This window comes from Lagopus muta, chromosome 6, assembly GCF_023343835.1.
Source record: "Lagopus muta isolate bLagMut1 chromosome 6, bLagMut1 primary, whole genome shotgun sequence".
Taxonomy (NCBI): Eukaryota; Metazoa; Chordata; class Aves; order Galliformes; family Phasianidae; genus Lagopus; species Lagopus muta.
Window position 1 is genome coordinate 8080187 of NC_064438.1, and position 144179 is coordinate 8224365.

General features: G+C 38.7%; 3 protein-coding genes and 1 long non-coding RNA gene across 7 annotated transcripts; 3 read left to right on the plus strand and 1 right to left on the minus strand.

Annotated features, from left to right (window-relative positions):
* Positions 1–9312: 9312 nt before the first annotated feature.
* DKK3 (dickkopf WNT signaling pathway inhibitor 3) lies at positions 9313–32336 on the plus strand. 2 transcript variants are annotated; one of them, XM_048949947.1, is made up of 7 exons: positions 9313–9542; positions 11436–11573; positions 12041–12124; positions 26117–26209; positions 28145–28289; positions 29726–29882; positions 31984–32336. In XM_048949947.1, the coding sequence occupies exons 1-7, from the start codon at positions 9351–9353 to the stop codon at positions 32228–32230; spliced, it is 1056 nt and encodes a 351-aa protein (XP_048805904.1). In that variant the 5' UTR covers positions 9313–9350; the 3' UTR covers positions 32231–32336. The 2 variants fall into 2 exon arrangements, with proteins under 2 accessions (XP_048805904.1, XP_048805905.1); XM_048949948.1 differs by having other exon boundaries at positions 31987–32336.
* Positions 32337–32462: 126 nt separating this feature from the next.
* On the minus strand, positions 32463–87606 carry USP47 (ubiquitin specific peptidase 47). Of its 3 annotated transcripts, none has more exons than XM_048949942.1 (29): positions 87454–87606; positions 73008–73067; positions 69864–70067; positions 68949–69062; positions 67740–67878; positions 65547–65643; positions 64728–64873; positions 63851–63930; positions 63099–63248; positions 58955–59050; positions 58712–58864; positions 56628–56792; positions 55218–55349; positions 53915–53991; positions 53545–53600; positions 50848–50960; positions 49937–50041; positions 48901–49108; positions 48503–48618; positions 47381–47500; positions 45321–46101; positions 43149–43324; positions 42894–42974; positions 41666–41781; positions 40548–40666; positions 38983–39113; positions 37323–37370; positions 37107–37237; positions 32463–36494 (listed from the first exon to the last, which is right to left on the minus strand). In XM_048949942.1, exons 1-29 carry the CDS (start codon positions 87490–87492, stop codon positions 36320–36322), a joined length of 4128 nt encoding a protein of 1375 aa, XP_048805899.1. In that variant the 5' UTR covers positions 87493–87606; the 3' UTR covers positions 32463–36319. The 3 variants fall into 3 exon arrangements, with proteins under 3 accessions (XP_048805899.1, XP_048805898.1, XP_048805900.1); XM_048949941.1 differs by having other exon boundaries at positions 56628–56795; XM_048949943.1 differs by lacking the exon at positions 73008–73067 and having other exon boundaries at positions 56628–56795.
* LOC125694654 (uncharacterized) lies at positions 87491–103739 on the plus strand. The gene is made up of 2 exons (XM_048948206.1): positions 87491–87941; positions 103372–103739. The coding sequence occupies exons 1-2, from the start codon at positions 87491–87493 to the stop codon at positions 103539–103541; spliced, it is 621 nt and encodes a 206-aa protein (XP_048804163.1). The 3' UTR covers positions 103542–103739.
* Positions 103740–104586: 847 nt separating this feature from the next.
* On the plus strand, positions 104587–106932 carry LOC125695485 (uncharacterized). The gene is made up of 3 exons (XR_007377972.1): positions 104587–105051; positions 106335–106472; positions 106798–106932. It is a non-coding gene; the product is annotated as an uncharacterized LOC125695485 (long non-coding RNA).
* Positions 106933–144179: the final 37247 nt, after the last annotated feature.

The following is a 144179-nucleotide window of genomic DNA, read 5'->3' on the forward strand; positions in this document are numbered from 1 at the left end:
TCACAGTACAATTTACTGTTTATTTTTAAAGTTCTTCTTGCCCTTGCTCTCCATATGAAAGTCTTCCAGTATATTTTCTCTCTCCTTTGAGTTATTTATGATGTTAACATCACCTAATTTTCATTTTGTACAGGATCGATTGCTCCTGTTCCCAGTAACACTTTGCAATAATTCATTTTCACAGCACGGTAGCACTTTGGCCCACTCACTTTTTAGTACTTGAAAATAATTAGCAAAACAAAGTACTTGCAGTGATTTTGGCAGTTTGGTCAATATCTTTGCTCCCAGTTCTGACTTCTAAATTACAAAGATTTACATCCCCATTGGAAGTAAAATGCTGTCATATTGAAGTATTTAAATTATTATTATTATTATTATTTTTAAATCACAATGCTTACAAAAACCTTACCTTCTAGGAGATCCAATTTTAGTTTTTCTATTTAGTAGGTTTCTATTTCATTATACAAACAAAAAAAAAAGTTTGAAAATCTGCAGAAGATATCACAACTCATTGCTTTGAAGTTTAAAATACTTTGAATTTAAAACTCTGTTTAAAAATAATTTTGCACTTAAGTTTATATTAAATCTCACTAGTCATAAAAGCCTCAGACTGCAGAAGATGTGAATTTACAAAGACATGCAACAACAGTATTTTTCAAATGATATTCCATATGGATTATCAGTTTTGATGTTCATATTTCAATAGAAATTTAAGTCTCTTAACTGAAGTACGGTAGGGAAAAAGGCTAGAAAACAGCAGCTGAATATACATTCAACACAGCATGCTGTTTTGAATTCTTTCATCTTATCACAGAAAGTACATCTGAGAATGTTTATAGGTCTATTGCCAGCTCTTGTGGTTATTTGTTGCTGCTTTTGCAAGGGAGTTGGAGGCAGTGATGCCAGAACTGCTGCCTTCTACTGAAGGCCACGTGTTGGTAGAATTTTACCCTGATGTCTCCGATGCTTGGGGATGAGCAGCAGCTGGAGTGCTGCAGGAAAGAGGCAGATATCTCAAGGACAGAAGGCAAGAGGGTGTAGGGAGACACACAGGGAGGGCCCTTCCCAAAGCTTGTTGGGTCTTTGAGGAGACTACCAGGGACCACCAACTGTCTCCTCTCCTTGAGCCCCTCCCGTGCCCCAAACTTAAATGAGTCACCAGTGATCATTTCTCACGAGAAAATAAGTAGTACATGTGGCATTTTGAGCTGGTTTCTACATAATCAGCTCTTGTTCTATTGTTTTGAACAACCTAGAAAGGCAGGTGACACGGGTAAATAGCTTACTAAAGTTAAAAAACCAAAAGCGTGAAAAGTGCATAATATTGTAACAATTCCCAAACTCAAATATGGCAAAATGGAGAAAGCACCTCTTCTTTCAGGAAATATTTTTCCTGAAACATTCAATATTTGACTGTATTCTTCAACAAAGACTGCATGTAATTTACTTGTTTGTGTATTAGCAGTTTTGTACTTGCATAAGCAATTTTGAAGATACAGTCAGCTGAGAAAACTGGATAGTATTAGTTCCAGCAAACGGATTAGAGCATCTTTAATTTATGAATTTAAAAAGTCAGATGTCTCTAAATGAAGAATTCATGTTTTAGTAGCCTCAGGGAAGAAGCCAGCTGGCAATGTCTAACCTTTGTTGTGGGATTTTTGTTTTCCTATGCAATACACAAATTTAGTCACCATAACAACCATTAAATAGCATGGCATAAACCAATAAAAATTTAAAAGGGCATCCTTGAAGGTGTACTAAATCAAGCCAACTTCAGTTCCACAATGCAAAAAGTATGCAGAATAACCATAATTCAGAATGATGGGAAACCTATTAACAGGAAACATTGGAGCTCATCCTCTTATACAAGTAGAAATCATGATAAACCTGTTGAAATACATGAAAGTACAATACCCAATTTTAGCTTAAATTCTGTTCTGTCTTTTTTAAGGCAAATAAGTGCATAATGCCTTGTGATGTTAAGCACACAAAGCACAGCTGAAATTACTTCTGTATGTCTAGAACAGGGAATGGAAAATCTGAATATAAGAATGATTCCATTTCTTACCATATCTGATTAGACTATTTTCATTATTTTGAAGCATCAGTGATATTAAACCCTAAACCAGACAAATGAAGTGACAGTGCTCACTTATAATGCAGTAGGACAAATGTGTTTGCCATCTAGCTGAATGGTGACAATTCTTCCTACCTATGAGACTGAAGGCTGGGTTGCTTCTATGAATAGGCAAATGCTTGGGCAATTTACTGGCTAGTGAGTTATTTGTGACATTGTCACGTGTATTTTCTTCAGGCTTACTTGCTTATCACTTTGAAAAAGGCTTGAGGAGCTTTGCAGGATTTATTGAATGCCTATAATCTGCAAAGAACTTAAGTGGACAGATGATACTTGATCTGTAACGTTATCCTAATGTGTTACCTTTGGGGTTTCTGGTAGCATCAAGAGCAATTTATAGCATTAAAAAAAAATAAAAGAGAAAACTGGCCTCCTATGTGCTCTGTTCCAAGCAAGCAAATTTTCTATTCTCATACTAGCTTCAGGATTCACTTCCCCCCAGCTATTCATTTTTCTGAGCAAGCTTATTTGTTCCCTGCTTTTATTTTCACTGTTTCCTCCACATGACTTTCTCTATCATGCAACCCCTCCCAAGTACTTTTTCTCTGCAGCTCCTTCTTAGCACTTCTCACATCCCAAGCTAAACTTTTCACCAACCTCCTTACTGCTGTGTCACCAAGTGTTTCCAATTCTCCTTCTGCAAGTTTTGTTAACTTCAACCCATTCAATCTCTTAGAATGCTTGGTTTCTTCTCTTCTAGGCATCTTCTTCATGGTTTACTGTTGGTCCAATTTCATATCAGTTTTTTCTCTTTTCCTCGATTCTCCTGCCCCAACTCTTATATATATTGTTGTACTTGTTTATAGAACAATTTCAAGGAGAATAAGGGAACTGTATCAAGCAGATGAAATCTGTAGCAAGATTTAGGTCTTAAATCAATATTACAAAGTGTTGAAGCTAACAGGACTGTTCACCAAATAATGCCACAGAACAGAAAGTAGAATTTGACACTGGGTGTCTTTTCTCTGCACATACTCTACCCCTACTCAAAAAGGGATTTGCTTCTCATGATGTCAGTATTAAAAATTTTACCAGGTCAATAAATGGCAATGGAATGGTAAAGAAAAGGAGTTGTCCATCAACTCACCTTAATAAATTACTCTTAGCCACAGCTAAGTGCAGGGCTGCACGAGGGAAAAAAATAAATACACAGTTTGGGGAAAATGTTCTCAAAATCACACAACAAAAAACCAAAACCAAACAAAACCTCCATACAGCTTATAGCTATGAAGTACCCACCCTTAAGAGCAATCAGAAGGGAAAACGGAGGCACTAGGAATGAGAGAGAAGCCTGGCAGAGATCTTAAGATACTTACAGCATCAGCACAGAAGCCCAAGCTAAAACATGGACTAGAATAAGGGAATACAGTCACGAAACAGCCTCTGTCTTTGTGAGAAAACTCCAGTATGAAAGTGCTATTGGACACTTGCAGATCGCATGCAGGTCAAACACAACAGAAAGCCCACAAAAGTCACTTGGCCAACCAGCCTGATAAATCCTATTTAAGCAAAAATGCACCGTTCATGAGACCGCACAAAGCCTGATGCCTCCTACCCTTAAAAGAGACACAGCTGTGACAGCAAGGGTCAGGCTTACCTATAAGAACGGGGCAATATAACTCAACCCCAGCCTAGAAGAGAAACTAGAGAGAAATTACTCTCTGGTAATAACAGAATATCTTAATACTTGATAATACTTAACATTCTAGCTTTTCAGAACTGGTATCAATAAGCCCATCAACGACCTATCTACTACAAACTGAGCAGATGTTTCATTACAAACAAATCGACACCAAAGATTTTCAACCATTATGTACTGATCTGAAGTGGACATAGAGACTGTATTTCATCCCCAGCTATCTTAATGACCTAGTCTTGAAAATATTAAAAACTACAGTAGTTCTTATAGAAGCGTTTGCACCTATGGGCTATTATTTGACACTTCCTTACCCCCCCCAAAAATGTATATGTACATTTCTATAAAAGAACATATGCTTTTTTTTTTTGTTGGTTTTTTTTTTTTTTTAAAAATCAGTTAGTACTGCACTTCCAAAGTTGTTGGAATAATTTGACACGACAATTTTGAAGTGCAGCTTGGTCATTTGAGTGCACAGAAGCACCACAAGTAGAAATAAATACTTTAAAACATTGGGAATATTAATGCTACAGGTCACTGCTTTAAAATTGAGCCAATGGCTTGAATTGGCATTTGAACCATCACTGGATATGAGGGAAAAGAGTCCTTACCAGGCTTTGCAGCCTGTGCAAGTCAAAGCAAATCCAATACACTGTATTGCTGTGGTCTGAAAAGGAGATACAGTGCAGAAGTTACATCTGATTTCTTGTTGTCACAATAGTGGCATTTCTTGTTGCTCTAATAGTGTTTGGTAGGAGACACACTGCTCCATCCATTCTGGTCATTAGTAGCTACAAGAACACAAGGCACACTGTAAAAACAGGCACTGTAGATTAGACAGGCCTTGATAAAAGCAGGAGAGCCTCAAACTGAAAATACAGTTTATGGAGCAATAAAATAATAATGAGATCAAAGCATGTTCATAGTTCAAATGCACAGCTGCCATCTGGCCAAATAATGAGCCCTTAAAACAAACAAAAAACTGTATTTGAATAATTCTATTTTTTTTTCTGAATAAATGACAGCTGCCACATGATGGCTGTTTTGGAAAAGAGGCTTTACTGGTAGGTTAATATTTCACAGGTCCTTAGCAATGATCATACAGGTCCAGAAAATTTCTGGATCAGGAGTGAGAAAGCCTGAAGGAGATGATGCAACTCCACTCCAAGTTCTACAGCTAAGATGAAACTAATGCAAGTTGTTTTCTTATCTAAAAACATCAGACCACAAATCTCACCTTCAATTTTTGATATAAAGGTCTGCAATGGGCTCACCTACATCTGAGTTATGCTGGTTCTGATGAAGTGCAAAGTTCACTACAACTGTTACTATCAACTCTGCATGATGCTCTTGTATTTTTAAAGAAGGTCTCACTACTTCACATTTTAAACTGTCCAGAGAGCAAATCAAACTAGAAAGAAACATGGCAACTCCAGAAAACTCTTAAATTAGTTTTTCAGGAACAAGTAAATCCAGGTGTAATGCTATAATAGGATGGAAAGTACCATGATAATAACAGGATGGCAAAGTCTTTGGGCTGCAGCAAATGAGAATGAACCCAACTACAGCAGCTACGGATGCAGAAATGAAGAAGAGCTGCTTACCTCTGGAAGGCCTCAAGTAGACAGGGATCTGTGGCAAGATATACCCTCACCTCCACTGCCAACCCTTAATTGAAGTCTGGGAAGGGGTGGATCCTAGCTCCATCCCTTCCAGTCTCTTAGGAGCACTGCTTGCACCTGAGCTCCCCTGGGTTGGCCCTGCCTTCCCACCAGGTGCTCAATCACTGCTTCAGGATGTGAGGTAGCATTTCTGCTACAATGGGCAAATTCCGTTGATGCTCCTCTCACTGCAGTCATGGTTGGAAAAGACCTCCAAGAACATCCAGTCACATGTCACCCGTATTTCCCACTAAACCACATCCCTCAGTACAACACCAAAACTGTTCTTGAACATCTCCATGGTTGCTAACACCACCACCTCTCTGAGCAGTCCATTCCAGCAACTGACTGCTCTCTCATAGAAGCATTTACTAATATCCAACCTGAATCTCCCCTGGCACTGGAGGCAATTCCCTCTAGTCCTGTTGCTAGTTGCACTCAACGCCTTCATTCAGGACATTAGTAGAGATACTGAACAGAACAGGCCTCAGTACCAACCCCAGGTGAACTGCACTCATGACCAGTTACCAGCTGGATTTATCTCCTTCACCACCACTCTCTGGGCCCAGCCCTCCAGCCAGTTCTTTACCCAGCAGCCAGGCTTATACTAAACATATGTCAGTATTTCAGCATCCTTAGTGCCTATTTACTTCAGCAAAACCTGAGAAAAAAGACAGACATCAAATGGTTCTACTCTCATTGCTTTGAAATCCTTTTTTCTTTCCATATTCTTTGCTTAAAGTTCCTTTATCTCAGGCTAAATTCAAAAGTTTAACATATGTTTAATGTATGAAAATTGTCAGAAAATTAAATACCAAGCTGACCCAGCAAAATAACTCTAGCTTTTTGTACTTAAGAGTTATTCAGTTCTGACATCCATAAGTTTCCATATTGGAAAGCCTCGGTGAGTAGGAATACTTTTTTTTTCACTACAACTCAGAGCTTTATAAATTCAAGTGTCCCTATAAAACAAGGATCAGTAAAAATAGGTGATGTTTAATACTGTTATCACATCCTTATCTGCCTGAATAGTTGAATAGTCTTTTCCCCATAAAATACCATTAACTTGTATTACTAAAGCAATCCATTTCACAAAGGAACTAAACTCACTCCTTACATGCTACACAATATTTTTCAAGACTGTAGTACAAATATGCAAATTATTTTAGGTCATAATCACTCAGTTTGTCACTTGTTGTTATTCCACTCTGCCCTTGCCTGCTGTGGCACCTTGCCTTTCAAGCTGCTCTTAGCAGGGACTCAACTGCTACCAGAGCACAGTCTGCTGCAGACTGCCAGCTATGACCACCTCTAATGCTATAATGTGATGAGAAGTACAGCAGTAATAGCAGAGTAGCACAATCCTAGGCTGCAGCAAGTGAGAACAAGCCCAAATGCAGCAGCCATAGGCACACACACACACACACACACACAAAATAAAAATAAAAATAAAAATAAAAATAAAAATAAAAATAAAAATCTGGAAGGGGTGGATCCTGGCTCCATCCCTTCCGGTCACTCAGATGCATTGCTTGCACCTGAGCTCCCTGCTTTGGCCCTGCTTTCCCACCAAGTCCTCAATCACTGCTTCAGGCCGTGACTCAACATTTCCACTACATCACTCATCCCTGAACTGGGCAGCTTTCCCATGAGCCTCACATTGAAATCACCAGCCAAAAGCCTTGAATGGGTACTTTGGTGTAGGCATGCTGCTTATTTGGAGAGTAAAGGAAAGAAGCACTAGAGATGGTAATAGAGATGGCAGTGACCTCCTACCGGTGCTCACAAAATGCTCTGGAGTTGATGGGGTCAGCCTGGCAGTGGGTCAGCCTGGCCATAAGTTACAGCCTTCTCAGGAGGAATTCACGTGAACTGCCAAGAAACATATGGCTCAAGATGGAAGAAACTGCTAACACCACTTTTTAATTCCCTTTCTTAGCTCTGCTCTCCCTCTCTCTCCTTTACTTTTTACTTCAGCAGGGAATACAGTCTTCTAGTTTCTTGAACTTTTGTCTGCTGGTGAAAGATTTGGTCTTTGTTGTATTGCTGTATGATGTTGTTTATACTTAAACACTTCAGAGGGATGCCTTTTCATAGGTTGGCCAGACAATTTGTTTTTTTATTTATCTGCAGCTAATTGAATGATTGTTCACAGTACAATTGTTGGTAAGGGAAAAGAACTCAATTAAATGGTAAATGAACATGCCAAACAGCAGATGTTTGAAACACAGAACATGGGATATAATGCTCTGCCTTTAAATGAATAAACAATGTGCGGGAAGAAATAAATCAAACATGCACAACTCTCTACCCTACTGCTTTCAAGAACATGCTCTTTTGTCTCAAAATTCATCCAAGCAGAAGGCGGTTTCTATTCTCTAGAATCACTGATTCAGATGACAGCTGCCTTTGACAGGAGTGCATTCACTGTGACATTTTTACTTCCAATCAAATGTAAGGATATTGTATTGAGGTTGACCTAAGTCTTACAGACTCTATGCACTATTTCTGGGATGTTCTTTTCCAAATATGTTTCCAGTTCAAATTTTATCAGTTTATTATACCTTCCTGAATTCATAAATTAATGTCTAATAATAAACTATACCCTGTCAAACCATTGTGTGGCTTTGTATGATGTAGGTTTTTTTTTGTGTGTGTGTGTGTGTAAATATACATGCTCAGGAGATGTTCTCAAAACATTCAGTTACTCCTCAACACTAAGAAAATTTAAATTCTTATTGTTATTGTGTCACTTGTAGCAATTGCCAATGGCATTATTAAGCTGGTCTAAGTGAGCAAACAGAAAATCTAACCATAAGGACAGAAGAATATGCCATCTAAGCACATTCCTGCCAGTGCAGAATCATTTCATGTGTTGTATTTCCTACACTGCAATGGAATAAAGTTATTTTCTTAATTCCTAACACATTTTATTACCTAAATGTCATAGTTTGAGAAGATTTTCTTAAAGAAAAAAACAAAACAAAAAATCCACTATTGTACTGATACACTGAAATTTATGACATATCCAGAGGGAAACCTTCTGTGGCACCAAACAAAACTGATGTTAAGGGCCTTCTCCAACCTAACCAGAACCACGTTCCTGTGATGTGCTGTGGCTGGAAGGCTGGAGGAAGGGTTTCCCTCTGGAGACATAGGCTCTAACCATCCCTGCTGCTCTCTGCTAGCACTCTGCAGCAAGCCTGCTCAGTCTGCCAACAACACTGAAATTTATACTGGTGATAACTGTAATAATCCATTTGCGGGACATTTTCAGAACATATATTTTCTGCAAAAATACTTTGCTCATTATTACCTCTCCTCCAGGCTCCAAGGTTAAATGAGGCGTATGGGACAGTTTTCTCTTGGCACCACACTGCTCGACCGTCTGTGGAATCCTTGGGGTGCAGCACGGACAGGAAAACTAGCACGGAGGCAGGGGAAGATGCACGCAGATACAAAATGACGACGTTGTCTGGATTTTTTTGGGGGGGAAACAAGTCTGAAAAGAAGCCATCGTGTAGGGCGAGGTGCTGGGCAGGCAGATGCCGGACGTATCAGCGGCTGATGGCACCGCTGGTAACAGCTGCTGAGCTGCCTCGCTGGAGACAGGGAAGCAAAACGCATAACGGAGATGTGAGGCAGCTCCCTCCATCCTCTTTGCATTAAACTTGTTGGGAAAACCAACGGAAAGAAGGTCTGCGCCCTGCGGGGAACCCACGGAGCTTGTTTACCTCAGCATCCCCCCGCGCCCCGCGCCACTCGCGCTTTTCCCGCTCCCCGGGGGCTGAGGGGCCGGGCTAGCCGAGGCGGGCGGGGGGCTGCGAGGCCGGCCCGGCGCCGAGGAGCCGCCCGCCGCCCCGCCTCCGCGCCGGCAGCCCGCAGCGGCGAGCGGCGGTGGCGAGGAGCGTCGGGGATGCGGCGGGGAGCGGGAGCGGGGCCGCGGCGGCGGCGATGGCTGCTGCTGTTGGCCGTGCTGGCGGCTTTGTGCCGCGCCGCGGCGGGGAGCGGCGGGCGGCGGCGGGCGGCCAGCCTGGGCGAGATGCTGCGGGAGGTGGAGGCGCTGATGGAGGACACGCAGCACAAGCTGCGCAACGCCGTGCAGGAGGTGAGCGAGGCGCGGCGGGGCGGGCGGAGGTCCCTCTCGGCGCCCCCCGCCGCCTCCGGGCCGAGGGCCGCGCGCCTCCTTCTCGCGGCGCAGCGCGTGCCCCCACGGGGCTCGCGGCCGCGGGCGAAGCGCCCCTGCGCCTCAGGCACCGCTTTGAGTCGCTTCTGAGCTTCCTTACGCCGCTCCTCGGCCCTTGCCCGCGCTCTGCGCTGCGTTGGCGGTGCGCGCCGCGGCTGGCGCTGAGAGAACCCCCGTGCCGCGGCGGGAGGGAACTCTGCGGGCAGGTGTCTGAGCGGGCCCGGCACCGAGAGGCACGGAGCGTGGTGAGGGGACGGGCGCGGAGAAGCGTTGGTGTTGTGCGGGAGCTCAGGCGGGCGAGGTGTACCCCGACAAGATGTACGGCAACCCCGAAGAAGTATGCGGGGAAGCGCCTTGTTTTTAACGTAGTTCCTTGTCTCTGTCGCAAATAACTTGCCCGGAGCCGCACAAGACCCCCACGAACGCCTGACCGCAGCCGCTGCCTCGCATCGCAGTCACGGCATTCACTCCCGCATTCCTCTCGCTGCTGGGCTTTTTTCCCCGTCGCGTTAAGATCTTTCCTTCCAGGCGCTCTCTTTCACTTAGAAAAGTTGCAGAGTCCAAAAATCCTTTTAGTCGCGGTCCACCAGGGACACGGGCCTTTGTTTACTGTAATTAGATCATTTCTGACCCGCTACTGTTATCTGGGTGGTTGCTGGGTTCCAGTCATCCGTCTCATGGAGCCTGTAAACACGTTGAGACAGAACTTTTTAAAAAAGCATGCTTTGGAATGCGAAAATTATGCTTAGTTATAAATAAAGACATAGCAAAAATTTCTGCCAATTTTACCATACTTATATTCTGGATTGAGGACTGGTCTGCACTCAACCCAAAGATGGGTTCTCTGAGTTTTGTGAGAGCAGATATCTGTGTCTTCCTTATGGGAAGGTTGCCTCAATTCCCGAGCCAATGCTTTGCTCTTAGGGAGGTTTGCAACCGTCTTTAAAAGTAGCGCCAAAAAGAGACATTTTGTCTTGGAAAAAATTCTATTGTTCACCCTGGCTGAATTTATCATGGAATCATTAAGGTCGGAAGAGAGCTCTAAGATCATCCAGCCCACCACCACCAACATTGCCCAGTGAACCATGTCCCTCAGTGACACATCCACACAGATCTTGAGCATCTCCAGAGACAGTGACTCCACCACCTCTCTGGGCAGCCTGTTGCAGTGTTTAGCAGAAGTTTTTCTTAATTAGTTACAGAAATTGCAAATAATGAAAGAAAATAAACTTGCTCCAGGTCTATAGTGTTTACAAGGCTGCCCTTTTGCTGTGATTACTCTGTTTTCTGATTCAGAGAGTATTCTCCCATCTCTTCTGTGGTAAGTCTTCATCTGTCAAAAACAATGGGAACTGAAAGAAAGAATGAAATCCTGGCTGTGCGTACTCTGACCTATTGGACTCCTGTTGACTTCAAGGGGCTTTGGCCATGGCTCTGTCCTGCCAGAATGTTTTCTCCTCTTTGTCAGGTGGGAAGGACTGAAGTGTTCAATTTTTTTTGTGGGAAAAACAGAAAGCCTGTGCAGATACCAAACCATCACTAGTCTCAATACACCTTATCCTCACAGGAATTTGACTTCAGCTGTACCATAAATGTCCAGAGCTCAGGGGTTTAGCTCCCCAGTGTTTCTGTAGTCCCATGAAAAGAACTGCTGTGTTTGCTGTCTGAAACAGCTGAGTAAGCACTCCCATACAGCGGGATCTATAGTAACAGCATCACACAATTAAGCAGGGCATTACTGAGGGCTGGAAAAGGAATGTTACGAGTTCCCTTTTGCATGATTGCTGCTAATTTTCATTTCGTTCCATTTGTCAGATGGAAGCTGAAGAAGAAGGGGCAAAAAAACTGTCAGAAGTAAACTTTGAAAACTTACCTCCCACCTACCATAATGAATCCAACACAGAAACCAGAATTGGTAATAAAACTGTTCAGACTCATCAAGAAATTGATAAGGTATGTGAAAACATATAAATGAAGGTGTTCATCCTCATGATCTTTTCTTCAGAAGTGTTAATAATTTTGCATGTTTTGGGAAGAAAGTTGAAGCACAAACTTGATTGGTTATGACTATTTTGTGGTCTTACTTATTTGCTTTACTGATTACTTTAGAGGTATATGTCATGAAGTTTAATGTGAAATAATTATTTTGAAGATAAGACAGGTAGGGAAATCACATATATCATAACAGAATGATTATCTCTCATTCGTCTTCGTTATGGCGACATTTAAAACAGTCAAGGAGGGAGCTTGGTCATCTACTTCTTTCTCCTCAACTAATTAAGGTTTTTATCTGAGTGCCTGAAGAATGGGGAAAAAGAAGGCAAGTTTTAATTATAGGGGAATACAGCAGTCAGAGTAACAAAGGACCATAACTAATAAATGCAGTTTAATTTCTTGATTTTTTGTGTGTGTCGTCTCAGGTTACAGATAACAGAACTGGATCAACAATTTTTTCTGAGACAATTATTACGTCTATAAAGGATGGAGAAAACAAACGGAATCATGTAAGTGAATACATATTTTCCTCTTGAAAGCTAAACAAATACTTTCAGTTCATAATTCTGAAGAATGTGATAGTTTGTGACTTGACATATCCGTATTTCCAGATGGTTTAAACACAGAAAACTACTAGGTGTAAGCAGTCAGAATGGATTTTATTGTAATTTGTTTTTGATTAGTTTAATATAAGAATGTTGTATTATAAAATATAAGGAGAGATTCAACTTTGTGGCTGAGGTGCTTAATGGAAATATTGAATTTGTCCATCAAATGTAAGCACTGTACTCAAATAGTGAAGATAGTTACACAGCCCTTTCCAGTGACTGTGCATAAACCCTTGGTATAACAGTGCTACACAAATGCCCTGTCCATGCTTTTGGTTTCATGGAGAAATTCCTCAACAGACTGTAACACTTAGAAAATAAACATTTTCTGTCTTGAGGAATCAGCGGAAAAAATGTGCTTCTGTTTGCTTTTCAGCCTAGCCTTGTGGTAAGAGCTCTTTGTGAAATGTCATTCTGGGGAGGGGGAGAGCAGAGGACAACTCCCTTTACCCCAGGAAACATGATTGTTTAAAGGTTTGCAAAGAAAATTAAAAGGTAGAAAATATTCTTTGCCCAAGTCTTGCAATCGCAGGTACGTTTGCTTAACAACAGAAATCTAATAAGAAGTTCTTGCCCTAAACACAAGCTCAGGACCTTCCTGAAGTGGAGAAGTGAGCGTATCAGGTGATTCCACATTTTTGTATGAAAATAAACTCAATTTTTCCACATTTCTGGATGAAAAGAAAATAACACAACAAGTGGTTTGTGTAATTAATTGTAGCTCTAAGTATTAACAGTCATTTGAAAAAGGGTGGATACTGACATTTTGTTCTGAGGATGGAAATGTTGATAGCAGAGGCCCAGAGGAGGCAGCCACTGGGAACCAAACCTCTGTTCTGAAGCCATTCAGGTACCTTTTGGATTGGTGACTGTTTAGAACAGCACTTTTGTTTTTATTTCTCCTCTGCCAAATAAAAGAGATAGGCACGTGCTATCACACAAACTCAACTTTTATGCTTGTGGAGAAACTGAATGCTAAAAGCCAGACCTGCTTTGTAGGTGTGCTGTGTAGGCTTGTCATGTAGAAGTTAATGATTTACACCGCTCTTGCTCTTTAGGTACAGAATTGGGTGGTAAGAATTCATCAAACACCTCAGCAAACAATCTACTCTAAAATGTGCACTGTTCACAGTTATGACAGTAATTGATAATGCTTACTTAGTTCATATTTATTCTCTGGGGTTTTGAATCCTGAAGCAACAGTCTGACAGGTAAGGAAATAGGTGTCTTAGGAACCATATGAGTTGGAGTATAATTCCACATACAGACGAGTCAGATCCAGCACTGGAAAAGCAGCTTCACAGAAAATAAATTGGGCCTACTTTTCAAATCACAGTGCCCGTACTACCCTATATCTCTCTGCAAACAGGTACAAGCATACATATCTATGAAACAAATATATATATATATATATGCTTACATATAATGGGGATACACTACTAGAATAACATTAGGCATAATCTTTCCCCCTCTCCTACTCCCTTTCCTCCCTCAGACAGTATTTCTTTCTGACTTTGCATCATAAAGGTATTCTCTTTAGACTGTGTTCTTTGTTACTGGGTGGCTGGTTGATAGTATTTTGGTGGTTAGAAAGACTATCAGTATTTTAAGCCTCCAGGAGAACAAGGCTGCTTGCCATTTCTGGCACCAAGACCCAGCTCTTGAGAGGTGCTGCGTTATTTGGAGGCGCCACTTACATTCCCAGACCAACATTCACTTTCTCAGATGTCAGTGAGGCCTGACAGTTACCAGCACAGATGTCAGGCTTCAATCCAGCAGGCATAGGTAGCGTGTTTTTATGTCTGTGCAGGGTTTTGCATTCACTTGATTTTGAGGTTTAAGGTTTAAATATTCTATAATTTACTTCATAGAATCATAGGGAACATAGCCTATCATCCAAATTAATGTAGGAGCTCCAGGAGAAAACTCAGTAAATACTGAGTACAGAACATAAACTAACAGTGCTTTTTATTGTGAGGTGAAAATCAAAATATTTTCTGGTTTGTTGATTACTTCTATTTCAATTATGATACATTAGCCTAGCCAATGAAAATGAAGCATGAAAAATGAAAAATAAAAGGAAATGAAATTCGTACTGGTAAGACTTGCTGCACAAAGATTAGTTGCTTTTCTTCTCAGTTGCATTCTGAGTAGTACTTTATAAAAACTCTCTTCTAACTCAAATCCTTTGTTCCTAAGTAAAAACAGGTTTTTAAATATGCTAATATGAAGGGAGTGTATACCAGGGAACTGGAGGAGTATCATGTACTTATCAATGGGCTTTGGCACAATAAAAAGCATTCCTTTGGGCCTTGGAAACAGAAGCCCTTCAGCACACAGCTGCACCTTCTAATTGGTTAGAAAGTAAAGGTCATCTTCTGTGTTGTATTTCTTTTCTTTTTTTTTTTTGTGGGAGAGTAAAGGGAGCTGATTCCAGTGTGGTTCCGTGTAAGGTGTTTGCTTTCTTGCTCTGGACAGATGGGTGTCTGCCTGTATGCACAGGTGTACTTGGCACTGCCTTCTGCAAACACAGCAGCTGATCAGTCATTTCAAACACAGATCCTTAGGAGAGAAGCCCTATGATACTAAGCTATTATTTCTGCTGTCTGGAACACTGTGGCTCTGACAGTGAGAGCAGTACTACTGTACTACTATGGAACTGCTTTTACAAGCTGATTTGATGCATTCTGGAAGTAATTGTGTTTGTTGTTTTTACTGACTAAATATGGCTTGACTCTGATAAATGAATTTAAGGAAGTAATTGAGGAACAAAAACTTCAGAGTCCTACAGGTTTAGTTGTAGAGATAGAACAGATAGCATCCCCGTGATAGTGACCATTTAAGGGATTTGTAAGCCTTTAAGTAAGATGTTTGTCTTTACTCTGATAGTAAGAAATAGAAAATAATTAATATTTAATTTCTGGGGTTCTAGTTCCCCTATCAGCTTGCAAGGTAGAACTTTCTAGAGCAAAATCTGCTTTAAGTGGCCAAGCTGTAGCACATAACCAAGTTGTCAATTCCCTGTGATTATACAGAACTGCTTGATTTCTTTTTGAGCAACTCATGTATGATTTCCCTAAGCTTGCAGTCTGGAATTTATACTGCTCCAAAGAGAGGAGTTTCTACCAGTGCTGAAATGAAAAGGAGCTTTGAAAATTGAGAAAGAAGCATTTATAGAATGGAAATTGCCATTTGTTCATCAGCAGCACTGCAGGGGAGAGGCTGGTGGCAGAAATTTGAATGTGCAGAATCTTGCTGTTGATGTCTGCCCTCTCTGGCATGTTAGTTTCTCAAGGAAGATGCTTGTTTGGGGTTCCCTGTCCTGTGTTTGGATTGATTCATTATTATTTTTTTGTTGTTATCATTTTTCGCAGAACTTGTAGTCATAGTGACTTGCAGTTGACAACCTTAAACTGTCAACAGACAAACTAAGTGCATTCTTGTGTTAAAATCCTGGTCTAATTCTAGCCAAAAATCCCATAATATCTAAACCTAGTAGTTTTTGTATACTTACTCATTCCATTCATTTGCACTTTTAGTTTACTTTTCTGTTATATCAGCCAGCCTGCTCTGCTTGGCAAAAAATGCACGGGTAGCAGTCGTTTAAAAGGGGAACTGTAGACAGGTTGTTAACCTGTCTGGTGGCAGCAATCTACCCATGGTCTTCAGATATTTGACTGGAAAAGACCTGAAGCAGCCAGCCAAATTGAAGCTCGTGTTGGGCTTTCCGATCCCAGTTAGTACAAGAGGATTCTGATAGTGATCATGAAGGGCCTGGATAGGGATACCAGTATACTGCTTTAAAATGAGCAAAACCATCTCCCAGCTTTTCTTAGGGAGCTGGGGCTCATCAGCCAGACAGGTTTCAGATATTGAACATCCTGCTGAAAGCCCCTTTTTTTCTCTCCTCTCTCTAGAATATGAAGCTGATGGGAAAGTGCAGACATAGCTTGTGAGGACAAGTAGCTTGTGTTTGTTAGAGTAGAAAGGGGTGTGATAGATAAGTCCAAAAGGAGAGAAGATGTAGCAGCCTAAGATGGAAAAAATGCACAATTAGCATTTTGAATTGCTCTTATGCACCTTCATGATGTATATATTCTTTGTAGAACAAGGGATATACCCTACTTGCACTGAAAGCTGTTATGGAATGTGCACGTACCCCTGAGTGTTTGTATCTCATATCATAAGCACAAAATGCATCTTACTCATGCGAAAGGTATTAAGGAGTTTAGTTCAGCACAGGAATGATAGGATGGCCTTAGTGTCAGCCAGGGAGTGCCTTTAAGACCAGAAGTTTATCTGATGTTCACTGAACTATAGCCAAAAAATCTGAATATTAGCCTCAATGCATGGAAAGAGCTGTCATATGAGTTTGAAAAATGTGTGTTACTTCTGTTCATGCAAGAAGAAACTTCTCCAAGGAAGAATGGTGGGGAAATTCTGTGATCAGCTGAGGTGTCAGAGGCTGATTCCACATCTTTATTTACTGATGTTAGTCCAACCCTGTGTAGAAAGCTATGGGTCCACAGATTATCAGGAACGGACGTTGTGTACAAACATAAAATGATTTTGTAATACTATAAGGCTACAATGGCCATGATGTGAAGAAAAGCAAAGAAAAGAATTTCATGGATTCAGATATCATGCTTGGTGAACTTGAACAAACAAGCATCAACAGCTGCTAGACCTTATCAGAGAGAAGAGAAGCAAGGTGCTTTTTGCTGAGAGATTGGGCAAAGCAGGTGTTTTAGGTGAAAACACAACAACAAAAAGTCAGAGGAAGACAAAGATCATTATCTCTTTTTTTTTTTTTGGCCTTAGAGTGTGGCTCAGATTTACAGACAAAGAACTGATATAACAGCAAATGGGTTACTCTAAATAAAGGCACCAAATGCTGCTTTCATTTGTGTCAGTGGAAGTCTGGAATAATTCAGATAACTTCAATGAATTTACTTTCCTAGTAGAAAAATAAAAAGAGTGACTGGAATTTCTTTCATGTTTTCCTGTGGTTCAAGCTGAAGAGGAGCTGCTTCACCATTTTTTTTCCTGTCTAACTCCTACCCTTTGAGTAGCTAAATAGTGAAGGGAGAAAGATTTTTCTTGGAATAAATTTCTCCTTACAAAAGGAAACAAACAAAAAAAACAACAAAAACCAAACCACCACCCACCCAATTCCTGTAGCACACAGAACCTAACATTGATTCACTGTTCTGAGTCATGGTGTCAGTAAAAACACAACAGTAAATCAATGAGTTTACCCCTAGAAAGCTACAGAACAGACTTACTCTGAAGAGTCAGTGCCCATCCACTGCTTCATCAGTGTTCACCTGACAGTCATACACCATTCCTAAAACTTCCAGCGTTCTTGTTAGTTGTGGAAATCTGCCTTGTCTGAGACTTTCCATCTGGGGCAGTTATGCCATCAGGTTTGGTTATCTATTTCCTTTTTTGAGTATGGGTTGGTAGAAATCTTCTGCACACAAGCGATGGTGAGGGAGCAGTGTAAATCAGAAGAACAATTGTTTACCTTTTCCTTGGTTTTAGCAGTCTTCTCATTTAGTCGTTGAGTTTAGGGAACAAAGGTTGTCAAAGTGTCCTACAAATAAAGTGTAAGTTGTAGGGAGATATGAAAACAAATCATCGGGAATATTCTTTCTAGTTCTGTTAGCTGTACCTATTCAACTTAAGAGAAATTAAATGCTCATTTGTGTCAGGTAACAGCCAGGAAAGTAAGGCTTTTACATAGGCTGTTGACAGCTGTTAAGAGATTATGGTATCAACAGTCCAGTCATTATACAGCAGTGGAAGTTCATCAGAAGTATTTCTTCTGGGCAGACACATGTCCACATATTTTTTTTTTCTAGTGGTTTTGTTTTACACAGTTTATTCAGCTCTCTCGCTCTAGCAGTTTTAGCTGAAGCCATGTTATCTAATTAAACAGTAAGTTTTAGCTGTTAGAATGTGGCAAAGGTTTTAGGAAATACAGGCTGAACTGTCATGTGTAAGGAGGCTAGGATGTTGGCTCAGTAACACTTAATTACACATAATTACAATAAGCTTAAGCTTTTTCTAACCTTTCCCTGGACAACAGATTCATCAAAATCACTAGAATTACCTTGGCTTACCTAAATGTGAGTAGGAGGAGAAATAATGAATGTGATCCGTGATTGCTTGGCCTTCTATACAGAGTGAGCATCTGCCGGGCCTCACGAGGGACTACAACACTTCGGTAGTGCTGAGGAAAACCATAGCAGTGAACTCAGGAGTTATCACATCATGGTGGCTTATAGGGAAAATCCCCCTCCATTTTTTTCTACCTGTCCAAATTCTAAACTTTATAACGAGAGCACGCCTCCCAAAAAGTGACATATTGTGATATATCATTATCAGTGGAAAGATTTTTGGAACAGGAGTTTCAGATTCACTTGCCCTGTTCTGTGAATTTACACCACATGAAGAATCCCTGAAAATTGTTCCCTTAGAAACCCCCCTCATCCTAGGGGCAGGAAGAAGCATCTTACAGCAGGTTGATAGACTCACATCTCAGTGTCAGGCAGTGGAGAATCTTAGTGAGCTTCCTGAATTCAAGATATATCAGAGACCTCAGCAAGGGAACTCCATCCTTCGGCGGACATTCATCTCATTTCTTCTCAAAATCCTTCAGCACTGGAGACAATTCACTCCAATGCTTTTCTACGTTCACTATAAAGTCTCTATTGCTGTAATTTAAACCCTTGTATCTACAGCTCATAGAAGTTCTTGTATCTACAGCTCATAGAAAATACATTATTCCCTTTTCTCTATGGTAACAGTAGTTATCCACGCAGTCAATTCTGTTATAGGCAAAAGCCATTGTAGGTGAATTCTTATCCATGCATTTCTGTTCTAGTATTATCTTCGGGCTGATGCCTTAAACATAGCAAGTAAGTTCTTTGAAACTGTAAGCTACTGAGAATGTGTATCACATAAGAGCAAGGCATGTAAGATTCAGGCTTTGAAACAAGTTCTGTAATGGATTGGCTACAGATTGATAATACATCTTATTCCCAGTGTTCTACGCTTAACTGAGCTATTAAGATCAGCAAGGTGCTAGTGAGTTCAGATATCCTTTCGTAGTGTTTCTCATTTTGCACAGATGTTTCACATCCTTGCTGTGTACGGCTACTCTGGATTGTTTTTATAAATATTCAAAATTTACATAGCTTGGTAGTGAATCATGGAAACTCTGTAGCTGCCAGTTGCAGAGAGGAGACGCCTACATAGGAATTCAGTTTCAGAATGCACCATTTAATGAGGGCTGTATTTTTATATGGTTAACTAGATACATAGGCATAATGTCACCATAGAACTTTGTAGCACATATAGAACTTTGTAGTTTTACAGTGCTTCTGTAACTGTTACTATGTCTCAAGATATTTAGAACAAAAACCAAAATCCAACGGATCACAAGGATTTAGATGCATCTTTCGGTTATCAAAAGCCAAAGAATTGTTGTTCTTCCATTAATAGAACCAGAAGTAGGGTCATTTTTCAGTTGAGACTGTTTATTGCAAAATCATTAGGAGAATTTCTTTTATATATACAGATCAATATTTCAACCTCATTTGATGATCTCAAACTACGTGAAAAAGTTTTCCTCACATGAAAATTAAACATGGAGCACACCGCTCCATTGGTTTTGGGTCTCAAATTCTGTAACTTCAGAACATTCCTTCTCTTGTCTGATTACTGAGCCCTTGTATATTTACAAAGAAAAAAAAGAGTAACGGAGTGGGTGGCATGGCACTGAATTGCAGGAAGGCCTGAGGGAAGATTTTGTTGGAATTTCTACCATCTTGCCTTGCTGATGGTACACACAGAAAGAACAGAAATGTCGTGCTACAACCCATCCTGCCTGCTCTAGGGCTGAGAAGAGAGCTCTGCTATTGCAGACAACGACTGCAATTTGTAGCCCAAGACGTATAGGAGGCTACATACACAGAAGGCACACGCAGACTTCTGTTCCTTTCTTGGGCGGCTACATGTGAATTTTCAGGCTAAGTAGTTCACTGCCAGATTATTATTTCTATTTTTTTCTTCCTGGCAAATTTGAATATTTCTCCTGATATGCCTCCCCTGATAACACTGCAAAATAAATTGAAATAAGTTACATTACCTTGTTTTCTACTCAGGAGCATTTTACAGAGACTATATTTAGTCTTGCCAGGATCAGATTATTATATTGCTTACTTAGAAGAACATAGAGAGGAAAATAAAGTGAATACTTCTGCACAGGGACTTGCCATTAAATTATTACATGGTTTTCACTGTGAATGAACAAAGCATGATCTGACAGATCACGTCTTCTCTCAGTATCCCAAAGCATTGGTCAGGAATTTTTTATTTTTCGCTTTTGTGCGTAGTTTCTTTTTTTTTCCTATACTCTATAGTCTACGCTCATTGAAGCTGTGGATACTGTGATTTTATTTTATTTCTGACCCGAAATATGAAGAGCAGAAGGGTCTGATATCCATGACAGAAAGGCTGTATCTGTGCTGCAAGTAGATGAACAGAAAGCTGTGAACTTCTTACATTAGTTTTGGTGACAGGTAGCTCATTGACTACAACCTCCCCAGTTAATGCCCTGGGCTTTTTGACAGAAATGGCTAATGTAGCTGTGTTGGTTGCTTTTGGAACCTTAAGTCAAGCTTAGATGCCTTTGTGTAGAGTCCACTTCTGTCATGTACGCGTACTTCACATCGTCGATATACTATCATATAGAGAGCCAGAGATGTTAGCTTATTAAAATGTTGTTTTCTTAAAAGAAGGAAAGGGGTGAGATCAGTTGTATTGAGAAGTTCAAGGCAAAATTGAGGGAACGAGTTCTATTTTATTTGTTACTTTTGATCTCAGAAGCCACATTCCTCTTGAAGAGCCACATAAATAGACATCTTTCCCACATAGCTCTGGCATGTGATTAATACCATAATTTGCAACTCATGTCTGATCTTTTCAGTACGTCTTTTTTTAACAGTAGTCCTTGTTTTTATGAGCACTGTGTACTTGGCAGGACAGCAGCAAGATGTTTGCTCTGCTGGAAAGTATTACAGAGATTCTGAGATATTTAAAGGCAAATTAATTTGTATCTAAGTATGAATGCATTATGTGCTCTGTCTAGACAACTAAGAGATTAGAACTGGAACACTACTGCAATTCTGGTGCAGTTTCCATAAGACAATATTCCATTATGTGTATTTCTGACATTTTTTTAAATACACGTAATACGTGTAGGATATAAAATAGCTTTTTATGTCTTTTTCCTTAGCAGTCAGCAGCTTTGGCCATCTGTTGGAGTAACAGAGAGCAGCCCAACATGAAGTGGCCTGTAGAAGTGAAGAACTAGAAGGGGATATGCAATCACAAAAGTAACCACTAACTTCCAGAAGTGCTAACTGCTAAGAAGTGCCAGTTTCAACACGAGCAAGTGCTTTTGTTGGAGCACTTCAGATACGGTTAAACTTACGTCATCTCACAGATACGATCCAGTGAGCCCTGGGACTAGCTGGGAGGAAGCTTTAGCTACCATTTTTGGATGATAACAAAGAGTTTTATGTTGGAGAGGAAGTTTATTTATATTAGGGGCTTTTAAGAAACTCGTAAAAGGGCTTTTTGTTTAGAGAAGATTTTGGAGCGTGGTTGTCGTCGTAGAATGTAAGAGGTGCCGTAACGCATCCTCCAGGTCGTACCAAAACATCTTTCTATATTTGCTGAACCAACTCTCTTTTTAGCTTTGCTTCCTTTGTTGTGTAACTCCTGACAAAACTTTATTACCTTTGTGGTATCGGCGATATTTGTCTGTTTATGGCTTGTGAATTTGAAAGCCATAGAGGTTTAGGAATGAAATCTTTGGCAAAATGGACTGATTTGGCTTACAGCTGTACTGACAGTGCCAAGGCAAAGAAAAAAAAAAAAAGCCTGCTTCTTTTTCTTAGTCTCAAAAGGTTTGTAATCACAAAACACAACTGGATCAAAGAAAGCCAGCAAAGTAGGCCATATGGCTCACAAAGGGAGGAAAATGCTTTTGTTTCCTATTTGAATCCCACTGATGTTCTCATGTGAGAGCAAGCAGTCGGTGCACCATGTCATAAAACGGCTACTGAGTTCCTCCACTACTATTGCATCTCACCCACAGGAACATTTTGTGTTCCATACGCTCCCCCTGAACCTCTGTTGCCAGGTCTGTAAAATGTATTAGTCACCATTGAAAGCATGAATATAGTCACTGACAGCTTCTTCCTCTGCTTTGGGTACTAAGCTAAAGTGTTGAGAGCCTAGAAGGAAAGCATAGCTTAACTTCAGGTGGTAATTTGCCTGTCCCAGACGAATACAGGCTGAAGATATGAAGAGAGAAGAGAAAATTTCATATGAAATTATCTTTGAAGAGGGACTTCTTGGTAGAATGTGGGAGGGAGGATGAGTGGCAAGAGGGAACAGATCAGCCAAATGTAACTTCTTAATTTAAAATCAATGGTTATTTTTAAAGTCAGAGTCAGAATTGTCATGTAAAATCAGAATTTTATAGTCTACGCTTGAGGTGTTAAAGAAATATGTAGTTAATTAGGAATGAAGGAAAAAAAAGAGCAAAGTGAAATGATTTCAGTACGTAATATATCACAGCAGATGGGATTGCTGAGGTTTCCATAGCAAGCAGCAGAAACCAGATAAACACTGCAAATAAAGGAGAGCTTCTGCAAGTAGATTAGTAGATCTGCTTTCGTAATTTCAAAAGGGACATCCTTTACTTCTCCCTCTTTATCCTTAGAGCGTTACATGGGCAGAGGATAACATGATTCAAACTACAGTTGGCTGCACTCCGCCAAAGACAAGTCTGCCTGAACAGCCTGTATTGCCTTCTAGGTCCAAGGCACATTAGTGGTGAGGTGTAAAGATCATTGATCAGACTGAAAACTTTTTTCTTCTCTGCCTTTCCGTGCACATGGACACATTCAACAGGAAGGAAAATGCCCTTGTCGAAGCCAGTTACACCACTCAGGCGAGTGTTTCAGAGTTCTGGCAGTTGAATTACAGCCATGCTTCACTACCAGCACCATCAATCACTTTTGAAAATCTCAAACGTGGAGACTATTCATTTCTTAAGAAAGAAACTGACAGCTTTGGCATAATTTGCCAAGGACAAGAAAACTGAGTTTTGTTTTAGCAGCTGTCGTTTCGAGAGTTTAACTCAAACACAAGGAACCTTTTCCACAAATTTCAGCATTTCATTGTTTGTTTTTTTTTTCCCCTTCCTTTTTCCTTCCCCCGTGGGTTTTGGAACAGATTCTAACCCTCTAACCCCCAACTTGCTTTCAGGTGTTGCTGAACATTCACTATAGGGTACAGTATCACATTCTTCTCCATTCTGGCATCAACCTGTGTGTATATTATTAGTTACTCATTAATGAGCAGGCAGTTCTGCTTTCATTCTGTATTATTATTTAGTACTACTCAAAGATTGTATTCCTTGGCTGCTAGGTTAAATGAACTGGGATAACATCTTCAGGGACTTCAGACAGGTATACATCACTAAAAGTGCAGCTAATTCTGTCTGTAAGATGTCTGCTCATCTCGTGTGCTCTGTTGCATATCACAAGCCACTTTCCTCAGTTTCAACACCTCTTGTAAGATCAATACATGTACAGAGAAGTTAGGCTGATAAGATTATCACGTTGGAAAAGATAATCAGAGATAAATGAAAAGCACTCGCCAGTGTTCTAGGCTCACAAGAAACTCCACAAGGAACAGCCTCCAGAAGAGACCATTCCTCAGTGGCAGTCAGCCCTTAAGTGGGTCTAGGAGAGGTGCAGCCAGGCTCCACTCCTTCCAGTGAATTCAGGTGAATTGCCTTCACCTGTGCTCCCATGGCTGACTCAGTGCTCACCTCAGGTGATCAGTCAGAGGTTCAGGCCATGATTCAGCAGTTCCCATACACCTCTGCAAAAAGTGTTTTGGAAAATACCTCACTTTACAGGATTCCAGAAAGACATGGAAATGTTCAGAGACCATTGCAGCTGATGATGATGCTCAGTTTTGCTTCTTATTTAGCAACTGTTGAGTCTCAAGGTAGCCTGATTAGAAAAGACCTGCAGCCTGGTTAGAAAGAATGAAAAAAAAAAGATAAACAGTTACACATGCAGATCAATGTGCAAGGATTACTGAATGTTTTACACTGACTTTGGATTATAAAATCTGAGTGAGAGAAGCCGGTTTGTAGCATGGCACAATTTTTCACAGCTTTAAGAGTCTATGGAAACAAGCTTTTTACATGCCAGGAAAAGAAGCTCTGAAGGGTTTTTTTTTCCCCAGCCGAAAAGCTCATGAAATCTGGGGTCTAAACTGGTGGGATATGATTCAATAAGGGGGAAAAGGCCTTTGAAAAGGGATTCAGTAGTTCAAGAGAAAGCAGCAACTGGAGAATTGCAACTTAGCTGTTAGCTGGCTGTAGAGGTAGAGAGAGGGTTATTCCATAAGCTCAAAAATAATTATGGCAATATTTCTCCTCTGTGGAAGGGGACATTTGGAAAAACTGACTACACTGACCTGGCTGTCTGCCTGAAAGCGGAGGTAACAGGAATGAAATCGTATAGTTTATTCTGAGTCTGGCTTATACAAGGGGATTCATGAAAGAAGCTGACAAAGCTACAGATAGAAAATTGGCCAGGAAGAATATGGAAGCTGAGGAGAAGTAGTGGCTAACTGCTAACTTGGAACCATGACCATTTAAAGATAGTGTATAACGTCAGGATTTGGACCCATCTGATTCTGGAGCAGCACAAAAGCAAACAAGCAGAACGTGCCATTACTGTGCTGGAATAATGAAGCTGCAAAAGCATTATGCTGATTTACAGCAGCCTAAATCCAGTCACACTAACCTCTTAAAACAGCTGAAATGACTGCTTCTTAACTAGAAGCATGCAACTCAAATGTAACTGTACTTGAGAAGTCTACCAGTAGGCTGTCAAGCACTTTCTGCGGAGAACTTGGAGAGTATTTATTTATTTATTATTTTGTATTGACTAATAACAGAAAGATAGCATCACCTTAAGATGGTACAGACAGGTGGATGCAGTAGGATGGACTGAGGCAGAAACAGTGGCTATGCCTTATTCTTGTCCTGTTTCAAGCCTGGAGAAATCACATTCCATGTGAACATGCGTTCCATGCCAATACATTCCATAATTGCCTGATTTTCAAGAGGTGACCATTAGGAATGTTTAATGTCATAGAAGCACTACATTTTTCAGCACAGAAGCTGTTGTTTGCCTAAAAGCTCATGTTCTGCAAAGCTGCTTTTTTTTTTTTGTCTGAGAAGAAAGTACCTGCCCACTGCAAATGGGATCAAAGCAGTTATGAGGAGAAAACCACACACCTCCCTTCTCCCTTAGGGCTGTCATTACTTGCTGAGGGAAGTGAGCTGTGCTGCTGAGATTCTGAGATACCCTTCTTGGCTACTGCTGCTGGGGTGTAGCCTCTTCCCTTTGCTCTTGTCTCATTTCAAAAGACAGCAAATAACGAATCGTGATAAAACTCTAAGTAAAATAGCTTTATTGCAAATGTCTCAGTGTCTTCATGTTGTGTATTCTTGTTGCTTTTTCTTTTCCCCATTAAATAACAGAACAGTGACAGACATAATTTTCTCCAGGTTACTGGTGTAAATGTATAAACTGGTATAAATACAAGTGTAGTCACTTAATGCCCTGCAGCCACATTGTCCTGTTACAGAACTGGGGTCGTATGAAGAATCAGTTTTTTTCATGATTCCCAAATAAGAAATAGAATCAGTCAAGGCCTGGTATTTCAAGAAGAGGTATGGTTTCCTGTCATAGTGGTAAACTACATTTTTATCCTTTTCTTCAGGAGTGTATCATTGATGAAGACTGTGAAACGGGAAAATACTGCCAGTTCTCCACCTTTGAATACAAGTGTCAGCCCTGTAAAACCCAGCATACAGTAAGTGCTGAAGTGATCTGTGGTTTTATGGAGTCTTTAAAAGCTTACTACGTGCATTACTAATGTCAACAAATTAAAGCTGTCGCTTAACAAGACGCACAGCTTTCTGTTAACACGACTAAGTTATAAGGTTTTTGTTCTAATAAGCTTTTGAAGCTCTACTCTACTCCTGCTGAAGAGTTTATGTTGTTAGGTTGCCTAAGGACAGCATAAACGATAGCCAGAAGAATGGGCAAAGAGCGTGCCTCTTCTTCAGGCTCAGCTGACAGTTGGTCATCTCCAGCTTTTGATTCTCAGAGCAGCAGTCTGAACTCTTCCCTGCACTGACAATTTGTGCAGTGCTGTAATGCTGCTGTCCCCATAAATGATCTTCTTACATCGTTTACCTTATTTGAATCCTTGAACCTAAGGAAGCAGTAAATCCCTGTCTTTTCAGTTGAGAAATGATCTTGGCAATAGCTATGGCTGTTAAATTACCTCCTGCAGGTGGCAGCGCCTGAGAAATTCAGGCTTCTTCTGTGGTGAAAATTCAATTTAAAAGTAGTTTGCTGAAAAAGGGCTTTACCTAAATGCCCCTTTTCACCTATGTTCCGCTGATGGCCTTTCATGAAACAAATTGTTCTTCAAAGCATTTGCAGGCCATTAAATTACAGCCAAGCAAATCTTGCAGTAAAATTATGTGATCAATGGGATTATTAAAATCTTTTCTGAAATTCTGGAAATACCTGACTGATCATTTCAAGAAGCTGCCCTGGCTTCAGTGGATTCAATGCTTACTCAAGTTGAGGGCCTGAATTACAAGCTCTTGTCATTAAGAAAGCTTATTCTTCTCGTCTTGCAGTGATCATTTTTCACGGTAGCACGGAGTAATTAAAAATCAGCTGGGTGTTACTGAAACTAAAAGCTCTACTTTTCTACGCACTGCTCAGTAGGCCGTTTGTAGCAGAGAGCAAAAATTTGGTCCTAGCTACACTCCTGTTGCAAAGTGAGCTCAGACTGAAGGTGGCTGTATCAGCTCCCTGACCCCCCACATTTACATAAGACATGCTATTACATACTACATAATTAGCAGTGTAGTCCTACTTCTTGCCCTGGGTTAAGTACCTCCCGTGGGACTCGCTGGCAGAGAAATTCTGACTTTGTATGGCTGCCCAGACAGGGCTTTACACAGACAGAAAAAAAGCTGTGAAAATGCTGACCTACTGGGAATCTTAGATTACTATCAAAAACCTAAAAAAAGAAACAAAATACCATAGTGCTTTCATTGGCTTGATTTATTACGTGTGTATAGTTGAAGCACTGGGACGACTGTCAGTCAAAGCTGTGTTCACCTTGAGATTTGCACTTCTGATTTTCACAGAACCTTTTCTCCAGAGAGATACTTTTATAAGATTCTTGGGTACAAATGGAATCTGGTTCTTCTTACAACTAAAAATTAGATTTTGGTAAGATTTTTTTTTTTTCCATTGCTCTTTAAAAGCAACCCTTCTGAACAAATTGTAAACGGTGGACTGCATTTAATAGTGGAAAAAAAAAAAAATCAGTGATGTTTTCCACTGGCAATGTTTCATTTATTATTTTTCTTGATGCCAAAGGCTGTCTGTAAGTACAGGACACTGCAGGATGTCTGATTGCTGACCAATTTTCATGACTATGCTAAAAACCAAATCAAATTTCATAGGATTGAAAGCATAAAGGTATAGAAGGGGTGCCATTGCTCTGATGGGGATGTGCCTAACTAGCAAATACTTTTATATGTGCTTGAGTTGAGAGCCTGGAGAATTCTGTTTAAACAGTAGGAATATTGCATCTACATGTTTAAAGGAAGTCTATGCAGCCATCTTCAGAAACAAGGTCTAGATTTGCCCTTAGCTGTTGATGCAGGCAATTAGTGCTACAGTGACAGTTTTGTCATCTGCTTTTTCCATCTGCAAGCATTGCTCACGGGATGTTGAATGCTGTGGAGACCAGCTTTGTGTGTGGGGTGAGTGCAGGAAAGCCATTTCAAGAGGAGAAAATGGCACCATTTGTGAGAACCAACACGACTGCAACCCAGGAACGTGCTGCGCTTTTCAGAAAGGTACATGAGTTTTGCTTTTCATCCCATTCATTTCATAATGCAGTATTAAAATTCTGCTCTTTTGCTCAGGTGAAGTGGTTAAACGTGTTTGGACTGGGATGTGCACTGTCTTAACTTCGTTATAAAAGCTTTAGTCACATTTGGAGCAAGAATCAGCCCGACAGAGGTGCACAATAGTGAAAGAAAAGCTGAGTGCACATTAGAGGGGAAGAGCATGAGAAGCACAAAAATATACTGCCACGAAAGAAAGACAGTTGTTTAGAAATCACAGAGGTCTGTGTCAAGTTCTCACTCAGTATAGCAAAAAACAGAATTTTAAATCTATGAAAGAGATAAATGAGATTACTGTAAGTAGTTTTTTTCTTCGTATCAGAGGAAGCAGACCATCAAGTTAGACTACAGCTGTACTTCACACGTGTCAGCTTGGCACAGCACTGTGCAGTGCTGACTAGACAGACAAATGGAACGATGCTCCAGATTATGCTGTGCATCTACACAGGAACACAGAACTTGGCTTACAAGAGAAAGGAAAGAGAACAAGACAGCAGACCTGACATCAGTCCTGAATCCTGCCTAGTCAGGGCTTAGCTTCTGTTCTCTGCCTACCGGGTTCTTCAGTTCTTCACAGCTTTTAACCTAGGACACCTGAACTTAACAGTAACAGGATATAATTACAAATCTCTTTTTTCTCCAGGTAGATACTTTAATGTATTGGGGTTTGTTTTTTTTTTTTTTAATTTTTTTTTTAATTCTTGCTAAGAACAGCAGATAACTTTGTACCTTCCCTGAGAGTTGGCATGCCTGCCTCCTCACAGCCTGCTGGTAGATCAGGCTACTAGGGCTTTTCAGGGGAAAGAGGGAAAAAGCTCATTTGAAACACCAAAACTAAAGCCAGAGGGGTCTGTTCAACTTTTCCATGTTAATTTAGAGCATTACATAGTGAACTTCTAATGTTAACTAAGTTTGGTTTCAGCAAGTTTCAGAGCAGTTTTGGCTTCATGAGTTGTCTTCCTGAAACAGTTACAGATGTTGACAAGCTTTATCAAAATGTCTTTGTAACCTCTGACCCCAAAATGAAAAAGACAGACCATTCACTATAAATGCCTGTTGCTTTTTTCATGTAGCATGAGTTTTGAAATCAAAAACCAGTAAGTCATATACATATGCACGTGGATACAATGACCATTGCAGAATAACTCTGAACTCTCCACACTTTATTCTGCCATACCACAAGTATATAAACTTGGAATGTCTTACTACCACCTAGTGAAATGAACATTTATTTATAGCTCCCTAATCTGTAAGGGGACTTAAAAAGACATCAAGACTTTCTTTTTTTTTTTTTAAGTATCTTGCACATATATTAAAGATCAGCTCATCTCAGTTTAGCAGACAGTTGTTAACTTCTCATAAAACTCATCTGCTCTGGCATGCAGAACTGCTGTTTCCTGTGTGCTCTCCATTACCCGAAGAAGGTGAACCCTGCCACGATCCTTCCAACAGACTTCTCAACCTGATCACCTGGGAACTGGAACCCGACGGAGTCCTAGAGCGATGCCCATGTGCAAGTGGCTTGATCTGCCAACCTCAGAGGTAAAGATCATCATGTGAGCAAGGGAAGTCCTTGAGATTTTGTTGGGTTCCTCTGATGCAGACAGAGCTCGCTGACCCTTTCATCACACTACAGAATGTTTTGACGGCTTTTCTCATCACTAGTTTTGAAACTGTTTCAGACTTTATGCTCTGTCCTATGCAGAAGTGCCTGAGTTTGGCAAAGGCTAATTCCCCAAGTGAGTGAAGTCTGTGCATCAGGCTTCTACGGCATTTTAATTAAAAAAGTACTAACAGATGTTTAGTTAATCAAGTATCATTCCAATTTCATTCTGCAAGTACAGCCCTCGTCCAACAATCTTCTGTTAGTCCAGGCCTCTACTGGATGTTTCACTTGCTCACGTTACATACATACATTTCAGTACATTCAGTAGGATTAAACAGGCATGGTTTTGTACTAAGGATCAGCTTCACAGAAGGTCATTTCTAGCACAGCAAAAAAATCTGACTTTGCTAACATTCAGTTAGACTTGCAGTTTAGACTTGAAAAACTTCATACTGTGCAGACCTCTTCAGTATCTTCATGAGTTTCATGGAATACGAAATAGACTGACTCCATGTTTTTCTGCTAGAAGCTAAACCTTCTCACATATCACGGCTTTAATCAGTCTTTAGAAGGTGAGTTATCTGCATTACCAGCAATTTCATTAAGGAGGAAATGAGACCGCTGAAGTTTTGCACTAAAAACTTTCGGAAGACTTAACATGTTACCTGGGAAAGAATAAAGTTTGTTGCCACACTGCTAATTTCATTACATTAGCTTTTAACAAGACAGCAAAGCTGTGATAGAAATGTAGGCTATACATAGGTTAACATTTTCTTCCTTTGGTGCACAACTCTAGTTCTTATGCACAGAAAACAACTGGATAGTAAAGTTTCACATACATGGTCTAAGGAAGCAAGCAGAACTGATCCCATCCATCCTGCAGCACAGGAACTGCAGTTAACGTGCAAGTACCATTAATCTCAGTTAAGGTATGTCAGCAGATACTACATTTAGGAAGGAGAAGGATACCGAAAAACACAAATCAATTAGGAGGTGAATTAAACAGAACCATCCAGCTATAGCCACACGAATTTAGGGTTATCATAAGTACATAAATAGAGTGCATACCACCTGCCAGTGACTCACGGCAACGTAATGCTGATTCTGTGAACTTGAATGGTGAATTCAGACAATGTACTTTTTATTAAAAGAAAGCCCACCTCTGCTTTCAATGACTCTTGGCTAATATCATTAGTAACTGATAAAGACATTGAAAATACTAGATTATATCCTAGAGAACACAGATAGTCTTCCCAGAAATGAAAGTCTCAGAACGCCTAAAAAGCAGAGCACACAATTAAAAATGTACACAAAATAAGCTTAAAGAACATCTTCAGTCCATTTACCCTTGATGCCAGTGAAAGAGAGACTGCAGCTTTAAGCACGTGTCTGTTGTGAGGTGCCTGGCACACGCAGCAGTCACCTTGCAGTCTGTAACAGGGACGTGTGACTATGCTGTCCTATGCACTGCAAAGTAGACCCATGATGATCGAATTCCATTCCTCTGCCACAAGTCTAAACCATTCTTACTCCTTTTAAAAGTTCCCTGCATCACAAGTAGGACATCATTTGCAGGCAACCAGAGCCACTTTTTAGGCAAATACACTATATGCCTATTCAGATCCAAATAGATAATACTGAGTTCTCCCAGCTTCACGGTTTCGTGACAGACAGCCTTCTGCATTTCTTTTAAGCCAGACAATCTTCTTACCTTAGTATTACATTAAAAAGGACTAATCATGATTGATTCTTGCAGAGGGGCCAGACTGCGCTGATGTCCACTGCCACCTTGTGTCGTAGTATCAAACATGCTTTGCTATTAATCACTTGGCTCTCACTCTGTATGTAGAGAACTCTCAACTTTCCAGCTGTGAAGAATGCAACAGTCAGATGTTTACAAGGTCATCTGTGGTGGACCTGACAATTCTATATAGCTAGTATGCTTTTACAGGGGCAGGATATTATGAATTTTATTAAGAACTAGCAAAAAGAACATGAGAGAATGGAATATATGACCAGATGTCTTTCTTTTTCCAGCAGCCACGGACCTACATCTGTGTGTGAACTGTCCTCCAATGAAACCAGAAATAATGAAAAAGAAGATCACTTAAATATGGATGAGATGCCATTTATTAGTTTAATACCCAGAGATATTCTTTCTGATTATGAAGAAAGTAGTGTCATTCAGGAAGTGCAGAAAGAATTAGAAAGTCTGGAGGACCGAGCAGGAGTGAAGCCTGAGCATGACCCACCTCATGACCTATTTCTGGGAGATGAAATATGAAGTTCAAACACCAGACAGTTTAGTTAGTTCTAGAAGTTTTTGTCTACTGTCTTGCTTTAACAGATACTGCTGGATAGAAGTGCAATAAACATCTTCATTGAGCATCCGTTTCTGTGCACCCAACCTGCATGTTCAAACTCATGTTGAATTCAATCTTTGGACCAAACCTCCCATCAAAGACAAATGAGAAAGCTATCAGTGTTTCCTCGGATTAATACTTTTGCTTGTACATCAGAAATAAACGTATCAGTACTTGTACTCATTAAAAAACACATTAAGCATACATAATTTCAAGTTATTAGCGACTACAGAAACAACTTCTAAGGATTTCTTGTACACACACTTGGAGCTATTTTTCTGGACTAAGAACCACTTTATACCGCATCAGTTTCCAATTTCAGCAATTGTTTTTCTTTTCTTTTTAAATAAAATATGATAGGTGAAGCTGCAACGTACAATTTTGGGTGCCACATCACCAGAAGGACGGAAAGAAGGGATGCTTACCCTTCATGATGAACGTACTCAGAGCTCCTTCCTTTTTCTTTTGTGTATAATGCAAGTCGTATGTTCAGCATCAAACTTCACTATAAGAACCACTGTTCTACAGTTGCAGAGCGTCCCTTGAGTTCTGCCCTTCCACATGGAGTAGGCCTTGGATTCTTCCACTGCATGAGGTCCTACTATTAGGAAAGTAGCCTACAGGATTTTCTGCATAAACAACAAATGGTGTTTACATATCTGTACATACACATAACTGGCTTCTAGACAGGAGTTTTCAACTTGGCAGTTTAGGGCTTTGTCTCTCAATGTCAAAGTGAAGCGTTAATAATTGCAGAAGAGCCAAACAGGCTAAATACAAAGCATACAGATTTTCTTTTCTACGCTGAATAAACGTTATATACAGACATACATAGGAATACAGCTGCAGTTGCAAATAAGCTATGCCTTGTAACTAAATGCAGTGCCTAAATACATATGGCAGCATTCTTTATGAACAGACCCCTTAGGGTAATTCCAATTAAGGTTCTATACACTATTAATTAAGGGTTCTATACACTCTACTCCATCACTTAGCCTTGGGAGATAAAGAAGCAGCGAACACAAACTCCTTACTTCAAGCAAGCAGTGAGACAACTTTCTTGTGTTTTGAGTCATGCCTCTCCCTCTTCACTGTCTGTATCCAGAGAAGATTCTTTAAGAAGTGGTTACTGTTTTTAATATACTTCTAGGTATTAATCTGTGGTACACGTATCAGCATTACCATTTTAACACTGTTGATTTAAGAAATCTGTATCAAGCTAGAGTAAAATCTGATTTCTTTCACTGACTCTCAGCCATCTCAATGGTTTGCTACAATGGTTCTTCCACTGTTAATGACTCTTAGGAGTATTGATCTCACCATCCATTACTGAACATGCTGAAAGATGTCACGAAGCTCCAGCCACGTGTTCTCAGAGCTTCTTCCCAAATAGCATCCCCTACTGCTTATAGGGAATCTGAACAGCAAGTACCAGTGAATTAACGAGCAGTTGCTGATTGCACGCTAGCCTTCAAGACTCTCACTACTTCTGGTCTGTAAAAGACTTTCAACAAATTCCTGGGGTGTTGGAATCCATGTGAATTGTTTTCACTAGGAACAAGAAGGATATTTAATCAGAACAGCCTTTCGGTTTATGGAATCTTTTCCACCACCAACTCTCACACCAACTCATACACACACACATGCTCTCTGACGCGGTTCTCATTTACCTTTCCTCTCTGTCCCTAAAACTAAAATTTGAAATTCCTGTTCTTTACAGACAATTTATCCATACAATGAAATTTCACTGTGATTTCCCTGGTCTAAAGTGGCACTTCAAGAGAGCAAAGACTACCCTTAAATATTACCCTACTTAAGAAGGAAGATGTAATTCTCCCTTCAAGTTTCCCAATGCCCCAGTCCCTAATAATATGTATTGCTATTAATCAAATCTCCATATAACTAATTTAATTAGAAACTCAAGGGCCTTTTGTTTCTTTAAAATGCAAACTCAAAATGATCAGAACGTAAAGGAAACGCTGAAAAGTCCCCCCAAACAATCCAGAACGTATTCCAATACGCTTACACAGAAGGAAGTTCACCTCTGAACAGGAAATTATGGAGGCCTGAGGGGCATCTCATCGAGACTTTTATAAGACTTACAGGTTTACAATGAACTTCAAAGGAATGTGTTCAACTGAAGCTTCCCAAATGTGGCTAAGGACTAAGCAGTCATTGGAATTCTTTTCTTAGCCATACTTGTTCCTCTTCCAACAACTCAGGATACATGGGGCAGTCTGAACATACATAGTTGGAAGCTTAACAAAGCTGCTCTACCTACCGGATGATGCCCACTCTATGCTTCCTCTGCTTCCCACTCGTTTATATCAGAGATGATGTTGTACAGGTCAAAAAAAAGGAAGAATGAGGGGATTCCTCCATGCAGTGTCTGGCTCTCGAGCTGCTAGATTCCTCAGGCTCTTCATGTTGCTGTGCCCCAGCAATCAGAAAACTGAACATTCAGTTCTTCAGACTCCTTTTTTCTCTCTGTAGCAAAATGTAGCTGCCAGCCATATTTGGAGCCTAACAATTTTACTGGGAAGGAATTCAATGCTAGCAAGGAAACTTAAAAACGCAGTGTGAAAATAAGCCTGGAGGAACAGCAGAGAGGCTACAAAATGCTTCTCATAATACTGGGTATGGAGTGTGTGTGAATAGACACACATATACAAACAGGCTTACAATTCTGACATTGCCTTGGGAAAGCACATTTCCATGAAGTAATTCTGACATTCTTCAAACAAAACCCACAGCATTTAATGAATAAAACACAACAGAATGAACAAATGTTTTATTGGCATGTTCATTGTTGTAAACAGCATCTGGCATGAAAAAGTTTACCAAAATCGTTTGATTGTTATAAATTAGGTGCTTTTCCAAAAACTAAGGAGAATTGTTCTCTATTGATCTTTATGGACCAAAGCAAAAAAAATGGCTGTTCCTAGGCTTTGCAAGGACATCATGTTGACTGCATCAATCTCTGCATCACAACCTGAACTACCAAGTTTATATGCCGAGGTGTTAAAGGTTGCCCCAGTACTTAACTACATATAGCTATGGAATCAAATCCAGGCAAACATAAAATGAATTTCAATGGGTGGAGAAGAAGCAAACTTGTAATAGTCTCAAAAACAAGATGTACAAAAAGTAGCTAAAACAGAACGAAAGCTTAATTAACAAGGAGAAATACAACCCTAAGGTACCCAGCACTGTCAAACAAAATGAATACAAATTTAAATAGGCAACTACATTTTCAAACTCAATGGATGGTGATATGCGAAAAGAAATACCATGGAAAACAGCTGAACTGCAGTTCTGTTATATGGACAGGGCAAATTTTATTTACACATTGGATGAAATATCATAGAGCTGCTCACCAGCTTCCATAACCTGCTAAAAACCAGTTTACCTTACAACAGCGCTTCTGCAAAAAGAACCAACACCTGCTGGCCGCTTCAGACAAACCTCTGAGACCACCTGTTTCATGGAAGAGTATTCCCAGACCTCACAACTGCAGCACTTCCATCACATCTTCAACCCCTTTTCGCTGCTTTTTAGAACCCAGGTGTTAACATATGCTTCAGACTCTCTGATGAGGTAATGTGTGTATCAGTGAAACAAACAAAAAAAGGATTCTTTCATGGCCTTTGCACAGCTTTTATTATTAAGCTATGATATCCTGTTTGAGGCTAGTTTCACTAGCTACTATGTGCACACTGTCCTCAAAAATTTCCACTCGTTTCCCTCCCCACCCATTTTGTAGTTCTAATCTTTTATTTGCACATCCCTTTTAGCTTTACAGTACATTTGACTATAGTGCACAATATGATTCCAAGTCAAACAGCGACCCAACAGGGCACTGTGCTGCTGATTGGTAGCACAGCCCAATCAGTGCTGGTGTCAGCGCTTTACACCTAATGAGCGTCCTGCCGTAATGGCACTACACAGTAGTAGTGAACCTTCTTATTTTAAACAAAAAAAATTCCCCAGGGAAAATGCTATAGCAAATATCAGTCTTGAATCAAATCTTTATTTGGTGCTCCATCCAGATAAATTTTTAGTGCTTTCTCTTTACGAGGAGAGTAGGTTACCCGGTGTCCAGTTTTCTGGAGCCTGCTGCTTTCTTTTTTCATCAGTTCGTTTCTCTGTTCATCTGTTAATTCCATTAATTCTTCGGTTTTATCCCTAAAATGAAAACACATGTTAAAAATCTACGTTCAATTAACTACAATAGTGATTAGATTTCTTTAGTTCTCCCCTGCTGGTGCAGCTTAGTAAAAAAACCAAACCAAAAAGAGAACTAAACATAACGTTCCACACAAATGCTTCTCTTCTCCAGTGACTAATATTAATCCGAGCCTGCTTTTTATTCAGTATTCCTACAGTAGACCAAGCAGAAAACAGCAAGAACCAAGACTATATTCCATCTACCTGATTATACTTACTCTCTGTGAATAATTATGACTGTTCTTATGACTCCATCACAACACCAACAGCTAGAGGAAATTCAGATACACTCAAGAACAGCAATTTTGTATTTAGCACTGACTTGAGAAAGAGAATTGAGTAAAAGGGAACACTGTTTATTTTCTTAAAACAAGCAAACCCAAACAGTTAGTAGTCAGGTTTGTATGAAGCTGAGAAGCCCAAATATTACAGTTCCATGTTCTCAATCCTCTTACACAAGCATTTCTCCTTTAAGAAAACAAATAGAATGTTTAAGCTTCTGTTGATTGCATCACCCCTCAAATCTTAAGCACAGATTTTATGCACTACTATCTGTAATAAAGTACGTACCTATAAAATATTACTGCACCGTCGTCACAAATGTACAGAGGCCAGACATTCAGTGTCGATACTTTAGGATTCCAGTCCAAGTCCTGGTGAATCTCTAGGACAGAAATGTCACATGGAAACGTTCCTCTACCCTGAGAAGGAAGCAATTGCGGATGAAAAAGTTACACAATCACATACACCAATTAAATGCAGAGGAAAACAAAAGAAAGATCTTACCTTTGCAAACTCAATATTTTCTAAGGGTATTCCGCTTAATTCACTCAGCTGTGAAGTGAAAAAAATGGATGTAAGTACTATTCTACAACATTATGCACAAATCTACACAAATCCACAGACCTGCCAAATCTAGAAGCTAACATACTCAAGTTGTCACATGATGTAAAGTGTTAGTACAAAATGACAGTGACAAAGTGCACACTTCCAGAACTTTTGAAATTACCAACGTGTCACACCAGTGACACTTTGTGTGGCAGTTTCATCACATTCCTGAATTCATAGCAAGGCAACAATAAAATAAAAACAATTAATAGAGTCCACGACACAAAGTCACCAACTGCCTTGAGTTAAATCTTTAGGTCCAGCAGTTTCCTTTCTGTATCAAATGAAGACTATTACAGTCAAGGAGGGAAGCGCATGAAGCTGTAAAATACGGATGCCTTAACCTCATCTACATACACCACACTTCCTACCATAATCACAGAATGATAAGGCTTGGAAGGGACCTGCAGAGATCATGGAGTCCAACCACCTGCTAAAGCAGGTTCCCTACTGCAGGGCACACAGGTAGGTGGTCCAGGCAGGTTCTGAGTGTCTTCATAGAAGGAGACTCCACAGCCATTCCAGTGTTCTGTGACACTCACAGTAAAGATGATTTTCCTCATGTTCACATGGACCTTCCTGTGTATCAGTTTGTTCCCATTTCCCCTTGTTCCATCACTTGAAAAGAGGCTGTCCCCATCCACTTGACTCCCACCCGTTAGGTATCTGCTGAGCAATCTCATGGTGCACACAGACTCAGCACTGCCTTGGCCTTAACTCAAAGACAGGCTGCAGCCTTGTCTCCAGGGCAGCGCAGATATTAACTTGGATTTGTTTTTATCCATGGCTGATTATTTCCCCAAAATTTGGGGATTTCATTTCTAAGATTCTTGCCTCAGCTCTTCTGGTATGCTGAACTAAAAAGAGCAGACTAATAGCCAGCTTAAGGTTCCAACTCTCATTTCCTTAGCAAACAAGATTAACTCAACAAATACTAACCAAACCCAGCAAATTTCTGAAATATATCAGCCCTACTATCTGCTGATAATTTGGCTAGCAGAAAAGATCTGGATGAACACCTCTGTTACTACAGATGTCAAATTCAAATTTATCATACTGGTGTGTCCAAAAGAATTAGCAGCATTCCTTTACAGAGGCTTTCAAGTTGCTCCCTGCAACTTTTTATTTCTTAAGAAACACAAGAAAAGCTGACTTCCTCTTCAGATAAAAATGAAGATGAAAGCTGAATGATGCTCCTCTTTCCAGCCTATACAAAAAATCCTGCTATTAATATCTGAATTAAGACTGGCTGCCTTGATAACAGGATTTTTGCTGACATCAACATCTAAGAGGTCCTTCTTCCATCTTAGTATTCCTATATGTAAACAATCATTTCTAAGAACCATTTGATAAACCAAATTAATCAAATAGCCCCATTATAAAACACACTCCCCACTCTAGACTTCTGCTAGTATGGCACACACGCTTGCCTGTTGAAAAGTTCTGGTCTTAGGAGGAAAAAAAGTACTAAAGTCATGATATTGCCATGCTTCCCAACAGAAGACATGAATAAGACATTCAGAAACCATGAGAAACTTGCATGGTTTGTAGACTTTACCTTTTCTTTTAATTCCTCAACACCGCTGCTTTCTAGCACTACTTCCTGGAAGGAATCTAGCTTCATCTCTGATGGCCTCCATCGTCTTGATAAAACTGCAAGTTGTGACATGGATTTCATCTTTTCTATTCCTTAGAAAGAGAAGAAAGTTTATGACATTAACATCACAAAGTGGCTCATTTAAAATTAGGGGTTACCCATAGCAAATGCACACTCAGGTATTGAAGGCTCATTACACACACACACAAACTGCCCGTTAAACATTACGTAACTGTGAAAATGCTGCAGGCAGCCTACTAAGGAAGAGGAGAAACAACAGGAAAAGTGGGACTCGGACTTAATTTCAAGCAATCTGCCATAGACAATATCCCTTACAGGCAGTGCTGTGTACTCCTCTGCAGGATGTGTTCTTCCATCCAGCTTAGTCACACACAAAATACCCAAACACCCAGTCAGAGGCTGACCTTCTGATCTTGCATTTGCACAGCCTTCCTCTGCAATCTGGTAATTATTCAAGTGCTTTACTTTTCTCAAAGTAGAGCTTTTCACATTTCACTTCTAGCTTTCACGCACTAACTACACACTTGTTACTGAAGTCTGCTTTACACCTACCACCTTTAAAATATGTATTGCCTCCAGATTTCTTATACCAGGGCTTTCTCTGGTGGACAGGGTAATGCCATGAACATCACAATCAAATAAGCATAAATAATACAAAAGGGCTGATGTTACCACTTCTAAACTGGTTTAAAATTTAATTTTGCCTATAGAATACACAACTTCAACATTTATGTCTACTATTATGTGCTTGTGGTCCATGAAACCACCACTGTTCAAGCTTCTAAACATCTTCTACAATTCTGTGACTGTGTTTGTGCTACCTTTCAACACTTAAGCTGTTGTCCAAAATGAAGGTACAATCAATTAAATCCTTCTTGGCATGTCTGAAGCAATTATCTAAGCTTCTTTCAGAACCACAGAACAATTTAAATACGCATGTAACAGTGACAGGACATAAACCCACTATTCCAAGGAAATTAGCTGTAAAATGCTCTAAGTCACATTATTTACTTGACTAACGTGCTTAGCTGAAAAACAAGATGAAACAAGAGCTGACAGAACTTTAAAGCAGTTGCCTTTATGCTCCTCCAACAACAATTCAGGTGTGAGCCGATACATATTTCCAGTCCACCTGCAGGACTGCAGAACCTCCAATGTTCATTTCAATATCTTTCATGTTTTGACATAATTGCTGAAACTAAAAATACCATCATTCACCACTTGTCCAAAAGAGCTCACGGTACTGGAGCAACAGTTATGTTGGACTTCCTGAAGCATGCATGCTTGTGAAAAAGTTTCTGAACAAATGCAATCTACATTCCTTATCTGTACGTGATGAGAAATGGCAGAGAAAAAGCAGCACGGACTAACTTTCTCCCTTAAGTTACCCTTGAAAACACACATCAGTTTTATTAGTCTTGCATGAAAAAAGAAGGGAATTGCATTTTCTACTGTTCTCTAAATAAAAGCTCTACCATGATCTTCACTTTCTGTATAATTATTACCATCAAGTATTTCTAGGAAAACCTCCCAATTGCTTGAAATATTGATATCTTCTTCATAGATATGATAATCCAGAAACACAGTCCCTGGGTTCTTCCAGGTTTTCTTCCGTAGACGAAACCTGTAAGTAAATGACAGAGGAAATTCAACCAATTAACAGTGTCATGGAGTTACAAATGGAACATTGCTTTTTTTTTTTTTCTTTTGGTGGAACTGAAATGCAACTCATTCACATGAGGGTAGGTAAGGCTTAGCAGCAGTAATTTTAACATCCTGAGATATTCCTGACAGCATGCTGCCACCAGTCTGGTAGTGCAGCATCAATCAAAGAAAACAAGCCTGCACATGCTTGCTCAGAGCAAGAAATTCATAAGAGCTTGGAGGAAGAAAGCAACTTCCTATGCAGCATAGGCAGAGTACCACCAGAACCTTCCAAAAGTTATCCCTTCCTTTTTTGTTGTTTTTGTGTGGAGAGATTAGTATGGAAGACTGGTATCTGGTTTACATTCTTGGTTCTACTGCATCAATACACACGATAAAAGCATGAGCTTTATTCAGATGCAACCAAATACTGGTATGAACAACTAAAATGGAAATAAAGACAAGCAGAACACTAATAAGAATGGCTTCTATACACAGAAGCCAAATACTGTTATGTGCCCAGGAGCACATACAGCATTAGGCAACACAATACAAGTGTGGCAGACAAAAATCCTTTGGCCAAGTCATAGTGACATAAGTAGAAATTACCTGGTCCAGATCTACATTTTTACTCCTTTTCTCAACAGGAAACGTTTTTACTACTTTATTCTTTTTTATGTGAACAGATTTACTTAATGCTCTTCTTTCTGAATAAAACTAACATTTCTTTCATCTAAACCTGTAGTCATTTTGCACACAGACATTTCAAGGTAGATACAATTCCCTCTATCATTTTACATGGAATAGAAGCCAAAAAATGGTGAAGTTAATTCTTTTCACAATTCACAAATGGATTTAAACACCACAGTAACTTATTTCCGCTCCTTTGCTAATATTCTTCCTTCCCACAAGAGAAAAGATACACACTTTAAAGTAATATTTAGTCATTTAACTTCAGCCCTGGTTGCAAAATCTTTACCTGTCAATTGTTAAGTCCAGGCCACACTGTTCTCGAAGCTGAGGGAGCAGCTCCTCTTTGGACTGCCGGACGGTCATTCCCTTAGCAAAAACTGCATCTAGAAGAAACTTGCATGGCTGGGAACATGGCAAATAGAAAACATTAGAGAAATTATTGATAACACATATTATTAATGATTATATATATAAATTTATATATTATATAAAATAGAACTAATAGAAAAAAGTAATTTGTCTTCTAACCTTGTCTCTGCCCTTGAGGCCAGTCCCACTCACCTCGCAAAATAATTATTTTCTATAAACAAGACTGATTAAAATCAGGATTCAATTGCAGTGCAGTCACCCTTTGACAAGCCCCCCAAAAACTACCAAATGCATGCCACTGCAGAAGTAGCATCAGGTTCCCTTATTACTAATTGCTGCCATTATATTAACATTTCAAACAATTTGGAAAGTGCTGATGAAAGAGCTTTCAAGATAAATAAGCCACAGGATGATAAATATGCCACTCTCTTGGCTTACACTGGGCAGATAGGCCAGAACACCACGACTGGAAGTTATTCTTGGACTACTCTCACCGTCTGCTTAAATAGTTCAGTTTCAGTACCATATGCTTTTCCTTTATTAATATATATACATTCTGCAGTTTGGTGCAAACCATGAAATCAGAAATTAAGATGCACATTACATCAACTTTTGAAGACTCCTATCTGTATAATGAGATCAACTTTCCACATCTCAAAAGATGCTACAAGCAAGTGAGCCGTATTACTGCAAGGTATTTTTGTTTCTACACTCCTTTAGGACTGCCCTGTGCAGAAGGGATAGGCACCTGCCTACAGCCACCACCTGCCCTGCATGATTGCAGCAAGTTCTATTTGTTTCCTATTAATGAAAACAGCAACAAGAAGCCAGGACAGTTTTTATTTGTAAAGAGTACTACATAACTAAACACATTTAAGGAAAACAAGGAGCGATCTTTGTTTGTCCTCTACTTATACTGCAGAAATAAAGATGTGAAAGGCTGCAGATCACATTCCAACTGCATATTCTAAGGCACATGAAAAAAAAATAGCCTGAAATTCCCTTTCTTAATCTAGGGAAAGCTGCAGAAAAGCTCAGAAAAAAGGGTTCTTTTTAGCAAGGTTTCTGAGGAAAATCCAAGTGCCACAGCACTTAGTATAATTTTCATAAATCACTATTAATCAATCTCATTTACAACTCCTTACCTCTGGTTCATTTACCAAAAGCTGATAGACTTTGACTCTGTATTCACCCTTCTTAAGGGCTCTTCCAAGTCTAATAGTTATCTGTAAAGATAAAGTAGTGTTAGAAGTGGCATTACAATCAAAATCACATTTGGTAACAATACCAAGATTAAAGCAACGATTTAAACCAGCAACTAACAACAAGTTGCAGTTATTATCTTAAACTTGGCTATATTGTACCAATGCATTTTTTTTCCAAAATAAGATCTGAATAACCTTGTTGTCATCAGAAAATGATGAAAGTGTCTCACTGAGCCGAACACTCTCAAACTCTTGATTGTTGGCATAAACTCTAAAGACTTTGAAGTGAGACGATGGAACTCCAACAAAAGGCTCCAACTGTTGCTTGAAGGCAGACAGTGTAATTCTTTTATCAACGTGCACCACCAACCCTAAACAAAAATGAAGATGAAATTAGCACGGAGCACTCATAGTAAAAAAATGCAGTCTTATTTTCATATATATAAACCTACTGATTATAAAGGGCATTCCTGTAACTTGTACGAGCTTTGTTGCATTTGAAATGTTTATGGGTTGATACTCCTGAAGACACAGCAGTTCCAAACTGCCCTATTTTTCTAACAGCAACATTTTCAGAATGAAAAGGGTTGGTTATAACTCTATTTTGGAATGTCACATGGTATCACAAGGCAAGCTCAAGTCTAGATTAAGGACTTTTCACACTGAATAGTTTTGTGTTTACAAAATATTCTGGTTGCATAATATTCTAGAACATAAGTAACTTGCCTTTAGAAATCGTGTTTCTTAATATATGTAGTTTGGATATAAACCACAAACTACGCTGTCTTGGTTTCAAGAGGGTCAGAGTTGATTTTTCCTTTAGTGTTTGGTATGCCATATTTTGGCTTTCGGAGCTAAACAATGCTGATAACACACTGATGGCTTAGCTGTTGCTGAGTGGCAGCTTCAGAAGGCCAAGGATACTGCAGTTTTCAGTTTTTCATATTGTCTTGCCAGCAAGGGAGCTGAGGAGCAGGGATATTCTATACTGTATGACATCGTGTGAAAATAATTAAATACAACCAAAGGGAATGGGCCAGGACAGGGACAGCTGCTGCCCAGGGACTGGCTGCTAATCAGTTGGCAGGTGGTGAGCAATTGCACTGTGCATCACCTGTTCTGTAAATATCTATTATATTATTACTCTTATTATTATTGTTTTTAATCTGAACCCACAAGTTATTCTTTGCCATCCTACTGGGAGGGGGCGAATGAGCAAACAGCCGTGTGGTGCTGAGCTGCCCACTGGGGTAAACCACAACACTGAGTACTTTTTATTTCCACTGAGTCCAACACAGCCATAGTGTACAACAGAATTTGCTATATGAACAGTAGTTGACTGAGTTATAAAAACCCCTCCATGCTGCTGTACTAAGAAAAGCTTTCAGATGTCCATTCATACAGAGCACCACAAAACGTGCCAAAGGTACCCTAAATAACATCTGCATTTAACCAGACCTACCAAAAAAAGGGAAAATTCAAGCAGTTCAAGCAAGAGTAGCAACAAAGAGAAGTCTTCCCAATCCACCCCTTCCATGAGATGGTTTGCTTTTTTTTTTAAACTCTTGTAACAGCTTCACTAAAATTTCTCTCAGTGCAATTTTTATTAAAGAAACATTCTCACTTCATTAATAAGATTGAATCCTTATCTATTATTCTAACATCAGGATTTCTGGATTCAGTGTTAAGCCTTTCAAAGGTTTTATTACATCCAGCCGTTAATCTTTCTTCTGTTAATCATAAAACATACAGAGCCACTGACTGCTGTTTCTGAATAATTTATCATCTTTATGACCATAAGATCTCTCATACTGAACGCACACCACCATTCTCACATATGCCACATGCTTCTTTTACCTTCTGCGTTTCAATTAATATAAAAGCAACAGTCTACTGAATTAACTGATAAACGTAAAGCATACTTGAATTTTCATCAGGTAGAATGATTTGGATTTTTCAGCTTCACTGAAATGTTAATAGAATTATTGCTCTGCGAATCACAGTAATTAACCACGTTCTGAAACAGCCAAACCATCCTCAGCACATAAAATGACTTTCCTTTCACTGCAAGATAATTCAACTTCTCCAGAAAATACCTTCACCAGGAGGAGAACAGATGCATCACAGACAGATGTAACATGTTCTTAGGAAGAAAAGACAGTGCTTAAGTACACTGAAAACCTAACTGATATTGTCTGCTTGTAACTGAACCTGGCACATCTCACCCCTCGCACTTTCATTAGCTTTAATTTGACATAAAAACACGTTTTTCAAAACTGCAATTAGACTTGAAGGAGCATACAAATTAAAAAATAAACTAAACTTCACTAGCATTTAAGGCACACGATAGTAGACAAAGATACATACATTTCTGCCTATCTCCTGAACCTTCATCTGCAGTGTAGGGTTCTGACTTGAAGTACACATATTGTGTTTCTCCTCTACTCTTGCCGCTTTCATCATATTCGCTGTCTGTTCCAGAATCTTCTTCCGCCGTGTCCCAGGTTTCTTTCTTCCCCTGATTTGCTTTTGATCGCCTACTACTTGTGATACTGTGAGAATCAAGTCCATTAGCCAAGGGAATCGGGGCATTGTCCACATTGCATAGAGTATCACTGCTGTGACTAGAACTGAGGATATCGCTGTCCACCGAACTCGTACTCCTGTCATTATTTACATCTGAATCCGACCGTTCCTCAGACTGGAGATTCTCTGGATCAGAAATCTGAATTTGGTTTTCAAGTTCTCTGTTTTCTACCGATGCTGAAGAGTCTATTTCATTTGAAGGGGATTCGATATTTTCAAAATCGCTGGCTTCTGTGCTTTTGCTGCTGTCTCCATTATCACCCTCCTGTTGCTGCTGCTGCAGGGACAAACTTTTAAGCTTCTCAGTGCTTTCTTCCAGAATTGCCTCAACGCATTTCATGTTGCCTGCAGGTCCTTTTACCCTTTCACAGGCTTCATCCAAGTTGCCCAAATCTGCACCAGTCTTCTGATAAACGGATTGTCTAAACTGAGATCCAGGCGACTTCTCTGGTAACGAGACATACAGCCTGATTGTATTTGCATGACGATCCAGAAGTTTCCATAAGTGAGAATCTGTATATGCCACGTGACGATCTAAAGACTCTGAACTTTCAATAAATACCTAAACATAAAATAACAGTGGTTTTACCAGGTAGCATTACATTACATAATAGAAGCAATAACAGCAAACACATAGGATTGAGCATACATTACATCAATAAGAAACGCAGTCTTTAAGCAAACATTTTAAAATATATCTTAAGACAGAAACTAAGGAATCATAGCTTAGTAACAATTTCCCTTTTTTATTTTCATAATCATGCTCAGATTAGAGTGACCTGTAACCAGGCTGGCCAGCTGCACTACACATTATTTACAACACAAAGCTTTAATCTGTACAATAACACTAGCAGCAGTAGTAGCAAGATCTACAAGTACAGTCTTCACTTTCTAGTACAACATCACTAATAAGAAACCTTGAAAGGCATACAAGGGTAAACAATAGAGTAATTTAGAATACAAGCGACCAAATTTCTCTTTTTCCTTTCTCAAAGATCACCATGTGAATGTGAAAGGCTTTAAAGTAACCGGATAACAAGTCAGTGACATTATTTTGCTCCTTTACAAATCTTTGCTCATCCACCTTACTGTGATCTTGAGCCTAAGTTTCAAAGCCAAATGACATGTAACATAGCTGGAAGGTGTGCTACTGTAGTACAGAGAACAACACTACCAATGTTATTTAACTACAAACATTACTTAAGTTTTCAGTTGCTCTTTTTGTGAATGCTTGTCCTCAGTAATACACTAACTTTGGGTTAGTCTGAAGTGGTCAGGCAGTTGGACTAGATCTTTAAAAGGTCCCTTCCAACCATTCTATTCTATTTGAGCTATAACTGGAAATAGTCTTTTTAGAAAAAATACAGAATTGGCTAGGGGAATTCCTGAATTTAAGATTAAGATCTACCAAGAACTTGCTCTTAGCTTTGAAGTTTGCTTCATAAGAACTTTAACAGTGTTGAGAAGCTGATCGTAAGATTTAAAAGCTAAGGGTTTCAGAGTAATGCTAACCACTCTGTCCTAGGAGATGACTTCTACAAATCTCTGTCATAAGGATTTTTAACTCAGCACCATATGAACCTCTGATTCTGATATTAACCAGATTTCTGATTATGAATCTGCTCTACCTTGTCATGTACACTAGGTTTTATAAACAGCCCACAGAATTTGCTGACATTGTAATATCTTCTAGTTTCCAAAATATTAAATACTTCAGAGAATAGTAAAATAAGTAACTGTTATCCTTTGTAAATTTTATACAGGCTTCCCTCCCACTTGCAATAGTCTTGTAAGATAATGCCATGTAGATACATGGACAGTTTCAAAATCAGAACATCTACCTTATTGCTTCTAAAAAAGCCTTCAGCTTTCAGCGTTTTGCTGGGAACATTCAGAAGACGCAAATCATTGTAGCACCGTTCTAACACCACCCGCGTTGTTTCAGCAGGCAGATGTGTAGCCTGAAATAAGACAAGCACAGGAAGTTAAAGTGCATTATACAATTTCAAATACTGCAACATGAACAATCATTTTAAGTGAAATGTGAAGTTTTGTATTGATTTAAGAATTGTAAAGACAGCAGCAGGAAAATCACCACAAACTGTGCAGTCTCAGTTGCTTTCTTCCATCCTTTGACACATAACAGTTTTTTCACAAGATCAGGAGACTGAAATGGCTTGACTTTGCAGACAACTAACAAACTTGGCAAGTAGTAATAAAATCAATGTCAATACCATTCTAAGGGTACAAAACCAGCTGAAAATCAAAAATATTTTCAAGCATCAGGTTTTGTGCACATACCCTTAATTCAAACCTCATTCTACAATATTATGAGGTTACACTGAACTGAGTCATACAGAACTAAGGGAATGGCTATTTTCTTCCAGTTAAATGGAAGCACCAATATTCCAAGGCCCGAGACAATGTCAATTACAAGTCCATAGTCAATTCTACAGCTTTCTAAGTGGCTGCTGGGATGAAAAGGAGGGTTTGTGGAAAGCATATGGACAACTGTGGCTACTAGTTTTAATTACCAGAGCCAATGCGGGGAAGTTGCATGTTGTATCAGTGATATGGTTAAAGAATTCAACAGTTCTGCTATTGACAGAATAACTTACTGATGTGATTGAATTTACAAGTCTAAAAGAAAACTGGCTTGACTCTTCAGCTTCTCCGAAGACCAGATTATCTGGTTAGTTTGTAAACATCAGGGCCAGACAGAAGCTAACTCTGTGCAAAAGTCAGGGCAGACCTACAGACAGATCGAGTAGACTGCTCTTTTTAGCATCAGTAAGTAAACAGACAAGCTCAACTGCAACAACTAACCAAATCTTATGACACACAGAATGAACTGTGCTGTAAAAGTGCAAGGTCTTGTTATAGTTTTTAAAGTTACTACACATTTTTAGAGCAAGAATAAACGAAAATTGTGTAATACATATTTGTGAACAATGGTAAATTACCTTTGAAATTAGCTGTTTGAATTCTGAAACTGTCTGATTCAAATAAGCTCGTACACTTATTGGAGGAGCAACAGATTCAGTCTTCAGGTCAACTACGTGAACTTTTACCATGACCTCTGTAGGGATGAGGAGAAAAAAAACCACAGATATATCAAGAAAATTCAGAAGAATTGAAGTACCAATGGAAGTACCAAAAAGTACCATTGTCTGACATACTGGTTAAGGGGTTTCATTAAATCCATGCAAACAGCAATGAATTTGAAAAGGCGTACAATTTCAGAATTTCATTTTTAATGCCAGAGGCAAAACTGTTCTATATTATCCAAGTCTTATTTCACTACCACCATGCAATACATCTGTTTCCCCTGTCTTTGTCTATTTGCAATCACGTGACTTACCACCAGGCTTATAGCACTGGAAAATTTGGTCAGGTCTTCTTGTTTCCAACAGTAAGTCAAACATGTACGTTGATTTGACGCCTCCAAGCAATAAACCCATTGGTGTATCCTCTTCTCCTTCGTAAGATCGTTCCAAGTAGTCATGGAACTCATCGTATTTGACAAGACGACAGCAATCCAAAGGGACGGCGTCTTCTAAATCCATCAGCTAAACAGACAAAAAGAAATGCCATTTAATAATGGCTCTTTTTTGGGTTTAGTTCTTCCCTTGTAAGCTAGAAATCTCCGTGCACACACATTCAATCATTTAATCTACTGTTTAAAAAAAACCTAACAGGTACATTCACAGTGTATGCTATACATAAATGATAAACACAGCCACAGAAGCCTGCATTGCAACCCAGAAAAAAGGGGATTTTAAGATACAAGTATAGGATAACACACTATATCAGATACCAAACAGCATCTTAGACATCTGATGAAGTTATGTGCATTAATCTTCCAAAAGGAATGTTAAATTATTCCAAATCCATACGGCCTTGCATGTAGTCCATCAGTCAAAGATGTGTATGTCAAGAACTAGGGAGTAGGTAAGCAAAAATACCCTTCCTTAGCTCTTTGTAAAAACATATGCTTTGGTGCCTACTGATGTTCTGTATTAGCTATGCAGGATGTTTCTTGAAATTACTTCCTCACCATAATTCCATTGCAAAATTCTTACTGAAATATCAACATAAACGACCAAAATTCTTTCAACCTACGGAGGCTATGGAGAGTCTACCAGAAGTTCCCACTGTGATTTTAGAATAAGGGTCGTATTGCCTTTTAAAAGGGCAGGCTGTATCACTCCCAACAGACATCATCTGACAGCTAGCAACAGACAAGTCAGTCAATACTTCCAACTAAAACTCCTCTTCAAAAAGGAAAAATAAAACAACAAACGAAACAGCAAACACTCCCACAGCGCTAGAAATTTAAACATCACAGTAGAAAAATTATATCTAATAATTTTAATATGCTAATATGCATAGCATACCTTGTAAGCTATTCCCACAGCCTCCTTCAGCGTTTTATCCTTATGAACTTCTAATTTGTTTTCCATCATTATCTGTTTTGTTGGATGCATACAGAACAATTTAATCTGTGAAACAAAATAAAGAAAAAATTAACAACAGTAGTTTATTGTACATATTGAAATAGACTAATTTACAAACTTATTTTCAAACTATCTAAAATGTATCCTCAGCTCTCATCCAGCTGTAGGAAAGCTTCCCTTCAGCTGGTTAAACAGCTGCAGACAGAAAACACAAATTGCACAGGAGATAGCACTGTGTGACAGAATACAAAGTAAAAATTAAAACTTCCCCTACAAAACAAAACCAAAATGTGCATACATCAAAAAGGAATTTCACATCTGTTCTTCCTATGCACATTTCACAGATGTAGGAAACCTTCCAATAAAGCTAGTTGGTTCTCAGGAAGACTGGGTAACAGACATGCTTGTAAATTATAAATGTCATTTTGTAGTTATCTAGTTTGTTGCCAGAAAAAGAATTCTTCCTTTCTGCTAAATTATTTGTTTAAATCAGCCTATGAAACATCAATCCACAACTCAAAGGGTCACAACACTAGAAGATTTCATAGCATGAGCAGTCAGTACATGGCATTTCATGTTTTTTTTGGAACACATTTTGCTGAAATCAAGAGATTCTGAGCTAGAGTTGGTTTTTGTTTTTTTAAACACTAGCTCGTTCACATGGAAGATATGAAGTCAACAAGAACCTCTAGTTATTACCTCTAACGGGTTCCCCCACAAGCTTCCAGTAGATACACAATTCAGATGTACCTTTATTACAAGCACATTTGCAATGTAATAACAAATAACAATTAATAGCAGAAACAATACATGGAAAACTACTGATATTATTATTCTTTAGAAATTCTAACCTTGCAAGTGTTGCGCTCAATTTCCCGTTGCCTCTTCTCTTGCTCTTCCAGTTCTCTCTCTTTCTGCACCAATTGCTTAATATGGTCAGGATACTCGTGTGACTCAAGAAACTCTATCAGAAAAGAACACAAACAACAGAACAATCTGTCCTGTTCCCTTTTTCAAGATTTAAATGGAACTGAAATCAACTGCTTCCCTTGGCAAACTATGAGGGCTGCTCCAAAAGCAACGCCTCCTATTTTATTAGATTGGCCCACCATGTCATAGGCAGATGTGGGTGGTATGACAGAGACTGATCCCTCCCACCAATATTCCCTTGAATTTTGTTGCCCTGTGACAGACGGCAGCAGAGGGGCTGTCTGACAGAATGGCATCTGATATAGAAAAAGGGATGAACAAAGGTGTTTCACTGAATTCATCCATGCGGAAAAAATGGCACCACTGACGCTTATTGAGACTCACTGAAGGTCTGTGTCGGAAAAGTGTTTTGTAGCTGAGAATTTACCAAATAGTGCTACTGTGTTCTATCTGCTGTAGTTTCCATTACTTTCAGGGCAACCTATATACATCAGCAATATCAGACCATGTTATTAGTACAGAAAAGTTAATATTTCAGTACTGGTATGGAAGTTTTGCCATTGTAAATAAATACACTACAACTGACAATGCTCACAAGAGTGCTTTTATAATAAAACAAAAATCTGTTCTAAAAATGATTGACCTGATGAAAGTTGAAGTATCATCTTTATTGTGATAAAACATAGCCCTTAGTACAGTGTACTTCATGATATTTTGTCACGTAAAGTAGAATACGCAATATTTCATCTTAAAAACGCAGCCCTCACAATCCTGCAAGACATCACCAGAAGGATCTTGGCGAACAGCTTCTCAAGGCTAAAAAATGGTTTTAAGAGATTTGAAATAACAGATTCAGCTTCTCCATGTTAAGCAATTGTCCATCAGAGAAGATAATGGAAAATCTTTTCCAAAGAGGGTTCTTGGCGCAAAGATTTTCCTCAGGAGTGTTAAGTTCTATTTAGTTTTAACTTTCACACAACCTGTCATCAATTCTTGTTTCAATTACTTAAATACTGAAACAACTGTACCATTCTTTCCTTCAGACTTACTACTTCATCTATCAATAGATGAAAAATTGTTTAAACAGCATCCTCCTTGTGCTTACGTTCAAAATGAAGATGATCAAAGTGTCTGCTTCAGGTACTATTACTTTAAAAGCAGATTTATTTCTACAAGCACACTGTGCACATACCATGAATTCTCAGAAATGGAAGCCAACAAAATTGGTTTTATGGGATACTTGAGTATTTTTTCTCCAAAGAAAATGCCACTGTTCAATTTTATGGTGAAAACAGTAGAAGTACTCTGTTTGATGAAATAGATTTCTGCAGAAAATGTGGTTTGCATTTATTATGCTGGCATGAGATGAAAATTTGCTTCAAGACACAAAAATATTGTGACATAGAAGTAATTGCAAGTTATTAATTTTATTAAAAAGAACTATAAAGTTTAATCTTTGATTTTTAGTTTGCGTTTAAAAAAGTTCATTTTAGTTATCCCTGCACTGCTAATTTCTATCCTTATTCTTCCTAATGATCATCCTCAGATTCTCAATATTTTGTTTAAAAAGTTGAAGGACACTGGTAACTAGTTCATATTTCTTATCAAGTATTTACAGCATTAAAATACGAGAAAAAGTGTGCTTGTTTTTTTTTGTTTTTTTGTTTTTTTGTTTGTTTGTTTTTGTTTTTTTTTCTCCCAAGGATCTTTTATTCCCTTCTCCACTGGACATACAACTTCCTGTTATCTGCACATCAAGCGCTGGAATTCAACCACCAGCTCAAAAGCTAACCTCTATTCTACCAAACCATGATTTTCTACTGCATCACTTCTGTGAGGTCAAACAGATTTTAACTGAGAAACATTATTTTTAAGAAAAAAAAATATATTTTTATAACCTCCACAAAAGAAACGTATTCTGAAAGTGTGTAGTTGTTAGTAACATGAACGATCTGACACCCTATCTGAATGAAGTCTCCAAAGAGATATTCCAGTTTGAATACAAATAGAATCTTCATTTTTCACTGAGACATTTCAAAGAATAATCAACCTGTCACCTATTACATGGTGCTGGGCATCTTCCAAACTCTGATGCGCTAAATCAGACGTAAGGAATAAAAAAGAACGTAACATCTCAGATCTGTGTCTTGCTCTATACCTCAGAGTATCTTGCCTGCTAAGAAGCTAAAAGCAAAGGCTGATTGTATCATGTAAAACTTAGCTGACAGGAAGTTCACGACTCATTTTTAAGTGAAGAAAATATTTTTTGTTCTGCTACCAAGCATGGCAATAGCAGAGCACCTCAGTTTATTCAATCAACCAGCATATCAGCCATTCAGATCCATAATGTAAAAAAAAAAAAAAACAAAAAAAATTGGGATGGCAAAAAAAAAAAAGCTACATAATTATCATGAATTACAATTAACAGAGTAATGAAAAGCTGTAAAAGAGTCCCCTGTATGAAAGCTACATCAGCTTACCTTAAAATAAATAAATAAATAAATAAAATCAACACCATCAAGCCCTTCTCCCCCAAAATTAGGGCTCTCATTCACACAAAAATGTTTCCCTACTCCAAAATAGGATCGTATTGGTTTAGAAGCTCGAAACATACTTACTTGCATTCCTTGCTGGATCCTTCAGTCTATATATTAGCATATATGCATTTGTGGAGCTGGTGGAGAAAAAGAATATTTACCTGAATTTATCAGATAGGAGGACATTGTTCATTTCAAAAGTTGGTTTATTTCCCCATTATTACCAGTAAAAGCTACATTGCACTTATCTTAGTAGCACTCAAACCACAGAAAAATTTTCGAAAGTCAACATTATGCTATTCTAAATGAACTTAAGCAGCAGCCACGATAGCTTTTAACATTACTTGGAGTATCAACTCTTATTTTGAAGCTAACTTGTTAAGCACAAGTATTCAGCCATTCCTTTGCTTACATCAGCCACCAGAAAGGAATGTAGGGCTGCAGGACTTACCTAGCAAAAGCACTGGAATAATAGCCTCTGCTTCCAGAAGACCCACCATATGTTTTCTTAATATCTTCCTGAGTTATCTAACAGAAAAATAAAAAAATAATAATAAAAAAAAAAATCAATGAAATGATTATTTGAAAAACTTGTGATAATTGGTACGCACTCATTCTCATTACAAAAGATGGCATTACATATTAACACAATATTAATTGTTAGTATTTCAAAAATGTTCCAGAACTGCTTTTTTATAGACTGGAACAAAAATCTGCTTCAACGTGATCATCAGCCTCTTCATTTTACAGTGAATTTCACAGATCTACAAATACACTTCTCCAAGCAAGGAAGTATTCTCAGCATATATAGGAAGGCAAAACTCTAAATCCAGCAGTCTGTATGTGGATAAAGGCTTCTGTTTAAACCATCCCTTGCTCAGCATCAAGATCTTATTGGCACAGGATGAGAACTGACCATAAAGTCTGGTATGCTGGAGCCTGCTTTTTACAACCTTCATTGTAACAGAGAGAGAGAGAGAGAGAGAGAGAGAGAGAGAGAGAGAGAGAGAACTACTACGTTTGAATTGTTATGGGAAGAATGTGCTATATTCTACTCACACAGAAAACAGAGGGTAACGCAAGGAAACTGAAGGAAAGATAAATGTATCAAGTAGAAGCCACAGACCAACTGCTCCAATCACATAGGCTGAATCAGAACACAGATGACCTCACATCTCAGTCAGCTGAACCAGGTAGACTCAGCTGTGACACTGTCCAGACAACTAATGTTGCAGGTTGGTTTTACTGCACAGTTTGAGCAAAAACAGATCATGCCTCAGACAATGGACTAAAACACAACCTGACCAGCAACTATCAAGAATATAGAAGGGGTCATACTGAGAACTGGTGCCAGAGTGTAATTGACAGCTGGTAAACAATGGTTATACACTACCTGATATACACTGCTGCCTGCAAGTGGAAAGTGTGCTGTGACTTTGACTGCAATGCAAAAATTCAGGAGGGGTGAGGGGAGAATAGAAATAAAAAGGCTCCTGCTTCAAAGAGGTAGGGGTTAAGATCTGTAACCAGCACCAAAAGCATGTGGCAAACAAAACTGGAAGGGGAGGGAGGCAGCTGGAGAAAAACAATTAATAGTCCTGCTACTCTCCACCCTTTGATTCATCATAAAAAGGATACATCAACAAACAAACTAGAGTGCAACAGCTCTGTCAAATGCAGGTGGAAAATCACATGAAAAATAGGAACACTGATTCATTTATATGTACCTAAGACAACAAAAGCATCAGTTTTACCTTGCTAACATGTTGATCATTAAAGCTGTACCACTGGTCGTCACTAAAAGACTTTATACAGGCATAGTAATGGCCACCAGCAGCACTTCCAGAATGGACCATAACAGAAAAGAGTTCATACAGTAAAGAATTCTGCAGAGAGAAGAAAAAAGGTGTGGTAAAATACACTAAGAAAAGGTAAGCAAACTATTTTAAAAGTATTTTAAAACATTAACTCAAGAATATAAATAGTTGTATGTTACAAGAGAGATCTGTGCAACAGGAATGCATTACTGCAGCAGATGCAGTTTCAACTCCAATATGTTAAATACTACACAGGAGTATATAATAAAAGAAATAAACATGAATTTGCAGCCCCCTTTGGCTGCAGGAGAGAGCTGGAGGAAGGGGGAAAAAAAAGACTTCAGACATGGAAGCGTGGTTTTTGGGACAGCATTAATGCACTAAGTCAATTAATGTATCACTTTTCAGAACAAACTCTGAATGTGAAAATAGACTAACAGAAACCTACAGTAATTTCCATACCTAGAAAGAAATAGAGTAACACAATGAGACATGAAATTAGCATTACTGAAAATAATCCTCAGGCTGAAAAATACATAGACTCTGAAAATATAAACTATGAGGGGCTCTGATTCATAAAAAATGAATCAGAAAAATTCACAATCTTTCTTGCTAAACTAAGATACTTTTGCAGCAAATGCTGCAAAAGCAGCACGCTTTTGACCACACTCTTCAAAATAAAACACTGCTTACATGAAGAAAATCTTCAATTTGAGCTTCTGTTACCAAAACAAGTTAACCAGAAATCCTCAGTCTGACAAGTTGCAAAGACCTCTTCTCTCCTGTGCTCTCCAAATTAGTTGCATGCTTTCCTTTGCTGCGGTGTCAAATTTTTTGGAATGTGAATAAAAATTTTCTTCAAGAAACAATTATTTATATGCATTATTGTTTCCATTTGTGTTGGACTGACCCCATTCAGTAACTAAGCAATCACTCAGCCTGCTCTCCCTGAGTGGGATGCTGGAAAGAATCCCAAGAGTAAAAGTAAGAAAACTTGTGGGTGGAGACGACCATTTAGTAACTGAAGGAAAGAAGACAGAAGTGGCACAAAGGCAATCTCTTGCTACTTGCTATCAGCACATCAATGCCCAGTCAGCTTCTAAGTAATATTATTTTGTAAAGAACAAACTCCCAGCTTTAACTGCCGAAGATATTAGATGGCATGGAATATCCCTCTAGTCAATTCAGGTCACCTTGACACTGTATAAGAACTGTGCAGTATCAGCTAAAAACACTGGTGTGATATCAACACTGTTTTAGTCACAAATCCAAAACTGAGCATCATATAGGCTCCGGCAAAACAACTTAAATCCATACCAACCAGATTCAGTACATTTCTAAACATACCTTTTCACTGCCTACTTTAGCAATTCTTTCTGCTGCGCTGTTGCTTTCGAGGCAGATTCCTTCATCAACTCCATCATCATTAGAAAAATCATTGCTCATCTGGTCACTGTGACAACTGCCCTCATTTTCTGCTCCGCTATCAGTGCAACTCTCAGTCTGAGGAGACTTCTTAAAAATAAGCATTAATATTATACAACATTTGAAGTCACACAGAACAAGAAATCACATTTGAGAATTACAAATTAAAATCTGTAAAATAATGAAAAAACTAAATCCTACAGACATCTGCAAATCAATGCAAAGATCTGATTTATTTCTGTCACAGCGTATTTAGTCTGCCTTTTAGATCAGTGTTTCCACATCTTGCATGAATCTAAACGGTAATTACTTGGCAAGCTTACATCAGTTACTAGCCTATCCCATTTACAAAGTTTATTCAAATACTTCTAAGTCTAATAGCAGATGAGAAAATGCTGTTATAACATTCCCACATTAATTAGAAGTGATTGAACCAGAAGTATTTTCATTCACAGTCAAATGTTTCCCATCCCAACTCAATGGACAGAGTTCAGCAGAAGACTTATTACTCTTCTAATAACTTACAAGCAAGATGTCACCCACAATACAAATGCAGTTCATTAAGTACAAGCTGATTAAGTACAGGAAATGCTATTTCCTGATTGTCTTTAATCCGGAAAATTCATCTGATTTTCTAAAAGTTTATAACAGTCTCCAGTTCTCCCAGATCAATCCCAAATCACCCTCATCTGGCTCCCTGTTAACATTCTGAGAGGTATGGAATTGTTTACAAGGTATAACTTGTAAACTGCAGGGTTTTTTGTTGTTGGTGGGTTTTTTTGTTTGTTTTTAAACAAAGACAAAATATTTTCATTTGCATATTAATATAGTATTTCTTTTATATGACAAACAGGAGTCCACTCCTGGGTAAATTATAGACACTAAAAAGATGCTATCAAGTGACAATGCTTTCATTGTCAGGCATGTTAAATAAATGGTGAACGTAACGGCACAAAACAAATCTTGGCCAAAACTAGAAAAAGAAAACAGAAGTGAATTTTTTTTCTCCCTAGAGGGAAGAAATTAATTCATGTTTTCTGGACTATCTTCCAGTATTCTGTTTCAAAACTTTGTTAGCTCTTGTAAGCAAAACAAATTCACACTTACATAACATTTCACTCTGGATTTGTACAGGGTAAAGATCTGAGACGTATTTTTAAATCCCTCATTAAGATGTCATAAAATATCAGAGTTGAAAGGGATGGACAAGGATCACTGTGTCCAACCCTCAGCTCCACACAGGACCACCCAAAACCCAGACATCTTAGAGCACTGTCCAAACGTTCCTTGAACTCTGGCAGCAAAGTGCCATGCCCACAGCCTTGGGTAGCCTGTTTCAGTGCCTGAACACTTTCTGATCAAGAGTTTTTTCTAAACACCCATACTAACCTTCCCCAATGCATCTCCGTGCCATTCCCTTGGGTCTTATTGGCGCCACCAAGAGCAGAGCTCAGAGCTGCCCCTCCGCTCCCTGGGAGGAGCTTTAGGCCACCATGAGGCCTACCCCTCAGCCTCCACTTATCTGGGCTTCTGTGAGCAAACCAAGGTACCTCAATCATGTCCTCATGTCTTGTTCCCTAGATCCTCCAGATCCTCCATCACCTTTGTTAACTTCCTTTGGATGCTCCTTACTAAGTGCGTGTCTTTTTTGACACAACTCAAAAATGCACACAGTACTTGAGGTGAGACTGCAACAGTGTGGAGAGAGTGGGATAATTTCCCCACGCAACTGGCTGGCAGTGCTAGGCCTAATAAGATAAACCAGAAACATGCTTCTTTATGGAAGCATGGAAAACCTAACAGGAATTAGAAAGCATGCTCCCATTACAAAATACGGAAAATCCTCTGACAGACATGAAAAATTCCGATTAATACATTGGCATGGCTAAAGAAAATTTTACGTAGATGAAAGCTAAAATGGCTTTCGTAAGTCAACCCTTGAATTTCCTTAACAAGAAACTTCAAGAAAATGGAAGACTACTTTTCTCTAAAACAAAAATCTTTACCTCATCTTCAACATCAATGAAGATACTCATGTCTAACTCCTCAGGAAAAGTCATACGATCATTCAGTTTAATTCTGTGCATAGTGGTATAATCAAAGTCAAATCTCTTCAGTTGTAACGTCAACAGATATGGAAAATGCAAGAACCGCAGGCCCTAAACAAAGCAAAGAGAAGATTATGCTACCATTGCTAAGACTAATCTTTAGCAAAAGTAATTTTCACAAATGATCTGGGCAGTGCTTACCTTCCTTGCATCACACTTCTTCTTACATCGCTCACAAAAATACTGATTGGGGCCATCAAGAATCTCAGGCTGAATGAAAGCATGCAATGCTTCTTCCTAATAATAAAAAGAGGTTACCTGATTTTTGAAGAACTTTTACAATGTAGGTATAAATAACCTTATCATAGAGTTACAAACACACACAAATTACTTGTATCACCGAAATCAGAAAATTTGAATAACAAATTCAGATTTTTGAAAACTGAATTAAGTGTCATTATGTGACTTAGAGGTTTCACTGTTTACCACATATATTGTGAGCTGTGCTTTAATATTAAAGCTCCCCAGAACTTGGTTATTTTTGAGCTAAGCAATTATTCATCTATTTTTCAATTGTTATATGATTAACGTTGCTGTTCCTCAAGATCATTCATTTATATCTCTTCCAATTTTCTATGATGTAATCTTTAAAGCAAAATCAGTTTTGACTATTAGGACATTTATTAATACAATTTCAAATATTCTTTCTAGTAATAGTCTATACAAAAAAAACTAGTGAAAAAAATTCTACCTTGTGCAGTCCATAATACCTCCTGCCTGCCAACTTTGTAACTGTTACCTTTGAAGAGGTAACCCTTGGGAAGTCTCAGAACTAGTAAACATTTCTAACATCCCCAGTACATACACTTCAAAAGATACCACAAGAGATGAAGTAATAGATTTGTATGAAAAAAGGCCATTTCATCTTTCTTGTACTTCACTGAATCAAGAGAGCACAGGTTGGAAGGAACTTCTGGACTCTCTCCAGTTAAAGTTTTAACTTTCAGCATAGTAAAATGCCATAACAAACACTTCAAACTAATTTTTGCGTGGCTAAAGATAGGTATTTAAGAATCCAGTTTTCTACACAGAAATGCATCATCGTGTAGTTAGTAGTTCGATATGAACGTACATTACTGCTTGTATTTACTTAATATCTGTGAACAGAAGCAGTATAGAATCTTTATGAGAAGATGCATAATGACTAACAATTAAGCAAAGCTTATTAGAAAAAGCTACTAATTTCCACCTCACATTTTTAGAGCTCATAGTTTTTCCACATCCAATACATGCAACTAAAAATAAAAGACCTTACTAACCTAGCTTAGATTTCTAAGACATTAAACAAAAGTAAGTACCACATCATCCATATTCTTATTTTCTTTCATAGTTTTAGTTTGGCCATGACATCACATACAAAGTAAGTTTACAGAGAAGTAATTCTAACTCGTCTCTGCTCAAAAAAACAAAAAATCTACTAGCACTCATACTTAAACCTTCAGCAGAAAAGTTACAAAAGATAATGATCCCTAAAAACATTTACAACTCTATTTGCCATATTTCCAGAATACCGTTATCAATGCTAGTTATCAAACCATTTTTGCCCAGATAAGTTATGGATGCCCCATCCTTGGCGCTGTTCAAGGTCAAGGTTGGACAGGACCGTAGGCAGCCTGGTCTAGGGTAGGAACCCTGCCCATAACAGGGAGATTGGAATTGAGGTTCTTTAACACCGTTCCAATCCAAGTCATTCTGTGATTCCATGAATTTCCATTGTTTATAGTAACAATTTCAGCACATCAGCTAGATCCTCACTGAATCCACTCCTCTCTCAGCTATTTTTCACCTGCAAAATTCTTATGGCTTAGAGTAAAAAAAAAAAATATTTTTAGGTCCAGTCTACTAATGCCATCAAATTCAGGCATACAATTTTCTACAAAATCAATTGTGTTAATTGTTGCCCTTGTTTACCTACCTAAAATAAGAAGCTATATATTTTGTCTGTCACTCTACTGATGTCAAAGAGACCAGTTCTGGTTTTTTAAGCCATGCAGATAGTTATTGAAAAAGAACACTCTTCAGATAGGTACTGACAAGACCTCAGTGCCCAAATGAGGTTACAGCTGTGCTACTGTAGTATATGAGGTGAACTTGGGGTATAGAGAATTGGAAAAAAACTCAAAATGCAGACCTTAAAGACAAATATTTTTAAAATTATTTCATTTAGGTAATAAAAAAAAAAAAATAAAAAAAAAATCGAACATCCTTTCAATAAGTTCTTTAGTGTTCTCATTTAAGTAGTAACATATATTTACAATTGAACAAAACATTTCAAGCAGATTCATTTTTTGGTAGTACACAATGTCGAACAGTGGGATAATACACTTCGTGTGGCATTTCTACAGATTAACCTTACTTTAAGCTTGTACATCCATTCTCTCTTATTAGAAAGTAATGGAAAATCACTTACCTCTAACTAGAGTTCTTTGAAGGTAGTATCCTCCTTAGATCCCCTATCTTGGGTTGTGTCGCCTGCTGCAAGTTCCCTCAGGAGCTGACTAGCAAGGTCTAAGAAGTTTTACATTCCCTTCTATAAGCCCTATTAGCGCATGTGTGAAGTTTTTGATTTCTCACTTACATCCTTTTACCTACACCTACTAAATCACCATCATCTATGGATCAATGGAGGATACTACCTTCAGAGAATTCCATTTAGAAACAGGCGATTTTTCCCTTCTCCAAAAGCAAGTATCCTCCATATCTCCCCACTGCTGAAGACTACAAAACTAAAAATCACATCTGCTATAAATAAAGACAAGTGCAGGGAGGAGAATCAACTTAATCAGAGTAGAAATTTAAAAAAAAAAGCTCAAAAACTGAAGCATCAATACAAATTGCAACCATGTAACTCCGTAACAGGTCTTGAAAACTATTTTTCTTGGAGTATAGAAAACCCAATAAAGGCTGACTGAATACTACTGAAAATAATCTGATATTTAAGCCCTTTTTTGTTCAAGCTTCCTGCATTTTTAAAAGTTCACAAATAATGTGTCTTTTAAAAAAAATTTTTTTTTCTTTTGTAGAAAAAGAAAAGTTCTCTTATTCTTTGGTAGACTTTTTCTACTGAGGAACCTAATTTCAATTGGAGACACATATACAACATATTGCTGAATGCAGAATGCAATTATGGAGCAAAGCTTTCATTGTTTTCCTTAATAGACCTGAAAAATTTTATCATCAAATAACAGAAATTAAAGAGTCATGCTTTATGGTATGTTTCCAGAAATGTGTTAAAAGGTGAAAAATGATGCAATCTATATCAAACATCACTATCACTGGAACTGCAGCTCAAAACACAGCTTTAAAAAGCTGGATGTTTCTCAGAAGTTTAAAACACTATAAAAAAGAATTCAAAAGATCTCACTAAACTGAATTCTTTTTGTGAGATCAGTGTCCTTCATATCTTTATTGCTTCTTAAGACTGGTATTTGAAATACAGAGCACCTTGAGCTTACAAAGCAGTTTAATCTAGATTCTGACAATTCTTAACAGAATGCTGTTAAGAACTACAAAATACTAGTGCTTAAAAAAAATGCCAACATACTAAAGACAAAAGGTAAGAATATTTGAATTATAATAAGTAACACTGGTAAGCCAATTATGCAACATGTGATTGTTTAAATCAACCTTTACCCAAAGACTTCAATTTATTCTTCCTTTCTCACAACTTCATCCATATTACAGACATTTTAAGCCACAACAGTGGATTTCCATTTGTAATAACTTATTTTCATGGAACAGTGAAAAAAAAAAAACAACAAAGCTTCCACAAATATACTAATATAAATGCTTGCCAATGTCATCACTTATTTCAGAAGTGAACTTCAGTAAGCACAGCAACAACACTGCAATTAAGCTAAAAATTCAGTCCATCTTCTGTTCTTTTACTAAGATTTTCAACAAAGCTATGAAAATTTAGCAGATGTGCCAATAAAGAGAACAGCCCAAAGAAAACTTAACAATCTCAAAAAATATTTCGGGTAAATGCTGAAAATCAGGAAGAAAATAACTGATTACTTCAGCCTGAAGGCAATAAGGTTGCATTTCCCCTCCCCTTATACATGCACCAGTAGGACTCATTGAAGGGTAAAAAAAACAAAACAAAAAAATAAACCAATAAGCCAAAAAAAATCTTCTAGAACTTGCTAGCTGGTTCACTGCACAAAGACGAACACCCCAAGATGGAGTATCTAGGATGATACTTACCATGTAACAAATTATACCACTGTGGCATTATGTATTCTATGTGTATGGATGCACTATTAGTCAGCATAATAGTACACACCACGCTAGCAAATGCCTGGTTGGAGCCATATGGACGGATGACCAGAGGAATATCCAGGTATGTGTCGATTCTCCAGCCTTCATAGCCACATTCTAGACATCGTACATAGTCTTTCAGTTTGCCTTGATACAGCTGATTTATAAGATCGGCCTGAAACACACAGACATGTAACACTGCTTTAAGCATAAGTAAAAGAATGTTTCCTCTCTTCAATTTTACAATAAGATATATTTTTAATTTAACTGCAATAGCTGCAGTTAGCACTGTCATTTCCCAGCAGGACATCCAACACCCGACTCTTGTTTTCCCCCATTTCCCTGATCTACCACTGCAGAGAACGTGCCTCAAAACAGCTTCTCAAACCACGTTACATAAGCTTTGCAGCTTGAGCTGCAAGATCTCACTAAGTAACCTAAAAAATACCACTAGTGAGAAAGTTATGAAGTAGTTACACAACCACTTCCTGCGCTTCAAATAAAGATATCCAAAGTCCAGAATCCTTCATTTTTAACTGGTGGAAAAAAAAAAAATCAACCACGAACACTCAGAAATGTAGTGTAGCTCCAATAAGAAATAAGAATAGCATACAAGAAAGTTGGCAATTTCTGATGTCTGCCAATAATCTTGTATTTAAAAACAACTTTTCAATATATATATATATATATATATTTTTTTTTTTTTACAAGGATGTGTAAAAACAAGCATAAAAACCACCACACCCTGAATTACTGGAACAGTATTGATACAATTACCTGTTCTGTTTGCTTCCATTTTTGCTCCAAAGCATCAAACATAACTCTACAAAGCTCCTGTACATCATGTTGTTGCCACGCTGTTAGAAATTGAAAATAATGAAAATAAGAAGTTATCTACCCAATAGGAGAATGGTTCCCAAAGCTATCAATTTGTTTTCAAGTCTCTTCCACATTTACTGCACTAATCTCTGTTGGGGCAGCACTCAATTCCACAGGCAGGTAAGTCAGCAGTACAAGCAACCAGTATTTGTGCATAAACAAGAATTCTGTATATGAACAAGAATAGCTATGTACACAGAAGTGATAATATGCACTACTTTAAGACAGAACATAAATGGTTCTGATTAAGCCCTATTTCATGCTTATCCCTCAGAACTCTAAAAGCTGCTGTTCTCCATCCCATTCACCCTTCCATTACACGAAATGATTTGTACTATGTAATTTCTGTGGAAAAATCAGCTGATTATGGAGAAAAATTGTACTAGATAAGTTTCACAATATTATTTAATGGAATTCATAATTTTCATCTTAACTGAAACGCATGCATTTGACATCAGTGATTCAAAATAGATGCAATTTTCTTCTGAAGAGCAACTTGTTTAAATCTATTAACAACTGTAATGATGTCTTAATTACAAAACTAATTTTCTCTTTAAAAGCCTAGAACTCTCAGATGTTATTTCTTTAGAAAAAAAAAAAAATGAAAAACCCCTCTACAATCAAATATCAATTTAAGCCAACTTGCTTCCATAAAATCAAAGTGGATTCTAATCATTAATTTTAATTATTTAGGTATTTTTCTCCATCACCATCAGTGTAGGCCATCAGCAGAAACAGCTCAAGTAAATCACACAAACTTAAGAGCTGTAATTACCCTCACTACTATCCCATCCAAAACTCCGTGTAACATCTGTTGTTTCAATTGCTCTTTTCTTGCTGGTCTGCAGTAAAACAAACAGCCTTTGAAGCTGGTACGGGATACTTGTCACAGGATCCTCTTCAGATTCTTCAAATTCCCATCTATTCACAACAAAGTATTTGACAATTAAAACTACTGTTAAAATATTATTCAAAAGGACAAAGCAGTATTTCAAGAGGTCTGTCAGTTCAGAAGTCAAGAGAAGCTCTCTCAAGGTGAATTTCTCAAGGAGAGCAAAAAACAATTCTCCTTCAACAAAACCACTTTCCATTTCTGCAACAGAAGATGATGCTTTAAGTGTATAAATCTAAAAACATACTAATGAAATAATTTTGAAACTGCTTACTGTACTATTCAGACATGAACAGCACCTATGACTTCAGAATGAAGTCATATGTGTTTTTGTTTTCTAGATGCAGCATACTCATTTAAGAGCTCGTGTATGCCACACCTGAGGATGGTAGTAACATCAGGAGGTGCTAAGCAGAGAAGTTACGCTAACTATCAGGTTTGAAGTATGAAATCCTCCCCCCTTCCACAGAAAACTTCTCCATTCCCTTCACGTGTTCTGCTCTTTGTCCATCTACATCACTCTACACAGATGTTAATATACATCATATATATCTCATATACAACTCAGATGCATTTCAATATCCAAAAGACAAAATTTTGACAGGAGACATTCAAAAGGGTTTCCTACCACAAGATACTAGAACAAACGTGACAGACTTACTATAATAATTTTAAGAACCTGTCTGACTCATATATACTCACTTATATAATGCATTTCTAAATTCAGGAGTCATGAAAAGTGTTTGTAAAAGGCTGTTCAGATAGCAAGTCATTGCTTGGTTTACCAGACCCACATAACCTAAAAACACAAAGGAGATGGAAATAATGTAAAAAGATGGCAAATCACTAGGAATTAAAACACATTTTAAAATAAATCAATTCTAGGATTATATTCACTAAGCACTGCATCCAGCTGTTATCATCTGTCCTCATTTGGCTACAAAAAGTGGGAGAATATTGCAATCACTTATTTCAAAGAGAGCATTAAAGACACTGTTTACACAACAGATCATTTCCCCAAATTTCATAAAGCTATTTTAGTCATCATGAATCATGTATCAAAATGACTAGCAATATTTCATGTTGTCTACTCCACCAACAGACATAGGTAAAACTAGAAATATGTTAATAGTTGAATATATTATAGAAAACTCTAGAATCTGTTAAAAAACATTTTGTATAGCAGGTTGCTCATTGCCTATATGTCAACTAAAGAATATCCTAATTGTAATTCAATTTTGTATCTGCAGTGGATTGCATTAAATTCTCTGAACTATAAATCAAAGACCTACACAGTGGCCATGTATACATCTTCCACACTAACTAAAACAGCTACCAAATTCCAGCACAGTTACTAATTGAAAAGAAATTTATATTATTGTCATTTTAACATTTTCTCCAAAGCGTGTAACATTAATAGCTGATAAGTAAACAGAATACAGAAGCATAATGTAATAAAGAAATGAAATATTCTTACTTATTCCCTTAAGCTCTTAGTATTAAATACATCTCAATTACTTGTTAGCAACAAAAAGGCAGATACTCCATACCAACACATTCTGTGAAGATACTAACTTGGGCAACATATATATTGTTCCTCTAACACAACTCATCATTTTAGTTTTATTACATGGAAAAAATGTGGCAGATAAACATTCTCATTTGAAAAGAAAAAATCTTGACAGACATGAATGGGTGCAATATAATGCTATATTTGTGTCTGCTCACAAATCATGCTATTGGAAGTTGGTTTCACTAGTGAGCTGAGCTGTAACTTTGTGAACACACAGCAGCATATAAGAAAGTAAAAAAAAACAAAGCATGTTGCAGAACTCAGATTAACAGCTCAACAAACACCTAAGGATTAAAAACACCTGCCTTGAGCAGGGGGTTGAACCAGATGACCTGCAGAGGTCCCTTCCACCTCAGCCATTCTGCTGCTTCTATGAAAAACTCAATTACAGCTGAGTGGTTGTAGAGAAGATGGATAAGAATATGAAGTAAAAATCTAGACTAGTATGAAACACAACAAGAACATCCCATTCAGGTATTTCATGCCTGTAAGAATTTAGCACCTATCCATCTTCAGACACAGTGCATAGCTTGTTAGCGTGACAAAGCTATGACTATAAAAACATTGAGGAAAATCTGAGCCGGTTTTTGTTTCTCTCTCTCTTCTGGCAATTGCTTGAACATTTTTTATGAGCCAGAGCTAGGAAGCAAACACAGCAAAAGGCTGTGATGCACAGGTTGTGGGAGGTGGCATCAGCTGCCAGCTGGGCACAGGCTGCCTCGGCCTGCCCAGCCTCACAGCATCTGCCCTGGAACCAAGCTGCACTCCCCTTTCCAAGAGGGAGTTTCTGCTCACTGCTGGCATGCCATGCAGGGGAGTAATGCTTCTCTTGGGGAATCACAGCAGAAGCAGAGAAATCAGAACTGGAGGGCTTACAAGTGTGTTAATTCTAAAAGTGTGTTAATTCTAAAAGTGTGTTAATTTTAAGTAACAACCGGAGCGCAAAGATTTGAAAGCAGGCTGTCTGAAAAATATCATCAAGTACTCAATAAGCTACAAGTGAAAACACATAGCTTTCTTGGGATGAATACTTTTCAGTAACGTAATCACAACTAGTCAGCCAAGTAGCAGATTAACACTGAAATGAAAGGGATCCCTGGCAATTAGAATTGCATCGTCACAAGCAGAAGCTGGGATACAGCTCTTCTGCTCATAAAATATGAGAACAGCCTGGAAAATGTAACAGAAAATGTATCAGTGCAGAGTGGTTTTTTGTGATTCTTTTTTTAGTAAAGTAAAATTTCAAAAATCCTGAAGATGCTGCTCTTTCAAAGTACAGTACTTAGAAATCAGCAAAGCATTTACAAGAGAGAACACTATACCTGTCTCTGACTTGCTCAGGACTGAAGAGTAAGAGTAGCTTTGACTGACATAGTTATTGGTACAGCTAATAGAGCCCTCTCTCGGAAGAGGACCTATAAATCTGTCCTGGGCACCGTCTTCTGTTGTACCTGACTCCTCCTAAAACAAACACATTTTATGCAGAAATTAGACAACAAATTATTTCTCTCACAGCTAAAAAAGAAATCAATTGTCGTAATATATCATTTTTTAATTAACACAATAGAGAAGATTTACAATTGCTAATGTAACTTAAGTTCTGCCCTCCAAATTTCCAATGCATTGAAAAAGCATTCTTTGCATTAGTGGATAGCCTTTGCAATACTATACATGATCAAATACAGTACTCTAATGCACACCACAAAGCAAGTTTGCAATTTATCATCTCCTGTTTCTCAAGTTTACTGCACTGACATCCAAAACAAGATTTTCATTCACTTTTTAAAATGAAAAAAGTACAATTCAATATTCTTTCACAATTACACTCCAATTCTGACTTGCACATATTTAATCTTTCTTTCTCAGATAATCAAGTCTACAAAGGCTAAGTAGGCTTTATGTTGAAATATGAACTGAGTAACAACTCTTAATAGATCAATGCCTTTCTGATTCATGATTTAAATAAACCATGACTGTGTTTATCTTTCAGTGCATCACATCTTTGACCAACAGCAAATTTCAAATATTTTGTTATGGCAGACAACTGTTTGTAGCAACACTGACCAATCAGGTTTTTTTTATTAACAACACCGAAAACAGCTAACTCTGCTGTTGATGCCAGACTACAACTTCTGAGAATTGTCAGTGGCCTAACACTGCTTTCAAACAATCATAGGAAAAGAATAAAGTATATGATGGAATTGTTAAGATTGGGATTAACAATAATGGATTGTTAATTCTCTCTAAACGTGTCATAGATCAATCATACGATCCTAAGAAGTTAATCATACCAAAACATTAATACTTGACAAGCATGAATAAAAAATGACTGCTCATCACCGCTAACAGAATTTGTCTTAATTCAAGATAAACCTAGGAGTGTTACATAGTCTAAAAGTCTGTTGAGAAGTCTCCTGAGGTACAGTTTATATGAAATACATACCCCAATTTTATTTTCTAACAATATTATATGAGCAGTGTACACAACATAAACCTTCCCACCCAATACTAAACCTTAAGAATTTACTAACCTGCATTATATGAGGTTGCTCACCATCTTTGTCTGTCAAATGCAGAAAGTTCTTCTTCCCTGGCTCAAAACCAGCATCAAGAATACTTTTGTCACTGTTCTGATCTATTGGAGTCTGTTAAAAAAATAAAGCGCTTTATTTTTTTAAACAGATTTATATGCAATTAATAGATTTTGTCCAAGTACATTGCTTGAAGTAGCTTCTGGCACACTAAGATGAAATGAAAATAAATAACAATTACCCAGTATAAACAAAACTTAATTCATCATTAACACTGGAAGAGCTTGATACACTGTCCCACTAACAATACTAAGTGTTATAATACAGTTTAAGACTTGAAGTTGGGCAGTCTCTTCAGGAGACAAAGACACTGGTCTACAAATTTCCTGCAGAATATCAAACCATCAAACCCTTACATAGCCTGCACACAGTTTTGTTTTCTAGAAGAAAAAATATTCAGCAAGCATAAATACGTACTGAAATATACTTATGTCTATTTCTCAAGGAATTTCATAGTCTATTAAGCACAACTCTAAGAGTAGTATTAAATAAAACCAACACCAATTAACAGCAAGTCATAGAAACAAAGTTAGGGTTTTTTTTTTTAATGATACATTCGAACAAGTATCAGAAGAAGCACAGGAAGTTACTACATGGTATTATTTCTTAATGATTAAATCCCTATATCAATTAAGAGCACAATTTGAGATTAAAATGTAGATAGAATACAGTAACGTCCTGGCAAATCAAAATACTGGTGTCAGCCAGTCTGGTGCACCTATTACCAATTTTTATAGTGATTACCTTAAAAATAATCACTATTTCATATCCACTGCAAAATGAATAGCACTACTCTATAATGTTGAGTCTGGAATATTCACTATCAACAGGAAATTAAAAGTATTTTTGCCATACCATATCAGTGACGTTGTCTCCATTTCCCCACACTAAATCAAAGGTTCCATTCTCATAGCCCACTTTTGAAGCTACGTCTTCAAACAGCTTTTTAAGTGGTGTGGAAGCTGGCACATTCAAGGTAACGCGTTCATTCACTGTCTTTGAATTTGTGGTATCTTGTATTATACACAGCACTCTGGGCTCCTCAGCAGCACTTTCCACCTAAAATGACAGCAGGCAACATGTCAATGAGCAAAGCTAAGAACACCTTGGAATTCAATTAAAAAAAACAACAAAATCAAGATTTCACCAAATGTGGGAAATTTATTTTATGATTTAAGGATCCTTTCCTTCTCTTACATCTGCTTTCACAAATAAAGAATCGTGCAGTTTTGGAAAAGTTATGTCAAACCCTTCATTTTCCAAGAACAATAAGGAATTTAGATGGGTAGAGAAGAACCTCAAGTTCTGCACAGAACGTTTGTCTTCAAATATATAGAAGAGCGCACCAAAGCAAAGACAAACTTTCAAACCATCACTTCAATCTGATGTTTGATTCTGACATGGTCATAAATGCTGCTGTGGTAAAAGTACTCCTTTTGTGATTTCTAGGAACGTAAACCAGATCTCCAGGCTTCCCAATCAACCTGGAAGCTACCCAATAAATCAAACAATTCTCCTAATCTAATCACAACCAACTTCCTTCTACCAAATCCACAGCTGGGTGAGTTGTAGGAGCAATTCTTCTGTTTGATTAAAAAAAAAAAAAAAAGAAAAAAAAAAAAGAACATTGGCCAGACTACTAGGAAGTTAATATATCATGACAAAAATATTTAAAACAGCAACTTGAATATACTTGAAATTAACAAAGTGAAAAAGGCAATGAAATGAAGGTAAAATTTTATAGAGCCAGAAAATTCCCCAATGCTTTCCTGCACTGAAAAACCAAAGGGAAGCAAAGATTTAAGAAAATACAATCAACTCTCTGTTATCCAAAGGATACAACAGAATAACTAATACATAAATATGGGAAAGGTGAGGTCAGTAAAAGGAATAATTAGTCCCAATGCCTCAGTCTTTTCAACTTGTAACACAAAGCATTAGTGCTGCATATCAGATCACTCAAATCTCACTCCAGGGCAAAGAGCACATCATCAAAAGAGGCAAATAGATGCATGCAGTTCCATCACCATTTTCAGTGGATAAAACATTAGCAAACAGCAAGAACTGTGCACATGCTAAAGCTGTCAGCCACGTCACAAATATGCACAGAATAAAGAACCATAAAGAACTAAACAAACTTGAACTTTCTTTGTATTTCTACATGAGCAACCTCATCACACAGAAGACCATAGTGCTGCAAGTTCCTCATGAGAGGTCCTAAACACAAAACATTTTCGTTCACCTCTTTATTTTCCAAAACAAGTCAGTTGGTAGTCTCCATGCAACTCAAAACCAAAACATCAGGTAAATGCAGCATCTACTTCCATTGAGTACATAGTAGAAACAAATGAGAAATGACAGAGAAGGCAAATACAGCTACTTACACTCTGCAATACGTTATGTTTCCTGCAAGACCGATTTTTCTTAAAGATTTGAAGCCCAATTTCCCTAGGTTTGTCAACTCCTCTCAAAATTTCAACACAGAACGTTAACTACTTGCTCAAAAATATGCAAGTCCCCACTTCCAGCTAGTCTGCAACATCTCCACACATTTCATCTCTAATGGAGAAAGAAAGGTTTATGAACTACCTTCTGAGAAGACACACAAAACTACCCCTGGAATATTAACTACACATTAAAAAGAAAACACTTCAAGAGTCATAAACAACTTGAACATATGCAGACTAAAATCAAATTCCACCAGTGATTGCTTCTCAGGTTGAGTTATTTCCATTATATTTTTCAGCACTGACTTTTTTTTTTTTTTTCTTTTTTTTCCTCCAATCCAACAATCAGCATACAATTTGACTCTTCCATTTTCTGGTTTCAAAAGAGAAGCCTATGGTCTGGTGCAGGGATCCACTTCCTTGATTCTTCTGCAGAAGACAAGCAGCAGACAAGAACCAGTGGATTCGCAGGACCATCCCACTCTTAGGGCCTGGGTTCCCCTGCAGCAGCAGGGGCCTGCTCTAGGACTAAGCCCGCCTCCTCCATAGCACAAGGTAGGTTAGAGGTACTACACTACCCATACATGCCCTGAAAAAATTAAATTAACCCTAGTTTCAAGAATTCCCAGTAATTTTGTGCTGAAAGAACAGCAGCTACAACTGCTATTTACATGAAGTATGATGGTGCTAGGAATAGAAGTTCTCAATTTGAGACCCAGTTACTTTTTGTCACAATGCTTTTACGTATCCAACACCACAACTCTCCTTTCCTTTGCGGAAGACAGCACTATAAATTCTACTCTTCCTATTCAAAACTTTCTCCCCCGCTTTTGGTTATAAATTAGTCATGACTTATACTGGAGTTACTACTGACATGCATTATCCGATAGAGAAGTACGTACAGGAAATAAGATAGAGAACAATTTACTGAAGATTTCAGAAGACTTGCTTGTGCTAGGTGTTCCACACCAGACACTGCTCATTCACAGCTGCAATTCTGACAGACTGAACTGGTTTAACTCAGGTATAGTATAGCAAAAACTATTAAGCCACTGTTTGAGTTGTCACTGTTTCATGTTCACAGTAAACAGACGAAGCAAAAATCATCTTGATCCAATTCTGTTCATGCTTTGCATTCGCACATACTATCTGAACTACCAAACTACAACACCTTGTTTGCGGCTACTTCACAAAAAAATACCATGAAAGGCAGTATTAGCCAGAGATCAACCTTTAGGCTATTTTGACAGACTCAGCAAACCAAGCCCTCAGAGTAAACAAAACCTAATTTCAATTGCTACGTAATCTGGTACACAAGACAGCTACACGGTTACTGTTTTTGATGAAAAACTAGAGGGCTACAGAAACGCACTCATAAAGGCACATAAACATAACAGCAGAAGCTTTGAACTGAAAAGGACTAATACACACAATCTTGGTATTCAAGAACATGCATAAAAATTCAAAAGCTCATGCTCAAGTTAAGAAATCTAAGCTACAGCATCATGCTGTTACTGTGAATTATTTTATAAAGTTGATTTCATCTGTCTACCTGTGAAAATTTCTTCTTCAATTCAGCAAAGGTACTTTGTCTGCAACTCCAAAACATATCCTACAGCACATAAAAACAAAATTAACAAGTCATAACTCTTTAAAATCATAATTGAACTTCTTTTGCAGGAAATCAGTTTTGCAATATAAAGCAGATTACTACTTGATTCCAACCCACCACTCACAGAAAAACTTCAAAAGGAACAGCCATCAAACATTGCAACAACAGCATTCAGTCCACGTTACGTTAGCATTTCAATTCTTATCAGAGATATTAAGTGACACATTAGTAAGCCATGACACTACAGACTACACTGCACAGAAAAAAAAAAAAATATAAAAAACCATCAGTAATAATTCAGGAAGTAACTTCATACTAATAAATTCCTTCATTACATTAAAAAAAAAAAAAACGCCTTTTACCTCAAATAGCTCCAGCGCAAGAATAGCATATAAACCTGTAATTCAGTTTAGTTCATTACAAAGCTGTCAGTTTCCTATGGAACTGCTCTTTCATGCCTCAATTATTTCCTATGGAAAGGCTGGATGCGGCCTGTCCAACCCGCAGCCTGCACAGCACCCGGCACAGCTCACACCATGGCCGCCCCCCTGCACTGCGCCATCACAGCAGTGGCTCAGCAGCCCAGCCTGGAGCACACCCAAAACCAAACGTGGGTGAGTTGTTGGCCAGTTAACCAGAGCAATGGGAAGGTACAGCGCAGTGCCAGCTCAAGTTATGGCAAGTAACTGCAGGCGTTTTGATACAGGCTAAATAGCAATCTGTGAACAGAGGAAAATTTGCAGCTGTGCTTTCTGTTCTGATAAAGAAATATAAGAAGAGGTTTCAAAACTGCTCAAAAACCCAATTTATATTTGTGACTCTGTTTTCAGTGGGCATAAATTACCTGTACATTTTCAAATGGAAGGTGTAGAGGTACAATCAGATATTCAACTCCAAAACACAATCACATCTCTCCACTATATTTCTGTAATACCTCCCTCCCCAGTGAAAGATCCCTCACCTCACAGTCCCACTTGGTTCATATCATCATTTTCTGTCAGTACGCACAATTGTGAACAATTATTGTCAAGAATGAAGTAAAAGAAGAGTAAAATTTCATCAAAAAAAATCTCTGATGAAACCCTTGAGACCTCATCACAGAGTTGCAATCACTGCTATCAAAGAACCAGACATGCATTATCATCACAGAAAAAGGGTCAAATATCCCACTAGCTTTACTTTTCTGTTACTAATTTTTTTTTTTTAATCTTTTACTAAAAATATTTAGTTAAAATAAGTTTTGTTACTTACACACATTAACTGTAGTATATATTTTACAGAGGCTGCTCCAAAAGTAATGTCTCCTACTATATGATGATGGTGGTATGGCAGTGGGGACTGAACCTTGCCACCAATAACCTGTTACATATTGCTGCTGTGTCATGGATGGTGGCAGAGAAGCACTGTGACAAAGTGGCATCTGCCACAAATGAAGCAAAGGTGTGTCACCGAATTACTTCTTGTAGGAACGTTTGCAGCCATTAGCATTCATCTGTGCTTGCTGAACATTTACAGAAACCAAATGGTGTGGACATAGTGAGGCGGTGACTGGTGGGTTTCAGCAGTGGTGACAGAGGCCATGGATCACCCCCCCCTTGTGTATGTTTTGATGAGCACAACATCCAGGTTCTTGTTCATCACTGGCAAGAACACACAGCAAAGGATGTTGACTACATTGAGAAAGGTTTATTGTTGCTAAGAACTTGTTCTATCAATCTGAGTTTCTGTGCTCATTTGTATCTGCTGTAGTTTCCATGAAAACATACAGAAAGTATATAGAAAGCATTACTTCTGGAGCAGCCTCCATATATGTGGTCCAAGACAATACCCCTTTACTCAGTGCAGCCCAAGCAAGCCAAAAGGTTGGACACCCATGATATTTATTAACACGAATCCATTTTGAACTATAACAATCAGAAAGATCAATGCGATGGAATGGCGATACAAGAGGTGTAATGGCAAAGGGATTAATGCAACAGAAATGTCTTACAAGAGAAGGAAACTAGGACTGCTTATCCATCCCTGAAGAACTAGGCTCACAGGGGAAACTCCACAAGAGAGGGATTTCCAGAAAGAGGTCCTTCCCCAGTGGCAGTCAGCCCTTAAAAGAGGTCTGTGAGAGGTGCAGCCAGGCTCCACCTGGTCAAAGATGAGAGTTGCCTTCACCTGTGCTCCCAGGTGCTCAACCAGCAGTTCAGACCATGACTCAATAGTTACCATGCATCAGCTGAAGGCAATACAGGGATAAATTACTGATTTTCCTTATTCCCAAAACTTGTAAAAGAAGAATCTTCCTTAGCATTACCTATACAAAATTATTTTCCACCTTTGGACAAATATCAGATTATTTTCTTATCTTCTAGCACTTCATATTTTTCTGAAGGAGACAAAAACAAAGAAATTTGGAAGGAGCAATGATGTTATCTGCATCTTTATTCTCCACTGCATACACAGTCAAGATGAACAAAACACAAATTGACATAATCTTTATTAACATGCCTTATTTGCCTCACCAAATGACCTACAAAACCAGCCAAAATTAGACCACTGCATTTTCAGCAGGATGACACATAAGACAACATTTTCTTTTATACAGAGAAGTTCTGACATTCTACTTTTAAAGCTGTAATAATCCGAAGTTAGTTATTGTATTTAGTAACTCATCCTTACACACACCACACAGGTGTGCAAATTCAGATTTGACAGACTTTTAAAATAAAAAACAATTTACACATTTTTCTCGCTTACTCATTTCATCTGCTCTCAAGTAAAAGCTGTAGACATTTTAATGAAGACTTGAAGGTGAACGGAATCCCTGAAGTATGATTTGGAAGCACCTGATTTTTAATATGAAATTCAGAGTTTATTACCCTCTGCTGAAGACTTCAGCCTTCCATTTTCACCTCTGGTTGGCCTATATGAATGGATGGCCCTTTCTTTAGCTTGAATTCTTTCTTTCTGGAGACAGGCCCATCATATCTGTCACAAGGGCACATAGTTTTCCCATACACTATTCGAGTTGGGGCATGCAGTAGAGATAGAAGGGAAGGACAGGCTTCAGACATCACTTGAATCTGACAGATATATCTAAAAGGATATTTATTTTAGAGGAATGCTTTTATGATGGGTTCTCAGCTCTTGATTTCTCAGTGAAGGACTGCTGGAAGATTTTCAAGTGTTATTTCACTCCAAATGAACTCTGAATGGCAAAAAATCACTTGCAATGTTTCACTTAACACAGCAAATACAAACTGAGCTTACAAATTGTATTATTTACACAATGCTCAGGAATTTTGCTCAGACGTAACCAATAGCCTCCAACTCCATTGACAAAGCACACAAACGTGCCAACATTCCAAAGGCAGTATTCTACACTTCTCAATTAAAATATTCACTGTGCCCCTATGCATATCCTTAATAAAAACGATCAGTTCAATTCTGTATTTTACAAAGAATCTCTTTTCAATGTGGAAATGTACACTTCAAAGTGAACTTAGGAGAATAAATATTGTGCTACACAAAATCTTAAGCTTTGCCCTGTTTAGAATGACCCTGGAATTCACCAAACATATTTATTATACCTCACAAAGCAGACTGGCAAGCTAACCATAGAGATCATGCACTCTGAGCTAACGTACATGAAGGTAAACACAGAAATATTCTATTGTCATTTCTGGAAAAAAAAAAAAAAAAAATCAACAAAGAAAACAAAACAGTACCAAGTCCTTGGCCAAGCTAGATGCTGCCGCATGGCTATACTGCAATTCAGCGTGCCCAACAACCACAGCTTAGGGAAATAAATTGCATATGCTCCACTGCATAAGCATCTAAATAAGTGAACATTGGCAGCTACTTCTTCATCATCAACAAACTTCCATTTGTATAAAGGAGATTAAGATCCCAAATCTGCACTTAGAAAATTTCTGACCATGTTTAAACCACATTTGGAAAAAAAAATTTTAATAGCAAACAACAGGTCAAATATTGGTGGATATTTCAGAGAATCATTCTATTTAAGCATTTTCCTCATGTAGCTTTCAAAAATACATGGCAGATTAGAGATCTATATGAATGCCTGTCAATGAGAACAGGTAGACTGCAAGGTGCAGGACAAAAACACTGTTCTGCTAAAATAATTCAAGTTGTAATTCTGTATACACTGACAAAGGAAGCACTGTTATCAGTGGCATTCACAAGACAAACAATGGCTTTGACCATATGGATCCGTATGTGCTAAAACAATACTGAAATGCAAAACTGTAGTGGTGTAAACATCGTGTTGTGACTTGCCATTTCTCATCTCTGAACTACGTTAATTAGAATTCTGTAGCATACATACTAACCTTGCAAGCATAAACCAAAAAGAAAAATATACATATATTTTTAAGCAACGGATGACAAACCCAACATTTTGACTCCTTTTCTGGAGCTTCATAAAACAATTTTCAGAGATTGGAAGTACAAGCTGGAGCCAAACTTAATGCAGACTATCTACCATGTTTCCAAGCTTCATTATTTCAAATAGATAATGACAGCATAAAGCAGTAAGCAAAAATCACAAGTTTCTAGAGCTTAAATAACGGATGTGCAAAGTTTAGCTGCCAAGTGAAGTCAATGGCCTGCTGAGATTTAATATGATCACTTGTAACAAAATTCTTAAACGTCCACGCTCCAAAAAAGAATTGTCACAAATCACTGCAGTACAGAGGGAAGATAAAGAGACAACGGAAGACATAATGCTCACACTCACAAGATGTCTCGAATGATGAAGCCCAAAACAGCAATTCTCAAACTTCACGTCCCATCAGCAGCTTATGGCCCTACACACAGGGGAGTACTGCCTATGACATCACTACATGTGGAACTTCAGGGTATGAATTCCAAATCTGCATAACTGCTCAGGTGCAAGTTTCCAGCAGTTACAAAGTTAAATTTTGTAGCTTAATGCACACATAAAGAAGTAGCCTGTTCCCATAGATTTTACTTCTAAAGTGATACTTTAGTATCACTTTAGATTTTGTGTGTAGAAGCATTCAGACGTTACAATTTACCTTCCTCTTTTTCAGCCACAAGTTGCTACTGGATCAGACCCTTCAGATGTATGGCCACAGCCATACTCCAGGAACTTCTTCACATACTCCAAAAGGTCCAATTAATTAATCAAGATACATACCAACAGCTTTGCTTTTTGCACAGAACATGACGGAGACCAAAGACCTTCGGAACACACAGCAGGAAAGGAGAGAACAATCACAGACCATAGCTGCCATCTCCACTCTAACAACTCTCTTAACCTCGTGCATTTTCAATTATGGATCTCAGCATTCTAACAACCCACAGCTCACTTCCCCCCTGGGCTGCAATAGTTGTGCTCCATGCTTTTGACAGCGCAGCAAAGATCCAGCTTCTCTGCTACATCCAGGAGAGCAGATATATGCTCCAGAAAGTGAAAAATGTGGCTCTACAACCTTTGGAATGAGCAAAGCATTGAACAAAAGTCCTCCATTCCTTTGGACACTGATGCAAATTACAAAGCTAATAAAGAAAAAAAAAAATTGACTCATGTTTGCTGTATTTTAGAAGAAAGGCACAAATTCTTTTAGGAAATAAAAGCGTACTAGTTTCATTACAACAGAGCATCTCACAAACTGTTACAAAAGATACCTCTGTAGCCTAAAAGGAGTTAATCGGGAAAACAAAGCATGCAGAATTCACTGCTAATGTCTAATGTAAAACTTCTTAAAAATTAAAGTTCACTTCTGGTAAACACATCATTTTTCTGAACACTGGTATCATAAGTTCACAACGAATCACTTTGAGCTGTTAACTAGATGTATCTTGTGTTACAGTTTTCTCTTCAGCAAAACAAAAACCCACAAAACTGATACATTCACACTTTACTAGGAACAGCAAGTAGACTGGAAAGTAAGGGGAAAAAATATTTTAACTTTAAATAATATATATATGCTTTGATTTTTGTTTAACCTCACTGTTTATCAACTTTTAACACCCACCTGCTGTGCTGGATCAAAAAAGATTTCAATCAACATATCCACTCCCCACAATTAAAGAGACTTTGAAGGTATCATGCAAGGAGATTCAATAAGAACTTACAAAATATTTTAGAAAACTGTCAGAGTCAAAATACGAGACTCAAACACACAGACTGGCCCAATCATGTCCCCCATGATGAAGTTCTACATTCAGTTTCAACCCTGTGAATGCTAGTGTTGCCTATTTCACATCACACACAAATTGCTTCCCTGTTTCAACTCCAACATTTGCAGCAGTACACGCCTGCTTACACCACTTCCCTCTACTTCAATCTACAGCATTTAGGTGTGTTTTCATCTCTGAGTACTTGATAAACCCTAACTGAAACAAATTTATGCCTAAATGAGATACCTAAAATCACTGCCATTTAAAAACAATTGTGATACTCTTATACTATAATACAAACATACTTGTCTATTTTGGAAACTCACCAGGATTACTGAATTTACAATGCACTGAAAGCATTCCACAAACGCAAGGTAGCCTGAAAACTTCAAATACAACAACACCTCACTTGTCCAAGCAATTACAGCTCAAATAGTTGCAGCGACTGCTAGAAGCAGCAGCTGTGTTCCTGCTTGCTTATTTCTAACCCCCAGGCCCCCTTTCTTAAGCTTGCACAGCTTCTCATGCTGCTCCATGTTAAGCTGCCTCAAGTCGCTAATCCTTCTTAAAATTAACTGCTTCTTGTTTTGTGTTTGTTTTTCTGCTGTGTCAGTGTTACTTTACAGAATGAGAGGAACAATTCCTCCTTCTACTTTGTATGACCTGGAACATAGAAAACAGCACTACTCCAGTGATCACATTGCTTTTTTCTTCACCCAGTTTCCAGCTTGCTGTAGACAGAGGAGAACTGCTGGATATCATGGAAGAAGGCTGGAGCCACAGCTAAGAATAATGACACTGGCCAGATGATCCCCCAGAATGCCTTCCTCTAGTGGATGACCTGATGAAGACAGAAGAGGGTGGGCATGAAACTGCAGCAAAGCCACTGGATTCTCAACTGCATTGGAGAAGAGGTACATGTTTCACTCTCTTTACTGCTGCATCTGAGTCTCAGGGCAATTACTTGGTTTTCAAACGCAGAATCTTTCTGTGGTAACAAAACTTCAAACAAGTTAGTGTTTGATAGCTCAATGAAACAGAGTAGCAAGCTGGCTGTTAAAATTCACTCACTAAATGTCATTCAAAATAAATACAGTTAAGTTACTATTTCCTCTACCTACTTTAAAATCTAATGCTTCCAACTTACTAAATATGCCTGAAAAAACACTATGCCTCAGAAAGAGTGTGCTACACGACTAGTGTTCACCTTTCAGAGACTGCTGCTACTTCTGAGGGATGACTGGGTCAACAGCAGTGTAAATAGCACTTAGAATAGTAGAAACAACAGCCAGAAAAAGCTGGTGTGAGGCCACAGAAATATATTTATCCTGAGCATCTGAAGGACTGGAAAGCGTATGGGGGGCATGTCTGAGGACAGCTGAATTAAAAGACAAAGGCCTCTATGTTTTCAGAGACTTGACTCTTTGTTCTCTATTTTAGAAGACTATATATGCATCTTAAGAACATCTCGAAGAACCTCTCTTACTCTTCCTCTGGTCCTTTAGTCCTCTAAACATGGTAAATTAGAGGTGATTTAGAGATTAATTCTTTCCTTAAAAATTCAACACAGCAACTGTCAAAAACTAGAAGTATGAATGTTTCTCTACACATCCTACAGGAGACATGAATGCTAACAAACAAAAAAATGAAAAGAAAATCCACAGATAACACAGAATACATTCTCAGAAATAACAGATGAAATTTTACCATTTAATCAACTAAAGCACTGGACATTTTAGGTATTTCACTTCTATTTTAAAGGTTTTCATCTCAACGAATCATATTCTTTCTTTCTGTGACTCTGAATCACTTAATTTCTACAGACTTTTGTACCCAAACTTATAAAATAGAAGTTTGCAGTCCTGAGACCAGCTACAAAATCTGAAGATGCATAAGTCCATGGGATCTTGTGAGATGCATCAGCAGGTCCTGAGAGAACTGGGAAATAAAGTTGCTAAGAAGCATCCATCCAGAAGTCCCAGCACACTGGTGAAGTTCCCAGTGACTGGAAAAGGGGAAACATAAACTCCCACTTACGAAAAGGGAAGACTTGGTAAGCTACAATGCAGCCACTGACCAGGATTTTTTTCTGGATTTAAGAGTTGTAAATACATAAAGAAAACTGTCTGACTGAGGAAAAATGGTCTTTCAGAACAATTCTAAAGTAGATATTTTATTGCAAAAAATACTGGCAGATATACTTAAAATATAAGTTTCTGTACATTTGACATTAGAAGGCATGACTCTAAAATTAATTTTTGTCTACCTGCTGCTGGAGATAGAAGAAGTTGGAATAATGGATCAGCAGAAATTCCTCATGTAGTTCTCCAGCTCTACTGCACTGAATGAAGGATAGGTCAAGAATATAAGCACCAGGAAGCCTAGGCACAAATTCTATCTGCTGCCATTACTGCAAAGGATTCCAGAGAGAACATGAAACACTGAAGCAGAAGCCTCCACTTAAGGTATGCAATGACAATGCACGCACAACAAAGGACCTTGTTTTTCTCATGTTTTACTAATTGATGAAAATATTTTGTTTACTAACAAGAGACTAGGTATTACTAGCAACTGTTACACTTCTTTATCTTTAATCTCAATCACTACTGATCAACAGTAACTGTGCAAATGAATAAACATATGCCTTCAATTCCTTTGGCTCCTGCAGCATTGTACCAGACTTCTTTAAAAGTGCAAAACTCAAAATCAATCTCTTCTCAGATGTTATCTACAGAGAACACAGAGTATATCAAGTACATTTCACATACACACCTTACAAAACTAAAGCATTTACTAAAACAGAATTTATGCTTGAATCTTTACATTATCTCCAAGGTGCTCTCATCACATCTTTCCAAGATGTGAGATTTCACATTCAGGTTCTGTTCCAAGAAAATCTTCCTTTTGCCATGCAATGACTTCTTCAGTCACAGAAGATTGCCTTTTTAAACAGTATGGACTGTGGACCTACAGAACAATTCATCTTAGAAGAAGCATTTTGCTTAACAATGCTGAACGCTAAACTATTTTACAGGACTGATCATCTGAAAATGTATCTGCAGCCATAAAAGGAGCCTTACAGTCACATAAGTGCAGTCACAATCCTCAGACTAAGTTCAATCAAATAATTTTTACTGTTTTACTCCGTAGTTTTTTTAGAACATGGACAACATGTTCTTTCTGAAGTTATTTCAAGAACCAGTGCTAAGACCTTTTCTTTGACACAAGTGTATTACATGCCAAATATTGCAAAACATGAACAAAGAATTGCCAACAGACTGTCACAGCGCATGAAGCTGTGAATAAGTTGGATACCATTTTATCTGGGTTTAGAAGAAAATCTGAAGACTTGGGAGTTTCCAGTTACCATATTATTAATTATGATGTACCAGCAATGTTTTGAGAATATTGTTTTTATCAAGACAAGAAAAATATAATAAAATGCTAAGGAAGCAGCTCACATGAAAGCATGCTACACACAAAGAAATAAAGTATAAAATATCAACTTCAAGTGTTTGCAAGAGAAAACAAAGATATTCACAAAAAAAGAAAATCAACTATGCAACTCAATCATTTTCTAGATATAACTTCCACACAAGTTTCAGACATAAACCTCCAAATACTTATGAATACAACAAGAGTAGAGCTGTGATTGGATATCTTGTTTCTACACATTTTCTTTCTTTCTATTACTGCATTTAACACACCAGAAGTGTTTATGTTTTAACATAAACTGTTAACATACAGGAAAAAGGTTTAAAATAAGACTTTTTTATTTCAGTATTTAATTCCAACAGGACTAAGTCCTGCAGCCCAAAGTAAACAAAGTCAAAGGATACATCTACTTCAGTACTAGTCTGCAAATTTTTATTTTATATTAATATCAGTACATTCTGTCAGCAAATGGAACGTAAGAATTACTTATATTCCTATTTTAAAACTATGATGCTACTGCACTCATCTAAAGCCACTAGCAGGTAGGTTTTTAAAGCAGGAAAAGCAAAATTAGTGAAGTTATCTAAGAATGATAACTATAAGCATTTTAAACAAGTGTTTGTTGTATGCTGAAGCTCTGAACTCATGGCAGCCTAGAATTTAATACAGACATATTTAGAGTACGCCCTGTATCCACATGATTACTTCACAGCTTAGAAAAAGTCCACTACTATTTTGAGAAACAGCATGGAACTGCTCAAAAAATTAAGGACCGTACTTGCAGTGCATTTAGTAACTTTAATCAGTGATCCACAAAATACCAGAGAACACTATTCATCATGTTTAAAAATGCATTGCAGCAACAAAAAAAAAAATAGCGTTATGCTATTTGTCAGATTACTTTATTTAATAACTACCTTAGCTAATAACATCTACAGACTGATTTTCCAGTATCAAGTAACAACCTCTTAGGCAAAAACTTAACAGATAATCTCAATAGATAATTATCTTGATAGTCTTTCTTGTACTACATATTACGCAATAGCAAAGGGAATTAACCTGTAACTCTAGGAAGCCCAGTGGCTGAACAAAGCAGGGAAAGATCTTGCACATTACTCTCGTGCCCTGTTCACCTAGCTGCAGTATTCTCTGAGCATCATTCAGTAAACACCTGTTTGCAAGCACTAAACAACTCAGTGGACTTCTGTTCAGATTCTGTTTGCTAAATTTGACTTCCCAACTTGTTCAGTCAGTGAATGTGGGATTGTGAAAGACAAACTACGTCATACTTTACAACAAAAATAAAGCATGAGAAAGAAAGCAGAGGAAAACTGTTATGTTACACTACCTGTAACTATTTGTTCTTTGATTTTAGTACATGGAGAAATATAACAAAGGCAACATCAGCATTAGAAAGAACAACATCCTTCCGCCAAAAAAATGCCAATAACTTACTCTGATTTCCTGTTCTTCTCATGAAGAAGTTTGTGTGATAACTATCAAGAAGCATCTTCGACTTGTTCAATGCAGGAGATTAAAATGGATTAATTAGTGAAGGGATGAAAAAACTCATTAGTTAGCTGAGAGAACATACACTGCCTTTGATTAAATGGCAGCACTACAAAGCATACGTACTTATTCTGACAGGTGTACTTTGAATAGCTCATGCTGGAACTTGTTGAGAAAGTATCTGCACAACATTCAGTTAATTAGTGGCACAGACATTTCAGGAAGCTCATGGCAGAATCTACTTTTTATATTATGGCCAATTATGAGCAACTCAAAAAAGTTTAAAAAAAAGTGGATACAACTTGATTTTCAGTAAAAGTTTCTGTAAAGCGTACTTATCAGTAAAGAATTGCTTACCTCTTTCACCAGCTGTGTTGGTTATAATATTGGATTATTTGCTATTTGGGATTTATTTGTCAAATATAAGTTTCAGGTCTACTTTCTTCTCAAGCACTGGAAGCCACAGAAGTGTTTTTCCCTCCTACTAGCACCACTTATTTCCAAATTGATCCTACTGATAATTTCCTGCCTCCCTGGATAAGATTTCATTGACCAGGGCAAAAAATTAACTCCTAATAACAAAAGAATTCTTCAAGACTGTCTAGCATTTACTAGGGTGAGCAGTGTCCTTATGTGACCCAATGACTTCTGTTTTACTTGGTATAAACGAACACTAAATTGAATCTTCTCCAAAGATACAATTCTCTCTTCTCAGAAGAAAGGGAATTAAGAATTGCAAGGAAAGGGAGTGAGAACCACTTCACACAGAATGTGAATACTCATTCCCCCATTACTAAGGAATCATTGCTCACACAAGCAATGAAACAGTTGGGAAAGTATCAGGCAGTGAGTAGTAAGAAAGCAATAATTAGCTCACTAAATACCTATATAGCCTGGACAAAAATCCCTAAATACAGTCCAAATACTGAACAATTACCTGCTCTAGTACACATCCTCCAAATAAAAAAAAACATGCAATACATGCAGTTCAAAAAACAGCAATCTGCACTTCTGTAAATACTTATAAACAACCTAATACATATCTTACTGTTCTGACAGCAAAGACTTAACATTGATGTGTCCTAGTGTTATATTTACAGTGACCTCAAATAAGCCTGTAGACAAGAACCAAAACCCTTTTCCTGTCATTTGATTAGTCATTCCTCAGACTGGCCTAAAACAAATGTTATTTTTTTTACTCCTTAATACTGGAATGCAAAGGCAAAAATATGGCTGCACACTCATCCTTTAGCAGATGCTGGTTCATATCTCAGTTTAATCTTTGAAACCAGTTAAGACAGACAGCTATAAGTGATAATTACTCGGATCTTTAGGAAAGGGGGAAAAAAAAAAGAAAAAAAAACAATGAACAGTAATCCTTCATTCATCCCCAAAGGGCAGAACTGAAGCTCTAGAAGACCTGCTTTGTCTCCAGCCACTGCTAGCAACTTATTAATATTTAAAAGATGGATGAGAACAAGACCTGCAGAGTTCTGTTTACTTGTAACTCAGTACTCTCAACAGTGAAACTATTAATGAATCTCAGACTTAACAGGAATGCTGTAGCATAATATTCATTAAGCTTCTATCACTGAAATGAACATAAAATATCCTGAAAAACACTGGACAAGTTGAAGATAAATTTCTATGATATATAATCAGATGAGCTTAACACTTGATCTTTCTCCTCAATTTGACTTGTGTCCCCACAGAAAGTTTGATCAGCTTCTACAGATTCCAACATCTTGAAGAACTGATGCTGTTCCATTTCATTTATTTACAAAAGGCATAGGACTACAAAACTTGAGAAAACTCACTGAGAAAAAAGTAGCTTGCAGTAATGTTGCCTATGTAAAAAGCTCATAGATTTCATACCATATGCTTAACATAACCACATCTATAATCACACATTTTAAGTATTTATCTTCCTTTATCCATACTTTTGCTCTATACAGATAGAAGTGCATGCAAAACCCCAGACCAATGAGTTGGTTAAAAATACACAGCTGAATCATACATACAGTCTGAATACAACTTTAAAGCCAAGTGATACTATTAATACATATAAGAATTTAGCTGAGGCTGTTTCTTTATATTAATCAACTTGACTCTTCCAGTTAGTATAAGTACAACAAGGTTCCTCCTTCATTTCTGTACCAAAATGAAAGAAGTTACCTTCATTCCTCCTTATCTGTACAATTCTACACCCACAATTTGCTTCTAAAATTCAGTATTTAATTTAGTTAAACAGTTGTGCTCATGGATACCACTTCATTTTCCTGAAGCCTACAAACCTGCAGTCCCTGCCTCACAAGCCTTCCCAGGCCAGTGACATCTGATGAAAAACAACAAGAAGAGTTTGCATAACTAAGCAAAAGTAAAACAGAAAAAGCTGAATGTGCAAGGGTACCTGCTCAGGAAATGAAGTTTCTGCCACCACTGCTCTAAGCGCTCCCCAACACGGCCCACAGCACTACTGGCTCCTTTTTCTGAACAGTATCTCTCAGGCTTGACACGTGTCATTTGCCTATCGCTGCAGGACAGAGGCTTCGCCTTCCTCACACAGCCTCTTATCATCAGCCTATGGCTGAAAACAAGCCTTCTCCCTTCCTCCACACACCAAGGAAGAGACGAACAGCCCACTGTATACTTACTCGACCTACTACTGAGTCGAGCCACGTTTTCCGCGCTGCCCGCCGTCGGCAAAGCGCTGCTGCCCGCACAGCTCCGTACCTGAGCGGACCACACGGCGCCAACCGGGCGGAGACACTCCCCGGCTGCCATTTCGCAGCCGCCCGGGGGCTGCCCCGCACGCCGGGGCCCCGCTCTTCCCACCCCTCCGCCAGCTACCGGCCCTCACCGCACTCCCCGCCGACCCCAGCAGGGACAGCTCCGCACCAGCCTCCCACCCCCGCGAGCGGCCCCAGCTGAGCGCAGTCGCCGCCGTCCCGCCCGGCCCCAAAGGCGGCAGCCACGCAGCTCAGCCTCCCCCCGCGTGCCATGACACAGACAGGTGCAATTCCCCGGCCGGCCCCGCGGCCTGGCACAGCCCCGGCCTCTTCCTAAGCCCTCCTCCCCCAGTCCGTCGGCCTCAGCCCTCGGAGCCCCGCGGTCGAAGGGCCTCCCGCCTCCTCACAAAGACGCGCGACGCGCCACCCCCCCCCCGCCCCGCACGGAGACGACCAGGCCGAGCCTGCCCGCCGCCAGCCCCAGCGCCTCCCGCAGCCGCCGGGCCACCTCCACCCCTTCGTCTGTCGCCCGGCCCGCGCTCCCCTCGCCTCACCTCCTTGGGGACGAGCTGGTTCTCCTCGCTGGGCACCATGGCCGGTGGCGCGGCGCTGGGCCCGCGGCAGGCAGAGCCGAGCGTCGTCGCCGTCGTCAGCAGCAGGAGGCGGAGAGACGCCGCCGGCTCATCCTCCTTCGCCGCCACCCCAGCCGACGAAGGCTTCCACCCCCTCCGCCAGCGCCAATCAATGAGAAAACGGCCGACGTCCGCGCTCTCGCGAGAGTTGGAAAGCCCGGCCTCAGCCCACAGAGGCCCGGGCGGGTCGCGGCGGTGGTGTGGGCGTGTCGCCGGGGTTCGCCGCCTCGCTGGGTGGCGGTTTCTCGTGGCTGTGTTCACGCAGTCTCTTACTGAGTCCGGTGCTCGCCCTGTGGCAGTGCACAACCTCCACGGGAAACCGAAGGGCAGAGCCCGCCCCGAGCTCCCCCTGCGCTCGGAGACCTCGCAGTCATCTCTGTCCGTTGGGGCGAGAACGGAAAATATCGTGTGTGAGGAAGCCGCCGTCTTTCCTTTCTCAGCTCTGCTCGCTTTGGGGGCGGGTGTTTATTGCCCTTCCCAGTCTTCCAGCGCACGCGAGAAAGTAGCAAAGGATTAAGCCGTGCCGGAAGGACGGGCAGCTGTGCGTTGCGCGGCTTCACACCTTGTGGCAGGGGATCGGTAACGGCTGCGAGAGGATCCTCGCGCCCCTCGTGAGGGAGAGGCCGCGACCATTGGGCGGGAGCTTCTGGTGCCGCGCGTGCCCTTTCACTCGCAGTAGTAATGGGGGCCGGGCAGGCAGGAAGAGGCTGTGCCGGCTGTGCGCTGCCTTTTAGTCTAGATTGTCGCTTCATTTTACTTTTTCTTGCATACTTTTGGGGTAGTTTGCCTGTTCAATGTGCGAATTGAAAAAGGAGCCAGCTAGGCTTGTCCCCAGAAATGCAGTGTGCTTTTAGTGGTGAATTCACGCTGTGGATACCTGAAGCGTGTTCACTTCGGTGTAGAGTGTGTAAATTGAGGGATAGCATTCCATTTTCAAATGGAGTATTTCTGTGGCATCAGTTAATTGTTGCACTCAGGTATCAGTTTTTCCGCCTTAGGCACTCAGAAAATCAAATACTAATCCATAGAATTACAGAAATGCATATTGCTAGGAACATAATCGTTCAGTCTGCTTGACTGTGGAAAACACTTTAGTTGGCTAATGAAGAATAGCCAACCTGATGGATGGACTTTCTTTGTGGAAATACTTTTCTCATTATTTTAGTGTCCCCTTGTGGAAAAGTACAGAATTGAGGATACTTTTGGGATTTGTATCCAATAAACTTTTTGAACAGTGCTTCAAAGTCATAATTTCTTTGAACAGCATTTTTATTTTCATCTTGCCAATTTGCGGTAGTAGATGCCCCACCTCATAGTTTTTATAAATAACATTCCTGGAAATCAGCACAAAAATCCCTTTGAAAATAGCATAAAACAGTTTTTCAGCATGTTCTTGAAGTGGCCTTGATTGCATGACTTTACAGGGCCAACTTTATACAGTAGAGGTCACTAGGACCTCTGGGAGTGCCAGTCCTGCCTTCTGGGTTAAAACATTCAGCACTTTGCAGCCTCTCATCTCCTTGAGACACCTGAGCACTAATAAGATGAAATCAGGTACCAGTACAAGAACATGTGAATCCCTTGCTTTTAAGGATACCCAGTGTTAGCACAGGGTTGCATAGGCAGGGCTGCCCTTTACAAGTGGTGAAAAACATGGAATAGGTGTGTGGGGTTTTTTTTGTTTGTTTGTTTGCTTTGTAGGAAAGTTTAGAATTAATGCAATCCTATCTTTTGGAGAATAATAGGTTTTTTTTTTTTTAATTAATATTAGCTCTATTGCTGATTAGTTTTTTTTAGCTTTTTATATAAAGAAATACTATTAGATTCCATTGCCAGCCTTTAAAACTGTACCCAAAGCTGTAGCTAGTGCAGGATGTGTACATGAAACATCTTCAACTTCTGTTGAAGATACTTCTGTACATCTTCAACAAAGAAATAATCTACAGTTAATAATTAAATCTTGAGGAGCTTTTGTAATTTGATTATGTTGCAGTATCTAATCTCTTTACATGAGCTTTATTAAGAGAGGTCTTCATAATTCAAGCTTCCTGAAGAGAATCCTAGCCTTTTAGACTGTTTTAACACGATAAACGTGTAACTTGTCTTTAGCACAAAAGAAACAATTGTTATCTCTAAACAGAAATGCTAAACATGATGCTAGATTTGTGATTGTGAATGAATTACTTAGGTTATCTCTTGTCAAACTATTGTTCAGAGATGTGTTAGTGGGAGTCACAGGTGTTGAAGAGTCAGATTTCAGTTAGTGACACTTCACTAGTTTTAATCAATACAGTACTGTAGTGCAAATACTGAGTAGTGCAAATACTGCCTGAAGGAGTGATGGAGCAGCTGGTGGGAAGGTAGGGCCAACCCAGGGGAGCTCAGCTGCATGCAGTGCATCTGAGTGACTGGAAGGAATGGGGTCATGATCCACGCCTTCCCAGACCTCATTTAAGGGTTGGCAGTGGAGGGCGAGGGTATCTCTTGTTGGAAATCCCTGCTTACTCTGGGCCTTCCTGAGGTAAGTAGCTTGCTTCCTTTGTTTTTGCATCTGTGGTTGCTGTATTTGGGCTCATTCTCATTTGCTCTAGACAAAGACTTTGCTACCCTGCTGTTGTAATGGTACTTTCCATTCCATTATAGCATTACAAGTACTGATCACACTAATGCATATATTGTATTAGTTGGATTATAGTTATGTTAGATGGTAGGCATTCATTATAAGTGATGATGAATTTTTAAGTTAGGCTGTGAGAACTGGCTGGTTCCCCCTTCCACAGCCTCTTTAAAGATTGCTTTAATCATCTCTCTGTAAGAAATTGCTCCTGTATCTAGCAATTAATGAGTAATGAAGAGAATTTTAAAAACTAAATGGAAGGAGTATTGTCCATTTACTCTTTGACATGCCCAGCTATGTGCCAAAAAGTCTGGGGGTGTAAAACCTTAAGAAAGTATGTAGGAACTGATACTGTCTTTACCAAAATAGTGTTATTGTGCCCTTTTCAGGTAGAAAGTCCATGTAAAGAGGGTTGTGTAAGTTATCATTGATTTAGGGTGTTTGCTCTGAAATGCTTCGGTTTCTGTTTGAATTTCAAGTAGGCTGTTTGTGAAAGATCACTTCCTGTTCTGGGGGTTGATGGCCTTATCTATGGCTTTCCTCAGTACTCTGTTAAAAACAAGCAATAAAGCGAACAAGCAAAGAAGTGAACCAAAGTTTGTAAACATTAGCAAGTTGCTCACGAATATCAAAATGACCTATAGGTATTTGCTGGCACTAGCGATACATCCAATGCTGATGCAGTGTTCTCTTACACCTCACCTGCAGTGTCAGCACTTCATGGGAAGCTAGCGGAAAGCCTCTCTCCCTTTCAGTCTTTCGCAAGTCTAGTGATGGAAAGATGTGCGAAAGTTCCAGATATCACAGTCTGGCTGTTTATTGCTCTGCTGACTGCTTTGTGGTTTGAGCCTTGAATAAATTTCCCGAACAAAGTTTTGAGGTATTTCTTTGGAAGTCTTGGACCATTGTTTTGCCTTCAGACTGCCCTATTCAGTGCTTTTAATTGGGGGAGAAAAATAGAAGTAAAATTGGATGTTGCTTGTATGAATGAGGGAATGAAGGAGAACAGGTAGAAGTAAAAAAAGTAAAGAAGAAATAGTTAAGATTTTTTTTGTATCTTTTAGAGTTGTTTTTACTGAATTTCCATTTCTTTGATCCTAGCTCTCTAAATCAAAGCAAGCCAGGAGGAGGCTAAAGGGCAAAGTTTTTTGTAAAAGGCATGCTGACTGCACTTGAACCTCTTCTGTTGTTAGAATGAGGCTTTTATATTTTAGTTTTTTTTTTTATTGTTGCTATTTTTTTTCAGTATTTTGAGACTCGAGGTGGATTTAAAGTAGATGTAAAGTGTCTTCAAATAATTTCATATGGTCTTTAGTCTCGCCTATCTAAGGAAACGTATAAAGAATTTTAACAAATAACATCTATTTTCTAAGATTTGAGAATGCTGTGGAAAATACAAAGTTCAAAAGGGAGAAAGAAGGGAAGATGGTTTTATGTGTCTAGGACGTGAGTAGGCAAGTAGCTTTTTAAAGTTAAACTTACAACATTAAGAAAAGACATTCAGTTTTAAGTTCAGTACTAAATATTATATTGTGCTGTTCTTAAACAGTGTTTTCTTCTTTAGTCTGTATAAGCATGCATCTACTTTTGTCCTCTGACACTAATTCGTGCCAAGACTTAATAAAACTAGTAGGGGATGGTTTTAATTAATTATTAATCAGAATACAACGCACATTGACATTTTGTTAAAGATTATCTTCTTTTTCTGGTTTCAAGACACTGAGTTTTCAGATACTAGGTTAGGATATTAATTTTCTTTTCCATGATAGCATTAATCTTATTTGTGAATTCCCAAATGAGTTTGAAATAGCAGTTGCAAAGAGAAGTAGAAATCCGCAGAGAATTTTGCAGGACCATCGATTCCTTTATTAATGCTGGATTTTTTTTTATCAGCATGACCTTTCAACATGACCTATGTGCTTAAAGCTACGGAATACTTCTGAGCATTGTCGATCAGAAGCAAACACAGTTCCAGAGTATTTGACCTCTTGATGCGCTTGTGAAAACCTTCCTGGTGTTACTGGCAGTAAGCCACATGCAATAGTAGGATGATTTTCCCCTTCAGACTTTGGGAACAGATGTAACCTGGAATCATGTAGCATTCGAGGGATCCAACAAATCTTGCACTGACTTAGGCTTGTGGCCAGCTCTTCTGTCTCAAATGTGCAGTAGAGAGGAAATCTGTGGTCTATTTAAATGTAGGAGACAGAGATACTGAATACATCCTTTCTGGAATCTGGGCTGGTATGGTATTGAGCCTGCATCTATAGCCATAGAGGAGAAGGCGTCTCTCTGCACAGCGACATAACAAAGGCTTATGCATGAAAAGGAGAGTTGCATTGAATGCATACCACGATGGTAATGTCAGTCACTGAAATGGTTCAGTTATGTCAGAGGCTTAAAAAAAAGCTCAGTGACATAGGCAGTGTATTTTAAAACATTGAATTAACACTTGTTGCACATGAGTCATCGTGGAAGCGCAGAGGCTGCACTAAATAGTACAACGTAATATGCAAAAATAAGTAGCTTAGCTTTACGTGGAGCCTCCCTCTGTGGATGCTCAAAGTATTTATACCTGCCCTTGGGCCCAGGAGAGTTGAATAGTTCAGGTTTGATTTAGGGGTTTCTAGTGACCCCTCAGTCTAATTCTGGTGATGTTTAATATTACTGGCAAATGCTAATTATACTAGTTACAGCTCTTTGGGCAATGCTCAGTGAGCATGCTTTTCTCATCCAGGACTGAAGATCTAGGTGGCTTCTGCCTGGTTGAAACACTTTCTTCCCCCTTTGATTGCGAGGTTCTATGGCTAGCAGTGTGCAGCACTAGCTCACAGCTGTGTGGGCTGGGTGTGGAAAGAAACTTTGTGTTCTGCTCAGTTGTCTTATAACTGATATAGTATTGCAGGGAGTGAGATCAAGGCTCCTTGCAGGGCTCCTTCCTGTCCCATCAGAGGGGGACGTGTTTCTGTTGCTCTGTGTCTTTTTGCAGAGTAAATATCAAATCTCTGCAGCTGGAGCATCTTGCAGTGTGTCCCTACTGCAGCTATTATATTGTACATGCACAGCTGTTGGGAGACTTGGTCTGAAGCCTGTGGTTTGCTCTGTTCCTTCCAGCTCAGCCTTGTCCTTGTTTTACAGTAGGCTGACCCCTGAATGCCTTCAGTTTTCTGGGGCTTTAAGGCCTGTCTGTTTCTGTTGTGGGGTTGGTGAACTTTCTTGCATGAGTTAACGTAGCTTTACCTTTGGCAACAGCAGAGGGAGCTGCCAGAGGTCTTGCATAGTGTTTAAAATATCAGATGCCTGTTGTGAGCGCCTGCCAGGACTACAGCTCTGGCAGGGTCAGTGTTAGTGTGGACACAGCATGAGTCAGACTGGACAGGAGCTTGTGTACAGAGTATCCTGAGACTGGTAAAACACCTTTTGAAATTTCCCACCAAGTTATCTCCTGTGTTGCTCAGATTATATATGAGGAAACACTGCTGGCTCTTGACTCAGCCAGAATCACAGGCTGTTCTGCATTCAGACTTCAATGGAAGTAGTGTGTCAGTGTGGGGTCCACGTTCATAAAATAGCGCTGTGGATCTGGTAGTTTTTCTAAGTGAAAGGTTAAAGCTAAGTGATAGGCAGTGAGTCTTAAGAATGTAGTTTCTTAAAAACCATCTCATGGAATCACAGAATCTCAGGGATTGGAAGAGACCTCGAAAGATCATCTAGTCCAATTCCACTGCTGTAGCAGAAGCATCTAGGTTAGGTCACACAGGAGCACATCTTCACATAGGTCTTCAATGTTTTTATTGACCTTTTCTTTTAAATGCATAATAAGTCTGTTGTGCTGATGGTTTATGTGGGAAGACAATAGAAAAAGGTACCTACTGTCTGTCACTGCTTTTGTAAGATGCTGCCTTTGGAGAGCAGGTATGTTTCGTCAACATTTGGATCAGTTTGGCTGCAGAACTTACTTTAATTACATACATGTTTATGCTTATTCAGATCTCTGATTTGCTGATAGCACGGGATGTAAATTTTCTATACTGTTACTTCTTTGCAATTAATTGTGACAATTGGTGTAACTTAGGTGCATGCCCACTTGCGTTTCACCTTTAATTTATGCCAGGTTTGTTAATTGAGCCTGATAGATAGAAAAAAATCCCAAGTTTGGAGTAGTTCCAAATCCATTCATGGGACCTGACTCTTCAGCAGAGGGTTCTTTTACACAACAGTGTTAAAGGAAGAGAGCTCCCTGGCATTTTGTTTGGGGAGTAATGTGGTGTGCATCTGCAGAATTCAGGGATGTGTGAATTGGGATGATCTATGCCAGACTAACTGATGCAGTAGTTGCCACAGGTTTTTCTTATGAAATGAATCTATGCCCTTCCAGACAAAGGAAGTGTGCATCTTTCATGCCCTTAGCAGATAGGCAGTTTTTGTACTCCTTTTAGTGATGGAAGACTTACACAAAGCTGACTAAATCAGTTTTAAAATATTAAAAGATGTATAGAATTGCACTATTGATACTGCCAGTGACAGAAATATTGGAAATAAAATTCCAAATATGCTGGTAGACAGTACTATTGTCAGCAAAAGAGTGAGTTAAAAACATACATGGGCGTGTTGGTGTTCTAGTTTTACTATCAAGGAAAAGCTGTGCAAGCTGTAATGTCCAGATTTTGTTCTGTATCCGAGATCTGGGATGTATTGTGCTTGACTTTGCCAAAGACAGGCTGAAACTGTGACTTTTTTTAATCTCCCTGTATTTCCCATGTTATTCATGCTTATGTCTGAGTTTACTTAGGATTGTGTTATTATAGTTTGTTTCAGGATTGAAGAGGTTAATGAAGCTTGAACTACCTCATGAAGACATTCATATTCTTGTCAGCCTTGAGATTCTTGTAATTCTCTGCAATCACAAGTCAGAGAGCTGAAATAAGATTAAACAAATTTTACAGTTTCTTCTGTACACCACTCAGTTATGCAGTTATGGTAATTTTATAGTGCCTCTTCTGGAAGTTGAAGTGACAGCTGTTAATAAATAGTTTACCAGCATTTCCTATGTTTGAATGAATAAAAGTGTTCATAAAAACTTGTTTTGGACTTGTTTGAATGATTTAATATTTAGAAATAAGAAAATTGTAGCAGAAGAAACAACTCTCAACACCTGACTGCTAGCTGAGTTTCACTTCTGTGGGTACTTAGGCCAAGGCTTTCCTTAGGAAGTTTTTAGTTTCAGGCAGCAATTGAATTTGGGGCAACTTCAGACTGATTACAAGTCACTTTCGGTGTGCTAGCTACTTCAAATATGTCATGTGATTGAGATAATATCATTCATTGTGTTTGAATTACATGATACTTTTTTGTAGGCAATGTTATGTTGCAAAACCATGCTTACATAAAATGTTTCAAATTAGCAAGAATTAGCTTGGTACCCGTATGTGGTATGAAAAGATCTTAAAACCATAATACCTGTGGGATGTTGACAAGCAGAGCTAAGGAACTAGGCATGAACTGAAAAAAACAAGCCAGCTTTTTTTACACAATGCTCACTGTGTGTAAAGTCAGGAGATGCATAAAGTATGTCTTCAAATACGTGGTCATTTTCTTTGGTTATGTAGACATTACATTACCTGTCATTGTTAAGTCCTTACTTACTGTGTTCAATGCATCTGAGTTTTGCTGCAAACTTAAATTTCATAAGTATCTGACAAACATGATTTTAAACTGGCCATTTTCATTCCATTATTGTGCATTTTCTTACATGTAGGGTGAGGAAGGGAATGCTTTCACTTACACTACTTTTTATTAACGCTGCCTAGCACTCCTGAGCAAATATTTTGTCAGCTGAAATGTCTAAACTTACATCTGTATTGTTCATCAATCCTCAGGTAGTGTAGGAATGAATGCTGCTATTTTGAACCTCGAGTGGGAAATTTTTTTTTAACACTGGAAGTAACTCATGCAATCTTTTCTATAGCAAACAAGATGCATCCATATGTTGAAAGAAACTAGACGCTGGGATTCTGTGATGAAATGTTCTCATGTCATTTTGCTTCTTTGAGTTTATAACATACTTTAGTCTTGTAAAAATAAGCAAAATATCTTGGTTTTCTTGAACAGAATTAGACTCTCTTTTATCCAAAGAGGTTTAATGTCAGTACATCAGTGTCTTTATTTGCAGCGAGTCTATTTCTATTTTAAATAGTATGCTCTTAACATATTAACAGGGTTTTCTTATTCATGGTGAACATTATCTGAAACATCATCTAATGCATATGGAAAGAATATGCAAATTTCAGGTATGGGAATGGCACCATAGCTGCATGTGAATACTGGATTTACTATGGGTGATGTGACTCACAGAATTTAAAACATAGCATTTTTCATATTAATTTCATGGCTTTCCTCTTTACTAAATTTTCTCATTTCAACCAAGAAGAAAGTAAACTTGCTTATTTTATGTAAATTTGAAGCTTCTCTTGATAGAGAACCCTACAGAAAAGGGCATGACGAAGTCTGAAAGGGATGTGAGAAAGAGGGAGAAAAGGGGAAAAAAAGAAAATTAAATCTAATTTCTCTAAAATAAGAGAACCTGGATGCAGGGCAGCAAGAGATCCTGCAGTACATGACATGATTGTGAAGCAAGTGTCTTTAAGTAAGTAAATTCTTGGAAGGCATGGAACACTTCTCTGTGGTCCCTCATGGGAAAGAAGAAACAGTGAAGCTACTTCCTGGTACTGAGGTAGGTAATGTGATGATTGAGAAAGCTTTTGATAAGAATGTTGTCTGTTAGGTTATGAAAATGCCAAAATGTTAATGTTAGTATGAAGTAAAACCATTTCTGCTGCATTTCTTCATCTCAGCAGCATTTTTGTTGCTGAGAAAACTGAGCATAATGTGCTGAATCACATGAGCAACTTTAGGTGTCAGATACTTTGCAGACAGAAAGTTCTTGATTCTGTTGCAAGCTGTTCTGGTAGTAGAATCAGTTTTGAGCAGGAAATTAGATAAGAATGTCAATGGGCAAATGTAGAAGTTGAAACTTATTTCACTGCAAGCCTCAAAAAAAAAAAAAAACAAAAAAAAACCCCATCCCTCTCACTTCTCCTGTGCTCTAGAAGTATGTCAGTTTTCCCAAGGGTCTTTGAACAGGGATACTTGTGATGAAAGGAGCCACATGTCTACGTGTAATGTGACATTAACATGAGGAAGGGAAAAAGGAAAATTATGTTTTCACCAAGTCAGATAACTAATGGATTAAATTTTATAATCAGACACCACTTAATTCATCTTGTTTCTTTATGGTGAAAGATGATTCAGACGGTGAATTTTCTAGAATGCCATGTGTGAATTCAGTGCCAGAAAACAGGAGGGGAAAAAAACACCAGGAAATTAATAACACTAAAACATCCTTGTTCTTTGCTGAGTAAACTGAAAGGAATGTATTTACATGTGTTTACTGGAGGATGCTGAGACTGCCTTATTTCAGTGCAGTAGAATGTAGTGAGTGAGTTGAAAAGAAATACACTCTTACTGAAATTACTACAGCTTTAACAGAGATGAAGGATGCTTGATTTACCTCTTTGAGATCTCTATTTTTGTCTGTACTCTGCACAATAGTACTCATATCTGCACAATAATGCACTCATATCTCTGCTCCTTTCTGCCTTGTCAGCTTGTTAAGATGTGTTAGTAGAACACACCTCTTCTGAGATGAGTATAGTTTAAGTTCTTAGCTGAAGAACAATGCCAATGATTATGTTTTAGTTTACACTAAAGTTCTGCAACTAGAAAGAAAGGTCAAATAAATAGGAAAAGATCTAGTCAATGCTAAAAACTGTTATGCTGTTCTTCTGTGATACTGTAGGAGTCATCCTTGGTTTTGTGTTGTGTGTACTTCTTGGGTATCTTTGAAGTCATGGAATAACTTATTCTAGGTTATACCAAGATCCAATCTTTTTTTCTTTTTAAGGTCTACCTGGCAAGTCTGCATTTCTGTGTAGCTAGAGTGTTTTGGCTTCTCTGAGAAAGGAGAATAAGACAAAGTTGACCTGAATTAAACTTTGTTGGATTTAGTTTAATCTTTTGGATATGAAAAAGTTCTTACTATTTAAAAAACAACACAATTTAATCCAAGAATAACAATAGTGTTACAAAAGTTTTATACTTTTTTCTTCTCTTTTTGTGACATACTAGTATTTTTCATTAAAAATTCATAGTAACTTTGAATTTTAACATTGCAACTATTTAAATAAAACACTTATAATAATATTACTGTATGTTTTCTACTAAGGTATGTTTTCTGTGAAGCCATCTACAAACTTGAAACTCAGTTTTTTACTGCAGAGGATGCTATCATTCTTCATCTGCCAATCAGCACCACCCGTATTTTTTAGTGTTCTGCTACAACCAGAAATACTTAAGGCATAGCTCTAACAGAGCAGTGATAAGCTGCTCTTCCATTAACTTTGCCTTCTCTCTTTTCCAGGTCCTAGTGAAATACTCAGGGTGCTTGACTTTTCTTAGTCTGAGGACCTCATTTTTCAGATAAGACGCTTGTATTTCCTAGTGTCTAACTTACTACTAGATCTGAAAGTGCCAAATATTCAAGAAAGGCTAAAATATTAAAATCCTATTTGTTCAGTTTGTAAAGTAGAGTGACTTCAGTTTCCTATTTATATAGATCTGTGAGATTCAGTGTTGCTGGTGAGAAGAAAATCATGTACTTGCTATTAATAACAGATGTGGAGGCAACATGGGGTTTCAGATGAAGGAGCAACTAGGAAGTTTTATAGCTGTAGTTTTGTAATCTTGATTAGTCTGTGTGTGACTTTTCCACTCCTAGTATTGAGGCAAGTAACCTGTTCCTTAAGTTATCACGAATTTATGTGCCTATGTGTAGAATACTTGGGCTATTGCAGTTACCATGGCCAAAGTACAAACAGAAGCATTCTTAATTACAGAATCGCCAAGGTTGGAAAAGACCTTCAAGATCATCCAGTCCAACCATCCACTCATCACCAATAGTACTTACTAAACCACATCCCCCAACACAAAATCCAAACGTTCCTTGAACACCTCCAGGGTCAGTGACTCCACACCTCCCTGGGCAGCCCATTCCAGTGCTTAACCACTTTTTCAAAGAAGTAGTATTTCCTAACGTCCAGCCTAAAGCTCCCCTGGTGCAGCTTGAAGCCATTCCCTCTGGTCCTATCAGTAATGACACGAGAGAAGAGGCCGATCCCCAGCTCACTACAACCTCCCTTCAGGTAGTTATAGAGAGCAGTAAGGTCTCCCTTGAGCCTCCTCTTCTCCAGACTGAATACTCCCAGCTCCTTCAGCTGCTCCTCATAAGGCCTGTGCTCCAGACCCCTCACACCAGTTTTGTTGCCCTTCTTTGAACCTGCTCCAGGACCTCAATGTCTTTCCTGCAGTGAGGGGCCCAAAACTGGACACAATACTGGAGGTGCGGCCTCACCAGTGCTGAGTACAGGGGAACAATCACTTCCCTGCTCCTGCTGGCAACACCTTTCCTGATGCAAGCCAAGATACCATTGGCCTTGGCTTTTGGCCTGTCTTCTTGGCCAGGGCACACTGCTGGTTCATGTTCAGCCGAGCATCAATCAATACCCCCAGGTCCATTTCTTCTATGCATTCTCTGAGCCACTCCGCCACGAGCCTTAGTGTTGCCTGGGGTTGTTGCAGCCCAAGTGCAGGGCCTGGCATTTGGTCTTGTTGAACCTCATCCCGTTGGCTTCAACCCAGCTCTCCAGCCTGTCCAGATCCCTCTGCAGGGCCTCACTACCCCCAGGCAGATTGACACTTCCAGCCAATTTGGTGTCATCCAGCCAGAGCATACCTGTCCAACCAATGGCTGCCAGCTTCTGCAGGAGAATACTGTGGCAGACAGACTACAGCAAGGCCTTTGACACTAGGTAGACTAGATCAACAGCTTTTCCCTCATCTACTAAAGCAGTCACTAGATCATCTAGATCATAGAATATCAGATTGGTCAAGCAGGATCTGCCCTTCGTAAACCCATGCTGCTAGGTCTGATTCCCCTGCTTGTCCCGCACATGCCACATGATCTCCCTCAAGACAATCTGCTCCATAACCTTCCCTGGCACCGAGGTCAGGCTAACAGGCCTGTAGTTCCCCGGATCCTCCTCACAACCCTTCTTGTAGATGGGAGTCGCGTTGGCAAGCTTCCAGTCTTCTGGGATCTCACCAGCCAACAAAGAGCGCTGATAGATAATGGCGAGTGACTCAGCTGTCATCTCTGCCAGTTCCCTCAGCACTCTCGAGTGAATCCCATCAGACCCCATGGACTTGTGACAGTCCAGCTGGAGTAGTAGGTCTGTGACTGCATCCTCCCGAATCACAGGGGGTTCTGTCTGCACTCCAGTTAAGGTTACCAGGTCAGAGAGTAGAGTACCCTGAGGATAACTGGTGATACCTTTAAAGACAGATGCAAAGAAGGCATTCAGAACCTCTGCCTTTTCCTTATCCTCAGTGGTCACATTCCCAGCCTCATCCAGTAAAGCATGAAGATTCTCCTAAGTCCTCCTTTTACCGTTGTATTTGTAAAAGGGTTTCTTGTTCCTTTTAACCCCTGTGGCCAGGTTGAGTTCAAGCTGGGCATTTGCCTTTCTGATTTTCTCTCTAAGCATCTTAACAACTTCTCTGTACTCTTTTTAATTAAACTGGTAAGGTGAAGATAATGTGGGAAATAGTGTAGGTGACAGAATATATTTGTGAATTTAAGAAAGTTACTACCAAAGTACACAAAAAAGAGGTGCTGACGTCCTTAATTTTTTTATGCTTCTACTTAATTTCACTGTGGTAGCTGACCTTCTCAGTACTTCTTATATACTCTTGGGATCATCCTTTTGTAGAGATGTTCTATTTTGCATACAGCAATATTTTCAGAGCAGAAGCTCTCTTCACTGAGTTAGCACTTAACATAGTGGAATTTGAATGGTTAGATGTTCTTGTGAAAAGGTTAATAATATTAAGGATTTATTCTCTTGCGTTTTTTGTTAGTTGGCTGCTCCTCAGAAGCTTCATGCGCTAACCTAATGGAAAGGACTGTTCATTTATCCCTTCTTTCTCATGGGGATAATTTCAATAATTTAGTACCATGTTCAAGTGAACAGTGGGAAAGATGAGAACTCAGTTAACAACAGGAGCATCCATATAGTCTTTTCCATGTAAAGTCACTTTCATTTTCCCATCTAATTCTGGTGCAATTGAATCAGATGCAGGGATTGAACAAGAGTATTACAAAGATATTTTCTTTTCCCATACCTCACATTCTAAATTGCTACAAGATGCAGAGTGCTTGTATGTTTTCAGTTCAGATCAAGAATGTGCTTTTAGAGTAAAACTCCTAGTTATTACTAACTAGGGAGGTTATTACTAACTGGGGAGGTGATTGTCCCTCTCTACACAGCTCTTGTGAGGCCCCATCTGGAGTACTGTGTCCAGGTGTGGAGCCCTCAGTACAAGAAAGACATAGAGATTTTGGAAAGGGTCCAGAGGAGGGCGACTAAGATGATCAAGGGGCTGGAGCACCTCCCCTATGAGGAAAGGCTGAGGGAGTTGGGCTTGTTCAGCCTGGAGAAGAGAAGGCTGCGGGGTGACCTCATTGCAGCCTATCAATACCTGAAGGGAGCCTACACCCAGGAGGGGAGTAAACTCTTCAAAAGGGCTGACAACAGCAGGACTAGGGGAAATGGTTTTAAGTTGAAGGAGGGAAGATTTAGGTTAGATGTTAGGGGGAAGTTCTTTACTAGGAGAGTGGTTAGGCCCTGGAACGGGCTGCCCAGGGAGGTTGTGGATGCCCCGTCCTTGGACGTGTTTAAGGCCAGGTTGGACGGGGTCCTGGGCAACCTGATCTGAATATGTATGTTGGTGGCCCTGCTAGGCAGGGGGGTTGGAACTACATGATCCTTGGGGTCCCTTCCAACCCGGGTGATTCTGTGATTCTGTGTGATTCTGTGTGATTCTGTGATTCTGTGATTACTACTTACTCTCTGGATTACTTTGTGAAGTAGTCTTTTAAATGCATGTAGTCTGTGGGTGCCAAATCCCCAATACCAACCAATTTGTTCTACATACCTCTTGTATAGGTGAAATGATCTGTAGATTCCCTACTATTGCAGAGAAACTGTAAAGAATATCCTACATTTTCCCCCAAACTAGAAGTACTAGGAGTTTTCTTTTGGCTTTGCTTATTTGCTAAGGCCTTTTAACATTTTTTTACTTTGAAGTATTTCACTGTATGTATTAAAAATATTTACTTGCTGAACAGTGATATTTGCTGCAGCTAGGAATGGTAACAAAAGAAACAAAAGCAGTTCAGTATGTGGCACCAGCTTGAAGTGTGAAGAATAGATCAAGAAAAAAAAAGAAAGAGTTTTCTAGGACTCGATGTTGTTGAGGGGCCCAGCTGTCAAAATTGTAAATTGCATTTTGTTTTTTAATTTTTCATTGTACTTTCTTAGTCATTACTTTGGGTGGGTAAAAGCTGTATCTTAAATTACACAGACACTATTATTTGCTGACTTACATTACTGAAAAATGCTTAATTGCTCTCTTGCAAAAGTCTTGTATTAAGAATTCTTCCACTTTCAAAAAATAATTTTACTTTTAGAGTGATTTTTTTTTTTCATTTTGCTGATACTGGAAATCCAGCTAGAATAAAAAACAGGTAGGTAGTCTGAATTTTCCTCATGGATTAAGAGACTGGCGGTAGATGCTGCTGTCTGCAAGCATGCTGGATATTTGGAGTACAGCTTGTAGGCTCTTCTGTATGTCTGGACAACAACCAACCAACTGTAACTGTAGCTGCTTAAAAGAGGGAGAAAAAAGGCTTTGAGCAAAGAAGAGATAGGATTTTATAACAGTGCAAGTAACTTTGTCTCTTCATTCCCCTTTTGCTTTAAATAGAGTCATATAGTTCACTGCATGCGAAGAAAAGAATTCTGACTTCAGAATTTGTGTCAGAAGCTCACATCAGCTCTGAAGAGTTCTGTAACCCAGACCTCTCACAGTTCTTGTACAGCTGCTCCCAGCTTCTGGCATTGCTTGGAGCAGTTAGGCAGTCTAAGCTGTAACAGCTGGGTGGAACTTCTAGGAGGCTGTTTCTCAGGGCTGATGAACAGATGGAGGCTGCAAAGGGAATGGTGGAGAGTGGGAATAAAAACAATTATCCTTTCCTTCTTTTGAAGGGACTCTGCAGATTCCAACCACTTCTGAAGATAGGATTGTCAGCGGAGAGTTGATTGGTCTGCTCAAATATGTGAGTTTGTGTAACATAACAGAAATCTTATACTTAACGGAAGATCCACTTGTTCAAGCAGGCATGGCATCTGCACCCATGGTTCTGACTATTTTCTAGTTGGTCCAAGATAACAAGGTAAGCTCAGGTGTATTGAAGAGGTGAAATAAATTACAGCAAACTCACTCAGAGGTGAGATGCACAGAAAAATCAGATCAAAGATCTGGGGGGGGGAGGGAACTTTCAATGTTGACAGACTGCTTTGTGAGATACCTCTGCTGAGTCATCTTTTTTAGAAGCTCTCAGACCCCAAAAATAGATAAAAATCCAAAGTTCTCAGATAACCAATATCAGGAAACATAATAAGCACTTTTTTTTCTAAGTATAGCTGACATGTATGCATGAGGATACCTCATCTCTATTCTCTCCCTTTACGTGCTCTATTCCTAGGTCAGACACATTCATATTAACAAGGATTGCAGTGGTGATGCAGAGCATCAAAAGATTCAGGGACTGTTATCCATGAATCCAGGGTAATAGAGGAAGGAGAGAGATAATATGTTCTAATCTATCATTAAACATGGTTTTAGGCAGTGGTTCAGACAATAAATGAAAACAGGATTTTGAGACTGCAGACACTGGGTATATGGAAGTCACAGAATCAGGTGTGTTGTTTAGTGAACAGAATGCACTGTATTTTAATGAGGAGCAAGAAGAATGCCTCCTGACTGAGTATGCTTCTGAGTAATTATTAAGGTCAGAGCCTGCTGTGAATTCAAACAATCTGATTTGGACAACAAAAACATTGTCTAATTACTTACAATTAGATTTTTCTGGTCTAGTTTTCTAGCAAAGAGCTTGTCTTTGGGAAATAGAATAGGATTTTCCCTCAGCCTATTTTTTGGGGATGAGGGAAGAAGAAATGGTGTTCTTGGCTCACGTGAATTGTGCTGGGATAGCGATGTGAGCTAATAAATGTGTAACACACAGTCTTCAACTAGTAAGTGCCAAAATGTCCGCTTATTGAGGCTGTGCTGCTTTTCATTCTAAGATATCAAAACATTTTAAATTTGTATAAAAAGCTGTGCTACTTAAATCTACACAGCAAGTTTATTTTATACTGTGTTTCAAAGGGAAAAAATAAAGATCCAGAGCTGTAAGACAGAAAGCAAGAACAAATATGGTGTTGCACTGATGTGGAAACCAGTATTCCTCTGTCTACTAGCCAGTTATTTTAACTGGAAGGGAAGAGTTTCATTTTAGTAACACCTGCAAATTATTTTAACTCCTTGTAATATAACAAATTTCCATGGAGGGAGAAAGGAGAGGTTGCTGCCTGTTGCTAAAGTGTAAACCCAAATAGCATAAAGCTGTTTCTGATGTAAAGATGTTTGCAAAAAGGCACGGATTTTGCAATCAGGAAGAGCAAGCATTTTTCTTTTTCTCTAGAATTCAAATCTTTAGTTATGCTTACAAAATTAATCTTAAGAGTTTTTCGGTATTTGCAGGTGAAAGCTAAATACATGTGCAGGCTCTGTGGCATGTGTTCATTATAATGCTATTAATTTTCTTTTTGTACATTACAGATTTTAAACAGAGAAAACGAAAGTACAGCAGATTCCTGCTGAAGGTGTGTAACATTGGTTGAAGTGACCTTTCCAGCCGGAAAAACCATGATTAGAAAGTTCTACTCAGCGTGGTAGCAGTTAGCATTGCTTTAGTCCATGCTATTAAATTCAACCACTTGTAGGTGGTCATTGTTCTTTTCTTAAAATCTGTGTGTGCTTATGAATTAGAGGCAGATATAAATGAGTGTTGTTGGTCCATAGCCTGGCTTCCTGGTGAGAAATCACAAGTGAAACATATGTGCTATGAATAGTCCCCATTTATTTTGTTTCATAAGGAATTTAAACATCACTAAAAGGGACTAGTAGTAAATACTTATATTTGTTCTCTTAACCTCCACTCAGTCCCATCATCCACAATGTCAGGGATGGATATAACTAAATTTGAGAACTGAAATAAACATCTGATCATACAAAATCTATTGCATAATGAAAGGAAGTGGAATTGACTGACTTCTAACACAGGCAACACATAGTTCTTTTGCTTTCGTTCCTACATGAAATGCCAGTTCTCTTAGTTTTGAATTTACCATTGCAATGTTGAATGTTCTGCATTCTGAATTAACTGGAGGCAGGGCTTTTAAGAATTCTTAGTTCTTTGACAGCATTGCTCTTCTCTACTTTGTGTGGTGGAAGAGAACATGTCTTCTGGGCTTGGGTGACTTTCCAGTTTACATCGATGTTGATTCCTTACCTCTGTGTCTCAAATTCTGAATCACTTAGGATAGAAAATAAATTTTTGATTTTTTTTTTTTTTAATATTTCTCTCACAAGATGGCAGCATTGCTTCAGGAAATAAAATTGCACTTGATGTTTAGGATGTCTTGAAGTCTTTATAATTTCCATTTTATACTGTGTTAACTGAATTTACATCAGTCATATGATTGGAAGAGTTTCATTTACTTGCTGTGTTTTCAGGCTTTGGCATGAAACAAATGGAAGACTGTAATGAGTTTTGTGATTTGTATTGGAACTATATCACTGTTTTGGTTTTATTTGTCATTATAGTGACTCTAGTAAAGACTGTAGTTGCATTTCTGAGAGTTTAGCTCTAGGTAAACCTGGAATACAAGTGCTTCAATTGCACCGAGCGGAGATAGTTTACAGGAAATTCATTATCAGATTCATGTGTATTTCCCTTTCTGTCCACTGAGTGCTTTTATTCTTTCAGGCATTGATCCTACTCTATGATGTCAATGACTGTGTAGAGTAAGTTCTATAAAGGAGATACAGGCAGCAAACAAGAGGGGAAAATAAGTAATTTTTGATTCTTATGTTTTGTTCAAAGCATGAATAACCAGGAATGATGGAAGAGCTGGCACCATTTCACTATCAGAAGCACTCACCTTCAGCAAGTTCAGGGTAATCCCTTAACTTGATTTTTGGGGCAGCACTGATGGACTTGAACAGCTCAGCTGCATCCAAGGTAACATAAAGGGGATGTGGACTTCTAAGGGAATTAGATTTATTTCTTATTGTTAAATCTGATCTACGAAATTGATATTTCCTGTATAAAGCAAAAAACCGAGCTGCCCAAGAGTATAGATTTTCTGTAAACCCCTCCTTTCTGTGATTCCTATTTCACAGCATGAGTTGCCAGCTGAAGGATAATATTTTCTAATTCATATGGCAGTTTTATACTCTGTTCAGATATTCTACTTGGTGAAAATGCTAAGAAGACCATTTTCATTTTTAAATCAGGAAATTATTTTCTGTGATTGCCTGAAGAAATGTCTCTTTTCTACCTATAGTACTAAAGGAAATAAACCTTGCTATCCTGAGTAGCAACTGTTATTATTTTAAGGATGGATTGAGTGATGTGTGAGAACACTTCAATAAAAATTATATGAAGTCTTATTTTCATTTTCTTGAAGACTATGCTGAGGAAAAAAGGTAAGCTTGCCTTTCTTTCCAGTTCTCAAAATCTAGCATGCTAATATACAGTTATTACCTAGAGGTGGTCACATAGTTACTTCTGGGACTAAGGTAAAATTAATCTGCAAGTGTAATTCTCTGTCAAGCCCAAGTCCTTCAACTTTATGCTTAAAGATATTAAAATTCATACTTTTATACTTTCCCAAAATGCAATGTATAAAGTGCTTTTGTAGTTTCTTCTTTATTGTTCAGAGAGAATTTTATTGGTGCTGTTCAGCCAGTCCCTAGAGATTCACAGTACAGCCTTCCAAACACTAACTTACCATTAGCATCACTTACTTTCATGACTTTGAGCACATTTTCTAATAGTGCTGACAGAGGAAAGAAGCAGATGTAAGTGATGCTATCAGATTGAAGTCAGACCCTTGTGTGATAAAGAATGCTGAATTCTGCTTTTTTCTTTATACCCCAGCATAAAGTCTAATTGAATATAAGAAATGTACATGATGGTATCCTCATGTGTAGAGAGAAGCTGTTCCCTCCACTTTTACAACTTCCCAGAATATATGCCAGTAAAACTGAACTGGAGCATGTGAACAATATTGTGTGAGAGCTTCTAAAAAGTAGTTCAAATGCTAGAAGTTATTTTGGTTCCTGCAGGGTCAGCACACCTCCATCATTCCATCTCTATTTCTTTCAAGAGAGCATCAATATAACCTTCTGATCACATAAAACTTGTGATATTCTCCTCCATAAGCACTCTCTGCTGCTTGCTCCTTCCCTCACCTGGCAGTGGAACAAGTCTGGCTTTGACTTCTTTCAAAGGAAAACTGTTTGAAGAGTTATATCATTCAAAGTCTGCAGCAGAATATTGCAAAATTTTGTTTAGGGAAAGTAAATAACTGAGATTTTTTAAGTGGTAAAATGTGGTATTGATCACAAATTCAAATCTAGTCCATGCAATTAAGTCAGAAGTTCTTTTTATTTAATAGACTATATGAAACTTAACTTACCCGCTTCCAAGTGGATGAGAATTCCTATTATAAATGGGTCTCATATCTGATCGGTGGTCACCATATGTTTGGTCCTTGGTTTTTTTATTAATGAATATGTTTTTCAGTTTATTTTCTAGAAAGCGTTTAAAAGGTGTTTGGCTTTTACCATGTGCTTCAAGGCTATTAAAAGCACCCTTGAAATGCACTGGTGAATAAAGTACTCTTAACCTTTACAAGGACGCTTGTGAAACAAACAAAACACTTACATGATGTAACTTTCAGCATTTGTGTTTACATGACCCACAGACAAATGGAAGATATTATTTTTAAGGACTCCATGGTCAACACTTTTTGCAAGTGCTAATAAAAAGGAAGTGCCAAGAAACAGAAGAGATAGCATTTCCTCTAAGCCTGAGTAGCACATACAATAAAAGTATGTTTAAAAAAAAAATTGGGGGGGTGGAAAAGGCAACATCTCAAATGGATTGTGGAAGTGCTAGCATTATTAATTTTAGTACAGCCTATTTCTTTTCAGTCCTAGAATAAAATTCATCCAGGTCTGTGTTATGATTCAGGTGCACACTTTTTCTAGGGTAGTTTGGTAGTCATTTTCCACTCTCGAAAGCCGTGTTAGTTGACTAATTAAAAGGAACATTTTCTAATAATTTTCATAACTTTTAAAAGTTATATTAGAAGGAACATACAGACAATAACGGGCATCTCCTTTTTTGATACCTCACTTCAGTTTGAAGGAACTTACAAAGATGCTGTTGAATATAGCCAACTAACAAAACTCTCTTCCAGGTCAGTATTAGAAATACTAGCATGTTGTGCTTCAAATTCATATCCTATTTTACTTTTCTGTGGTTTAAGTATTTATGCTGAAATTACAAAAATAAGCAATGATGGACATTTAGTTTGGTTCATGTACTGACAAAGGTTCACCATAAGAAAACAGATTATTCAAAATCATGCATTACGTAATAATATTCACAAAAATGATTTTCACTTGAGTACTGCTGAAAATCATTGGCTGAATCTGCGTTTGACTTCTATTTTTCATCAAATGAGATGTAAAGAAACCCCAAACTTCTAATAAAATTTCCTGACTGTTATGTAATGTGAATGTCTCAAAAAGTAAGCATATGGTTAAACTGTCATTAATACTTTTGGTGTAAAATGTAATTTGGGGTAATGTATGTTGCATTGTGCATAGCAGTATTTCTACTGATAAATGAAAGGATTTATTGGAGCTTTCTGGTCGAGGTTCCACTTTCTGCTGCAATAGATAAGCATATGTTATTGCTTGGAAAGATTTTATGGTGGTATGCTTGAGGTTAGCATCTGTTCCATTTGGTGTGCATAAACTTGTAAATGGTTTACATGTAGTAACTACAATGCACATTTCCTGGTCCAAAGCATTATCTTTTATAGCAGATTACTTGGAAAGTAGCACCGTAAGTCATTTTTATACTTCCTGTATACTGCTAAGAAAAAATTATTCGTCTTTCATCAATTAGAAAGTGGGCAAGTTAAATTATACCTAAAAGCAAAATTATTGAGATAAAACTTATATAAAGATGGAATATGGAACAATACCTATATATAACAATATCTATATAGAATAATACCTGTGTGGATAAGGCTGTCCTAAAGAACAAGGGTTTGTGATTTACTCAAACAAAGGACTCGGCATTTTTTGCCGTGATCTTAAAAACCTTTTCTAAGATTGATTTCATGGGAAACAAGACAATCTCTTTGAGTAGTATTTTGGTTTGTTTACTTGAGAAAAACTTACATGAAGTCACTTTTTTGACTAAGTTCTCAAATTGTTGGGCTGATCATTCAGGAATGATTTATAATAAATTAAGTAAAAAGGAAATTCGTAGGCTATGAAGTGCATTCCAGGCAATATGATTTGGTATTTGACAACAACAACAACAACAAAAAAAACAACATTAAGCTTTCCTAATTCATTTGACTGTATCTACTGTAAAAAAGAGATAATTTTAAGGTTATAAATATATTCGAGCTACGTATCCTAAGAGTAAATATTAAATGTGTTTACAGTTAATGACATTTGCTAAGTGAAAGATTGTAGTTACATTTAATTGCATTATTGAAGATGTATAAAAGAAGGAAAAATATTGTCTATGAAAAACAGTAAACTGAGAGATACTGGAGAAAAATCTGAAGGGCCATAAGATATAAAAGAACCATAATGAAAAATCAAAGGCATTTGCAGATGAAAGTGACACTAGGAGAAAGACGGGCCAATGGCCTTTTGATGTCTGGGTGACTCATGAGTAGTGGGGATACTGAAGAGAATATTTAGGGATATCTTACTGGGGAAGAAAAAGGTTTCAAGAACATTTGGCTGTCAGGAAAGTGGGTTGAGCAGTGAAATAGGAGAACTGGGGAAGCTTTCAGTGTCTAGAATGTAAATTTAACTGAAAAAAGTCTTAACAGCCCAGAATTCACGAAGGCCATCTAGGTCCAACTCCATACAGTGCTAACTAAGCAGTGGATTATTTGGCCTGCACACAAGCAGCGCATATGTGAGAACAACTTATTTAGGAATCATGAGAGCTGTCTCTGCAAATTTGTAACTGAAATAGAAGTTATACATTTGAATGCAGGGATTTAATTGTTTATGGTTGGGCTGCTGCAGAAATTCTAAATTCCTGGCACTGAACAATGCATGCAAGGAATTTTCTTGTCAGTGACAACATTAAGATAAAGCATCTGACAGTATCTAACACTTCAGTTGAAGGTAGCTGAAAAAAAGAACATCTTAAAATATTCTGGGGTCAGCTATTTATGTTTATCTCCCAAACATTATCCCTGTGCAAGAATAAAAGTAGTAAAGCTGTAAATGACTTGGAGTATTTGCACCAGAAGTGGTGAGCAGAAGATGTACACAGAAGGAGCAGCTGAAAGAGAAAAGAGTATTTGTTTCCAGTGCTGAACATGGAAGGCTCTATTAGTTAGCCTCCACTGTCATAACTGTCACCATTATGAATGTAAGAGGACTGCCCTGTCAAGAATGGGGGGCAAAAGAGCAACTATTTGGAGGCAAAGAGTATGCTAGATATAGAGATTGGATGGAAATGAGTAGAACAGTCTGGAATAGAAGAAAGGGTAGCTAAGTCATATGTGAACTGTTAAAGAATGCTAAGACAGGACATGGGTAAGAGGCAAGAGGGTGGAAAAGGGGATCAGAAAATTGGTGGGCTTGAAAAGAAGAGGGAAAAACAACAGTCATGGAACAGTGAATGTGAATGAAAAATATAAGGGAGTTCAGGCATGAAAGAAATAATAGAAAAATCTCTTATGTTAGAATAAATGATGTTGTACAGTTTGATCCATGAAAGAATGGTCATATAGTATGGTCTGTAATGTCTCAAGAAAATCCTTGCTGCCTGCTCAAAGGAAAGCCCAGCTAAAGTAGAAAAGGCCAGAAAAATCCAAAGTGCCCATGGGTTAAGAGAAGCATCTCTAATAATGTACTGTCAATCACTTTTAGTCTGTAATTTTTCCTGTGTATGTTTGTAGATACTACTGTTGCTTCTGGTATCTTCCTTCACTGTGTTTTGTTCTCCAGGGAATCCATTCCTGCAGGGTAGGTGTGAGATGGCCCCTGACTTTCTCCAGAACAAATCTTGATTTAGTTATGGGTAGTTCCTCTGGTCTGCTGTCCCTGCTCTCCTCAGCTGCTTTGGGACTGACCCCAAAGTCAGTGCCCCAGGTACCCAGTCACTTGGGTGGAAATGGACGAAAGGGGTTGCATTTAATGCAGAAGAGTGGACTTGGCACAGGGAGCTGTGACACAAGCTGAACATGACTTGCTTCAGTTTTTCAACTCCCATATTTAAGCTAACATTATTAAAACTAAAGCAGATTTTGTTTCTGAATTCTTCTCTACAAGAGCTCTGTGCCAGGTATGGGGAGAGTTTCTGAGCTTCCAGTCTCAGAGGAGGAAGAAATGGAGCTGTGTACAGCTCATGTATATTGATGCATGACCTTGATGCTTGCATTGCCAACAGCAAAAGGAGAATATTTGAAGTAAGATTAGAAGAATAATCTACTGAGAAAGCGAAACCTTGGCAGTACTGTAATATAAACAAGCGCTAATGCCTGTTGTGAGACTAAGGCCTTTAACTGTGTTTTTCTAAGAGATAAAAACTCCTCAGACCATCCTATATCTAAAATAACTTTCCATGTAATAGTACTGAGTTGGCAAATGCTATGCCTTTTGTTTACATTTGAGATGTTGCTAAAAAAAAAAGCTAGATGCATAATTCAATATAGGTCTGTAGCAGTCTATTTAACAAGCTCATCCCTTGTCCAGAAATTAAGTGGCATAAGAGGACCATAGTACCTTTTATGATCTCTTGATGAATAACATGCAGTGCAAGTTGTGCATGGGTCAGATTACTAGAGGAAATCTCTGGTAAATTTTGTGATGGTGTATGCATATGATAAACTGAAATTCTTTTAATACTGACATACAGTGCTCAGATTAATTATGAGGGCCCTAACAAAAGACACCTGGTATTTATATTGAGCATGAAGTAGCCTTTAAACCAATCAGTGTTCCTGAAGATAGTTTCCATGTTTTAGTCTGTTAGTTCAGCTCTGAAACATGCTGCTTAATGGTATTGAAGTACATATGTTTTAATATGCACTGCAGGGTATTTCCATTTGTGGGAAATAAACTTTTTAATTGACCAACTAGAAATTCAGTTTGGAACCAAAAATCTTTTTTTTTTTTTTTTTTTCCTAACTTGTCCTGAAGAATGAAGATCTTGGAGACTAAATTCTTCATGGCAAATCTCATCTTCTAACTATAGACGAATAGGGTGAGATTTGTTAAACATTTGAAATAAGTAACAAAGGAAACTCAGTGTGGATTACATAATGAATTTAGATTAATGTCTGTGAAGATGGTAGCTTAATATAGATCATGTGAGTAGTTTTGTCTTGATTCAGACCAGCTGCATATGGAACAACATCAAATATGGCATTGTTTAAACAGGCTAAAACCAGAGCCTTGCTGATTCTGAGCTGTGATGATTCTGGTGGGCTTGCTGAAATAAGTTATTTTTAGCAGGAAAGTAAGCAGATAGGACGTGAAAATTCAGAGAGCTTATTTTTCTGTTTGTGTAGGAAATGGGAAATCAGAAGGAATGTTACAACTGAGGATAAAGGTAATGTAAAAGAACAAAGATAATAAAATAAGATAAAACCTCTTTCTCCTTGGGAGAAGGCATTCGGTTGGTGGAAGAGATTAATTGGCCTAGAAGGGATTATGGGAATATTTTCAAAATTTGGGATTGTTATCTGGAAAAGGCAACCACTGAGCTCCTTGGGGGAAGGTCTGTTTAGCTCTCTTCTTATACTTTCCAAGTTCTTTTTTTAAAGCACTCTTCCTGGTGGTCCTTATAGTCATGTCACCTAATTTTTGGCAGCAGTGCGTGAAGTCTTTTGTAGTAATGAAATTCCTGTTTTTAATTTGAAATACAATCATAATTATGCTTATAGATTCCAAATACTTGTGCTAATGGATGATGTTAAATCTATCCATTATTGAGGATGAAATAAGCCATGCTTATGTGTTTTTTATATAAAGCTTTCACTTCTAGTTCAGTGTTGGTGCTGAATTTGTAGCCAGTGGAAGAGTGAAGTTACGAAATAAAAGTAGAGAGAAAGGCTAGGAAACCTAGCATTTGAAATAGATATTGAAAAATTCAATGGGAGAGTTATATCACTGTGTAGGATATTCTTGAATTTTTTTAATGGATTGCAAGACTTGTTAAACCAGTATCTTTACTAACTTGTAAAACAAAATATCTTCTGTTTCTGCTCAAGTGCATAGGAGTAGAGGATCGCTACTACTTATATGCAGAGTTGGAGAAGTATTCTTTCTCCTGTCCTCTCACACATTCTTATTTTTGCATTGAAATTTGTTTTTTTTGTTTAATCTCTGCTGGGAACGGAAGATGGAGGACTGAACATGCTCCACTGCAGTTTCTAGAGAAAAATTTCAAGATCCTGCTTATGTTTTACCTCTGTGCTTGGCAATGCCACCTGGCTTGTGGTTGTCAGATTTGAAGGGACAAAACAATTTTTTTCCCCATTTCTTCTCCTTGTTTATACTGGCAGAGGCTGTTGGGATTTTTTTTTTTTCCCCATGTTCTTCTGTTTTTCAGAATGAAGTTTACTGCCTGGGCTCAGTTCACCTGTTTCGCTGTAATTATTTGACAGTGTATGACCTACAGTGTCACTAAATCATAGAATTGAAGGGCTTGGAAGAGACCTCTAGAGATCAGTGAGTCCAACCCCAGTGCTAAAGCAGGTTCCCCACAGTAGGTTGCAGAGGAAAGCATCCAGTTGGCTTTGGATATGTGCAGGAAAGGAACTTTCCGTGTTCCACTTTGTACCCATTTGCCCTTTGTTCTGTCCCTGGGCACAGCTGAAAAGAACCTGACCTCCTTGACTTCCACTTCAGATATTTATATGCATTACTAAGATCCCCTTATTCTTTATTTTTGTTGAAGATGAAAAAAGCCTTTGAGCATGCTATGCTAAAGATATTCATTATATGTTCAGAGTGTTTTTCAACTATTACGGGTGCGCAAACAGAATCTCTTGCTGCTAAATATTTTGAGGGGGTGTAGTATCTACTATACTAAGACTTATATTGTAAGACTTCAGGGAAAGCTCACCTCAGTGATCAAGGAAGTCCCTCCCACCATATGCATTTTGGTGCAAATGATTAGTTTTCTATTAAGAAGTATCTGCTGCAGTCTTAAAAGCAATAGTATCAGTATTATGCTTTAATTTGGAATATTTTAAAAGTTTGGCCTTGAAATTTGGAGTAATTTATATGCTATTTGATAGTTTAGGCAATAAACTCAATCTGGTTTGACTGCATCAGTAATAGCACTGTACTGTTTAAAGCCAGATTTCTCAGCAAAGGAACTGGACTTCCTGGGAGAAAATATTTGAGGATCAGTGATCTTGAAGCTATTTTCCAAAGGGCTTTCAGAACATTTTTATTTTTCATAAGATCAAAGCACTCCTAGCATTTTAAATACCTTTCTGTATTATTTAGAAAGTGAAAATTAATATGTAAAAGTAAAGGATTTCAGCTAATTGAATATGAATTATATTCTGAATATGCTACTGTTAAATGTTTGAATGCTAAGGACATTGAATATTATGTAAGTGATTAAAAATTCTCATTAATTAAAAAAAGTGATTGCATGATGATGAATACAGGATATTTTCACACAGAAAAGAATGCAATTTTTGAACCTGCTATATTGCTTTCATTTTTGATGTGGTATTAGAAAGATGTGGTATGATAGAAGTGTTTTTCTTGTAATAAATGACTACTTGAAAACTACACAAGGTAAATCTGAGAAACAATTATGGACTCAGAGCAAGAAGACTTGTCAGAGAAAATGTGTAGCAGATGTTTAATGTGGGCTGTGATGTGACACAGGTGTTTCTCTTAATTTTTCAGAATATATGGATTCAGCAATACATGATGTATCCGGTAAGAATAAACTGCTAGTGCTGTACAGCTGCCTTTGCTGGAGGATAGCCTTTATCTCACGTAATTACATTGACAATTGTATTACAGTAGGGCTATACACTAATGGGATGATTTGGTCGTAAATCCAAAAGCCATATTGCAGCTGTTGTAATGTTGAGGTTGTCCGTGTACGTCTGCCCTGCTGCATTTCCTGCTCACCCTCAGGAAAGAAGCCAACTGGATGCGAACCGGCTTTTGTGGGAATGAGAGCCTAATTTGTGTAGGGGTCACATTCCATTGTAAAATATGTATGGATGCATCTTTGGGAGTCATTACCAACATACTATACTTTTTCTTTTGCTTTATTGTGTATACTAGCTCAAGTAGAAAATCAAGTGACAGATTAATGCTATGCATCTGCAAAACCCCTTCGAGAGGAGCAGATGCTGTTGCCCATAGATCTAGACCTTTGAAGAGGCTAACGAGGGTGAAGGTGAAACAAATACTATGCTTATCAACATATTACCACAGTCTGCAGGGATTGATTCTCTTCTCTATAACCTACAGGTTATTTTCAAAGCATACAGAAATCTATTTTGAAATTAAAATGGGGCTAGGATGGGGAGTATTGATATTTTCATTATTGCAGAATAAATCAGCCAGTGGAGAGGAATGGGGTTTGATGGCTGGCTTTTATGCAGTTACTATGGCAGGTTTTGAACCATTCCTGTCTGGATTCTGGTGGTTTTGTGCACTTACACACTGTTAATGAGTGAATTATTTGTTTCAAATTTCTTGGCGTATAACTCATTTCTTGCAAATTCAGGATTCTAATTCTGCACTAACAACAGAGTCTGTGTCTAATTGCCACAGTTAAAACTTACTTGTCTTCCTCAACCTGTATGAGGATCTTTGGACAGGATTTCAAAAGGGCATAGAGGGGTTTTACCAATATTCCGTAGTTGTAGGTGGCACCACCTCCTTATTACTAGGAAATTCTGGAGCTCCTTAGCTGTTTGAGGTTCCAGAGTCTGGCAGATTGTTTTCTTCCTTGCTGTTTCCTAAGGTTTGGGATCCTGCAGCAATTCCATAACGCAAATGGGTTAGTTGTGGCTGTGCCACTTGGGTTTTCTGTGGAGAAACTCGATAGCCATTAAGTCTGAGGAAGTTTAGTAAGCTAATTGTCCATGTTATGCATTACCTCCTTTGTTTTGGTAGCTATCATGTCATCATCTCTTTGAATTTGAGAGAGTACTGTTTAATCCAAACCAGCTGAGCTCCATGCTTTATTCTGAATGCTATTGGTGCTGCATTCTCAGCCCTACCTGGGGATTCTACTACCCACATCCCAGGATAAACTTGATCCCTTACTTCGTCTGTGTTCTGGTCCCAGCAGGGGTAATGATTAATGCTAAACTAAGCACCTTTATTAACTGTTCCTTTTTTACCTTAAATTCTAATTTTCCTTTAAACTTTATTTCAGTTTGCAGTTGTTTTAGTAAATCTTGCCCTAATAAAGGTGTTGATGAATTTGGCATGTACAAAAATTTGTGCATGCCTACCTGTTTGCCTGTACTAAATTGTAAATGTTTAACAAAGTAAACCTCCTCACTTTTGCCAGTGGTTTCCCTTATGGTTACAAATTCATCACTTACTGGAGTAAGAACACCAAATTAGTTTCTTCAGCTTTTACTACAAATTCCACACTTTGCTGTAATTCCTTCCTTAGCTTAATTTTCTCCACCCTTAACTGTTACTGCAGCTGTTACCAAATCTAGTACCACTTTTTTTCACGAACTGCTTTTCTGTTCATTGAGGGCAGAACCCTTCCGGACCCTGAAAGCCCCACCTCTCAGCTCTTCCTGAGGACATCTCTGGGTCGTAGAGCCCTGCTCTCAGCTCCTTCCTTCCAAGGCTTCCCATGCTAACACTGGTATATCCAGTTTCCTAGATCTCTTTTCCCAGTTTTTAAGAATAATTTGAAAATTAACTAGGACATTCTTTTGTTGTGAGGTCATATTATTCCCCATGGTAACACAATGGCCTACCTTCGTCTGGAGAAAGGCAATCAGAGCTGTTGGAGATGATGAATCCTCAGGTTGTGGCGCTTCTCAGTGCACCCACGCTTTTCTCACTGTCTGCCACACTTTTCTCAGTGTGTTCCGTGCTTTTCTCAGCGCCCTCTGGACCAATCAGTCTTCAAGTCAGTCCCAGCTTCATGTCCCTGTTTGGGTGCCAATTGTCAGCGCTCAGTCGAGTCAGAGAGCTCTCACAGTTTCTTGTAGCATCAGAATAGTTCTGCTTTATTGTGTTCAACATACATCTTATATACCATTCACTTACAAGCCAGGAATTCCTGTCCCTCTAATCAGTTCATTGGCCCAGTTTCTCCCAAAACACAGTGATAAAGGATGAAAGGTAAGAATTCTTAAGTGTGATAAGATTAACAATGCATACAAACAGAACCTCCTGTTTACCCTTAGATGCAAACAGATACCATTTGCTCTCTGTCTTAACACTCCAGACTCCCAAGGTTTCACAGTGATAGGGTCTTATCAAGGAGTCTGATAAACTCTTTGCTGACTTGCTCACAGTTACATCTTCCCCCACAAGTAGTGGGACAGACCGACTTGTGAAGAAGGTTTTAGCTTCATTTCTTGAGAGAGAAACCAGGTTGTGAGCTGAAGGGTACAAATAAAGGTACAAATGAAAAAGGAAAACAGGAGCCCTCCATACAAGGAGGAAAACCAAAACCAATGAGCTCTGTGGGTTAATGCTCTGTGGGTTAATTCTCTTAGTACCTAAGAGAAATCTGGAAAGTCAGTCCTGAAGCCAGCTATCCAGCCTGCTGGTAAATGCAGCAGAATTGCAGTTACTAATGAACTTGATAGAGCTGCTAGTCTTTTTTTTTTTCTTCTTTATTTTTTTTCCAGCCCTTGCAGAGGAAAGAGTATTAAATATGTAGTCCTATTTTTATAAGTTATGCAGAAGTCTGTGTCACCTGGACTTCCAGAAGTCCTCAATTATAGGCAGACCTGTGGAAGGATGTATTTTGTCTTCTTGTGCTCCCTTTGGTCCCACCTGTCTCCATGGGAACATAGAGAAGAAGAATTCTATTTCTGTTTTTTGTGGCTCAGGTTGGCATTGGATCAGAAAAAGATGCACAAGACGTGTGGGCTTCTTAGGGCTTCTTGGAAGCTGAAGGAAAACAAATGTTTGTTTTCAAAGTCCAGTTTGATAGGATCTGAATATGGTGAGGAATCAAGTGCGTTATGTGATTATGTATTATCTCACTTCCATTGTCTGGAAGGAATGCTCTTTTACTGCATCTCCCACATTACTGTATGCAAGGAAGTCCTGAATTCAGGTTTCCAAATCTATTATTAAAAGAGCAGTGCTGTCTTTTCTTTCCCTAGGCAAAAGTGTATGTGTTCTCAGTGTAAAATGAGTAAGATATTACAAATAACTTCTGAGTAATGCATAGATGTTTGCATTGAAATGTAACTGTGTGAGTAATGTATGTCAACATGGAATTGCAGTCAGAATGGTAATGAAGTATAGTCCCATTGGATGCAGGTAATTGACAGACTGGGGTTGTTTTCAATTAAATGCTCTCCCTGACTGGTCTGAGGAAAGTAGGAAGGATTTCAAAGCAAATGTAAGCTAATATACACATTATGCATGGAATTAATCCATTATTTAGTAGTAAATTCTCAGTAGAAAGCTGTCAAGACTGCATGGCGAGCTTTGACTATAATGAAGTTCTCCATGCTCATTTTGTCATCCTTCTTTTTCCATGATCATATTTATTGAAGAATTTTTCATTCTCCTGCCCTTGTTCTGTTGTTGGGAAATGAAGTAGGTCCTAGGTGGTGAAGTAATGCTCAAGTTGTTCGTTTTGCTTAAATTCTAATGATACAACAGTTTATCCATATGCTTATGTTAGCCCAGTATGTTCCTAATTAGCTAGTAGTAATTTGCATAGTAAATATCTATCAGCATTGGGCAAGTTCTAGGTCATGTTTGACTTTCTACAACCTTACAAAAGAGTGTGCAGATGGCATTTTTGAAAGATTAATCCAATGTATCATTAGAGTTTAAATAAACAATATTTTTTTTAGTTGGAGATGTAGAAGAATCAAAGTATGTCAAAAACTTCTGTGACCCAAGAGTACATTTCATCTCTGTGTAATCCTCGCTGTGTTCTGCAGATGAGTCCAAACCAATGCTTTGTTGCCACTGAGTTTCCTCTGACAGAAAATTTGATCAGAGATATATATTATTGTAGAGCATGTGGTCCTTTTCTTTGTTTCATAATTAAAATCAGATTTTTTTTTTCTTCTTTTTTTTTAGAAAATGTTGCAGAAAACCTAGTGGGACTGAATGGGAGCTTGTCATACAGAAACTCACTGCAACCTTCTGTGGGCTTCAAAACTCAGAGTGATAAAAATCTCTGCAGCTATGGTAAAGCAGAGTAACAGAGAATAGCAAAGTCACCTTGACTGGAGGTTAGTAATTTGCAACTAAATATAAATAGAACCTGAATTTTTATTGTGCCAGCTAGATCTAATATAGTGTTTTTAGTTTCTAAATAGGAATGTTTAATATGATGTTAATCAAGTAAGTCCCACCCCCTCAAGAAGTTTCTCAGACTAGAAGTACTTAGTGTTTTATTCAGTAACTGTGGCTTTTGCAAGATGTTTGCCTGTATTTTTTTCTGAAGTATAGCATCATATTTACAGTTTAAAAAAAAAAAAGTTTGAATGAGAGAGCTACAAAACTGAGTGTATAACATGAGTTCCTTAAGTAATAAGTAAATTTGTCTTCCTGCCCAAGTAGGCCGGACTCCTCATATAGGCTTGTTGGCTTTGGCTTTTCACTGCCTCACTATTTATAGTGTCACTTAAGCCTGCAAACAGTGCTTACAATGCTACTAAATCAGTACAGCTGCTGAGCCGTGCCACTGCTAACATGGGAGTGTGTAACTTTACAGTTGTGACAGTGGAGAACTGGGTTGTTTAATCACTATTTTAGTGAGGATATTACATTGTACAATTGCCTCTGACTTGCAGGAAGTGGCTTAATGTTACCTCTTTCCCCTTCCCCAAAGTAAAGTATAACTCACATGCTCCTTGTGCTGGTTGTTCTCTGTGAGGCTGCTCTCTGTTTCAGTGGTGGCTCTTTGCAACTGGGAAGGAATGGGGTGCAATGTTCCTATATTCACACAGTTTCACTGGGCATTGAACACACAGATGAGAAGTGCAAATGGAAAAGGAATTTCCTCAATGGCAAAGGGAATTCCAAAGTAGTCTAAGGTTGAGTTAGGTGATTGTCAGGTCTTTTTTTGTTGTTGCTTTGTTCTTGGTTGGTTTTGTTTTGGCTTTTGTTGTTGTTGTTTTCCCCTCAGGCCCTCAATCACTCCCACACTATTGAAAGGGGCCAGAATTTAATTTAAAAGTCTGTTTCAAAATTTGCTGAGGTCAAAGAAAATCTGTTACATTTAATAGGGCCTGAATTGCATCTTTTAAAAAGTGCTGTTGAAGAGTTCTAAGATAGAGCAGTAGATGCTTTCTTGATTATGCATTTACTTTTCATATATCTATCATATAAACGACATTTTTTTGTTGTTTTAAAGAATGATAGTCCACATCTTTTAGTTCCACATTAACTTTATCTCAAAATACTGTGAGCCTAATGAGAGACCATGTGAGATGATGCTGCTATACAATAAACCTGCTGCTATACAATAAACTGAGATACTTGCTTGCCACAGGGGATATGTATTAATAGTTACTTTGAGAAGATGTCCTCTGCAAGAGCATCCTTTCCAATACAGAATGAGCCACGAGTATCACTGGAATTTTGTAGCCCATTAAATATACAATCCTTTAACTATCCTTGAGCTAGAAATACTGTTTTCTTCTGCACCACTGACACTGCTGAACTTCATAATCATATTCTGCTAAGAACTTGGTCTGTTTTTATTGGGTGTTATAAAGGTCCCCCCTGGAACCTACATGCTCAAGAAACCAAAGGGTAAGATGAAGCCTTGTGAGACAGCATACCAGGCAACCACCAACACTGGCCTCATCAACTTGCCTTACCAAAGGAAAGTGCTTCTTAACTCAAGTAATATAAATAAGGTCTTTTTAAAATAAGAAAATTTAGTCAGTTTTGAGATTGCTTTCTTGGAGGAAGAAAAAAAATATATATTCTTATAGTCTCAGGCAAGACAGACTTCAGTTAGTACATTGGGGCAAAAGGGCATTTAATTTTGCCTTTAGTAAAAGTGGATTATATAGCTGTCAAGTTGTGGCATGTATATGAAGTGCTGAGTAAAATCATTGCTGGGAGTGACAAAATTAATATGCCAAAGGAGATGAAAGAATGCAGATCCATCAAGTGAACCTGTTAAAATTGTGAAGCAAGTTTTAAACAGTACAGATGCCTTGACCATCTGCTGAGAATTGTGTGTGGACATAATTGCACAGAACAACTGTCGTTTCTGTTTTTTTAGTAAAACTCGTTTTTCAGAAAGTATGCAGCCAAAGGAAGCAGCTTTTCCTTCTATCCAAAGCCTGTATCCTTGAAATAGCTCTGTATTCTTTGTTCTCCACTTGGTTCCAAACAATCTGATCTATTCTTTGCTCTTTTGTGTGTAAGGATTTACATCTAGCCAGTCCTTTAGAAATTGGAGCCTCCTGTGGTTTAGGATGGTCAAACTATACATCAGATTTTATCTCAAAAGTACTGAGATACTCTTACCTATAACAATGCTATCAGGGCTTTGTTTCTGTGGTTTATATCACTAGAACCGTAGGCAGAATTGTCTTTGCATTTTGTGGCTGCTTGTCCATTATTTATTAATTTTTTGATGGAGTGGGAGATTGGAACATTACTATCCCTTCAAATGCAGTCGGAGCTGGAGAAGCAACAGGGGTCTATTTGTAAATAGAGAAGTTTTAACTGGACCTAATGAAGGCAGCAGACATTTTCTTATGCTCAAACACACCTTAATTGATAATTTTTGGTAATAAGTTTGCAAGTGTAAACAATAAATTTCAGCCTCCATTTTAAAGAAGGGATTTTTCACTGTCAGCACAACCACAGTTTTGTTAGAAGCTCAGTTTTATGTGGCAGAAACAAAATATTCTATGACTGGACTCCATTGAATGATCAAATGCTCAAGTGAGGAGATTTGCTGTGAATTGTTCTCAGTTGCTCAGTCTTGTGACTTTGCATATTTGTGATTGTGCAGTGAAAACATTGGAGATATGTGGTTAAGTAGGTAAAATAGGGTTGTCTCACAGGCATTTTCATTTTCATTTTACATTTGTTATGTCGGTGATGAGTTTTGATCTTTGTATATTTATCTTCTGGGATCAAATGTATTTGCGGAAACCAATGTTTTTCCTGTTTAAACATAAAAGTGAATTAAAAAACAACAACAAAACCATTTAGAGAAAAAATTGTAAAGCTGGAGAAAATGGCTGGGTTCACTGAGAGGTGTTCAGGGTTTTTCTTATTTTACTGTCAGCACTTTTTGTAGCGTAACTTTAAAGTCATAACTTCATCAATTTGACCCTGGCGTATTGAAACAGATATATAGACAGATGCCTACATCCTAAAGAATTTCTTTCTGCCAAGATTCGAAAGTGCATGTAGCTATGAAGCAGTGACTTAAGGTTCTGCTTTCTTTCTGTTGGTTTTTTTTCATTACGTTATTTGTGCAGTCATTGTCTTTTTGTAGTTGGATGTAAATTTGGATTTCAACTCTTTCTGAAACATAAAGGAAACTGCTTTAAATATTGCATGTATGGTGATAATATTGGGTTGTTTTGTTTGTTTTACTGAAGTCACATTTTCTGTAATGCGCTAAAGGAAGGAACAGTGAACGCAGGAAAAAATACACTGTCACACTGGTTTTCCACACAGATGTTTCTTAATACCAGTGACATAGGCTCTTGTATCATGCATGTTTAATGGCTTCAGGAGCTAATCTGAGTGCCTAGTTCCAGTATTTGAAGTTTCTGCTCATATTTCTTGTAAATGGTGGCCCTTTTTCAGGAAGGAAAGGCATGCTCGTAGCTCTGCACTGTATCTGGGACTATATTACCAGTGTAAACTAGCATCTTGGTGGACTGTGCTGGCATTTGTCCTCAGGTCTGTGGATTGCAGCAGGTACATTTATAAGGTGGTAGCCATGACTGTTGCTGTTTTGTTTCTCCAAAATCACTTTCAGCTATGAAAGCTTCCCAATAGGTATAAGGAAAGCCAAAGTAAGCAATTTTAATTCCTACTTAGGATATTACTGAAATGAGAAAAACACAGAAGAAAAATTGCCTCTAGGTGTCTGGTAAAGCTATATGCATTGCTTCAGCTTTTGAGTGGCTGGCTGTTGCTTTTTGCACACACAGATCTGTAGACTTAGCACCGAGCATTGCTGAACCATGTGGATATATTTTTCCTTTCAGCTGTCCCCAAGGCACCTGGGGTGTCACAGGTGTTGGTGTTCTGACCCATGAGCTCTGTGTTCCTGCTGGGGATATTTAGCAGGTTGCTTCCAGTTCTTCACCAGGAGCTGCTGGGAGCTGGTGCTGCAGTTGTGAGTGCTGAGCAGCCTGCTGCTGTTTGTTTTGAGCATCACAGGAAGATTCATGAAGGACTGCTCTTAAGCAGATTCAGGCCATGAATTCTTAAGGAGACTGGGCTGCTGAGAGCTGGGGCTTTGCTTCTTGATATGATGCTGTGTGAAGAGATGCTTAGACTGGTATAAAGCTGGAGATAGCTTATGATTCCCCTCTTGAATTTTGGTAGAGCAACAGAAATCTGCCTTTCCTCTTCCTCTGGGTTAAGTGTAGTGTAAGCAAGTGACTTGAATACTGTGAATATTTGTTCTATGAATTTAAAAATTAGTTTCAGTGACTCTGCTACTGCTGGGGAAAGTAAAGAATGAGCACAACAGAAAATCCATTGTGATGTGATGCACAGAACAGTCTGGAAGCATTTAAAAGGTTTCTGTGGGATGACCCGTGTCATGTTTCCTCTGCAAATGTTTTGCAGGAAATTAAATGAGTATCAAACCATTTGGGGGGTGGGGCGGAAATAAATTGTAACATTCATCATCCTTATAGATCAATAAAACAGAAAACCTGCTTGTAGGGGTTGGTTGCATCATACTGAAGCATAGCAATGCATTAAATATAGCTAGAAAAAAAATCTGAAAATACTATGTCTTGTGACAGGTACTTTTATTCAACATTAAGGAAAATCATGTAAGGGCAAAAATGTTTTAATATAAAGAGTCTTGAAGCAAACCTGCTTGTATGTATAAACAGCCCCTGGGGTCTTGGGGCAGAAATGGTCTGAATCATTCCTCTTTTCATTTTCTGCCTTATACATCTCCTTTCTTTTATTCATATGCTCTCTCTCCTCAAAGATAATCAGTATGCTATTTGTAACTAGTCATTTAGATGCAGGTGCATTGCTGTAGTACAGGGATGTTTGGAGTTCATGTTAACCATTGAAAAAGACTTGATAAGAATCTTATCAATTGCTGTCAATATTTTGAGAAAACGAGATATTTTCAACAGATTTTACTGAAAACTTTCACAATTTTTGAACAGCTCTAAATACCACATTTATAGTTCATGGCTTACCTAAGGTTATCAGGAAGTGCATTTCATGCTTGAAGTACTGCGTGCAGAGGCAGATGCAGCCCCAGTCTAAATGGGAAAATACATACTCACATCTGTACCTTATGTTGTGAGCACAGACTGCATTTGATGAAAAGGATGGGGACGGAAAATTTTGCTTCTAACACCCCCTGGTAAGCTTCTGTCTGATCGTATCAGTGATGGGCCAGGCTAGGGATCTAGGGATACAGCTTCATTGCTGATTTTTGAGATTGTCTCTTGTTTTTTTTTCAGTACTTAGCCAGACATTTTTGTTGAAGCTTTTTTTAATAGAATCATAGAATGGTTTGGTTTGGAAGGGACCCTTAAGATCATCTAGCTCCATCCCCTCTGCTATAGGCAGGCACACCTCCCACTAGACAAGTTTTCTCAAAGCCCCATCCAGCCTGGCCTTAAATGCTGCCAGGGAGGGGGCATCCACAGCCTCACTGGGCAACCAGTGTCTCGCCACCCTCACAGTAAAGAATTTCTTCCTAATATCTAGTTTAAATCCACCCTCTTCCAGTTTAAAACCATTTCCTCTTGTCCTGTTGCTACCTGTCCTTATAAAAAGTCGCTCCCCAGCTTTCCTGTAGGTAAAGGTACTGGAGCCTTCTCCAGGCTGAAAATCCCCAACTTTCTGTCTGTCCTTGTAGCAGAGGTACTCCAGCCCTCTGATCGTCTTTGTGGCCCTCCTTTGGATCTGCTTCAACAACAGTTCTATGTCCTTCTTGTGTTGGAGGCCCCAGAACTGGATGCAGTACTCCAGATGTGTCTCACAAGAGCAGAGTAGAGGTTCAGAATCGCCTCCCTTGACTTGCTAGTCACATTTCTCTTGATGCAACCCAGGCTGCAGTTGGCCTTCTGGGCTGTAAGTACATATTGCCAGCTCATGTCGAGTCTTTCATCAACCAGCACCCCAAATCCTTTTTCTCAGGATTGCTTTCAAGCCATTCTCTGCCCAACCTGTATCTGTATCTGCAAATTTGCTGAGGGTGCACTTGACCCCACTGTCCACGTCTCCTACAAAGATGCTGAATAACACTGGTCCCAGCGCTGATCCTGAGGAAGGCTACTTGTCACTGATTTCCACTTAGACGTTGAGCCATTGACTGTAAATCTCTGAGTGCAACCATCCAACTAATTTCTTATCCAGTGAGTGGCCTATCCATCAAATTCATTTTTCTTCAATTTGATGACCAGGATATCATGCAGTACAGCGTCATCTACTTTTTTTTTCCCAGAAACCATATCCAATGCAAAAATACTCTCACCAGTCCTTGCAATCCTTGTTATTTAGATTCCTGGAGTACAGCTTTAGTTAAAAGTTAGAAAATGTACTCCAGAAAGGATTATTGGCTGCAAAGATCTCTTGCAGATTGTATGCCAACTGCTTAACAAGTGCTTTTCATACAATCTCAAGGAAATTATTTGCTGGTTACCCTTGGGCATACTTCACCAAGTGGGCTGTAGTTCTGATCTCATACTTGAATTGTGGTTTCGGTTTTAAGATATATCTTGCTAATTCTTCCCTTCCTGGTATAGAAGCAGAGGGAAAGATTTGAATTTGATCAAAATCTTTTTGACTAAGTGCTAGAATGATTTCAGTTCTCTTTGTACTAATCTTGATTGCCAAAATCTGTGCTAAGACTTGGCTTTTTGTTTCATTCTGGTTAAAACTGTTTTTAACCTTGTCTTTAAAATCAGTGTACTTTATAGCTATATTAACTGTGGCATCATTCCAAGTTTTGTTTACCTTCTGTGAGACCTATGATGCTCTTTTTCCAGTATGATGGGAGCTTCAGTTTCTCTTCCAATATTTTGAGTCGTATCTTAACCTTCATTCTAAAATTCAGGTTTAAATTCATTATTAGGTGACACAATTGAAAAACTGTAACTGTTGATGTTTAGAAACTAAAGCTGCTCTTTAAGATTTTTATCTAACTAAACCTTTCTCTTTTCACATTGATTTCTTCAGATTTGTTACCTTCCTTCTCCCATTTTTTTCTAGTATTTTGATATTTCACTGGAAGGATGGCTTTTCCTTCTTTTTACCTCTGATTTCCCAGGAGGTAAGGTAGCAGAAATTTGCTGATGAGACTCTGGTATTTGTGTTTGTGCCTTCCCTCAGGGGTTGTTTTTGAACTAGAGGTTTCCAGATCAAGTTACAGAATAGGCACCAGATGGTCTGGAATTATTCTTTAACAATCTATAGATAACTAAAGATTCAGCAAAAACTACTCTATTTTTAAAACACAGCACAGTCTTTCATAAAAGCAGAACATAGAGTTTTAGCTTACTTTTCATAATTTATATCTTCACTTTTATTCCTTAACTATTTTTCTTCTTCTGTAGTATCCTCTTTTCTCCTGTGGTACAGAGGCTGACAGCTGCTTTGTATGCCACTTTCTCATTTAAAATAAGAGAGCATTATCCTTGTGGGCTATAGCTGGTGTTGGTTTCTCTTTGCTTGTTTGTGCTTTTTTTTTTTTTTCTTTTTTTTTAGGCTTTAGTACGAAATGAAGAATAGTCAAATAGTTTTGTGATCTGTACTTTAAGTAGCTTCTACATGCTGACTGATGTCATGGGATAAGGAGGGAGACAGATTTGTTCCCTAGCATCATGTTATGGAACGTGAAGCAGATTGTGAAAATTGCAGTAACTTACTGTTATGGGCTCAAATTCAGGGTTAAATATAGTTCAATTATATTCTATATTATAGATATAATTCTATATATTCTATATTCTATATTCTCTTGGAAAGAGTCCAGCGGAGGGCCACGAAGATGGTGAAGGGCCTGGAGCATCTCCCCTATGAGGAAAGGCTGAGTGAACTGGGTCTGTTCAGCCTTGAGAAAAGGAGACTGAGAGGGGACCTGATCCAGGTCGATAAATATCTAAGGTGTGGGGGGCAGAATGGCGAGGCCGGACTCTTTTCAGTGGTGAGTGGAGACAGGACAAGGGGAAACGGCCGGAAACTGCAGCATAGGAAGTTCTGCACAAACATGCGCAAGAACTTCTTTACAGTGAGGTGACGGAGCACTGGAACAGGCTGCCCAGGGAGGTGGTGGAGTCTCCTTCTCTGGAGATGTTCAAGACCTGCCTGGATGCCGACCTGTGCGACCTACTGTAGGGAACCTGCTTTGGCAGGGGGGTTGGACTCGATGATCTCTGGAGATCCCTTCCAACCCCTACAATTCTGTGATTCTGTGATTCTAGCTTACACTAAGCAGTATCTAGAAAATGTTATTCTCCTGTTTAGGTATCTGAATGTGAACTACTGAAGTTGCTGCCTCTGTGGAATAAAACTTCACAATCACTTATGTTTGAAGAAGTAATTCAGCCTGACAGTACAGATAGTTTTTCTGAGTACCTGTACTCAGAGGTGCATATCAAAGAAGATAACAGTGCACAGTCCTCTCTAAGGGGAACAGATTTTGCTCTTTAACAAATGGATCAAATCAGAGTTCTCAATAATGTTTTTCTGTCATGTGGATATTACTTAATACTAATTAAACTCCTATTTATTAGATTGTGGATTAAGCAATATTATTTGTTCCATTCTGGAAGCATTGTTATAGAAGTGACTTCACTCTAGAACTGAGGGGTCACAATGCAGTAGATGTGTTTTTGTAATGCAAAGATGAACAAATACTAGCGGAAAAAAAAACAACAGTAAACTTTTTTCCCTATTTCTTAGACATACCTAAAGATTGTTCCAAATATTATAATTATTGTAACTCCTTGAACAAAGCTGACTCAGAGTGTCAGCTTGTGATCTGATTCAACAGAACATTAGGCTTCTGTGGCAGAGTTATGACCGTGCTGCTCATACGTTTTGCTGATTAGAAGCCAGTGTATTTTTAGCTCTTAGAATTAAGCTCCAGAAGCAGATATTGGATCCATGTTATCCTGCAATTTTTCTACAGAAATGGTGAGATGAATTAAGTAAATATCTATAGAACCACTTAACAATGAATTATTAATGTACAAGGGCCACTGTAGTGACTGTTGTCTAGCATTCTGCTTCTTAAAATATATGTGTGTTTGTAGTATTTTGCTGTACTTTAAACATGGCGTGTTTTGGGAATAACTCCATAGTTTTGGAACTTGGGCATATGATCATCCCTAAGAAATTCCTCTAAGACATTTAGCGTTCAGAATTATTCTTAATTCTAAGATTTTTTGATTTTAATGTTACACCTTATCTTTTGCTGAATAAGTATCTTTTACCAATGTGAAATATTTTTGCTGAACCTGCACCAGCTGTTTTTTATAGAGTTAGAAAATGATACAGAAGGACACAAACAGAAGATCTTTAAACCAAAGACTATCTTGCATAACTGCCACTGCTGTTGATGGTGGTATCAGCAAGGATGCAGCCTCAAAGGAAAACAAACAAGAGAGGGAATTTGGTGTTTAATTCTTTTATCTCACAACTTTGCAGGGACATCCAAGTAACTTCTACAAATAGGAGCAGGGTACTTCTGAGCCTGCCTTTTTGGGAAAGTGCTTAAATTGGATTCTGAACGTAGTGTTACCACTGAATTCCCTTAGACTTCCTGCCTTTCTGAAGTTGGACATGCATCTGTTTTAAAGAAATGGTGCTTAAAGAAAAATTCCTTTGTAAGTCACTAGGAAAATTTAGCTTTCAGCAGCCTTTTATAAGGTGCTGTTTAAAGTACAGTCAAGTCACTGAGAGACCTCCTGCTGGCTTGGAAGTCCAGAGGCTACATGCTGTACTGGAAGTTCTGTCAGGTTTGGCTGTGAGAACATATTTAACTGGAAGAAAAGTGAACTTTGACAGTAACTGGAGGCAAATTCAGACGCACAGAAATATGCAATGCGTTGTTTTCTGTGTAACTGAACAGGAGATTTCTGTACTGTTCAAACTATGTTTTGTTCAAGTTGCTTTTTAATAGAATTTTGTGTACGTAACACCTTGAAAATGCTAGTTGGGAGGGATCTGAAAATTTATGATTCTTTAGCCTACAGCAAATCTTAATCATTGATATTTGCAGCAAATTCTATTATAAATAAAACATAGCAGGGATACATTATGAAGGCAGAAAAAACTTTCAGTAGTGCAGTGTTAAAGCAAAACGTGAAGTAATGTTTTGTTTCTAACAACAGATTTTCTCCCCAGAAAATGTATGAATAACTTTCTGTTGGATCACAGAGTATGGTCAGTAAATAGCACTGGAAAGAGCATTCAGGGTACAGTCCAGTGTACTGAGTTTGATTATAACTGTCCAATTGCTTGAGGAACCAAAATGGGAAAATGGGAAAATCTGGGCAGACAGAAAAGAGGAATGTCACTTTTTAATCTAGCCACTTCCCATCATGGCTGCCTATGCCAAGAAAAAGCGGGAGGGAAAGGGGAAATCATAAGGGGAAATCATCTCTTGGTCTCAAGGTCCAAAATAGTTCAGAGAAAAAGTGAGGAAAGCTAGAACAATAGTTGTGGGGAGAGGGGGGGAAGTGGAAAGCCACTGAGAAGTCTGTTTTTATATCCTGGATCACTTATCTAGTCCAGACCTAATTTATTTGTATTGATTGTAAAAGGAAATCAGCATCTGGTATGCCAATGCACGTACAGCAGCTGATTTTTTGAATAAAAGCTTGGTCTTTTCTGTTTACATATGCCCTTTAGGTCTGTGGAAACAGCCACTGTTCCACTTTACAGGTAGGCTGTCTCTAGTATGTATTTTTAACCATTATTCTCACATTTTAAAGCCATAGCAATACTTCAAAGTGCATGATTGCAGAAGAAGTTGTTTGGCTGTGCATACAATGTAAATGCTTAGTTATAAGGTTTGTAAGAACTGTGCCTTAAATACTATTAACCTTTAAGTGCTCAGGATGGGAGAAGTGTGATGTGAACAGAACATAATTCTTCAAAATACAATAAATTTATGATACAGAGATGTCTACAGCTGTAGCTCAGGTGAGTTTTAGTAAGACAAGTGCACTGAAAAGGAAGAAAATTATTGGGCAAGTGCTTAAATTAGTTCTGCAAGAGTTATTACTGCACTGTACGTTAGTATCAGGCAGTTCACATTTGCTTCCCATTTGTATTTGTGCTGGATGCACAACTGAAAAGACCTTAGTATTAGATTTGCATGGTGTAATCCTAATGAGTCTTATGAGGAAAAACTGCAAACTTACATCATGTTTGTTAATGTGATTTAGAAGGCAGAAAAAGGTCTTGTGAATTATTTGTAAAAAATAAAATAATAATAAAAAAGAAAGGATGATGCAGGTGAGGGTGTTTTTCTAAAAACTTTGCTTCTTGTGGGTGTTAAAATATTACTGTGCTGGCTGGGACATTCCAGTAAATCTTGGTAAGTCTGAAAGTCAGAAGCGTGCTGTTGTGAGATGCTCTTGCGGTGAAGCAGTAAATCCTGGTTCTTTCTTTTTGAGGTCAAAACTGCCTTAACACTTACACAGGTGGCGTTAACTTTCATTAATTTCCATAGGCATTGAAAGAAGAGAGAGAAGTCATCCAGCGCTTCCAAAATTAGATACACCATTACTATCTCCTAGGTACTCAAGCCTCTCCTATGACTCATTTGTAAATACTTGTGTGCATCTGTTCATATTAGTACAACCAGAGCCTGTATTTGCATTCCATTGCAAATGAAATTCAGGAATAATTCAATTCTGCTTAATACCAAGCAGAGAGAGTGTTTTAGTCCATGCACTGTTATTTCAGCCCTGTTATGAAGGGAGTGGCAGCTCTGCAAAATGGCCTCTGAGTGAGAATTGCATAAATACTTCTCACCTATGGTGGAACTGAGCATTGTCTTAACTGCAACTTCATCCCAATGATTAAAATTACATCTACCTCACTGAGCAGAAAAAGGCTTAAGAACAGTGTGGTTTAAAACATGACCCTGATCTGATGTACAGAAACAACAGAAATGAGGAGTAAAACAAATGAGGAATGTTTCCTCTTCCTCCTTTCTCTGGAGGTGAGTTTCTTTAATCATGTTGGGGAATTTTGATCAGTATCAGCTGGCATTCCTTTTTGTGGATGAAGTCCCAAATGTGAATCTGCAAAACTTATATGAGCAGCATTTTAAGTGAGTTGGAAAGTGAACCCTCTGCCCAAAGGACCTGAAATCACAGTTGTCATCTGGGTCTTGAACTGTCCATCCAGATCTCCTGAAGATGATTGATTTGCTTCTCTGATCTGAACTGATGAGAACTATTGGTCACAATTTAGGCAAAAATGGATGTTCAAAATGTTGCTGGTTTAAGAGAGCATAAGCATTCCACTGTTGATTCACAGAGCAGCATTGCCATTCTGTACTTTCAGTGAATGTTTAAATGATGATTATGCATGGTGAGCTGCATGGTGTCCTAAGGGTTGGTTGAAAACATTGGTATAGCTTCACCCTGGCTGGAAGAGTAGCAGCAGACAGTAAATGCTCTCACTTGGCCTCAAAAAGACAAATCAAGGAGGAGAAGCATGCCTGCTTTTCCAAGCTATATCTCTTCTACAGTTGTTAGAAACAAAGTGGTATCTTTGCAGTAGTTTCATATAACTTTATTTTGTATTTTGTGTGGCTTTTTACAGCTATTTAGCTTTTCTGAGTCAGATAGTTAACTGTAGAACTGAGCTCAAGTTGCTGAACTTTGCCTGTCGTAAATCTGACTTCAGTAATGATCACTAAACTGAATGTCAGAACCTTAAATTCATTCCTGCCTTCCCCAAACAAAATTCATAGGACGATAGCAGGTGATTTAATTTGATCACCTCATTCCCACTTCAGCAAAATACTTTTGAAAGTGGTTGCTTGCAAGATAGAAAAAAGATGGTATTTATTTGTAAAGGCAGGACTTTACACAGTACTAGGTGGAATCTCAGGAGCTGATTCTAATTCTTTCAGTGTTGTATGGTTTTGTTCTGAAAGTAGATCTGTACGTAAAGCACTTTTCTCAAAGTTGTTTCTCTGTTTATGCTTCCCAGTTCTTAATAGTTTTATAGACTTCAAGGTCACCAGGGGCTGTTAAAGTTGTCTAGTTTGACTTGTAATGCTGTCTGGAGATCCTTCAATATTATTTCCCCTGTCAAGTATTTCACGTCTGTGCAAGCTTTGGATAAACCTATTTATGAAGAACAAAACCATGACTTGGAAGACAAACAAGTTTCTTCAAGTTACTTAGCCTTTCCAGAAATTTGGCACTTTATCTGTAAGTGTCATTCACTTCGTCTGTAAGCAGACATCTTGGTCTTGACATGCCTTTTTAAACTAGATATATGGGCTTGGTCTATGAATGCATTTGACCAAATAAGCTCTTCACTTTGCTTTGGCAGAAACAAGCAGACTGAACAACTTCAGCTGGTTGTTTTCTAGGTCTTGAAGAACTCTTACTTGTTAGCATCTTGAGATTGATTGGAGCACTCTGTCAGATCTCCCACTATGTAATGATAATACATTCGGTATGTTGTATCTTTCTGTAGGATGTAAAGTTCACAGTAAGTGATAAATCTCCAAAAAATGATATAACATATTATCTTAAAAATCTAAAGACTTAACCACGTAAAACATGTGGTTAGAGCATTTGCTGTCTCAAAATCAGAATTAAATTCATTTTCCTTGCAATTACAGAGTATAAATCAACCCCTGGCACTAGTAAAATCATATGGTGAAAGGAGGTTGTTGTTTTGTTGTTTTTTTTTTTAAATGCCTACAATCTCACATAACTAAACAAAGTAGATTAAAGTTGTAATGAAAAAATTATGCTTTAGCTGAGACCTTTCTATACTGAGCCTTAGCCTAGGGCATGTTTTTTATAGCTGAGTTATAAACCTGTAAAACAATGTTTCTGGTTAAGCAGAGCCAACTATCTGCAATAGCTGAAAGCAGACTTTTTGGTATAAAGCATCTTGAGATTGGTTTGAATTTCTAATACATATTTTCAGCATGTGAATTCTAGAGTTATATCAAGTTTCCTTGGCTGCTTGATTCTCTGGGAGGAAAGCATTTTGAGTGACTGATGACTATTTGTTGAATTCAGCAGAAATCAATTCAGCTTATGAGCACATTTCTGGTGAGGGACTCTGGACTCATCTTTAAGAAGCATTATTTTTCAAATGAAAAGGGAGTCTGTTTTACTAAAAATACTTGTTAGACTCATAAGTCACCATCTTAATATCACATGGCAGAAGCTGTAGTTATGGAGGGAACCCTTTTTGTCATGCACTGCTTGTAATTCTTATTCAGCTGTTTTCTTTACTAGTGCTTTCCTAGTGTGACTACTTTTCATTTAATTTTCTGATGTTTAAATAGTGCTAATTTATGAGAAGGTAGCTTCTAATAAATAAGGTGTATGAAATGAGGGCTGGTTCAGTTTCAGCTTAGTCAGCATTGTTCACTCAGGCAGAACTTCTACCAAAATTAGTTCAGCTTAGCAGTGCTTAGCTCAAAAACCAATGTAGCTTAAGTAGTGAGTGCATATCCTGTCTTACCCTAGGAAAGCTCCTTTGCTGCTCTATGCTAATGACACTGACTGCATAGATAATGAAGCCAAAATTCCATTTCTGTTTCAACTAGAAAAAAGACCACAGAAGGGGAAGGGAACGTTTTCTGCAATTTGCCTTCCCGAGACAGGAAGGAACACAAGAGATGTCTCTTCCCATTGAATTTCTTAGCCTTTGCCCATTTTTGCATTTCAAGCCTGTGAGGATGAGAAGAAATATATGACTGGGGAAGAGAGGAAACACATGACTGATATGGGCCAGGCCCATATAGAAATCTATCTGGGCAATTGCTCAGGTGCCCAGGGAGCGCACTGCCAGCTGGTACCTGTAGACGGACTGTGCCTCTGCCTGTGAACAGTGAATTGCTGGGCCATGTGATGAATGGGGATGCAGAGAGCGCCTGGAGCAGTGGCACAGTGGCCACAGAGTAGGTCTGTGCTTGACCTCCTGCTGCAGCTCCTGGCTAGAACCTAGTCAAGCAGGGTCTGAATAGGTACAGCTTTTTTCTTCAGGAAAAAAAGCCATCCCAAGATGGATAATTTCATTCTGTTTCTAACAGATGGGGATTCGGGCTAAGATGATGACAAGGAAGGAAGTGATACTGTCAGTTAGTTTTAATAAAACTTTTCTGCAGTGATAGGATAGAGATATGAAACCACAAATGAGACTGTCGTCTGACAAGGCTTTGCCTGCAAAAGCAATATTATGAAGATAAGCTTTCAGTGACATTCTTTACCTCAGGCTACTGGCAGATTAAACAAGTCATTTCTATTGCTATTGACATTGATGCAATATTGTCTCTTTCTCATATCTTCTGTATGCCTTGTCAGTAAAAACATGATAATTCCCTTCACAATCACCCAGGTGGTTCTACAAGGCAGCAGCGGGATGGTGAGTCACTTAGCTTGCTTGCAGCAGCAGCCACTTGTGGTTTGAGCAGCATCCATCCAGGATATTGCTGATGTTCTGTATTGATGATGTGAAGTCATCTGCTTCAGGTGTGTACAGCTCATCTATCAGGAGCAGTGGACAAAAATAATCTATCTAGGTTCTTTACGTTTGGTGTATTAGTAAAATTGCCACAAACTTCTGTGACTTGATTTTTCATGTTTTCCACTTTGATATATGAAGAGAAGCTTAAGTGGGGAGAGTTTCTAAGCACCCTTATAGAAATTTTAGCAAGAAGTAGGATAGAAATGGGATGTGCATATAATCAGTGCTGAGGAACATTCTCTAAAAAAGAAGAATTTGGATGCAAAATACCAGCTCTGATGTAAACAGTACCTAAAGGCAAAGTGGAAATAGCTTAAGAAATATCCTTGCCTGTGGCTGTTTTTCAAGGACTGGAGAAGATAATTAATATAATTGCTCACACTCACCCTACTTGCAGCCCTGACATGAGGAACCTAGGGTACTGTGAGCAAAAAAGCACAGGGTGAGGTGGGGACGTAGCTCAAGTATGCTATGCCGTAGCTGTTTCCCAGCACTGAACCCACTGAAGGGGTTCTGAGAAACAAAGCGTTATGCTAGTGCTTATGAAGGCTGTAATCAAGATCTAGGAGGAAAGTCCTCAGCTGAAGTCCATGGAACACAAAGGGGCTTTCAGAAATTATTTTCTCCTGGTCCATTTCTGTCCTGAGCACCTCATTTGGAATGGAAATGATTTCTTATCCAACTCAAACTGCAGAACAAATGGCTTGAAGGATTTTACTGTGTGTGGAGGATCTGAAGGCTTTAAGAGACAGATGAAAACTAAGTTGGCATGTTGCTATGGAAAGAGAAAAGGCAGAAGGTTTTCAAGACAGATAAAATATTTGTTTGTTTGTTTTTAGATTTCTAGTTTTCTCTATTTTTACAGTGCTGCAGTCATTACATTCTTCAGATAAAACTAGGGAAAATGAGTCTGTCACAATGTGGCATGACAGACCTGTGACATCTGTGTTTGAACATTATTCTCCAGCAATGAGCAGCAGTTCATTAAAGAAGCCGTGTTCATGTTGTGTACCAATCACTCCCTGAGCCTCCCTTCTTGTTCATACGGAGACTGTAAGCAATGATGATGATGAACCATGCTAGTCCATTTATTAGCATAACAGGAATTATTAACTGTCATAAATGTATTATTATGTCACCATTAGATACCAGTTATAAAAGTAGTTGATGTCTGCATGATGACTTATAATGGATTTGGAAAGGAACTAAATTGGTTATTTATTGACCATACAGAACAATGTTATTTATTGATTTGGCTCAGTAAGTTTGATTCTTTTCAAGCTGAAATGAGATCCTAAGTTTTTAATGGTTTAGCTAGTGTGCAAGTTGATTCAGGAAAATGACACTTTTCTGAAAAACTGCTAAACTTGCAATAAATTTATTCTAGGCTACATTTCTCTTTCAGGTTCACTGACTAATTACTTTTAATCATGTTCTTGAGACAAAAGCATGAGAAACTAGAGAAGCTGATGCCAGCTACACTGAAATACTGCTTCCAAGTAGCATGTGGCCTGTGAGTCAGCAATAAACAAGGCCATCAGGCATAAGCAGACTGCAAAGCTAGGGCACGTGTTCCTTTTGTCTGGTAGCTCCACTTGGTAGAACACTTGCTGTCTCAGGTTGCAACAATAATTTGAAAGGCTGAAGAATGTAAACAAGTTTAATTTCACGGGATGTAGTCTTCTCATTGAAGTTGATCATATTTATCTTCACTGTACAAAAATGAATTTCTCTTGGTGGAGAACGTCGGCAAAAGCTGCTTTTCAGCTTTTAAGACAGATCTCTCTCTCTGCCTTCTGAGAACTTCATTAGAAACTTATCAGTTGCTGTACTGCAAAGCTTGACCTTGAAAGTCCAGGTGGACTGCCTATGCTCTGGGATATCTGCAAACTTTGAGCATAGCCATCTTGCTTCTGTAAAGAGGGAAAAAAAAGATAATGATTCTGCTTTCCCTTTTGGAGCTGTTTTCAGAAGGAACTGCTAATTTTACAGAACTTGTGGTTTTTTTTTTAAACAGGCTCCCAGTCTCTCCTTTGAATCATTTATGCATTTTTTTGAATACTCATCTGATCATGTTGTTAATCTCCCTGAATGTACTGTTCATCAATTTACTTATTTCACTCAGTATCTGGATTTATGGTATTTTGTGGAAGTCTTCCCCAAAACCAGATAATACTGAGTGACAGGGAGTGGAGAGGCTTGGGAGAGACTTTAGAGAGATGGACATCCTCAGTGTACTGGAACTTTACTCCTAAACTCCTGCAAGATCCTGAGAACCTAAATGCATATTGGGCCTTTCTGAAATTGAGAGTTTCCAAGCTCAAAAAGGGTGTTTCTAAACCAAAAGGAAGAGTTTCTGGGAGAGGTACAAAATGAGCGAGAGTGTCTTCTAATCAAAAAGGGAATTTCCAGGAGAGAGTTAGAGCTGAGAGAGAGAATCTCCAGGTCCAGGAAGAGAGTCTCCTAGTCAAGAAACAGTCTCCAAATTGAAAGAGAGAGTCTCCAAGCCAAGAGGGAGAGCCTCTGGCTTGAGAAGGAGAGTCTCGTAGTCAGGAAAGAGAATCTCAAAACCTGGCAAGAGTGTCTCCAAGCTGAGAAAGAAGGTCCCCAAGCCAAAGGGAAAGATCTCCGAGCTGAGAGAGAGAATCTTGAGGATGCCTTCCAGTCTGAGCGGGACTCCCTTCCATCTCAACGAGGTAGACTCCAAGCTGAGCTGAACAATGAGAACATTGTAACTGACCGACAGCTCAACCTCAGGAGGCACCAGATTTGCTGGCAGTTGCCCCTGTAAGAGGACAAAAGGAGAAACTTAGAACAGAAGAAAGAGGAGGAGAAAGTAGAGGAAGCAGACACTGTAACAGAAGGGGAGAGGTCCAGAGGAGTGGTTCCAAGGCACAGTAGAAGCATCCCTGAGTACAGGGGAGGGGCCCTCGAGAAGTTCGCAGTCACCAATGCCTAGGAAGGTAACAGCAAGTTCTGAAAGAGCTGGAGGTGAGCAAGAGTGGTTACCAATACTGATTGATCTCTGAGAATGAATGAAATTCGAAGTCTGAGAAAAGACTTGTCATGCCACCCAAATGAACCAATTGTCACCTGGTTACTTTGATGTTGGGACAATGGGACTAACAGTATATCACTAGATAGTAGAGGAGCTTGTCAACTGGGTAGCATTGCTGTGGACTCTGCCATTGACAGACATATTAGTACATGGCAGAATGTACTCTCTCTGGAAGTGGATGCTGTTAGCAGGAAAAGGAAAATACCCTTCAAAGACAATCTGATGCCTGAGAAAAAGAAATAGACTGATATGGAAAAAGGCATCCGTTATTTGAGAGCATGTGCTGTGGTGGAAATGTTACATGACCGTGCATTCATTCTTGTATATTCAAACCAAGAACATGATCCTGAGAGAGTCAGGTGTACACTGAATATGTGGTGTAAATTCACAAGAACTGCACCAGGAAAGTATGCCAGTACATCAGCAGCAATGTGTGGCAGAGGGGAAAGAATACCGCTTTTAAATTGATTAATAGACTTCTGATTAATAGACTTCAGAACTTTGAGTTACATTTAACCTGTCTACGAGCTTGTGTTTTAGCTGTTGCAAAGGTAGCTGAAAAACTGGATGGAGTGGAGATCAATCAAGAAAATATGATAGACAAATTGTCTACTGTGCTTTATTCTGGTGGAACTGATGAACCCATGGTGGTATCAGATGCATCTGATGGGGAGCAGGATTTCCAGAACAGCCTGCTGGAGGGGCTGATCAAATTAATTTCCTCCCAGCCTGCGTCATCCAACGTCTCAGCTATTAAAAGAAAAAGGTCCTCCTACTCGAGCAATTGACAACAGTAAGACTACGTTGTGTATTGCCTTGTGCCTTGCGTATTACGTATGTGACCATGGAGAAGATATGAAGAAGCAGCATCAAAAACCTACTTCTGCACTTCAGGCACAGGTAAAAGAATTACAAGACAGAACAACCACCAGGGTGAACTTCTCCCAAAAGGTGATTGCTCCAGTTGCAGTGGGAAGCGGCAGAAGTCATAAGGATGACAGAGGTAACAAATAGAGGGGCCCTGCCCCCAGCCTGGAGGAGGGGGGGGAAGGGATAATAGAGTATATTGGACTGTGTGGATTAGATGGCCTGGCATGTCAGAACCACATAAATATAATGCCCTGATAGACACTTGTACACAGTGCACTCTTAATGCCCTCGAGTCACCAATGGACAAAATCAATTTATATTTCTGGGTTGACTGGGGATTCCTAAGAGTTAACTATGTTGGAGGCCAAAATAAGCCTCACTGGTAAAGACTGGCAAAAACATCCTATTGTGACTGGCCCGGGGGCTCCATGTATACTTGGTATTGATTACCTCAGAAGGGGGTATTTTAAGGATCCCAAGAGGTATCGATGGGCCTATGGGCTGCTATAGACACAGGAGGTATTAAGCAGATTAAGCAGCTGTCTGTTTTTTGCCTGGCCTATCAGAAGATCCATCTGTTGTGGGGTTGCTACAAGTGAAAGAGCTACAGGTACTGATTGCTACAAAAACGGTGCACAGACAGCAGTACCACACCAACAGTGATTCCTTGCTCCCCATTCACAAGTTGATTTGTCAACTAGAGAGCCAGGGAGTGATCAGCAAAACTCACCTTTTAACAGCCCCACATGGCCAGTGCATAAAGCCAGTGGAGAATGGAGGCTGACGGTAGACTACTGTGGCCTGAATGAAGTCACACCCCTGCTGAGTGCTGCTGTACCAGACGTGCTAGAACTCTGGTATGAATTGGAGTAAAAAGCAGCCAAGTGGTATGCACCACTGACATTGCTAATGCCTTCATTTCTATTCCTTTGAATGCAGAATGTAGTTTGCTTTTACCTGGAGTGGTGTTCAGTATACCTGGAATTGTTTGCCCCAGGGGTGGAAAAACAGCCCAACCATTTGCCACGGGTTGATTCAGACTGCACTGGAACAGGGTGTTGTTCCTGAGCACTTAAAGTGCACTGATGAATTATTGTGTGAAGAGATACAGCAAGGGAAGTTTTTAAGAAAGGAGAGCAATTAATCCAGATCCTTCTGCATGCTGGTTTTGCTATTAAGTGAAGCAGAGTTAAAGGACCTGCACAGGAAATTCAGTTTCTAGGCATAAAGTAGCAAGATGGACATTGTCACATCCCAGCGGATGTGGTCAACAAAATCCCTGCCATGTCTCCACCCACTACTAAGAAAGAGACACAGGCGTAGTGGGCTTTTGGAGAATACGTGTTCCAAACTATAGCCTTGTTGTAAGCCGCCTTTATCAGGTGATGCAGAAGTATAATTTTGCATGGGGTCCTGAGCAGCAGTAGGGTTTTGAGCAAATCAAGCAGTAAACAGCCTGTGCTGTAGCCCTAGGACAAGTATGAATGGGATGGAATGTGAAGAATATCCTCTATACTGCTGCTTGAGAGGAAGGTCCCAGTTGGAGTTTGTGGCAAAGAGCCTCAGGAGAGACCCAAGATCAACCCCTGGGATTCTGGAGTCAGCCTACAGAGGGTCTGAGGAGTGCTACGCTCCAAGTGAAAAGGAGATTGTAGCTGTGTATTGCAGGGGTTCGAGATGCTTCCAAAGTGATCGGTATTGAAATGCAGCTCCTTCTAGCACTTGAACTGCCAGTGCTGAATTCTATTATAGTCTGTTACCTTGTTTTCCAATACCATACTTAGTAATTTAGTTTGTTTCTCCTCAGATCGTTGCCAGTGTTTTTAACTATTTTGGGTCCCCTGTTTCCCTTTCCAGAGGTGCAGATTCACAGTCCCTCCGCCCCGCTAGTCACAGAACAGGGCCGAACCAGTCCAGTAAACCACTGATGGTTTCCTAGGAAAAAAAAAAAAAAGAAAAAAAAGGCTGAGGGCACACCCTTCTGATTTAATTCTAGCAGAGAAAGGAATGGCAAGGGAAATAGACAAGGTGTAAAATTTCAGTTGTTTGCTTCTTCGCTAACATTCAATGCATATTAAACGTTTAGCATATTTAATCCAACAGACATTGAACATGCATATGCTCACATTTAGCATATTTAATCCAATAGACATTGAACATGCATATGCTCCTAGAGTTTCAGAAGTCAGAAGCATTTCCATGTCAATGACTCGAGCACTCACAGCCATCCTGTATGGCTTTTCAATACAGAAGACTGCTGACTTTGAAGACAGCCTTTCGCAAGCTCTTGCGTTTTGGAGACTTCTTGATTTTGTTTGGCAGTCAAATCAAGTTCTTCTGAGGCAGATCAGTATTGCTTGCCTTCTTTCTTTCTGAAGTCACAGCTCCTAAGAAAGGACTTGAAGGCCTACAGAGTCTTCACTGGTGGCTGAGATATTGTGGGATCTTAGTGAGCATTTGGTCTTTTCCTTGCTAGAGTTGTCAGTATTTAGTGAAGGCTGAAATGCAAATCCAGTTTTCCAGACCTAGAAATAGTTGGAAATCTTTCAGCTAAGTGCTTATTTCAAATAAAGGTGAAACTTCTTAGGTGATAAAATAAATTGCAATCAGAAGAAGAAAAAAGCAACATTTTAATAGATATTTTGGTGTTGAAATCCCCCTTGCCCACATTTCAGTGAAAACCAACTATAATTTTTAATAAAAAACATATTTGCTTTTATGTTGAAGCAAATCTGAAACAACAACAGCAACAAAAATGCATCAAATCCAAGCAAATATGTCCAGGCACTGCACATTGTACTGGTCTAAAATGAAACCCTTCTTGTCCCAACTTCTATCTTCAAGACACCCATTTCTAATAACTCTTAAAAATAAAATCTCAGATGCTTATGTAGTGGATGAAGTAGTGAGATTTTACTGAGAAACCTATTTTACAAAAATGTAATTATTCACATAAATAGCAATTTATCCCTTGAAAATCTGTACTTAACTTACAGATGTATACAACTTCAAGCCTGCATGTAGCTGGCAATTGTCTGCTGCAGGCTGCCAGATAACGTCTATGCTTTTCCAATGTAGCTTGCTTTCTCTATTTTACAACACAGAGGAATCGACTAGCAATGTCTTGTTAAATTTGCAAAGATGGAAAGATTGAAGGAGAAAGTCTAGACAGAAATGGCATGATGTGCCAGGACAGAGCCTTGTAAAGGGGAAAAGGAATTTTATATGACAATGATGTATGTAGAAGGAGGAAGAAAAGTGCTTCAAGAACCTTCTGGGAAATATAGCAGAATTAAATATGTTAACAGCACTTTACGTCTTGTTTAAACAGTTACAGATATTGGTAGCTTTCTGAATTCCAGTAAATATAGAAGCATGAAGTAATTATCCATCGGGATCTCCTGGCTGTGCAAAGAATTGCATTTTAGCTATATGGCTGAGTTATCCTTTCTTGTTCTAATGAGCTGTAACTCTGCTTTTATCTTCTTTGTGCTGGCTCCTTTCTGTTTAAAATTGAACAAGATGATACAAAAACGATGTGGGTGCTCCTTACAGCAAAAAGCAAGGGCACCTGATATTAATGTTTCAAGGCTCCGTCACTGGAATTGAAGAACTGCATCATGGAGCTGGAAATCATAGTGGTCAGGTTCTCAGTGGGCTGCTGACAGGATGGAAAATGTAACACAGGCTGTATTTCACAAGTACTTACGCTTTCAATTCTGCATCAGAGCTTGTTCCCGTTGTTTGTAGTTCATTGTTACTGGTTCAGCAACATTTTTCTCAATGTACAACTCATTAAACTGGTGAATCAATCACTTGTGTGAGGGGAGGCAGTTTGGCACTTGCTTTGCATACACACTGCCACCCATGGCCATTTTTGTTTCAATCCTTGAAGGTATGGTAAAGGCCGGAAGCTTTCCCTGTAATTTAATTTTTAAAACACAAAAGCTGTTTGTGGTGCTCTGAGCAACTTTAATATTTCTGAAGAGCTTTCATCTGTTAATCTAATATAAAACTTGCCTTGTTTTTACACTGCTGCTTGACCTAATAGCTGCACTGAGGTAAAACATTTTTAATGAAAAGTTTGTGCTAGGCTTTTTAAATTGCAGTTCTCCAAACTGGTGAAAGCTGTGCAGGTGTTCTTGGTAGTTACCTAGAATACTTTTACCATAGCAGAAGGTTGCCTTACCATTGAACCTTGAGTATTCTTATGTATATTCCTGGATTGTATGCTTACCTCTGGAGCAAAGTATCAAAACAATACTTCTTAGTCCTGAGTCTTTACTGAATCAAAACAATACTCAGAGTCCTGAGGTTTTGTCTCATGTGATGCTGAAATTGCTCTAGGATACAACCACTGATTTAAGCTGTTAACTTTTTTTTTTTTTTAAACCAACAGCAGTGAGGTGGTTTGAATGAAGTTGATAGTGCTGACCATATTGCCCAAGCTTCTGTGTCTTATGAGCTGCACAAGAACATTGTCAGGGTCTGAAGTCAAGAAGAGGGGTGATAGTGGGAAAGCAAGGCTCTTGTTGGAACTTGCTTTTTAACAGTAGACAGTGCAGAAAAGGAGAGGCCCCTTCACATTAATTAAGCTAAACAAACAGCCCCTGTTCACAACAGTAAATTTGCGTA

Bases quoted from the DNA above. Each gene is read 5' to 3' on its own strand.
- DKK3 (XM_048949947.1), top strand. From the start codon at position 9,351: ATGCGGCGGGGAGCGGGAGCGGGGCCGCGGCGGCGGCGATGGCTGCTG. The intron at 9,543-11,435 runs GTGAGCGAGGCG...TCCATTTGTCAG, and splicing joins TGCGCAACGCCGTGCAGGAG to ATGGAAGCTGAAGAAGAAGG. The intron at 28,290-29,725 runs GTACATGAGTTT...TCTGGCATGCAG, and splicing joins GTGCTGCGCTTTTCAGAAAG to AACTGCTGTTTCCTGTGTGC.
- LOC125694654 (XM_048948206.1), top strand. From the start codon at position 87,491: ATGGCCGGTGGCGCGGCGCTGGGCCCGCGGCAGGCAGAGCCGAGCGTC. The intron at 87,942-103,371 runs GTGAGGAAGCCG...CTTCTTTTGAAG, and splicing joins GAGAACGGAAAATATCGTGT to GGACTCTGCAGATTCCAACC.
- USP47 (XM_048949941.1), bottom strand. From the start codon at position 87,492: ATGGTGCCCAGCGAGGAGAACCAGCTCGTCCCCAAGGAG. The intron at 50,042-50,847 runs GTTAGAATTTCT...TTTGTTTCACAG, and splicing joins TTGAGCGCAACACTTGCAAG to ATTAAATTGTTCTGTATGCA. The intron at 42,975-43,148 runs GTTATTCAGATC...TTATCTTTACAG, and splicing joins CATTTTCTGATGACAACAAG to ATAACTATTAGACTTGGAAG.